The sequence below is a fragment of the Monodon monoceros genome, unplaced genomic scaffold (assembly GCF_005190385.1).
Source record: "Monodon monoceros isolate NGI ecotype Baffin Bay Population unplaced genomic scaffold, NGI_Narwhal_1 Super_Scaffold_5, whole genome shotgun sequence".
Taxonomy (NCBI): Eukaryota; Metazoa; Chordata; class Mammalia; order Artiodactyla; family Monodontidae; genus Monodon; species Monodon monoceros.
Genome location: NW_021703782.1, coordinates 85214920 through 85359098, shown reverse-complemented (window position 1 = coordinate 85359098; position 144179 = coordinate 85214920). Strand labels below are relative to the sequence as shown.

Sequence of the window (144179 nt, the reverse complement as noted above, 5' to 3'; positions counted from 1 at the left end):
TATTTTTCATTTCCGTTATTGTATTGTTCATCTCTGTTTGTTTGTTCGTTAATTCTTCTAGGTCTTTGTTAAACATTTCCTGCACCTTCTCGATTTTTGTCTCCATTCTTTTTCCGAAGTCCTGGATCATCTTCACTATTATTATTCTGAATTCTTTTTCTGGAAGGTTGCCTATCTCCACTTCATTTAGTTGTTTTTTTAGGGTTGTATCTTGTTCCTTCATCTGGTACATAGCCCTCTGCCTTTTCATCTTGTCTATCTTTCTGTGAATGTGGTTTTTGTTCCACAGGCTACAGGACTGTAGTTCTTCTTGCTTCTGCTTTCTGCCCTCTGGTGGATGAGGCTATCTAAGCGGCTTGTGCAAGTTTCCTGATGGGATGGAGTGGCGGTGGGTACAGCTGGCTATTGCTCTGGTGGGCAGAGCTCAGTAAAACTTTAATCCACTTGTCTGCTGATGGGTGGGGCTGGGTTGCCTCCCTGTTGGTTGTTTGGCGTGAGGTGACCCAACACTGGAGCCTACCCAGGCTCTTTGGTGAGGCTAATGGCAGACTCTGGGAGGGCTCATGCCAAGGAGTACTTACAAGAACTTCTGCTGCCAGTGTTCTTGTCCTCACGGCGGGACAGAGCCACCCCCCGCCTCTGCAGGGTACCCTCCAACACTAGCAGGTAGGTCTGGTTCAGTCTCCTGTGGGGTCACTGCCCCTTTCCCTGGGTCCCGATGCACCCACTACTTTGTGTGTGCCCTCCAAGAGTGGAATCTGTGTTTCCCCCAGTCCTGTCGAAGTCCTGCAATCAAATCCAAATCCTGCTGACCTTCAAAGTCTGATTCTGTAGGAATTCCTCCTCCCATTGCCAGACCCTTGGGTTGGGAAGCCTGACGTGGGGCTCAGAACCTTCACCCCAGTGGGTGGACTTCTGTGGTATAAGTGTTCTCCAGTTTGTGAGTCACCCACCCAGCAGTTATGGGATTTGGTTTTATTGTGATTGTGCCCCTCCTGCCGTCTCATTGAAGCTTCTACTTTGTCTTTGGTGAGTTCCAGTGTCTTCCTGTCTGATGCTTGTTCAGCAGTTAGTTGTGATTCTGGTGTTCTTGCAGGAGGGAGTGAGAGCGTGTCCTTCTACTCTGCCATCTTGAACCAATCTGAATCTTTCTTATTTTTTAATATATTTTTTAAGATTGTAAAATTGCTTTATCCCACCAATTTTGATAGTCCGATTAAGTTATAAGTATGTTTAAATTTTCATCATTTTTTTAAACATGTGAATTATTTGAAAGTATGTTTTAAAATTTCCACATTTAAAAGACATTTTGGGGGTTTCTCTTTTCAATATTGATTTCTAATGTTTCATTATGGTTATAGATTGTGGTTTGAATGACATTAATTGTTAGATATTCATTGAGACTTACTTCCTTTACTAATGTTTACATTTTATGAACATTTTATTGGATTTAAAAACATTCTTTGCAGTTTGAGTGCAAAGTCACACACACAAACATATACATACATGTGTGATTGCTGTAACTTTTTAAGATGCTTGTCTGACTTAACATAGTCCCTATTCAATAACTCTGCAATCCTCCTGAGTAGTACCAAGGACCTTAAAATGTTTATCTATTATTTCTAACCCCTCCCATTATCTTCCATATTATTTGTATCTAAGGTTTCATTTATACCTTGTTTTTTTTTTTTTTTTTTTTTTTTTTTTGCGGTACATGGGCCTCTCACTGTTGTGGCCTCTCCCGTTGCGGAGCACAGGCTCCAGACGTGCAGGCTCAGCGGCCATGGCTCACGGGCCCAGCCACTCCACGGCATGTGGGATCCTCCTGGACTGGGGCATGAACCCATGTCCCCTGCATCGGCAGGCGGACTCTCAACCAGTGTACCACCAGGGAAGCCCTATACCTTGTTTTTAGGTTCCCCAATTGTGAGCATTCTCTCTCTCTCTTTTTGTTACAGTAACAGTTTGGATCCACTCACATATTAACCAATTTCTTTGTTTAGTATTATTTTTTCATTCATTTCCTTTCATCCAGGGACAGTTTCTTTCTAGGGTTGCTTTACGGAAAAATCTTTTAGTTGTTTTTTTTTTTTACTAAAAATGTCTTTATTTTGTCTCCTCTCTTGAAAGATAGTTCAGTTTGGTATAGAATTCTAGGTTTTCGGTTATTTTGCTTGAAAAATTTGAAGATATTATTCCATTGGCTTTGGGCCTCTATTTTCACTGATGTCATTTTAAAAATTCTTTTTCAATATGGTTTACTACAGGTTATTGAATATAGTTCCCTGTAGTATACAGTAGGACCTGTTGTTTATCCATTATAATTCTATGTATAATAGTTTGCATCTGCTAATCCCAAACTCCCAATCCTTCCCTCCCCCACCCCCTCCCCCTTGGCAACCACAAATCTGTTCTCTATGTCTGTGAATCTGTTTCTGTTTCGTAGATATGTTCATTTGTGTTGTATTTTAGATTCCACATATAAGTGATATCATATGGTATTTATCTTTCTCTTTCTGACTTACTTCGCTTAGTATGATAATCTTTAGGTCCATCCATGTTGCTGCAAATGGCATTATTTCATTCTTCTTTATGGCTGAGTAATAGTCCATTGTATATATATATGTACCACATCTTCTTTATCCATTCATCTGTTGATGAACATTTAGGTTGCTTCCACATCTTGGCTGTTGTAAATAGTGCTGCTGTGAACATTGGGGTGCATATACACTGGTGTCATTTTTACTTTCTTAATTTTGAAGTATTTGAGAAAAATAAATACTATATGATATTATATGATATTAAAATATAATGAGATCATTCATTATTAAGAACAGACTGTGCTTCATTCAAAAAAATAAACTGCTATAAATAATCTATGTGGAAAGCATCATGACATTCTTAGATGAATGTCCTAAAAGGAACAGTTCCTTTTAGGCACTCATTTTGCCTGTATATTATGCTTAATTATAAACATGCATATATTTTTATATTATGTTAATTAAAAAAGTAAAAGTTAACAATATATTGATGGTAACAATATATTGATGGTAAAAATTAACAATATATTGTGTTTTTTCTCATGTTATTAAGTAATTTTAATAAATGTCATAATATTTTTACATGGTAAAGAGGTATGGGGGAAACACGTAACAAGGAAATGAAACAGTTTACTGTTGGATTCTTAGCAGCTTTCTATTTTTTCTGACTTTTTGAAGGTAATGACAGTGTTGGAGGACTGGAAATAAAGCTTCCCTTTCTATCTATTCCTAATGACTAAAAGCCAGGCTTTAGTATTTTAATTGCCTCCACATTTATGTTTTTCCAGCACCTCCACAATAGTGCCGACTTTAGTTAGGACATTCATGTTAGAAAGGAGACTTAACTCATCTATAATAATAACACCATGAAATAAGGGGATGGAACACATAATTTTAAAAGAGGAGCAATCAATTACACTTCAAATATATAGCATGTGTTTCATTTTTCTCTAGATGTGTTATAGTTCTGTAGGTGGTTTTTTTTTTTTGCACTTACATATTTTTCTTAAACTTATTTGGGGCATAGTATGGGGTAAAGTTTTAGTCTTTTTTCAACACAATTAGTCCAATATGCAGGCACCATTTATTAAATAGTTTATTTTCTCTTGATTAGTAATGCTGATTTATATCAAATACCAGTTCATTTAGGATATAAATAAACTTCTGTATATGCCTACAATATTTCTGCATTCTCTGCTGTCTTCCTTTGGTATCTTTGTCTTTACCTGCACCAATACCACACTATCTGAAGTACTGTAGCTCCATGATCATTCTTGATATCTTGATATAGTGAGTATGTATTTCTTATCCTACAGCATTGTCTTGGGTATTCTTTTTTTTTTTGCGGTACGTGGGCCTCTCACTGTTGTGGCCTCGGCTCCAGGCGCGCAGGCTCAGCGGCCATGGCTTACGGGCCCAGCCACTCCGCGGCATGTGGGATCATTGTGGACCGGGGCATGAACCCGTGTCCCCTGCATCGGCAGGCAGACTCCCAACCATTGTGCCACCAGGGAAGCCCTGTCTTGGAAATTCTTGACTCTTTACTGTTCCATAATCTTTAGGATTAACTTGACAAATATAAAAAAATCCAATTTCATTTTGTTTGGAATTATATTGAATTTTTAAAAATTGGGGCAAATTAATATATTTATTTAAAAATTCCCTAACATGAACAAAATAGAACTTCACAATTTACTGTCTTATTTTAATGTCCTTTAATAATTTGATGTTTAATAGTCATTAAGTTTTAAATATTTTGGAATTTTTATCACAACCTGTTTCTAACCTATTAATTATTTAATAGTATCTTTTAAAATTTCCAGATATAAAAGATACTTTGGAAAGTTATAATTTCAACATTTATTTTTAATATTTTTGCATTGTGGCTAGAGTTGAAGTTTGAATGATATTAATTCAAACTTATTGAGACTTGGTTACTTTCCTAACATTGCATCAGTTTTTACAGATATTTCATTTGGGTTTCTAAAAAACCTCTAGTGTTTTAATGCAAAGTTATATATGCATATGTGTGGGTATATATGTGTTTATTATTTCACCTATTAGTTTGAGACAGACACATTAAATTCTCCCTTTTTTTATTGTAGATTTGTCTTTTTCTTGCAGTTCTGTCAATACTGAATCTGTGGTGTAAGATTCATAAAGTTCAGGACTACTTTTTCTTTCTGATAATTTCCCTGGTAATGCTTTTTGCCTCAAGGTCCTTTTAGCCTGATGTAATCAAAGCAGTGGCTTTCTTTTGGTTGGTATTTGTCTGATTTATGTCTTTCCAACATTACTTCCAACTTTTGTCACACTTTAGGAATTTGAATTTCTCTTGTAAATAGAATATAACTGGATTAGTTGAAGTTACTGCTGGGATGAAAGATAATTTCAGTATTAGAAAATGTGTTAATGTAATTCTTCACAGTATCAATCAACTTCTAACTGGTGCCTTTAACTATTTACATTCACTGTGAATATTTATGCTTCTGATTCTTTGATCCTCATTTGGTGTTTTTTTAATGCTTTTTAAATTTTCTTTCTTTTTAAATTAATTAGTTAATTAATTTTTGGCTGCGTTGGGTCTTCGTTGCTGTGTGCAGGCTTTCTTTAGTTGTGGTGAGCGGGGGCTACTCTTCATTGCAGTGCGCAAGCTTCTCACTGTGGTGGCTTCTCTTGTTGCAGCGCACGGGCTTCAGTAGTTGTGGCACGCAGGCTCAGTAGTTGTGGCTTGTGAACTCTAGAGTGCAAGCTCAGTAGTTGTGGCTCACAGGCTTAGTTGCTCCACAGCATGTGGGATCTTCCCGGACCAGGGCTCGAACCTGTGTCCCCTGCATTGGCAGGCAGATTCTTAACCACTGAGCCCCCAGGGAAGTCCTTTTCTTTCGTTCTTGTGTAGGATATTTATGCCTTCTGTTGAATTAACAAAAAAAATTTTTGCTCTCTTTTATTCCCTTAGTAGGTTTAGAAGTTCTGTATCTCATTCCTATTGTTTTTGTGAGTTCCCTTAATTTTTTAATGATGCTTGTTTAACTTCACATAGTCTCTACTTACTATCTCTGCAGTCCTTCTGAATCGTACAAGGACTTTAAAATATTTATCTCTGATTTGTAACTCCTCACGTTATCTTTCATGTTATTTATTTTTTAAATTTCATTTTTACCTCATACTTAAGTCCTCCAAATTATTGCTGGTTGTTTGTTTGTTTGTTTGTTTTAACAAGTTAGGGACAATTTGGATTTATCCACATACCAGTTTCTTTGTTTACTATGATATATTTTTTTCATTTGAGTACAATTTCTTTCTTTCTGGAGTTTGATGTGGGGTAAAATTGCTCACCTTTGTCTAAAAGTGTCTTCATTTTGCTTTCTCTCTTGGAAGTTAGTTTAGTTTGGCGCAGAATTCTAGATTTTTAGTTATTTTCCATGAACAATGTGAAGATATTATTCCACTGATTTTGGGCCTCTGTTCTCATTTATGACATTTCTACTCTATTCTTTATTTTTAAACATTTGACAAAATAAATATTATAGGTATAACATGATATCAAAATTTAATGGGAGTTTTCATCATTAAGAGAAGTCTATTCTTCATTATTTCTGAATAACAATAAATAGTCTCATAGAAATAGCATCAAGACATTCTTGACTAACTTCCATGATTCCCTATTGGACACTAACTTTATCATTATAATTTGTTTAATATAAACATGCATATCAAGTATTGGTTTTAGAAAGTGATTTGCTTTGTTTTATAAATCATTACAGTTAAACATTGATTTAAAAACACTTTAAATGTCTTAGACTTCGATATATTTGGATTAAAAAATATAATTTTTATGGCTCTAGTACAAAGGTTTAAATATCAAAGCATTATTTGTTCTTTGAGTATGTCATAAGTCTAGAATTATATAATGCACAAATAAAATTTACTTACTTTTGACAAATGCATACACTTGTGTAATCTAACCCCATATCAAGATATAGAATATTAGTATAACCTTAGAAGAGTGCCCTTATGACTCTTCCCAGTCTTTCCCTGCCCCAACTCTCCCAAAGCAACTACTTTTGTGATTTTTTTAAATACCATTGATTACTCTTACCTGTATTAGAACTTTAGTATATACTCTTTATTCTTTTTTTTCTTGGATTTTCTTTTCTTTTTTTTTTTAAGACATACAAACAACTGTACATAATTCATGTATACAACTTCATGAGTTTGGAGGTAAATATACACCAGTTGAAACTGTCATCACAATCCATGACACAAACCTATCCATCACTTCCAAAAATTTCCTCCCACCCTCTTATTTATTACTATTATTATTATTTGGTGATAAGAACTCTTAACATAAGATCTATCCTTAGAAAAACTCAAAGTATACAATACAGTATTGCTAACTATTGGCACTATTGTCAGTGTATCTCTAGGACTTTCTCATCTTGTATAGCCAAAACTTCGTACCCTTTGATTAATATCTCCTGTTTTTCCTTCCCTCTAGCTCCTGGCAACCCCTCTTCTACCCTCTGCTTCTATAAGTTTGACTATTTTAGGTTCCTCATATACATTGTATCATGTAGCATGTATTTATCCTCTCTGACTGGCTTATTTTGCATAGCATAATGTCCTCAGGTTTAATCCATGTTGTTGCAAATGGCAGGATTTCCTTCTTTTTAAAGGCTGAATAATATTACATTTAATTATATAGCACCACATTTTATTTATCCATTTATCCATCAATGGGCATTTTGGTTTCTAAGTCTTGGCTATTGTGAAATCGTTGCAATGAACATGGGAGTGTAGATATCTCTTTGAGATCCAAACTTCAATTCCTTTGGATATATACCCAGATGTGGGATTGCTGGATCATATGTTACTTCTATTTTTAGTGTTTTGAGGAACCTCCATACTTTTTTCATAGTGGATGCATAAATTTACATACCCACCAACAATGTACAATGTTTCCCTTTTCTCCACATCCTTCCCAACAGGTTATCTTTTTTTCTCCTGATAATAGCCATTGTCACATGTGTGAGGTGATATCTTGTAGTTTTAATTTGCATTTCCCTGTTGATTAGTGTTGTTGAGCACTTTTTCATCTGTTGTATATCTTCTTTGGAGAAATGCTATTCAGTTCCTTTGCCCAGTTTTTAATTAGATTATTGTTTTTTTTGCTATTGAGTTGCAATTAATCCTTTATCAAATATGTGGTTTGCAAAGATTTTCTACCATTCCACAGGTGGCCTTTTCATTTTGTTGATTGTTTCCTTTGCTATGCGGAAGGTTTTTAGTTTGATATAATACCTCTTGTCTATTTTTTGCTTTGGTTGCCTGTGCTTTTGTAGTCATATCCAAAAAATCATTGCCAAGGCTGATATCTGGAAGATTTTTCCCTGTGTTTTCTTCTAGGAGTTTTATGGTTTCAGGTATTAGGTTTAAGTCTTTAATCCATTTTGAGTTGAATTTTATATATGGTATGTGGTATAAGATAAGCATTCAATTTGATTCTTCTGCATGTGGATATCCAATCACTTGTTGAAGAGACTATCCTTTCCCCATTGTGTATGTTGACACCCTTGTCAATCAGTTGACTGTACATGTGCATGTAAGTATGTGTATTTCTGGGCTCTTTATTCTGTTCACTTGGTCCATATGTTTGTTTTTATGCCAGCACCATAAAGTTTTGATTATATAGCTTTGAAATATAATTTGAAATCAGGAAGTATGATATCTTCTGCTTTGTTCTTCTTGCTCAAGATTGCTTTGGCTATTTGGGTTCTTCTGTGGTTCCATATTAATTTTAGAATTGTTTTTCTATTTCTGTAAAAACTCTGTTGGAATTTAGATAGAGATTGCATTGAATATGTAGGAACTTTGGGTAGTATGGACATTTTAACAATATTAATTCTTCCCATCCATGAATATGGAATGTCTTTCCATTTATTCCTGTCTGCTTTAATTTCTTTCATCAGCATTTTATAGTTTTCAGTATACAAGTTTTTCACCACTTTGATTAAGTTTATTCCTAAGTATTTTATTTTTTGTTGCTATTGTGAGTGGGATTGTTTTTTAAATTTATTTTTAGATAATTAGTGTATAGAAACATACTGATTTTTTTTTACATTGATTTTGTATCCTGCAACTTCGCTGAGTTTGCTTATTATGTTCTAACAGTTTGTTTTGGTGTGTGGAGTCTAGAGTGTTCGCCACATAAGGTCATTTCATTTGCAAACAGAGATAATTTTAATTCTTCCTTTCTTATTTGGATGATTGTTATTCCTTTTCCTTGCTCTGGCTAGGACTTCAAATACTATATTGAACAGAAGTGATGAGAGTGGGCATCTTTGTCAGGTTCCAGTTCTCAGAGGAAAAGCTTTTAGTTGTTTACCACTGAGTGTTATTTTTGCTGTCCTCTTGCCAGTTTAAATTGGTTGTGCCTGCCTCAAACTTTGTGCTCTAGTTCTTCATACCAGAAATTTACTTATTTTTACTTTTACTTTACTTTTATTTACTTATTTTTAGCCTCAAAAATGTGAGTAGATAGAGGGAGATGTGAGGTAAGGGGAGATATTAATTAGGATTTATATGGTTGTAAGTGGTAAAACCCAACTAAAATTAGTTTTGCATAAAATACTGATTTGATTCAAATAAAATGAACACAGGCGACTCTGATTTTAGCCATAGCTGGGTTCAGGAGTTAAAATGACATCATCAGGCACATTCTCTATCTCAGCTCTAATCTCCTTGGTTAGATTCTGCCACATATTGGCAAAGATGACCATCAGGAGCTCTGGGTTTACATTCTTCCAGTTTAGAGATCATTGCACAAAGAGCACCCTTTTTGCTGACACTGGGGTAGCACTTCTGGGATTGAGCCTGATTACCTTGACTCAGGTCAGTTGCTATACTATACCAGTCACCATGACTAGAGGAATAGAAGTCTTTTTTATGAGAGTTATTTTATACTTTTAAGAAATAATTTCTGTGCCATATAGCATGTTTTAATATGAAAATATTATGGAATATTTTACAAAAACATTGTATCAAACTATCCTGTGTCTCTGGAAGCCTACTGTGCCTCAGTTCTCTTACTCCATTGTCGCCTTAACTGCTGATAAAGAGAAGCACTACATATTATTGGAAAGCACTTGGCTTGGAGGACCTAAACTTCAGTCTTAGCTCCTTGGCGTATTGGCTGTACAGACTTGGGCAAAACACTATCTCTCAGCATGATGTGTCATTTAAAATGTGGGTAATGTACCTATGTCTAGGGTTATTTTGAGGATTGGTGTAACATACCTGAAAGTTTGTGGTATATATTGTATGCACTATACATGTTAGTTTAATCTGTACCCCTAGGCTGGTATTCTTTCATTTTCCATGACAAAAGACAGTGACTCATTTAAATTATGTTCATGTATATCCATGGTATTTTCTTTTCTTCCTGGTAGTTTTTTGTTGTTGTATTCAGCACTTTAAAAATAAAATAAATTATTCATAATTCCCAGTTCCCATTCATCTTTTCCTTTCTGGAAATATCTCTTCTCAACTTTGTCCTTATGTTCCCTACTAAATCTTCAGTATAGGATCCTCAACTTCACCAGTTGCAGTATAGATAGCATGGCTAATTGGGATTTCAGTTTTCAAAACAAGGAAAACATTCTTTCTTTTTCATCAGTGTTTCCCTAACTTCTTGTGACAGTTGCTGCTCCTCCTCAGTGAATGACTTCTTAGTTTTCCTTCTAGAGCTATAGCCATGCTCTAGGGCTCACAGTCAAGTATCCCACAATCACAGACAACTGTTAGTAATGGTGAAGGAGAAGAAGAAATAAAGCTTTCTGCACAACAGAATGTCATGTTATAAATTTGTATGCAATAGTAAACTAACATGTCACATAAATACTTTCCTACCTCTGAGCCCTAAATATTTCCAGAGGCCCCACAGTGGTTCTGATAGCCAATTTAAATCCTCCTTTGTTTTCTTCTAAGAGACTCTATAATCCCAGAAGTAATTTCAAGTTGAATCTTTAAATAATATAGAAGGTAGTAACTTTTAGATACATTAGGGTTGATGTCTCAAAGAACTGATTGTACCTAACTTACTAACATTAATTTCCCTTCTCCTCTGAATTATTATTTCCCTGGTTATACCAATAATACATATTCAGTATAGAAAATTAGAGAAGCTCAGGAAAACCCAAAGGAAGAAATGAAAGTCATTCATAATTATAGAATAAATATTAATATTTTTATATATATCTATTTATATACTATATTTACACACCCAAGAGCACACTGTATTTCTTGATTTACTACCTGCTTTTTTTATAATTAACAGTATAGTGTATTTTCCCATATCATTTTACTAGGTAATTTTAATTAATTTCATAATAATCTTTAAATGGTAAATAGGAAAAAGCATGTAAGAATGGAAAAGAAACAGTTTTTTGCTGGATTCTCAGCGACTTTTCACTTTTTCTTTTTTTGCTTTTTGAAGGCTGGAGGACTGAGATCAGAGACTCCCTTCATTTTATTCCCTGTGAGTAAAAGCCAGTTCTCATTGTCAGAATGTATCACAAAGCCCATTTTATAGAATGGAAGATCAGTGTGATGCAGTTTTTCTTTTTCAGGTGAAGCAGATATAAGGGTGTGGTAACCAAAGCTGTCGATGCACAGCCTCAAGGAATGTCCAATACCCTCCTGCCATTTCTTCCCAACTGTCCCCTCTCACTCCATTTATCTTCTATTGACTTTCTGTCCCCTGACCCTGCTGTGCACTTCCATATCTTAGTGTTTTAGCTCCATCCACACTTATATTCTTCCAGCACTCCAGAATTATGTTGGCCTTTGTTAGAAGATCACAGTTGTATTTGTATTTTAAGATCCAAATATGTGCCAGGCCCTCTGCTCATTTTTGATGCCAGGTGTATTTACTCAGTGTTGCGGGATGCACAAAGGTGAAAAAGACTCTGCCTCTTGATCAGGGGACTAGCAAGGTTTCAGAAGAGCCTGTTGGAGTAAAAATATTTCTGTGACTATTTGCGGAAACGGAATTTTCCACAAGTATTGATGTTTTGCTTTAGCAGGCAGTACTTTGACAGGACTCAGATTTCAAAGTTGTCTTCTCTGAGGTGGGCAGCAACTGAAATCTCTGTTCAGGTCTTTTAGCCTTAACTCTTCTTATGTGTAGTTTAGGGATCAGCCAGTATTTGGGCAGAGTTTATATAGAAATTTGGGGCTCCCACTCTCTGGCTGTATTTGACTGTGGTTTTCTTTTCTAGATTTTCAGCTGCTGTGGTCTTCCTGAACTCTGTCCTCTGTTTCTTCAAGTCAGTAAGATTGAAGTTTTCCATCTGAATTTTAGGCACCTTGTAGTGGTGGTGACTGTCCTTCCCTTATCTTAAAATCATTAAAAGGGAAACTCTCCCAGTGCCATTGCTTCTTATAAATGTTGACTGCCCCCATTTCATTTTCTGGATGCTTTTGGCCACTTCAAGAAGGTTTTGTTTTATTTTTTTATTGCGGTAAAAACTAACAAGATATAACCCCGCTTAACAAGACTTGAAGTGTACACTACAGTATTGTTAACTATAGCACAATTTGTACAGCTGATCTCGGGAACTTATCCATTTTCAATATATGAAACTTTTAGATTCTTAGATGTCCTTTGGGGTTAAGAACCATGATTAGAGAATGTATCCAGGAGAGGAATTTTTGTGTCATAGTTTATACACATATTTATCTTTTTTGTAATTTTTTTTGTTTAATAAAAAAATTATTGGTTTGATTTTGGGATATATATTCATCTTTGCTAATTTTCCGAATTTGTACCTTAACAGAAGTGTATGAGGGCCCCTTTTGCACCATATTCTTGTCAATGCAATCTAATCTGGTTAGTTTGGAGAAGCATTCTTTCAACCTCACATAACAATGGATATCATTTGAAGGGTGTTGGAAATTATATAAGATAGACATGAGAAACACTCTGCCTGAAGATATTTCTACTTGGTTTTGTCACAAGGTTAGTTAGGTTCATGCAAATCTGCAAAAGGAAGAAGGATAGATGGAGTCAAATACTGGCCCAAAAGGGCAGTGAGGGAAGTTACTGCATATATAAACTCTGCACATTTATAAGTTGTTGCTGCAACCCTGTGCAGGTACTTTGAGAAGTCCTTTGTAAACACTGCTGAAGGTATTGTATTTTCTATTATATTCTGAGGCCACTAGATGGTAGCATAGACTAGCTTTTTCTTCATCCTTTCGTTGAGTCCATACCTGGAAGTGGAATTAAGGGATTAACTTTACCTGATCTTGCTTATTTGCTCTTCAAAGTGTTAATTCATATTCCCCGTGGCAATTAGATTTTGTGTTTCTCCATATTACTGTCATAATTTACTGATTGACTATTTTTGGGGTATGCAATGTCTCACTAAAATTTTTTTTGTTTCTCTGATAACTTGTGATATGATTATTTTTATATTTTTTTTGGTATTGGGGTTCCTTTACATTGTAGAAATTGCAGTTTTTTATTGGATTGTTTGTATTTTTAGAAACATACTCTGGACTAATCCTTTTTTTGTTTTTGTGTACTACAGATAATTTCTCCCATTTATGTCTAGTATTTAAACTTTCTTAATGGTGTCTTTTGTCATATAAAACTTTTAATTTTAAGGAGGCTGAGTCTTAAATTACCTATTTTTTGGTTGCATAATATTTCATTGAGTTGATGAAGGATACTTGGCTCATTCTCCTCCTATCTTTCTCATATTTTGATATTTTAAATAATGAAAATTTCTGTATGCTTTAATTTGTTTTCTTCTTTCTTTTGGCTATATCCCTTGGATAAAATTCTAGCTGACTCTCAGGAATGAATAGATTGCTGAGATTTTAAATAGGTAGTGTCATATTATTTTTCTGAAGGGTTGAACCAATTTTTATCATTTAAAATAAAATTTTACTGTTTTGTTAAGTGTGTTTCTTTGACTAAATAGTTTTTAAACCTGAAAACACATCTGAAAAAAATTTTTTTTAAGGAGGCTGATTTTGTCATTCTTTTCATTTACTTTTTGTTTTGTGTCTTATTTAACAAATGTTAATACTATTCCTGCCCATATGCCGTAGAGATATTTTTCCACAATTTTCTATGGAAGTTTTAGAATTTCGCTTTTTAGAATTTGGCTATTTACTCTTTATTAAATTTATATGTGGTGTAGTATGAGGTAGACATCTATCGTTATCTTTTTTTGTCAGTATTTGGTCTGTACTGATTTACAATGCCATATCAGTCATCAAACTCTCTATAATATCTGTTTTCAAACTCTTTTAGATGCCTGGGATGTTCCTAGACTTTCTGTCCTATTCTGTTGATCCATTTGTCTGTTTATCTTCACCAACACTACATTATCTACATATCTACAACTTATAGCCAGTCTTGATATTTGGTATAGTGATTACCATATCCTCATTCTTATTCTGCAGTATTTTCTTGGTGACTCTTAGTCTTTTATTCTTTCTGTAAATTTTAGGATCAACTTAATAATATCCAAAGAGGGGAAAGAAAACCTCACTTTGTTTGACTTTTAATAGAAATTACATTAAATTTAGGTTGTTGGGGATAAATATTTTTGAATTTCTTAACTGTATTCAAAATATAGCTCCTTGTTTACTCAGGTTTCCTTATCTGTTTTTTTAAAATAAAGATTTATAATTTTTTTCTGATAAAGTACTTGTGCTTTTTTTATTAGATTTATTCATAGGCATTTCACATATATGTTGCTATTGTGAATGAGATTCTTTTTAAGATACTTTTTTAACCAGTTGTGATTGATACAAGGAACACAATTGATTTTTTAATATTGATCTTTGACTTGCAACCATTATTAACTCAGATGATTTGTTTATAACTTTTCTTCATTTTCTTTGTAGAAAATTGTATTGTCTGGGATAACGATAATTTCATTTCTGCCTTTGTAATCTTTAAATGTCTTATTTCTTCTTCTTTATACAATTGGATTCTAGTCCAGTGTTATGGAAGAGGCAAACCCAGGCATTTAAAAAATCTCATTTTGAACATTACAATGAACATATTTAATATTGCATCATTAACTATGATATTTGCTGTGGGTTTTGGATAGGTATCTTGTCAGGTTGAAAAAGTTTCTGTTCTAATTTGCCAAGATTAAAAATATTATAATTGCCTGTTGAATTTATCAAATGATTTTCCTGCATTTATCAAAATGGTCATTATTTCCTCCTGAAATTGATACTGTGAATTATTGATATTGTGTGAAAATGAACACATTTTCTAATGTTAAAATTTCCTTGGTTGCCTGGGATAACTCCTACTTGGACACTAGGTATTATTACTTTGTACATTGCTGGATTATGTTAGATAATATTTTATTTAGTTTTTTTTTTTTTTTTACATCTTTATTGGAGTATAATTGCTTTACAATGGTGTGTTAGTTTCTGCTTTATAACAAAGTGAATCAGTTATACATATACATATGTTCCCATATCTCTTCCCTCTTGCGTCTCCCTCCCTCCCACCCTCCCTATCCCACCCCTCTAGGTGGTCACAAAGCACCGAGTTGATCTCCCTGAGCTATGTGGCTGCTTCCCACTAGCTATCTATTTTACATTTGGTAGTGTATATATGTCAATGCCACTCTCTCGCTTTGTCACAGCTTACCCTTCCCCCTCCCCATATCCTCAAGTCCATTCTCTAGTAGGTCTATGTCTTTATTCCTGTCTTACCCCTAGGTTCTTCATGACATTTCTTTTTCCTAAATTCCATATATATGTGTTAGCATATGGTATTTGTCTTTCTCTTTCTGACTTACTTCACTCTTTATGACAGACTCTAGGTCCATCCACCTCACTACAAATAGCTCAATTTCGTTTCTTTTTATGGCTGAGTAATATTCCATTGTATATATGTGCCACATCTTCTTTATCCATTCATCCCATGATGGACACGTAGGTTGTTTCCATCCCCGGGCTATTGTAAATAGAGCTGCAATGAACATTTTGGTACATGACTCTTTTTGCATTATGGTTTTCTCAGGGTATATGCCCAGTAGTGGGATTGCTGGGTCATATGGTAGTTCTATTTGTAGTTTTTTGAGGAACCTCCATACTGTTCTCCATAGTGGCTGTATCAATTGACATTCCCACCCACAGTGCAAGAGGGTTCCCTTTTCTCCACACCCTCTCGAGCATTTGTTGTTTGTAGATTTTCTGATGATGCTCATTCTAACTGGTGTGAGGTGATACTGCATTGTAGTTTTGATTTGCATTTCTCTAATAATTAGTGATGTTGAGCAGCTTTTCATGTGCTTCTTGGCCATCTGTATGTCTTCTTTGGAGAAATGTCTATTTAGGTCTTCTGCCCATTTTTGGATTGGGTTAGTTGTTTTTGTAATATTGAGCTGCATGAGTTATTTATATATTTTGGAGATTAATCCTTTGTCCATTGATTCGTTTGCAAATATTTTCTCCCATTTTGAGGGTTGTCTTTTTGTCTTGTTTACGGTTTCCTTTGCTGTTCAAAAGCTTTTCAGTTTCATTAGGTCCCACTTGTTTATTTTTGGTTTTATTTCCATTACTCTAGGAGGTGGATCAAAAAAGATCTTGCTGTGATTTATGTCAAAGAGTGTTCTTCCTATGTTTTCCTCTAAGAGTTTTATAGTGTCTGGTCTTACCTTTAGGTCTCTAATCCATTTTGAGTTTATTTTTGTGTATGGTGTTAGGGAGTGTTCTAATTTCATTGTTCTACATGTAGCTGTCTAGTTTTCCCAGCACCACTTATTGAAGAGACTGTCTTTTCTCCATTGTATATCCTTGCCTCCTTTGTCATAGATTAGTTGACCGTACGTGCGTGGGTTTATCTCTGGGCTTTCTATGTTGTTCCATTGATCTATATTTCTGTTTCTGTGCCTGTACCATATTGTCTTGATTACTGTAGCTTTATAGTATAGTCTGAAGTCAGGGAGTCTGATTCCTCCAGCTCCGTTTTTTTCCCTCAAGTTTGCTTTGGCTATTCGGGGTCTTTAGTGTCTCCATACAAATTTTAAGATTTTTTGTTCTAGTTCTGTAAAAAATGCCATTGGTAATTTGATGGGGATTGCATTGAATCTGTAGATTCCTTTGGGGAGTATAGTCATTTTCACAGTATTGATTCTTCCAATCCAAGAACATGGTCTGTCTCTCCATCTGTTGGTATCATCTTTAATTTCTTTCATCAGTGTCTTATAGTTTTCTGCATACAGGACTTTTGTCTCCCTAGGTAGGTTTATTCCGAGGTATTTTGTTCTTTTTGTTGCAGTGGTAAATGGGAGTGTTTCCTTAATTTCTCTTTCAGATTTTTCATCATTAGTGTATAGGAATGCCAGAGATTTCTGTGCATTAATTTTGTATTCTGCAGCTTTACCAAATTCATTGATTAGCTCTGGTAGTTTTCTGGTGGCATCTTTAGGATTTTCTATGTATAGTATCATGTCATCTGCAAACAGTGACAGTTTTACTTCTTCTTTTCCAATTTGGATTCCTTTTATTTCTTTTTCTTCTCTGATTGCCATGGCTAGGACTTCCAAAGCTATATTGAATAATAGTGGTGAGAGTGGACATCCTTGTCTTGTTCCTGATCTTAGAGGAAATGCTTTCATTTTTTCACCATTGAGAATGATGTTTGCTGTGGGTTTGTCATATATGGCCTTTATTTTGTTGAGGTAGGTTCCCTCTATGCCCAGTTTCTGGGGAGTTTTTATCATAAATGGGTGTTGAATTTTCTCAAAAGCTTTTTCTGCATCTATTGAGATGATCATATGGTTTTTCTTTTTCAGTTTGTTAATATGGTGTATCACATTGATTGATTTGAGTATATTGAAGAATCCTTGCATCCCTGGGATAAAACCCACTTGATCATGGTATATGATCCTTTTAATATGTTGGATTCTGTTTGCTAGTAATTTGTTGAGTATTTTTGCATCTATATTCATCAGTGATATTGGTCTGTAATTTTCCTTTTTTGTAGTATCTTTGTCTGGTTTTGGTATCAGGGTGATGGTGGCCTCATAGAATGAGTTTGGGAGTGTTCTTTCCTCTGCAATTTTTTGGAAGAGTTTGAGAAGGATGGGTGTTAGCTGTTCTCTAAAGGTTTGGTAGAATTCATCTGTGAAGCCGTCTGGTCCTGGACTTTTGTTTGTTGGAAAATTTTTAATCACAGTTTCAATTTCATTACTTGTGATTGGTCTGTTCATATTTTCTATTTCTTCCTGGTTCAGTCTTGAAAGGTTATACCTTTCTAAGAATTTGTCCATTTCTTCCAGGTTGTCCATTTTCTTATGCAGTTTTTGTTTCACTTTATTTTAGGCTCAAAATATTAGTTTGAGAAGCTCTTCATATTTTCTATTTTCTGAAATAAATGCATGCGATAGAGTTTTTCTATTCTTTAAAGTTTATTAGACTTTTCAAGGGGAATTGTTTTGGCCTCGCAATTTTTTAAGCAACTTATTCACTACTTCCTTGTCTTTGTTTCTTTGTTTTTTCTTAGTGTTTGAATTGAATGCTTAGTGTTTTAATTTTACATTTTTCATATTTTCATATATGTATATATGTATCACATGTATATATGTCATATACAAAGATTGAAATATTTATTTATTTATACCTATAAATTTCCTTGTAGAGTTAACCTACATCAACTGGTTTTGTTGGAATTCTGTTGTGTTGTAACTAGAAATTGTGGTCGAGTGATTTTAACTGTTCAATATTTATTAATACTTGCCTTGTATTTTAAACATATATTCTCTAGTGTTTGAATATACAATTTTATAGACCTTATATATTATGTATTTCATATATTATTGTCTATATCTTACATTTTTATATATTTTAGTTAATCTTATTTACTGTAGAGCTCAAATCTTTTATTTTCACATTTCTATAGCAAACAGTTTTAGAGAAGTTTGTATTAAAATCACCCACTCTTGGGCTTCCCTGGTGGCGCAGTGGTTGAGAGTCCGCCTGCCGATGCAGGGGACACGGGTTCGTGCCCCGGTTTGGGAAGATCCCACATGCCGCGGAGCGGCTGGGCCTGTGAGCCATGGCCGCTGAGCCTGCACGTCCGGAGCCTGTGCTCCGCAACGGGAGAGGCCACAGCAGTGAGAGCCCCGTGTACCGCAAAAAAAAAAAAAAAAAATCACCTACTCTTATTTAGTGTCTTCACGAAACTTGAGTCTTTTTGTAATTCTGAAGATTTTTGTTTTCTTTATTTTTCTATAAAGGCTATTTTATAGATCTCTTCATATATTTATTAATTTTTTGTTAACTATTGCTTTCTTTCTTTTCTTTTCCATTCTATTCTTCCATTTAGGTTGAATTTAGTTCTTCCTTAGTTACATTCTTTAATAGTTAATTCAGTACATTCTTTGAATGATAAAAATCCCTTAGTCTTTATCTGAAAAGTAATTTATCTTCAGTCTTGAAAGATAATTTAGCTACTTTACAGTTTACAGTTATTTTGTTCCAGTAAGTTGAAGATATGATTCCATTATCATCTACATTCTATTTTGTTGATGCCATTTATATTTTATTCTTTCATGCATATAACAAGGTACTCTTAACATTTAATAAGATTATTTATTAAAAGCTGATTGTGCTTCATTTTTAAAATCTAAATAAATAAATGCTGTGTGTAAATCATTATGAGTTCTTTTTAGACCAACTTCCATGTTTCATTATTGGCACTAGCTTTGCTAACATATTTTGTATTATTATAAATATTAGTGCTCACTTATTTAGTATCCGTTAAAAACTCTGTATGTTTTAAAATGCGAAATGTAAATGTTCCTGCCAAACCACAAAGTGTCAACTATATGATACACACAAAAAAAAGCAGAAGGAGGTCTTCTATAGCAACTATGTATAGAAACATAGTCTAGTCTAGGGTTTGTTACTTTGCTCTCTATCTTATACAAGGCAAATAAAAAAAATTATTTTGTTTTGAAAAATGAGAATATATGTTAAGGGAAAATTCTAACAGGTTATAATAAACTTATTGAATGATAATATTAATTCCACATACACTATACTGTTACATCATTGTACTTAGAATTTATTATGATTTCATCATTGTAGTTAACATAGCTTGTCAAATTTCCTACCTTAGACAATGTACATGCTTAATTAAAAAATGCTAACCATCAATTGAGCTTTCAGTGACTCATAATCTCTTTGCTGGCAGAGAGTCTTGCCTCAGTGTTGATGGCTACTGACTGATCAGGGTGGTGTTGCTGAAGGTTGGGTGGCCATGGCAATTTCTTAACATAAGACAACAGTGAAGTTTGCCTCATTGATGGACTCTTCCTTTCATGAATGATTTCTCTGTAGCATGCAATGCTGTTTGATAGCATTTTACCCACAGTAGGACTTCTTTCAAAATTGGAGTCAGATTTCTCAAACCCTCCCACTGCTTTAGCAACTAATTTTATGTAATATTTTAAATCCTTTGCTGTCATTTTAACAATCTTCATAGCATCTTCACCAGGAGTAGGTTCCATCTCAAGAAACTACTTTCTTTGCTCATGTTTAAAAAACAACTCCTTATCCATTAAAGTTTTATCATGAGAATGCAGCAATTCAGTCACATCTTCAAGCTCCACCTCTAATTCTAGTTCTCTTGCTATTTCCACCACATCTGCAGTTACTTCCTCCGCTGAAGTCTTGAATCCCTCTAAGTCATCCATGAGAGTTGGAATTAACACCTTCCAAACTCCTTTTAATGTTGATGTTTTGAATTCTTCCCATGAATCAGGAATGTTCTTAATGGCACCCAGAATGGTGAATCCTTTCCAGAAGGTTTTCAATTGGCTTTGCCTAGATCCATCAGAGGAATCACTATCTATGACAGCTATAGCCTTATGAAATGTATTTCTTAAATAACAAGACTTGAAGGTCAAAATTATTCCTTGACCCATGGACTGCAGAATGGATGTGTAAGCAAGCGTGAAAACAACATTAATCTCATTGGGTATCTTTAATATTTTGAAAGGAATCTCTTTTTCCGAGCAATAGGTCTCAACAGTGGTCTTCAGGTATTCAGTAAACCATGCTGTAAACAGTGTGTTGTCATCCAGCCTTTGCTGTTCCATTTATACAGCACAGGCAGAGTTGATTTAGCATAATTATTAAGGGCACTAGGAGTTTTGGAAGGGTAAATGAGTATTGGCTTAAACCGCCAGTTGCATTAGCCCCTGGCAAGAGTGTCAGCTTGTCCTTTGAAGCTTTGAAGACAGGCCTCGACTTCTCTCTACCTGTGAAAATCCTAGATGGCATCTTCTTCCAGTATAAGAGTGTTTTGTCTGCATTGAAAATCTGTTGTTTGGTGTAGCCACCTTCATTCGTTATCTTAGTTAGAGCTTCTAGGTAACTTGCTGTATCTACATCAGCACTTGCAGCTTCACTTTGCACTTTTTAATTATGGATGTGGATTCCTTTCTTAAACCTCATGAAACAACGTCAGCTAGCTTCAAACTTTTCTTCTGCATCTTCCTCACTTCTCCCAGGCTTCATAGAATTGAGGAGAGTTAGGACCTTTCTCTGGCTTAGGCTTTGGTTTAAGGGAATGTTGTGGGTTTGATCTGTTCAGACCACTGAACCTTTCTTCATGTCAGCAGTAAGGCGGTCTGGCTTTCTTATCGTTCATGTGTTCACTAGAATAGCATTTTTTTTTTTTATTGGCTGCTTTGAGTCTTCTTTGCTGCACGTGGGCTTTCTCTAGGTGTGGAGAGCGGGGGCTACTCTTTGTTGCGGTGTGCAGGCTTATTGTGGTGGCTTCTCTTGTTGCAGAGCATGCGCTCTAGGCACACAGGCTTCAGTAGTTGTGGCATGCAGGCTCAGTAGTTGTGGCTCGCGGGCTCTAGAGCTCAGGCTCAGTAGTTGTGGTGCACAGGCTTAGTTGCTCCGCGGCATGTGGGATCTTCCCAGACCAGGGCTTGAACCCGTGTCTCCTGCACTGGCAGGCAGATTCTTAACCACTGCACCACCAGGGAAGCCCTGGCACAAAGATTTTATGAATACTGGCAAGTATTAGTATGGCTGGACCAGTGATAGTTACCTAATATTTATTGAGAACTAACTCTGTCCAGGTGCTGTGATAAGCACTTTATTCAGTCGTTTAATATTCACTGCGAGCCTATCAGTATTACATATAATAATAGTATGAGAAACAATTATTATCCCCATTTTACAAGGCAAACAGGTAAAGGGAAGTTAAAGTAGCTTGCCCAAGATAATATAGCTAGAACCAGGATTTAATAACTGGCAATCTGGATCCAGAGTCAGTCCTCTTAACACAATACCATAGTACCTATCACAGATTCTCTTCTGATCCTCTGAAAATACTACACAGTGTTTAGGTGTGTTGAAACTAACATTCCTGCCTTACTTGCTTTTTCTAGCCCACGGTGTATATCATGAGTTCCTATGATATACAGTGTTAGTTAGTACATTATGAAAACTCAGCTGTTGCCCTAATTGTTTCATATTTGTCCAATATGATGCCCAGGAAAGACTGTGGATTTTGGATGTAAGCACTGTGCCTTATACTATGCTGTATTCCTGTGATAGATTGTTTTCATTGGGACCAGGGCAGCAGAGTGAGAAAACGTCTCCTTTTTTTTCTGTCCTCCAGCCTGCAACCAACCATTTGCCTTGCTCTCTCTTTCTGGAGCACAGAAGGGCATGATTCCTTGGCTTATTCCTTGGCTGGTCACATAGGGCAGCCTTCCTGGCTTCCCCATTAAGTTTCTATATTTTTTCTCTTCCTCCTAGTGCGTTACCACCTAGATAGTGGTTTGGGAGAGATTTAAAAAGAGATCATGGTACAATAGTTTATTAACAGAAGAAATTCCCTTTTTCCTGCTCTTCCTTGCCTGTCTCTGTTCACGTTGGCACATGGATCTAACTTCAAAAGTGTGAGTTGAGGCAGTTTTGATTTGTTTGAGCACAGCTGCTCTAAGTAGAAGGAGGAGGAGAAGGAAGAGAAGAGGTTGGAGGAGGATAGAAGGAGCTTATTATTCTGTTACAAATGAGCACTAAACTAAGCACTTATATCTTGAGAGAGTGGGTGTTGAGAAAGAAATGAGAAGAGAGTGGCTCCTTTTCTTTGCTCAAAGAAAAAGGCCCAGATGAAGGAGACCATTTGAATACTTATGACAAATAAGAGAAAGTGGAAAAAGTCATCTCATTAACACTGAATTAGCCCATCATAAAAGGCCCAGTTTAATCTCTCCACCTTCTTTTATGTCATTTCCATATTTCCCCACACCACGAATGTGCCAAGGGAAAAGATACTGGGGGAGGATTTGCTTACCCATAATCTTCATCAGTCTTGCCCCCAACGTCAATCCAATATAACAGTAGTAGAATTTGAGAGAAAACAGTGTAGTTGTTATATAACACGGCTTCAAGAAAAATTTCCCACAGTCAGATCGTCACCCCTAAATGCTAATGTATAAATTTTGGAGCCACTACTGATCCTTCTTTACGCTCTGCAATAGCCATGCTGAAATCCTCGCTTAAACTGGAAGGGCCCCTCCTAGTTAGTTAATACCTTTTCCTAGGAAACTTTCCTGAATTTCTAGTTTGGGTAGGATGCCCATTTAAGTGCTTCCATAGAACTGTGCTTACCTCTCTCCTAGTATCTTTCATTTATTCATTTAGTAAACACTTAGCATAATAGATTCTGTAGTTTTACCAGAGATTCAACTGGGAGAAGGATAGACACTGATCCTCAAAATGAACATTGGACACAGATTACTTAGTAAAGCATTAATTTATACTTTCAAGAAACAATCTCTGTGGTACATAAATAGTTTAATGTCCAAAAAATTATGGAACACTTCATAAATCATTTTATCAGACTAAAATAAATTTTATACCCCAAATTGTCAAAGATAGAACAAAACTATGGTTCAGTCTCATTTGAACATATATGTAAAATTTGTAAATATATTCAAAACAATTCCAACTGTATATTAAAATAATTTCATGAATGCAAGACATTCCGAATATTATTTAGATATCTATCAACATAATATACCAAACAAATAATAGCAGAAACCCTTATATGATCATCTAGATAGATATAAAAAAATCATTTGCTAGAATTTAACATTCTTGATTAAAACTCGGTAATTTAGACATGGGCCAACTTGATTTTAAATGATGAAACTCTGGAGGTGTTTCCCTAAAAGTCAGTTAAGAATTACTGTTATTGTCATCATTATTATTACTTAATATTATTTTTCTGAAATAATCAATAGACAGTTGTAATTTGTTTTTCTTTAGGATGCTGAAAATCTCGTATGTAGTGGTGGAGCATGTTATGATATGTGAGAAAACATACCTTCATATGTTGTACCACTGAAAATTGTATTCTTCCAGAGGAGTTAAGGATAAGGAAAAATGCTCATGATATATTATTATGTGATAAAAGCAAGTTACTTGGCAATATAAATAATCACAATTTTGTATATGTGTAGCTGGAAGAAACAAAAATATTAACTGTGGTTTTCTTAGATTGGGTTTGAAGCATTTAACTTTTCTTAATCTTTTTCATATTTTAAAATTTTTCTATGCTAAACCTACATATTTTAATTGTAAAAATAAGAAAAACAAATTTTCTTGATAGGGAACTGCCCTGGGGCAAAGGTTAGCATCTCTGCGTTCTTTCTAATGATTAGGAGAAGCCAAAGAGGCCAGAAGGTCCAGGCATTTGTTGGCTCCAGCTGTCTCTAAAACCCAAGAAGGAAAAAGAACAGTCAATGGATTGGAATTGACTTGAGATTTTCTGTTGCTTTTTTTCAGAGACTAATTCAGGCCATTTAATGTTCCAGTTTCAACCAGTCAATCTCACAAATATATCCACTCTGAGAAGACGTACTGACACAGCCCAGTTCTTGCAAAAAAAGATTATAGAACCCACCATTTAGAATGTGACCAAGGTTAGCGGTACAGATAGGATTCATTAAAAAAGCAACAACAGTATCATATAGTAAAGAGAAAGAGGAGATACCTGGTAGAAAGGCAAGACCTTGGGGAAGCAGTTGGGGGCTTCCGTTACTTTTGCTTCTTTCTCTTTCTTCAAAATATGTAAAGTTTCAATTTCTTGGCTCCCTGAGCTTTATCCATCTCCCGAAAGGCCCTGTCCTTAGATTATTTTTCACCATTGGGCACCACCTGTGCAAGGAAAGAAAACATGTGCATCTATCGTCTACCTGTATTTGCCAACGGAAGTTTGTCTGTAAATCATATAAATTCAACCAGTGTTTCCTGTTTTGCCCCAGGAGCCTCTTAAATCGGGCTCTACCTCAGCCATCCTGGAAGGCTTCCTCAGGAGTCAGTTTCCAGCACTAAGTATTGAATTCTAATTTCAGAGTTATCAGGTTTCCCCTTTTGTTGGTAAAACGACTTTGTTCTTCACAATATGAAACATCCGTCACGGGAGATCCCCAGTGCTTGTGTGAATAAATAAGCTTCTATGAGCCCCCAAAGGAAACATTAATGAATAAGATGGAGTGAGCAAAGGCAAAGGTAAAAAAGAAAGGCCTTTTCTCCTTTTTCTACGTGGTATTGAGAATTATTCTGGGTTTTTCACTAACATTTCTGTGTGGAAACCAAGTGCAATTTTTTTGTTGTTGGAAACACAGCAACAGCGTTTTAACTCTTGTCTAGTGGGAACGTCTATCTGAGCAACAGGCTCACTCCTGGGATTGATTCACCTTGCTTATCCTGAATGCTCTCACCATCTCCAAGGCTGTGCCCTGGAAGCCTACTGTGCCCTAATCCTTTTATCCCTTTGTCCGAAATGCTGATAAGATTTATTTATGAAAAAGTACCATGTCTTAATGCAAACAGCAGTTGGCTAGGAGTCAGAGAACTTAGAGTTTAGTCTCCGCTCTGTGGTTTCTTAACTGTACAGACCTTGCGCAAGACACAAACTGTGCCATCTGTAATATTAGCGTAATAGCACCTATTTTATAGAATTGTTGTGAAGTAAGTATGTGTGACGTGATAGTCCTTGATACAGAGTAATTGCACAACCTGTGTTAATTTAATCTGGACTTTCAGGTTCACATTTTTTCCCCTTTTTTCATCGTAAGAAGAAATGATAATTTAAAATGATGTTTATAGATATTCAAGATATTTCCTTAATTTAATAATTCGTTTTGTGTATATTTCTTTTTTAATTTTTTATTTAGAGCTTTTCAAATTGATGAAAGAAAAAAGACTGAGGAACTGTCACAAACTGGAAGAGACAAAGGACAAATAACAATTATATAGAGTGTGGGACCTTGAAAAGAATCCTAGAACAGAAAAAGACACTAGTGAAAAATTGGTGAAATCTGAATAAAGTCCACAGTTAATATAATGTACCAACCTTAATATCTTATTCTTGATACTTGTACTATGGTTGTGTAAGATATTGACATTGGATGTTAGTTGAGAGATGTAAGGGAACTCTTTGCACTAATTTGGTAAATTTTCTGAAAGTTTAAAATCAGTTCAAAGTAAAAAAATATATAAAAAATAAATTATTGAGAACTTATTATTTCCATTTCTCTTTCTTTTTCTGAAACAAATCTTTAAAATACTGCCCCAGTACTTCCTATTTAATTTTTTATGTAGGATTCTTACCTTCTCCACACCCAATAGGTAGCATGTCCTGTTGGGACTTCAGTTTCTAAAAAAGGATGTAGTGTTAGACACAAGCACACTCATCACTAGATATCATTCCTTATTCTATTCCAGTATTTTACCAACTTCTTGGTAATAAATTCATAATAAATTCATTGTGGTTGTACTTCCTCAAGCTAGTTGACATCTTAGCTCTCTTGTTTTTTTGAGCTGTTTGGTAAGGCTGTCATTCTTACCTGAATGTTCTGTCTTGAGTTCGTATCGATAGTAAATCTTACAAATATTCCCCAATCTCTGAGCCTTAAAAATTTCCTTAGGACCCATCAGTGGCTCTGATAGCAATTTAAATCCTTCTTTGTTTTCTTCTAAGAGACTCTATAATCTCAGAAGGAATTTAAATAGTATCTCTAAACTATGTGGAGAGTAGTAGTAGTTCTTAAAGCTTTAGGGATATTGCCTCAAAGATCTAATTAAATCTAACTTATTAAATGATTATTTTTTAATAAATTAAAAATGTATTAAATTAACATATATACACTACTATATATAAAATAGATAATCAACAAGGACCTAGTGTATAGCACAGGGGACTCTACTGAATACTCTGTAATAACCTATATGGGAAAAGAATCTGGAAAAGATTAGATATATGTATATGTATAACTAAATCACTTTACTGTACACCTGAAACTAACACAACATTGTAAATCATATATTCTCCAATATAAAAAAAGATAAAAATAAAACTTTCCTGATTAAATAAATAATACATACTTATTGGAAAACATCTGGGAAATTTGGAAAAATTCAAATGAAATTAAATTCATCCACCATTTCAGTTATAGTAACTATTAATATTTTAATATAGTCATAGGCATATACTATATATAATAAACTCAAGAGCATAGTGCATTTCTAACTTTCTAACCTACTTTAAAAAATAATTTGAATTGTTCTGTATTATTTTTTCAGGCAATTTTAACTGATTTCAAAATATCTAAATGGAAAATAGGGAACAAAAAATAAATGGAGAGTGAAACAGTAATTTTCTACTTTTCACAATAATGACAATGGTGAAAGACTAGAATCAATGATTCTCTTTATTCCCTATTCCTAATGAGTAAAAGCCCATTCCCAGCATTAAATGTTACAATTTTTGTAGAATGGAAAATCCAGTGCAATATGGTTCATTTTTCCTTGGTGGAGTAGGGAGATATAAGGCTGTAATAGCTGAAGGTGTAGATGCCCAGCCTCAAGAGAATGGGCAACACATTACTGCCATTGCTTCCCAACTGCTTCCTCTCACTCCACTTATCCTGTTGGTTGGCTCTCTGACGGTGTTGTGATAGCTCTTATTTTAATTCCATTCACATTTATATCATACCAGCACCTCTAGGATATATATATTAGTAAGAGGGATGTGACTTTAACATGGAGACCCAAGATCATTTGTAAAAGATAAACCATGAAAGAAACAAAAACAAAAAAACCAAAAAACAACAACAAAAAAGATAAACCATGAGGCAAGAAGTTAGTGTGAATAATTTGGAAAATGTAATGGGCAACAGTACTTTAATAACATTAAAAACATTTGTTATATTTCTTTTATTCCTATTTAAGATCTGATTATGTGAAAGATCTTTCACTAAATTTTGATGTCAAAATTGTGAGGATGTACAGAGATGAAAAGGCAAGGTTCTTGCTTTCAGATAGCTAAATACATAAACATAAGACAAGGCAAAGTGAAACTTGTTCCATAAGGTTAAAAACAAAGAACAATAATTTTACAATAGTTTTCTGCCTCCATGAATGTTATTACATGATATTTCTTTTTAATAATATTACTATAATTTTACTGTTTGATTTTTGAATGTTAAACCACTCTTACATTTCTAGAATTAACTCCACTTAATTGTAAGCTATTGTTCCTTTTATATAACACTTCATTCAATGTACTAATGGTTTTTTGAGGATTTTTTTCAACTGTGTTTATGAGAGCTAGGCTTTTATTTTTCCTTTTAAACATAATCCTGTTAGATTTTGGTATGAAGTTTATGCTAGCCTCATAAAATGAATTGGGAAACTTTCCTGCATTTTCTATCTGTGAACAGATTGTATAAAACTGAATTTATTTCTTTCTTAAAAGAAAGAAATTTCAATTTCAATCTTTCTTAAAAGATTGAAATAATTCATGGTGGAGTTATTTCAGCTAAATATTTTTTAGGAAAGATTATAATAATGAATTCACTTTTTAAATAGATATAGGACTTCTGGTTCCAAAGAAGTTGGAGCAGACGCTTCTCCCTATTCTGTTAAATACAGCTAAAACTCTGGATATTATATATTAAAAAGCCTAAGAAGACTGGGAAAGGTAGAGAGAAAAAAGGGACCCAAGCAACCAAAAGGCAGTGGGTTTCCAGGATTTCCTTTTTGCCTTCTATATATCTCAGACTGAATTCTAGATAAACCTACAACTTGGAAACACCAATGGGAACAAACAAAAAAGCACCAAGGAAATCTTACTCTCCGTAGCCAGAGGACCGAGAGGAGAGTAGCTTAGCAGGATAGAAAACATTTCGGCAATGCTTGCCGTATTGCAGGCGAACACCAGAGAAAAATACTGCAGCCCTTCCCCCTCTTCTTCAGCTAATATCAAGTAGGAAGCCTAGACTTCCACCCTCTTCCAGCTGTAGCAGGTGCCCTTCCCCTCCAGACAAGATTTCAGAAGAGTACTAGTGGGAAGTCAGGGCTTTCCCTACATCCCATTGGCAATGGATTTTCCTATCCCCATTGTGTCATGAAGGCCATGCGGTGAACCTATACTTCCACCCCACCTGGTATGAATGAGGTAGTGACTCCCTTCCCGAAAGGGCATGGTTTTAGAAGAGGGCTGCTAAAACAGAAGATTTGAGTAAGATCCAGATTCTCAGTACATAAAATATCCAGGATAAAAATGAATATCACTCTTCAAACAAAGAATCAGGTATCTCAGTGTAAATGATAAAAGACAGTCTCCAGATGCAATGACAAGATGAACATGTTGGAATTATTTTACAAGCAGTTTAAAGCAGCATTATAAAATACTTCAGTGAGCAATTATGCATGCATTTGAAACAAATGAAAAAAAATAGAAGGCCTAAGCAGAGAAATAGAAAGTCTTGGAAAAGAGATGGGAAATACAAATAAGAACCAAAAGGAGATTCTGGAACTAAAAAATACAGTAATGTAAATAAAAAATTCCATTGGTAACCTCAGTAGCAGAATAGATGGGGTAGTATGGAACATGTTGGTATGATTTTCAGTTCTTTTTTTAAACTTGGAGATAGAATCTAAGATTATTTTCTAATAAATATATTTGGGGCTATAAATTTTCTTCTGATCACTGGCTTTAGCTGGATTCCATAAGTTTTTAGTAGTATCTTCATTACCATTTGATTCAAAACAGCTTTATTTTTTGTTGTGATTTCTTCCTCATACTATATGTTATTAGGAGTCCATGTGTAAGTTCCTAACATTTGGGATATTTTTAGTTATATTTTCTTTTTAAAAATTTTCCTAGCTTAAATCTATATGGTCAGTCATTCTATGAATGATTTAAATTACTTGAAAGCATTTGAAGCTTATTTTAATGCCTCATATAGTTATAGTTTTCATTCTCCTATATATCCCATTTATTGAGTTTCTTATTTCAACTGTTAAATGTGTAATACCCAGTATTACCATATGATTCTTTTCTTGGTGACTGCTTATTTCTGCTTTATGCCAGGAATATACTTCCTTATCTCATCAAGGATATTTATTTGGCTCTTTCAAAATTTTTGCGCTCTCTTGTTCAATGAATTCTGTCTCATGTGATCTTGGGTTGCACATTTTATTATCTTTCTTTTATAAAAGTTGTGTTCACCATTTATCACATTATTCTTCTCTATAGAATTTGTTTTCCTCTGAGGTACCTTGGTCAGTAATGTGTACCTTATACGGAAAAGGCAAAAGTCCAGGCCCTAACTTGTGCTACTTCAGGTGAGTACAAAAGTAGAGAGCCCATTGTACTACACTTGGGGTATGTGCAAATATGGTTGCTCATCTGGAAATGCTAACTCTTAGGGTACTTATCCTTCACCTCTTCCTGGATGCTGTTCTTCTAAGTCCTTTTCTTCATTGGTAAAAATATTTTATCTTGTGTAGTGAGATGAGACAGAAAGAGGGAACTCCCTAGGTTGGTAGGAAGCTTTGTGTGCACTTGTAGTGAGTTATTCACTCTTCAACTCTTCTTAGCTCTGGACCACTCTCATGTTGCCTTATGTACCTTTGCTTGTAAGGGTTATAGAAGGATCAAGCATAATTTCCTCATGGCAATGCAACAGAGAAGGAAGAACTCTACTCAGAACTATTCCCACAATCTATTTCTTGTTAGTGGTTACGTTCTGTTTCCTTGGGTTTCTCCCAGTTTCATTCTGTTCTTCAGGTTGATATGTTTTTAATCTTATTTCTATGTCATTTCCATGTTTGAGTGGGGAAGAAGTCAAAAGATTACGCTAGTTTGCTCTCTGCAAAAACTGGAAATACATTACTTTCATAATAAGTTGTTTATTGATGATTAATTAGATTAAAAATTTATTAAGAAACAGTCCTCATACAGAGACCTATATTGGAACTGAGTTAAGTTAGATTGAGCTGTGCTATATTTGTTTTCCCCTTGCCTCCATCTCTTGCTATCTCAACCAAATTTATTGATTGATAGTGTTTTTTCTGTTTTGTTTTGTTTTAACCACAGCTCGGATCCTTCCACTGTTTAGTGTTGGAGATATTCCATTCAAATTCTAGGTAACTGACCCCATATGGTGTCCCTGTTCTGTTTCTTATATAATGGGCTAATTGGTATTTACTTGTTGCCTTCTACTATTCCATCAGTCTGTCACTCTTCTGTCTTGATAGATTCTTTTCTGCCATGTACAAAACCACCTGTTAGAGAAACAGGCAAGAGAGAAAATGATAATGAGGCTGTGAGAGAGTCTCATGATTAAATGAGTTAACATACTGATCACAGTGTAGCTGTATTATGGCTAATGTTAACAATTTAGATAAATTTTAGCCTGAGGATCTAGATGAGGTTCTGTGACCATTCAACAAAAATGTATGAAAACATTGCCTTTATCTAACTTTAAGGTGATGAAGGCCTATCATGAAATCAAAATTTTGTTCCCAATTCATATAAAATATAGCTGTATTTAAATAGAGTACATTATTTTAGGTAACAGAAGAGGCGTGAGCCAGATTAAGTGACTGATACCTAATTACATGGTTAGTTTGTCTTTAGATGGATTGAAATGGACAGGTGTACCAGCTTCCTGGTAAAGGAACAAGAAGATGGTATTTGAATGCCATCCCTAACTAAGAGATACAGAGGGACCTGGGAGTTAGGGAACTCGAGCAGTGCTCGAGCCCCTCCAGGGGGCTCCATCCCCTCCAGGGAGAAGCATGGAATGATGTGTGGCCTAGCCTGAGGGAGAGCAGCATGAATGGAGAATCCAGGGCAATCTCCGGAGGATAGATGGGCAGTTGACATTAGGGGATTCGACCCCAGATATTAAAACCCTAGGCATCAACTTGCCATTTTTGTAATGGGCTATAGTACTTAGCAGAGGACTAAAGTAATTTCATGGGATCTAGGGAAGAAGCAGACCTGGTTCCTAGAACAAGGAGGCCTCAATTAGTACACACTGAATTGAAAGAAACCAGGAAGGGAGATGACAAGATGATAGTCTAGGACTTAGAAATGTTGAAGAGTGGTACTTGATCATGAGTTTCGTATTAGTCCATCTTAAATGTTTCTTCTTACAATATGTGTCCTGGAAGGGACAACCATATATATATATGTATCATAGCTGTAGGTGATATTTATGTGGTGGCTGGTTACACTTGAGACAACAGATATACAAGCTGTATTTATCAGGGTGGTTCAGGGAAATACACTGAATACTGTCTTTCTGTTTCTCATTTGAAGGTTTTGAAAATAATATTGCTTCACAGTATTATTGTGAGTAGTACTGCTCAGATACCTGGAGGGAGTGCAGGACTCCCTCCATTGCCTGGGAATGGCCAAAACTGGCCGTGGTGCTGGGTGGGACAACCCAGGCTTGGACTGGATTCCATGTGAATCCTAGCCACATGAAGTTAGGGTTGCTAGGCTTGCAAATAATAATAGATGGTGCCCAGTTAAATTTGAATTATTTCTAATTGCCTTCCCATATGTACACTGGGAAAGAAGAAAAGTATTGTATAGGAAATATTTGTACTAAAAATTACTTGTTTATCTGGAATGAATTATAAGTATCTATACTACATACCTCTTTAATTATATTTCTATAAATATATGGCTCTACTTAACATTTCTTTGTCTTGCATAATCTGCTTATAAAACTCTTTGCAGTTACAGACTGTCTTCCATTTGCATTGTAATATGGCTTTTACTGTGGTCACATCAAAACTATTTAATTCCTTTGTCTACTCAACATTCATTAATGAGAAAACATGTCCAACATTTGCATTATGAGCCAGTATACTGAAAAAGTAGTTAAATAAAGTTCACAACTCTGAGAACTGCTCTTCAAATTTGATTTTTTGAAGCATATAATACCATCTTTTGTGACATAAGTTGCTTTCCCATTGTTTAGGATTATGTTGCTCAATGACTTTTTGAAACTGTTGTCCACTGACAAAAAAGCATTGTTCTCAAATTTTATTCCCTTCTTTTAAAAATTACACATGATGTTTTCACTTGTTTCCATGCTGGAAGAGTATTTTACAACATCTGAGTAAAATGATTGAAGTCTTCAAGGGTTGATATTGATTTCAAAAGATAGTCATGGCAAGTGTCATAATAATTATCCACTTCAAGTCGGAACATCTTTTCCTGTTCATAAGTAAAGTGTGGTTTGTTCACATCATGGAAATTGTTGATGTGGTCTACTCTGTATTGTGTCATGCCAATGTGGGCATGACTGAAGGACAGGTTGGATAAATTTGGGGGTATTGTGAGTGTATTTGAACAGAGGGCCTGAATGAGCAAAATTAAAATGACTGTGCACATGATTCTGGCTGTTTAGAGAGGCCAGTGAGACCAGAATGAAGCTTATGGGTTCTGAGCCTCCAGGATTTAGAGGTCAAAATAAAGGTGATTAGCAGATACTTTATTAAGAACAAGTATCATTTTGACCTAAGTGTCACAGATTACTGCTACATCTTTCCATCAGATATAGTTAATTCTAATTTCTATGTCTTGACTATTTTACCTGGAGAGCAGTTCTAAATTTGGTCTTCCCAGAGGGTGTAAGGTCAGAAGATTTATTTGTTTTGTGAGTTCCACCGTAATTAAATTGTATTAACAACTTTGTTTTAATTACTTCTAAGGGACTTCATCCCAAACGTACTAGAAATTTTCTAAATTCTATCCAAACTACATTGTGAACTTTAAATTGCTTTTGGGATTAGAAATATCCTTAAAGCAGCAATGACTTTTAAGTTGTTTGGTGCTCCACTGGGCTAATGCTTTAAGGGATCCTCTATTAGTGAAATGACTGTAAAAAGCCCCAACTTTCATTTTACTGGAAGTCAGTTCTATTTTGCTAGTGGTTAATTGCTTTTTTTTTCTTTTTACAATGTAGCAATGGCAGCTACTTGATATTAATGAAAAGTGAGAAGCAGATAGCTCTTCTTATAGTTATCTTACTGAATTTACTGGGATGGAATTTATGAGACCTGCAATCTCATTAAAAAGTAAGACTACTTCAGTTTCTGGCATTTTAATATAGAAATACTCTATATTCCAGTAAGTGGGGATACAGATACTTATAATGTATTGCTAATGCTTAAGAATATTTTTGAATGACTCACCCCTCTCTTTTGTGGGTTTTCTGAATATGCAGTGAGAGGAGGATCAGCAGAGCAGCTGTTAGAGCAGAAGCAGCTGATTTCTATGCAGGGAGAAGATAATATGTATTTTCTCATACCTGGAGGTAAAAGAGTAAATCCCCTGTCACTTAAATTTCTTAGTTTATACATTTAGTTTTGTTTTGACTGTAGATTGAGACATGTGCACTAGAGTTTTCTGAGATCAACGTGTCATTCATTATCAGGACAGTAGGGTTACCTACATGTCTCAATTTGTACTGAAAAAGACTAAGAAGAGTAATTTTATCTAACTATATTTTCTTTTATAACCATTACTAATGTCTTTGATTAATATTCTTAGGATATCGCAGGTATATATTTCTCCCCAAATTAGAAATAACCAAACATCATTTCTCTAATAATGTGTCTCTTCAGTTTGTTCTTCTAGCCACAAAACAATGCTGCCACTGAGGTTAAATTACTGTTGAATCAGGATTTACATCTAACCATTATGTTTTAGTAACTGTAGAACAGTTATTTTTGCTGAGGCTAACATTAGTTGTGTTTTGGATTGTTTGGTCAAAATGTTATGGTGACATTGCATTCACAATAATTTCAAATTCATAATGTAAGTGAGATACACGATTCTAACCCAGTTTTATGTGTTCTGAATCTGTTTTCTGACAAGGGCATATTTTTTTGGAGTTACAGCCTCCTTCATGTGTTCTAAAAGTCTAACTGATCTTAGCTTAGAGGATTGTAATATGTTCTTATGCTATATCTGTGTATCCAATTATAGGTCCACATTACCCATAAGGGAAGCCACTTAAGGGTGCAAATAACTCTTACAAACACTGCGGTAACAGATGCACATGTATTCTGGCTGCTGCAGAATTCCTTTTGGTGAAAGAAAATATTAACATGGGAAAGACCAATCAGTCTTCTGTTACAGAATTTGTCCTACTGGGGCTTTCTGGCTACCCAGAGCTTGAGGCCATTTATTTCTTGCTGGTGCTACTTATGTACCTGGTGATCCTGCTGGGAAATGGAGTCATCATCATTGTGTCTGTGACTCTCACCTGCACACCCCCATGTACTTTTTCCTCAGTAACTTATCATTCTTGGATATTTGCTACACCAGTTCTTCTATTCCCTTATTTCTCAGCAGGTTCTTAGCTTCAAAGAAAACCATTTCCTTCTCTGGGTGTGGAGTGCAAATGTTTCTCTCCTTTGCTATGGGAGCCACAGAGTGTGTCCTTCTAAGCATGATGGCATTTGACTGCTATGTGGCCATCTGTAACCCTCTGAGATACCCTGTCATTATGAGCAAGAATTTGTATGTGCCTGTGGCTGCTGGGTCCTGGATTGCAGGGGGTGTCAATTCTGTGTTGCAGATGTCTCTTGCCATGCGGCTTCCCTTCTGTGGGGATAATGTCATTAATCATTTTACTTGTGAAATCTTGTCTGTCTTAAAATTGGCCTGTGCTGATATCTCTCCATAAATGTTATTAGCATGGTTGTTGCTAATATGATTTTTCTTCTGGTTCCAGTACTTTTCATTTTTGTTTCCTATGTTTTCATTCTCCCCACCATCCTGAGGATTCCTTCTGCAGAGGGAAGGCACAAAGCCTTTTCCACCTGCTCTGCCCACCTCACAGTGGTGATTATATTCTATGGAACCATCCTCTTCACGTATGCAAAACTCAAAGCTAAAGACTTCTCTGGTGCAGACAAAGTACAAGTCACAGACAAAATCATCTCTCTCTTCTATGGTGTCGTGACTCCTATGCTCAACCCCCTCATCTATAGTTTGAGGAACAAAGATGTGAAGGCAGCTCTGAAGAATGTACTCTGTCGGAAATGCTCCTCAGAGGAAATGTGAATGTTGTTTTTTTTGTAAAAAATTCATTTACTCTGAATGCAGGACTAGTTCTCACCTGGAGTTCCAAAGTAAATGTAAGGGTTGGTAGTATCATTAATTCTTGAAATACTTATTTTTCTGTTCCTAGCATCTAAATGTGAGAGAAATCTGGGGCCTATATTCTTCATGACTGGCTTAAAGAAAAAAAGGGAAAGAAATCTATGGGTAAAATGATTCTCATCCAAACCACCCACATTCACAGAATTTATTATAGTTTAACTCTGGAATGATGAGTTCTGTAATCTTATGTGAACAGAAGTACCTTGTAACTAGTTTAACTTATTATCCTCTATTTGCATCAGGTTTCTAGTCTCATATCTTTCTTAGGAAGGTAAAGTAGAAAGTGCCTTGTTAAGTGTCAGAGTGCTATATAAACTCACCATTAAATAATTCATAACAGGGTAGTGTTTGACCTTAGAGAGGGATGACCACTTTTGGCTATGTATACATTATAGGCAAGAGTAAAAAATGATGCTATTTTCCTAGGGCTGATATCCTTTTGGCTGCAATCTGGCAAGCATACTTCTGTGCAGAGGTATCTGAGGCAATGTGAGGCTTAGTGCAGACGCCCCATCTGATGGGGAAATTTGGTCTATCTTGTGTTTCAACAGATGAGCAGTGACATCTTTGAATGAAAATGATGATAACTGTTAAGTGACATAAAAATTACTCAGTTTCTAGAGAATGTGGTTGTCCACTTCTCTGTGAACATTGTGATAATGGGTTTAGAGTGTCACAGATTAAGTTACGTGAAAGGAAAATGGAGTTCTCACACCATAAAAACAACACATAATGGATTGGAAGAAAAACATGAAGGCACTTAAAAGAAAAAAAAATAGGTTAGAGCTTAGTTAGACAAGGCATTTTTTAAAAAATAGAGTTTTTAATCTAGTTAAAGAAAAAAAAGCAGTTATTAAGTGGTTGCTTAGCACGGAGAATGAAAGGGACCCTGGGAACTTCCTTTCATTCAATGCTCATCCAACAGATTTTAAGTCAAGTATAACCTTGGAGAGGTTATACTTAATGTAGAGAGTGATGAATCTGGCGTTCCGTTTAGCCTGATTCCAGTAAATATGTTATTCATATAAGTAATCCCCTTGATTTGACCTAGTTTTCCCCTTCTGATGAGAAGCAGACATCCAGGTCACCTGTATAGAAGGAAAGAATGGACTGAGCAAAGGAATGAAGTGGCTCTTCCACTTTGGCCTAGGTTTCGCATTGTGAAGGATGGCACTCTGCTTCATAGTAGTATCTGTGAGCTAGTGTGAATCAACCCCTGTGAACGAGATCTAGCTTCTTGTTTTAACAAATCAACTTTGAGTCTTGTAGGGCTAAGGAACAGAATGTGGACCTTAGTTAAAAAAACAGCAGCAACAACAACAACAAAACATACAGTATTGCTGTCTGGTGAGGTCTGTTGGCAGGAAGCCCGAGAGCTTCTCTTGGGGGAAGCCTCTGAATCACTGCACATGTTTTATTCAAACTCTAAGAGTAAGTACAATCAGACTTCAAAGAAGGGGAGATCCTGTGAGAGAGGGCTAAGGCAATATTTCATTGCATCAATTGAGTTTGACCTTGATCAGCTGAGGAGGAATAGTCTTAGGTAATGGGCTGAAACCAGAATGCATCAGTGGGGCTTCTAGACAAGAAAACAATGTACATGGGTGCAACAGACAGAAAAAGAAAGAAAAAGAGGAACAAAGATTTGCGAGTTTCGAGAGAGAGTCATGGACATATACACACTAACAAACGTAGTAAGGTAGATAGCTGGGGGAAGCAGCCGCAAGGCACAGGGATATTAGCTCGGTGCTTTATGACAGCCTGGAGGGGTGGGATAGGGAGAGTGGGAGGGAGGGAGACGCAAGAGGGAAGACATATGGGAACATATGTATATGTATAACTAATTCACTTTGTTATAAAGCAGAAACTAACACACCATTGTAAAGAAATTATACCCCAATAAAGATGTTTAAAAAAAAAAAGAAAAAAAAAGATTTGCCAGTTTGTGAGGTATATTAAATGGAGTATTCAGGAATTATAATTTATTCTCCAGGCAATTTGGAACCTTTCGAATTTTGACCGAGGGAGTATAGAAGATTAAAACTCAGAAAAAAGGTTAATATAGAGGCATTCTTCAGGGTCATGTGCTTTTCTCACCAATATGGAACTGTGACCTGTGCTTGGTGGGTCTGTAAACATTGTTTTTCAGGACAGTCATTGGCTCCTCCTCTAGCTTGTAGAGAACCTGAATCAAAATTCATCTTTGTATGGAACTAGACAAATAGTAGTTCATTTTAGGTCAAATTTGGTATCAAAAAGTTTTAATTCCCTTGGCAAAAATACAGTCCTTCCATTTCCTGTGGGTTCTCAGCTCAGTCCTGTAACAGTCTGTGAAAATTAAAGTGAATCCAGCATCAGTCTGAAGTGAGACTAAAGCTCTGTTGGGTCCTTTGCAGCTAAGTCTTAACTGATTGCTTTAGTTATTAAAGTAACCAAAGTAATAATAACTGCTTCATTCTGCCTGGGTTTTTCAGTTTTTTTTTGTTTGTTTGTTTGTTTTTTCACTTCTAAGAACAGATGGAACTTCAATAGATATCCAAAGAAAAAGAAAAACATCTCCATTTATAAGTTGAAAAATTGATGCCCTGGGGGCCATAGGAACCTAACCCTTCTACTATTCCTCCTTTTTTTGTTTGTTTTTTTTAATAGCTTTTACCCCCTACCCCTAGAAAACTTCTCTTCTAGAAGTAGTGAGTTTATGGAGGTATTGCTCACTGGGTGAAAAAGAACATGTTCATTTTGTGGTCAGTTTTCCTCCATATGCCCTAGGATATGTTGAACATTATAAGCAATAGTAGTCAAATGTACATGAGCTTAAAAACATCTGGCTACATCTCTTAAGAGCTCTGTGACATTATGCTCACATTTTTAAGCTTTTCTCAGCAACTGTGGGCTCACGTATATAGTGGAGCAACCTGTTCTGAATTTAACTGTTATCACATATACTAAGTTTATGGCTTAGATTAGGAACTTAAAACACATTTGACTCTTACTGGGGTCATAATTAGTTGCAATTAAAAGAGTATGAGGGGGGTTTCCCTGGTGGCCCAGTGGTTGAGAGTCCGCCTGCCGATGCAGGGGACACGGGTTCGTGCCCCGGCCCGGGAAGATCCCACATGCCGCGGTGCGGCTAGGCCCGTGAGCCATGGCCGTTGGGCCTGCATGTCTGGAGCCTATGCTCCACAGTGAGAGAGGCCACAACAGTGAGAGGCCCGCGTACTGCAAAAAAAAAAAAAAAAAAAGTATGAGGCCCAAAATTACATTCTTAGGAAACCTAATTTCAAATTCTAGATCTTTCTCATGCTAGGGAAGTGAGGGCTGCACTACTTTTCAGAGTCTAGGTTTGCTCATCTGTAAAGTTACCAATAGCCTCTTCATAGATTACATGAGTGAATCCAATGATATCGTACGATGAAAGCGCTTTGCAAGTGAAATGCAATATCCAAATGCTTGTTCATTAATTCATTCGACGTATATATGGCAATGGCTTAGTGTGTGCCAGGCAATATAATTAAGGATGTTGGTGAGCAAATGAAGTCATTACAACATTTATTTTTCTCAAGACCAAAGGGTATTTCTCTATACAAATATTTTAGTATATTTGTTAAACAACTTTCATATGACTTTACAATTTGAAGCTTACAAGGAATTTTCCCAAGCTACTGCCTTATCATTTTAGAAACAAGGAAAGCAATTCTGAGAGAAGGTAAATTACTTGCCCAGTGTCCTGTGCCTAATTAATTGTGTGTAGGAAGCAAGTGGTGACTGGCTCTAAAGCTCACACTCTTTCCAAAACACTGTGTTATCTCAGACAGGAAAAGTTGTGCTGTGTTAATCTTACTGGTTTTAATGGCAGTTGGAGAGAGGCTAAATTAAGTAAACTTGGAATCCAAACAGAATGACAGATGTATGGAGAACGGGACAACCACAAATTTGTTCCACTAAGCTGAATTTCTCCTACAAATTATATCACTTGGCACAATGTAGGAATAGATGGAATGGATGCTCTTTTTTTCCTGGAACATTTCTGTCATACAAAGTTAGTAGATTAATCCAGGTCACAGATAATCAAAACAAGAGATAAAGGGCCTGTGGTGGATTTTTGCTTCTACATAATTCATTCTCTGGAGTCAAAGCTTACTCTGGAACTCAGGGGCACTAGGATAACGAGGTACCGATTACAGTGATCCTGGCCCAAGGAGCTTCCCGAAAGGGTTCATGGAAGAGGTGGTTTGTGTTTATTCGTATTTAGAGGGTTAGATACAGGGATCATATTTTTGTCTTAATTAATTTGAATTCAACAGTTATTTTGAGTATAATCATTTAGGTGATATGGTATCTCAGCTACGTTTAAAAACGTTTTAAAAAATATTTTTTTATTACAGTGGTCATAGCAACTGCTGATGATGGTCAAATGATTGCATTGCAGTTCCACACATTTGGGACAGAATTAATTTTTTCAGCAGATTATAGGTCCAGTAATAGCATTCAAGTTGTTTAGATGCTAAAGAAAATAACAGATAACACATCTGTTTTGCAATAATTTCTCTAAGATCACCAATTAAAGGAATCTAATGCTCTCATTCTATCTGCTCTGGGGAGGGGAAGAGAGGCAGAATAAATGTTTCTGAAGAGGCAGATGTATCAAAGAGCACTGAATTTTATTTTAGAGTACCTCGATTTGAAACTGAAAGATTTGGAACTTCTTTTTTTCTCTTCTTTAAATGAAGCCAATTCCTACCTAAGATCTTTATTGTGAAAATTACCCAGTAAGGGTCTAAAATATAACATGAAGCTTTATGACACTAAATAATGAAAACTTGACAAATGAGAAAATAAATATATCCAGTTAAAGCATTTAAAATTGATATCTTACCCTTAATTTGAAAAACCACATTTACAACAGAAGAATATGGAACATTATGACATTTATGTAACTCTGAGCCTGAGGAATTGTTTCCTTTCCTTGATTTGAGATCAATATTCTTTTGCTCTACAGCCTCAAGAAATGCTTTCCATTTTATGTAATAATGTTCAGGATAAAGAGAGGGGATATTAGTGAGCATTGGATAAAAAGTAAGGTGCTGTAATTATTTTCTTCAAGTTGACTTATCATTAGTTTATTCCTGAGGTAAAACTGATAGATGAATCTATTTAAAATATTCTGACTCTCAGGTCCAGAGTTTCTAGTTCAATCTCAGAAAAGAAATATGTAAGATAATCCAGAGATTCTTGGGGCCTTTGGGGTTATCTAACTGCTCCTCTACATTTTGAGCTCCAGAAATGTCCTCCAAAAGACCAACCATTAGCATAGCAAGGCAGTTTAAATGCATTTTGGGGCAAGCCAGGGAGGGGTCCACTATTTGCAACAAAGTAAAATTAGGAATGTAAGCATGGAGGATTATAAACTTCCCAACACCCCAGGGGGAATGTAGTTAGACCCAATTATATAATTGGTATGTTCCTTTTGTAATATGACTCAAACATGAAACATATATCACTGTCTACCTTCTCACAACATTTGAAGATTTAAGACCCAAACAGAAAAAAGTCTTTAATAAGTATTGCTGTTTTTTTGGGGAAATTATCTGAAAACGTTCCACAATTAATTGTGTAAATTGCCTTCATTTGCATAGTGCTTTCAAATATCGAATGTGTTTCTCAGAATACTACCATGAGTTAGTACAGTTATTCCTATTACACAAATTTAGAGCCTCAGACTTTGAAAGTTGAAATATTTTGCTGAAGTTTGTCCAGCCAGTATATGAGAAGGTAAAAAAGATCTCAAATTCAGCTTTTGTGACTCTTGCCCCTGCAATCTATTTGCAGCACTGACCCATCTTGCACTGATAAGAGCCTGAAATGAGCTGTTAGAATTTTGCATCCCCACCCTGTAATGGATGCAGGAAAGTTAGGTTAGAACGATGTAAACAATTGAAAATGACAAATGTCAATAAAAAATTAAAACTGAACTTTATTTTCCCTCTAGGTCCAAGTCAGAGTTGAAGCATATGGAACAGAATGTAACCTTTTATGAAAAACAATTCCTCTTTGACTTTAATGACAAAGATTTGCATTCAAACTCAACCTTTGCTCCCGAAATGAATCCTCCTTTCTCAATAACTTTCTGTTAAAGCTTTTTCAGATAAGCCTACTTTTTCAAATTGGTAATTTCTTCTTAACCTACGTATTTTTTCTAAATTTAGTTCACTCTAAATGCTATAATTTATGCTGCACAGGCATCTGACTTTTAATACCAGAGAATAATAAATAATACTAATTGAGTTGGGGGCAAGGAGCATTTTTCTATGCACTTTTCATGTATTTCACTTATCTGATCCTTATTACAATCTTATGAGATATATGCTATTATTATCTTCATTTTAACGGTTGAGTGAGGAACAAAAAGATATTATCATTGACTGTGAGGTGTGTGTATGTGTGTGTATACATATATTTTATATATATATATATATATTACATATATATCTATGCAACAAGTTTCCCTAAAGGGACTGAAAAATACTTAGGGCAGAAAACTTTCTATTTTACTTTTTTGTATCACAGAATATCTGAAGTTGTGCCTTGAGAATGGTGGACACTCAGAGTATATACCTGTAAGCAGATGGACAATTTTTCATTTAGTTCCTCAAATGCTGTCTATAGTTTGTATATTATGAAGTTATATGTTGCTTTACTATTTATAGTTATTGCTTGCAGTAGTAATTTCTACTAAAAGACCACCACAGGAATAAAGGATGTTGAAAGGAGGCAGGACTTGAGTCCTCTTTCCCAAACATCTTTCTCTCTGTTCAACCTGAAAAACTCAAAATCTATATATTTTATGTGCTCTTCTGCATTTTTATTGACATATAATTGACATGTAACATTGTGTAAGCTTGAGTATGTTGATTTGATACACTTATATATTGTAATAGCAATACCACTTAGCATTATCTAACACCTTCATCACATCACATAATTATTTTTTTTGGTGGTAAGACATTTAAGATGTAGTCTTTTAGAAACTTTCAAGTATATAAGAAAATATTGTTAACTATAATCACAATGCTGTGTATTAGATTCCCAAAATGTATTCATCTTCTAACTGTAAGTTTATATGCTTTGACCAACATCTCCCCAGTTCCCTCATTCCATAGCCTCTGGTAACCACCTTTCTACTTTCTGTTTCTATGAGTTCAGAATTTTTAGATTCCACATGTAAATGATATCAGACAGTATTTGTTTTTCTCTGCCTGATATCTCACTTACCATAATGCTCTCAAGGTCTATCCATGTTGTCCCAAATGGCAGGACTTCCTTCTTTCTCGTGGCTGGATATTATTCCATTTTCTATATGTACCACATCTTCTTTATCCATTCACCCCTTGACAGACACTTAGGTTGTTACCATATCTCGGCTATTGTGAATAATGCTGTAATAAACATACAAGTACAGATATCTTTTAAATATCTTGCTTACATTTTCTTTGGAGGTGTACCAAGGAGTGGGAGTGCTGGATCATATGGTAGTTTTATTTTTAATTTTTTGAGGGATCTTCATACTGTTTTCCTGGCGGCTGAAGCAATTTATATTTCCACCAGCGGTGCACAGGCCTTTCTTTTTCTCCACATCTAACACTTTTCTCTCTGTCTTTTTGATGGCAGCCATTCTGACCGGTGTGAGGTGCTATCTGATCTTGGTTTTGATTTGCATTTCCCTGATGATTAATGATGCTGAGCATCTTTCATGTACCTGTTGTCCAGTTGTATGTCTTCTTTGGAAAATATCAATTCAGTTCTTCTGCCCATTTTTTAATTGGACTGTTTACTTTTTGTTATTGAGTTGTATGACTTCGTTATATATTTTGGATAATAACCACTTATCTGATATTGTTTGCATGTATTTTCTCCCATTACGTAGGTTGTATTTTATTTTGTTGTTATTTCTTCTGCTGTGGGGAAGCTTTTTTGTTTGATGTAGTCCCACTTGTTCATTTTTGTTGTTGCTTTTGGTGTCATATGCAAAATATCATTGCCAAGACCAATGTCACAGAAATTTTTCCCTATGTTTTCTTCTAGGAGTTTTATAATTTCAGGTATTATGTTTAAGTCTTTAATCTATTTCAAGTTAAGTTTGTGGGTGGTGTAAGATTGGGGTACAATTTCATTTCACTGCATATGGTTATCCAGTTTTCCCAGCACAATTTATTGAATAGAGTATACTTTCCTTATTGAGTATTCTTGGCTTCCTTGTCAAATATTTTTTTTTTGGTGTGTGTGTGTGTGTGTGTGTGTGTTATGTGGACCTCTCACTGTTGTGGCCTCGCCCATTGTGGAGCACAGGCTCCAGACGCGCAGGCTCAGCGGCCATGGCTCACGGGCTTAGCCGCTCCGCGGCATGCGGGATCTTCCCGGACCGGAGCACGAACCCGTGTCCCCTGCATTGGCAGGCGGACTCTCAACCACTGCGCCACCAGGGAGGCCCATCCCTTGTCAAATATTTTTTGACTGTATATGTGGGGGTTTATTTCTGGGCTCTCTATTCTATACTATTGGTCTATGTGTCTATTTTTATGCCAGTACCATACTCTTTTGATTACTATAGTTTTATAGTATAGTTTGAAATTGGGAAGTGTGATGCCTTCAGCTTTGTTCTTCTTTCTCAGGATTCGTCTGTGTTTGGTCTTTTGCAGTTTCAAACAAATTTCATGATTTTTTTCTACTTCTGTGAAAAATGCAATTAGAATTTTTATAGGGATTGCATTGAATCTATAAATGACTTGGGTAGTATGGATATTTTAACAATGTTAATTCTTCTGATACATGAACTTGGAGTATATTTCCAATTGTATCTTTTTCAGTTTCTTTGATTTCATCAAGGTCTTGTAGTTTCACTTTCTTGGTTAAATTAATTCCTAAGTATCAATATTTTATTGTTTTTGATGATACTGTAAATGGGATTGTTTCACTTAGTTCTTTTTCAGATATTTTATTGTTAGTGTATAGAAATCCAACTGATTTCTGAATGTTGATTTTATATCATACAATCTTACTGAATTCATTGCTTAGTTCAGTTTTTTGGTTGAGTCTTTAAGATATTTTTGTATATAGGATGATATCATCTGCAAATAGAGATAATTTTACTTCTTCCTTTTCAATTTGGATCTATTTCTTTACTTGCCTGATTGATCTAGATAGGACTTCCAGTACTGTGTTGAATAAGAGTGGCAAGAGTGGGTACCCTTGACTTGTTCCTGATCCTAGTTGAAACACTTTCCACCTTTAACCATTGAATATGATGTCAGTTATGGTTCTGTCATATATGGCCTTTATTAAGTTGAGATATGTTCCTCTATACCCAATTTATTGATGAATTTTTTATCATGAGAAGATGTTGTATCTTGTCAAATTCTCTTTTCTGCTTCTATTGAGATTATCATGTGATTTTGATCTTTTATTCTGTTAATGTGGTGTATTGCATTTATTGATTTGTATATGTTGAACTGTCTTTGCATCCCAATGATAAATCCCACTTGATCATGGCATATGATCCTAATGTGCTGTTGAACTTGGTTTGCTAATATTTGGTTGAGAATTTTTGCACTATATTCACCAGGGATATTGGTCGGTAGTTTTTTTTTTTTCTTATAGTGTCCTTATCTGGCTTTGGTGTGAGGGTAAATGTTGGCCTTCTAAAATAAGTTTGGGAATTCTCCTTCCCCTTTAATTTTTTGGATGAATTTGAGAAGGATTGATATTAATTCTTTAAATGTTTGGTAGAATTTACCAGTAAAACCATCTGGTCCTGGGTCTGTCTTTGTTGTGAGGTTTATAATTTTGATTTAATTTTCTTACTCACTATTGGTCTGTTCAGATTTCCCATCCTTCATGATTCAGTCTTGGTAAGATATTTATTTCTAGGAATTCATCAATTACTTCTATGTATTTCTTTGCTATCATTTGTAATGTCTCTTATTTCTGATTTTATGTATTTGAGTCTTCTCTCTTTTTTTCTTGGTTAGCCTAGCTAAAGGTTTTATAAATTTTATCTTTTCAAAAATCCACCTCTTAGTTTGTCAATCTTTTCTCTTGTTTTTCTGGTCTTTATTTCATTTATTTACACTCTGTTCTATGTGTTCCTTCCTACTGCTAACTTTGGGCTTAATTTGTTCTTTTTCTAGTTCCTTGTAGTTAAAGTTAGGTTATTTGAGAACTCTTTTTTCCCTTAATATATGCATTTATCACTATATACTTCTCTTTAAGAACTGCTTCTGCAGTACTTTATAGGTTTTGGTACATTGTGTTTCTGTTTTCATTTATTTCAATATATTTTTACTTCCCTTTTGATTTTTTTCTTTGATACTTTGCTTACTCATGAGCGTGTTGTTTTGTTTCCACATGTTTGTAAATTACCCAGGTTTCCCCTTGTTGATTTCTAATTTCATACCATTGGGGTATGAAAAAAAGATACTTGGTACCTTGGTATCTTTAAATATGCCAATACTTGTGTTGTAGCCTGTGATCGAGATGTTTTGTGATCTGTCCTGGAGAATGTTCCATGTGCACTTGAGAAGAATGCATCGTCTGCTGCTCTTGGATAGAATGTTCTCTATATGTCTGTTAAGTCCATTTAGTTGAAAGTATGATTTAAATCCAACCTTTCCATATTAATTTTCCATGTGTATGATCCATGCATTGCTGAAAGTGGGATATTGAAGCCCCCTACTATTTTTGTGTTACTCTCTATTTCTCCCATCAGATCTGTTAGAATTTACTTAATATATTTAGGTGTTTTTGATGTAGGGTGCATATATATAATTGTTATATTTTCTTGATGAGTCCACTCCTTTCTCATTATATAATGACCTTCTTTGTCTCCCATGATAGTTTCTGTCCTAAAGTCTATTTTATCTGATGTAAGAATAGATGCCCCTAACCTTTTTTGGTTTGTATTTGCATGGAACATATTTTGCCATCCCTTTAGTTTCAGTTCATATGTGTCCTTAAAGCTGAAGTGAGTCTCTTGTGGGCAACATATTGTTGGGTGTTGTTGTTTTTTTTTAATTCATCCAGCCACTCTGGCCTTTTGATTGGAGATTTCAATCCATTTATCTAGAGTAATCTTTGATATGTAAGGACTTACTAATAACCATCTTATTAATTACATTATGGCTGTTATGTATTTCCACTCTTCTTTTTTCCCTCTTGCCTCCTACTTAAATGGATGCTGATTTTCCCTATGATATATGCTCTGATTCCCTTCTCTTTATCTTTTGTGAATGATGATAGGTTTTTATTTTGTAGTTACCATGCAGGTCACATAAAACATATAACAGTCTGTTTTATGCTAATAGCAAATTAACTTCAGTCACATACAAAACTCTACCCTTTAATTCCCCCCCTTTATGTTTTTAACATGACAATTTACCTATTTTTATATTGTGTATTCGTTAACAAATTATAGTAGCTATAGTTATTTTTAATGGTCTTTTCCTTTAGTCTTTATACTGTAGTTAAGTGGCTAACATACCATCTTATTATGGAATTAGAATTTTATGACTGACTATATATTTCCCTTACCAATGTGTTGTCTGTTTTTATATGTTTTCATGTTACTAATTATCATCCTTTCATTTCATCTTGAAGAACACCTTTCAACATTTCTTGTAAGGTGAGTCTAGTGGTGGTGAACTACTTCAGCTTTGTTTGACTGGGAAAGTCTTTATTTCTTTTTCATTTCTGAAGAATAACTTTGCCAAAGTTCAGTGTTACTATCTACAATATAACTCAATAGACTTTCCTAAAACACTTTAATTCAGTGATGAATTATTACCTATCTGAATTCACGCCTTCTTCCCCTCCCCCTCTTCCTCTCCTTCACTTCTATCCCTCCTCCTCCTCCTCTTCTTCTTTATTTTTGTGGCCTTAAACATATGAATTCCCTTTTGTCCTGTGAATTTATTTATTTTATTGCTTATTGGTATCTCTCTTCATTCCAAAAAAAGGTGATGCCTTCCTGAACCAAATTAACTCATATAAAAGGATGAATATAAAAAAAGCAAAAATGTTAAATGAATGCATTTAATTCACAGCAAATATCTGTTTTATTTCATTTATAATATCTAGATTATTTTCAATTCAAACATTTCATTTTGGTAATTATCATTTGAATAGTAATTCCTGACTTTGAATTAACTTTATTTTGGTAATCATAATTTGAACTAAAAAAGCTCTCACATTTCATAGTTACTTTGGTGAACATTTGCCCCTGTTTTCATATGTTACATGAGTAGGAGAATGTCATTTCATTTTGGAGCTTCAGTTTGGCCACAATTTGTTCCCATCACCATTCTTAATTGTATCTGTGGGACACTGTCCCTAATGTACCAGAAGTTTCTCCATTCCACAGGTCTCTCATTGCAAGTTTAAATTGCTTTGGGAACTGGGGAACAATTAAAACTGTTGCATAGCAAATATTTATTCTTCCACATCTGTGGGATCTGGCATTGTTTGTTGAACCTGACCTTAATTCATAATGCTGACGTAAGTACGAAAAAGGAAGTAATGGGTTCTTTTAGGAGGTGGAAATAATTTATCTGTGTAATGGTAAGTGTTGAATATCATGAAACTGTACCTTTTCAGTCTATAGTTAAAGCTATTATTCAGTATTAATTTGTAATGTGAATAACCTGATGCAATATAGGTATCAATTTATTATCACCAAAATACAGCTGAGAATCATTATAATTATTTCATTATTATTTGTACAATGTCTGTTAATCCTTAAAGTAATTTCCATATGGTATCACATTGTTTCTTTTTTTTTTTTTTTTTTTTTGCAGTACGCGGGCCTCTCACTGCTGTGGCCTCTCCTGTTGCGGAGCACAGGCTCTGGACGCGCAGGCTCAGCGGCCATGGCTCACGGGCCCAGCCGCTCCACGGCATGTGGGATCCTCCCGTACCGGGGCACGAACCCGCGTCCCCTGCATTAGCAGGTGGACTCCCAACCACTGTGCCACCAGGGAAGCCTCACATTGTTTCTTTAAAATCTCCCTGCAAGGAAAGTAAGGCAAGTATCTTTATCACTATCTTACAAATGAGAAGACTGAGGCTATAAATTAGAAGCATAGAACCTCAAACAAAAGACTTTGATTCTAGTCTGAGATACTTTTCCACTATGCTAAACCTGTGTCAATAAATGTTAGATGATCCTCTGTACTTATAATGCATAAACTGGTAATTATTTGTATAAGATGGCAGCTTGTTAATACTAACTGAAAGATATTTAAAAAAATTAAAGCCTGCTACAGATGAACAAATGTGACATATTAAAGTTTTACTAATAATTAATCCACAAATGCTGCACAGAGAAAATGCTTCAGAGTTTAGAAAATAAGCCTTCATCTATTCAGTCAGAACCCATCTATTATGTGCTACCACTGTATTAGACTTAGGTGTAGAGGGATGAGCAAGACAGGCAAGCTCCTTCCCCCATGTGTCTTGTTACCTCACAGTATAACAACATAAACAGTTTAAAGCACTGGGAGCAGAAGTAAACCAAAGGTAGCAAGACAAGCCTGGGTCAAGGTGGGTTTGACCTAGTGAGGGGATTCCTGCCTAGGAGGGAAAGGCTTGGAGCAGACGGCAGGGAGAAGCAATTCAGGTAGCCTCAGATGCATTGTCATTGCAATTGTCTGGAAGAGGAAGCCAACAGGCTTTGTAGTCCTGGACCCAAAGGGCCTGGCTAGAACATCTTCATGTGTCCTGGTAAATCTTGCTGTCTTCTCCCATTTGCATTACTGACTGGTCTGATCAAGGGTGCTTATGTCCCTTATTCAGTACATCCTCTGACCAACTTCTGAGCCCTCTTGGGGAGAATTTTGATTTGTCGTAAGAAGTAGTGTAGAGTAAGTATTGAATCATTGCCTCCTTTCTCTGGGCACTGTTGAATAAATGTAGTCCTTGTGACCCTTACTTCTCTAAGGTTCTCACTAACCATTCCCTGCTGTTGACACATGATTTCTATACAAATTTTAATGCTACCAGTTAGGCAGGGTAGTAATGTAAAGACAATGGACTTTGGATACTTCCTCTTCCTGTTATTAGTCATGTGACACCAGCCAAGTGAGCTAATTTCAAGCCTAAAATATGGCACATAAGATCCTAAAGTAAGATTTGGCAACAAAAATGAAGATTCCTCCTCCCTCTTTTCTTCTTTAAAGAAAGTTCTGGTCTTAAGATGAATAAGTAAAAATTTACAATCTCATTTGGGCTAAAGTTTTCATCTCCAAAATTGTGATTTTATATTCCCTTATTGTCTTTCTCTTCAAAGTTGTGATATTTCCCTTGTGTATTCTTAATTAAATTATTCCTGTAGTGCAAATCCCTCCTTTGAGTTGGACTTTAGACTCTAAGTAATATTTGCTCTACAGTAATTTCCCCAACTTCCATCACATGGCAAACTAAGTGGCAGAGTGGGGGAAAATTGGCTGTAATGAAATTCTTAACACTATTAGCCCACGTGAGGGCTAAACTTGTGATTTTGACCAATGTCAAATGTGGTGGTGATTATGGAAAGGTCAGTTTTCACATACAATCAGTAATGTGACAAACCATTAATCTAAATATCTTAATTCCTTATATTATGTTTCTGCTAAAAATCTCATAAAATCCTACAGTGTGATGTCAAATTTGGCGGGTACTAACATCACAGGATCCAAGCGTTCAACCCACGTTCTGTGCTTTCTAATGATAGACTCCTTCCGCACCAAAAGACGTGCCAACATAGCACAGAGAGATCAGCTCGGTGCTTTGCAATGACCTAGAGGGGTGGGATAGGGAGGATGGGAGGGAGGCTCCAGAGGGAGGGGATATGGGGACATGACGTATGCATATGGCTGATTCGCTTTGTTGTGCAACAGAAACTAACACAGTATTGTGAAGCAATTATATTCCAGTAAAGATCTATTAAAAAAAAAAGAAAAAGACATGCCAAATTCTCTGACTTCAGAGCCTCTCGGTGCACCTGCCATACTTTCCTTCTGAGATGCGCTTGCCACCACTCCACCACGGAAACTCTTGTCCAAAAAGGATGTGCTGCCAATCCATTTACTCCTAACTTTTGCTCACCTTCTCACTTTTTGAATACTCCCCTTCTTTGCTTCCAAACTTGTCTAATTCTTTCCCTGCTTCCAGATCCAGCCCATTTCTGAAACTCTTCCTGAATTCTCCCTGGCGTGAGTTATTTCTCATAAACTTTTTCCTTATGGGAAAATCTATAAATTTTACTCAAGCTACATAATGTCATTATATTCATAATATATTTTATATGTACTTTTCCTATATCCCTAACTGAATTGTGAGCTCTGTAGTGGGAAGCACTTTATTCTTTTATTCATCCTTACTGTGCTTGGAATATGACTGGGTTCAAGATAGGCTGTCGGTAATATTCAAAAGCTATTGTAGTAGTCTGGCACACATTTAACCTGCTTTAAAAAATGCTTCCAGTAATATTTTTTCCTTAAGACTATTTAACTCTTTCAATAATATATTTTTCTTAAGAGTATATGAATATTGAATTTTCTCTAAAACACAAAAGGAATATGTTCTTGTCATTTTCCAGTTTGGTATGCCAATCCACATAATAAGGCAAAAGAAAATCCATTTGTATGAGAAATATCTGGATAATCTGCCAGCTCAGTGTAGATTAAAAACTTGCTACTCAAGTGCTTTCAAGACCTGTTGCATAAGTGTAACCCTGCGCTGTTACGAGAAATGAAGCCTCTCAGGAGCTGCCCCCAAAACCAAAACAGAATCTAAAGCTTTTCAAGATACCCAGGTGATTTCATGTGTATATAAAAATGAGTGATGCTGTGAACTACACTTGATCTGAGCTTTGAGCTCTACTTCACTGTTTACTATGAGGTTAAATAACCTTGGAAAAATTTCATGTTTTAATATTTGAAAAAATGGGAGTAATATAAACAATGATTGTATTTTGTTAAGCATAAAGTAGTAGTACATATACACATGTGTATACCTATTTATATAAAATATTTAAACCTTCTTGCTGTTTTCTTAGGTTGACTTAAGTGAGTAAATTATGAACATACACTCTGAAGCCACAGAATGAAAATAAGTTAAGAGACTATGTAATACTCCCCAAAGACTGTGTTTGACATTCATGCAATGCAATGGTCTTGTCACAGGAACAGTCACACAAGATACTAAGAGGAGCTGGAATGAGAACAACTATCTACATTTAAACAGATGTTAAATTTCAGTTTATGCTATTCAATTTATTATTATTAATGTCTATTAAAAATTAAAGTGCCTAATATAAAGTATGCAGTGTCAGGCATAGAAAGAAAATATGCACCAAAAACATCAAAGTTGCTGTGAAGTTTTGGCCATCATGAATTGCAGAATCATATTTCCAGTCCTTGTTGAGTAGTCTCTTGCCATCTCCACTGCTTACTTTCTGGGGCAGATGAAGTCAGGCTTATAGTTGCTAATTAGTCAGGAGTTTTAGAAACCTCAACCAAGGAACAAGGCTTCAACGGCAAGAAAGGTTACTTCTGTATGTTTGCTTGATCATAGGTAGATCTTCACATATTGGCAATGGGCATAGGTACTTCCATCCTTCCCAGTTTTATTGTATTCTAGTCATACACATTGTTGAAGATAGCTGGATGTCAGAGTTTCAAGCAAACACTCCTTATAATTCATTCTTAAAAAATCAGTTGTTCAGGTAATATGTAACATGTAACATGTGTTTCTTGGCAGTGAATATATTTTATATTATATCTTCCTTTGACATACTGAAAGTGGATGACATGGATAAAATTAACCAGACATTTGTGCTAGAATTTCTTCTTCTGGGTCTTTCTGGATACCCAAAGATTGATATAGTTAAGTTTGTTCTAATTCTAATTATGTATCTAGTGATTCTAATTGGCAACGGTGTTCTGATAATAGCAAGCATCTTTGATTCCCATCTTCATACCCCAATGTACTTCTTCCTGGGAAACCTCTCTTTTCTTGATGAGCTTAATCTCAAAAAAAGGAACATTTCCTTCTCTGGATGTGCAGTGCAAATGTTCTTAGGACTTGCAGTGGGGTCAACAGAATGTTGCTCCTTGGCATTATGGCTTTTGACTGCTACGTGGCCGTCTGTAACCCTCTGAGATACCCCGTCATCATGAGCAAGGTGGTGTATGTACTGGTGGCTTCTGTGTCATGGCTGTCTGGTGGAATCAACTCAGTTGTGCAAACATCTCTTGCCATGTGATTGCCTTTCTGTGAGAATAATGTTATCACTAATTTCCCATGTGAAATATTAGCTGTTCTCAAGCTTGCTTGTGCTGATATATCCCTCAGTATTATCACCATGACAATGTCAAATATGGCATTTCTAATTCTTCCATTGCTGATCATTTTTTTCTCCTACATGTTCAGCCTCTACACCATCTTGAGAATGAACTCAGCCACAGGAAGATGCAAGGCCTTTTCCACCTGTTCAGCATATCTGACTGTGGTAATTATATTTTCTGATACCATCTTCTTTATGTATGCCAAACCCACGTCTCAAGAACTGCCTGGAGAAAACAAGTTGCAAACTTCTGACAAGCTCATTTCCCTGTTGTACGGTGTAGTGACACCTATGCTAAATCCTATGATCTATAGCTTGAGGAATAAGGATGTAAAAGCAGCTGTAAAATACTTGCTAAACCGAAAACCTATCCAATAAGTATTTCAGAAAATGCAGATCTTTGTGTAATAGGCACAAAGATGGACTTATAGCTAGATCACTAAGAAGCTTTGAGGAAACCATGGTTAAGCAGAGATATTTTTATTTTTCCCTTCACTACCTTACTCAGCTAGAATTACTGAGAACTGCAGTTTGCTATAAACTCAGCTTCCTGTGTTTTCACATCTCACAAGTACAATGAATTTCATTAAAGTCTCATCCCAGGTGGTATCTGAAATGAGTGTTTCTGGTGTACTGTACGGAAATGTAGTAGAAAACAGTTACACATAACTTTGGAGACAGAGTGGCAAGAGTACAAAACCTTCAATTCCACAAACTACCTAAATGACATTGGACAGTCTATTCTTTGTAAATCATAGACTTGTAATAAAGAAAGAGATAAAACCAGGTACCAGTGTCATTATAATTTCAATAAGTTGGAGAAAGCACCTAGCATAGCACCAACTTCATAGTGTCCTAAAATTTCAGAATTAAAGCTGGCTCCAAATTGAGGACTAAAAGTTACTACTGAGGACCTCTTTTACCCCAAGCTAATATTTATGAGAGCTAGATATCTCCCTCTAAAGGTCACTCTGTTAATATAAGTCACACCCTCCTTGCCCCTCCCCCCATATCTACATAAAGAGAAGTTCGGGCCAGGGGAAGAAATAATCAAGGGAGTGTTCTGCCTTATGTGGAGTGTACAGTGCTTGGTGGGAGGTGTTGCACTACAGTCCCTGGGGAAGAATGGGAACGTTTTTTGTTCTAATCCAAGCCAAGTGAGATGGTGTTGCAAAAGAGCTCTTAAGGTTTTGGGTGCTTGCAAAGAAAGAGAGTCTGGCTTCTGGCTTGAGTGGCTTGATGAGTGGAGGCCTGCTGAGCTCTTGAGGCTGCAGACCAGAAGAGGAGCTAGTGTAGAGGAGGAAGGAAGGTGGGTATTCTAAACCAAAAAATAAACAAAACCATTTCAAATCTGCTTGAGATGTTCTTACAGGCTCAGAAGGAGTGATAAAATCCATGACTGGGGAAATTAAATCAGTTCTTGTCATTCTCTAATGAGTTGAAACTCCTTAGTAAATCTGTTTTTTTTTCTTTTTCTGTAGAGTCCTCGTCTAGAAGGCCAGTGCCTAGCATAGGGTGTCTTTGGGCCACACCATCCAGCTCCCCCATGGTCTCTTAGCTCATTATGATAGCTGGGTTTTGACTTCATTTTCCTACCCAGTCTTCCTTTTTCCTACTTGTTTTAGAGCCACACGATACCATATCTCCTACTCAGAGGCTTCATTCTTTGCCAGTCTACTTCCTTCAGGTTGACCCAGGTTTCTGCCTAGATGATCTGGTCACTAAATTCTGCTCTTCTGTCCCACCAGAATGAGTGCTGTCACTGCAAAAAACCTCCAGATGCTGTTCTCTCTGCTCTAGGTTGGATCATATTGGTGTTGCTTTTGGTTCAGAAAGGCATGTTCCCGACCCTGTGGCTGACAGCTTTTGAACTTCTAGTGCTTCTCCTCTACCCTCTCACTAGAGGCCCTGCATTTGTATCTGATCCATGCTTAGTTCTCTTTAACTTTTGTTCTATGACAATGTTTTAGGCATATAAAGATATTATTTATATTGTTTTAACCAACTCCTTAGCACCTTAATTTTTAATTTTTTCCCGCAATACCAAGAGTGTCAACATCTAATATGCAGGCTTATATCAAGTTGAACTCTTCACCTGCTAAAATATTCCATAGGTATATAAAAGTGGATGCAATAGGGCTTTGATATAAACAAGCGTACTCATGTTAATCAATGATCAGAAAATTCACAGATTTGATAATAAATGTCTTTCCCTGGAAAAATCAGGAAATCTCCAATAGATTATTAGGTGTATTATTTTCTTATTAATAAATAAATTTTTAATTAAAAATATCAAAAAGTATTAAAAAATTGTCACTATGGTCATCTCCTAAAGCTACCATTTAAAATATTTCTTCTAGTAACTAGGAGTCATACATTCAACATGTTTGTATTTTGATTTATCACTTAACATGCTATGAACCCTTGAGGTTAAAGGGGTTTTTTTTGTGTATGTGTATGACACCTATGGTTTCAGAGGATAAATATTAAGAAGTGAAGTTAATGGAGAAGGTGGTATGAACATTTTCAATTTCTAGGTAAATTACCCTCTACCCACCCTTAATACCATCATAGGAGTTTTCCCAAATATGTTTACAGCTCTATTTACATACATACATACATACATTTATATCTCTATTTATCTATATATACACACACACTTATGTATTTTTTCTTTAAAAACTACTTTTAGAAATACTTATTTTCAAATACTTAACAGAGAGCAAGAGTGATTTAACAGAGTTCCATATACCATTCACATGGCTTAAAAAATTACCAACACATGGTCAGACTTCTTTCATCATTATGTATCTTCCTCATCCAGATTATTTTATTTTTATTTTTTTTGTGGTACGCGGGCCTCTCACTGTTGTGGCCTCTCCCGTTGCGGAGCACAGGCTCCGGACGCGCAGGCTCAGTGGCCATGGCTCCGCGGCACGCGGGATCCTCCCGGACCGGGGCATGAACCCGTGTCCCCTACATCGGCAGGCGGACTCTCAACCCCTGCGCCACGAGGGAAGCCCTCATCCAGATTATTCTGAAACAAATCCTAGGCATAATTACATCAGTTTATCTGTCTATCTATAAATATCTATATATCTAGTATATATTTATAGATATATATGTGTAATGTGTAGACATACACTAAGTGGCAAAAATCCAAGTTCCACTATTCACATGGTAGTCTACAAGAATGCACCTCCTGGAGTGCATAAACTATAAGGTAAATGGTGCTCTCTCCAGTTTAGCAATAGGATGGTGCTGGTGATGACTGTAAGCCACTAAAAGGGTGCATGAGCCATGTAAAATACATTATTTCTCGATCCAGTGGATTGTTGCCATGAGGTAATACAGGCTGTATACTACCTGACTTTCTAAATTTCAAGGGAGCCCAGTTTTTAAAATTAAACACTGCAGCACTTACCCAGGGTTGGACATTTTACAGAACACACGAGGATTCGGTGTACACTCATGTAAGGCTAATGCTTCTATAACAGTATAGGCTATGGTCCTGCAGGAGGAAGGAATTTCAGACCAAAAAGGAGAGTTCTGAAATTTCAGTTGTACCTGCTAGGCCAATTTTGAGGAACTGTCTCTTAGAATATTTCAGTCAATGTTGGTTTATATACCCAACATATTGCCATTAACTGCTTATTGAGTTTGAGTACATATTTTGAACCCAAAATGTTTTATTTCTCCAGGATGCTATCATATAGATAGTAGTAATCTCCAAATATACGTTAGCTATAGCATGCCAAAGAGCTTCCCATAGGCTCACTTTATATCAGCAATCACTTTCCCTTCTTTCCACCTTTCATTAATTTTTACCCAGATTATCCTCTTTGGGATAGAACTGTTAGCTTCAGCAAGAGGACTGATCCATAAAGCTAGCAGCAATTTAAATATGGTCAGTGATTTCCCCCTTTATCTTGTGTATTATATAGAACAGGGTTGGATAAATACAAGCATATTGGCTTGCCTCATTAACCAGGTGAGAGAGAAACAGAACCTATTAATCCCATTTTTAAAAGGGTAAATAAAGAAAGATCTATTATTTTAGCAGTGTGGGCAGTAGTACCTAGATGTGTTGTCATGGTGTCATGTTCAGCAACTGATCCATGTCCCATTAAAACAGGATCAGGCAAAGAAAAAGAAAATTTTTAGAAATACAGAAGTTTCTATAAAGCGCCTGTATCATTCCCACAATTTTCCCCCCAACACATCTCAACAATATGGCCAATAGTGATCTTCCTTTAAGTCCACATATATCATGTTTTAACACACATTGATTCAGCCTTGAAAACCATCTTTTTAGTCTCCTATCACCCTCCAGTTTTGTAAAAGCAGGGTTTAAATTATCCATTTCAGTTTTCATTAGTCCACATTTTGTGGATGGGGATGTAGATGATGTCTAATGGTCTGTGACTTGTTGGATTTCACTTTGACTTCCTTAATTGGATGACCAACATCCAAATTCCTCTTGCTGTAGGCCTTAAGTAGTGGTTGAGGTATTTGCATCATTTGCCAGGTATGCAAATCCAAGAACAAACAAGAAGAAAATGTGTGTCTCTCTTAGTCAAGACTCATTGTTATTCACCCAGAAGGAAGGGTAATGGGCCAATGTAATCCACTTGCAACTGAGACTAAAAGCAACCTTTTCTGCTGACAAGCATAAAAATTGTTAGGTACATATCCAGCTCCCGAGGGAATCAATGAGATGCATATTTTTTGCACGCATTACTGCATTGCTTGAATGCCTCCATGCCCTCTTATCTCCTGTTCCCCAAAAGGCCACTTCCTAAAAGAGAATAAAGGCTTCCATTTGTTATTTCTAGTCCTTTTATGAATTCGTAAGGAAAATTCATATCTATGTCTATGTAATAGACATAGATATGCCCTGCTTTGATTATCCCTCAAGTCCATAAAGTGTCCTGTAACATACAACCCCATGTAGGAGAGCTTTATCTTCCAGTCATGTAAGGCCTATATTTTCTGACCATATTGCTAGTCCATTAGCTTCTGTCTGAAAATAGATAAAAATTCATATTATGTCATTGTCACTACCTGGGTCCTCTGATGAATAAGGAAGACTATTTTTAATTCTTCCTAATTAAATACTAACAGTGACTTTGGAATATTATTTCATCACTTTTACCTCAGTTTACTCATTCATAGAAAGGGAATTCTTACTAAACAGTATTGTACAGAGTTTTCCAGCTCTAAACTTCTGTGACCTTATTAAAAAACCCTAACATATTTCCATTTGAATTTAATGTACACATAGTATGGTTTGTGGTGTGAGTGTGTGTGAGTGGAGAGTTGTGTGTGTTTGTGTCTGTACACGTGCATAAATACTGCTTTTTTTCTTAAGTAAATTTTTATTGCTCATAATCCAAATAATTTATTAAATTTTTTTCAGCTTTATTGAAATATGATCGACAAGTAAAAATGTATATGTATATTTAGGTTGTGCAATATGATTTTTATGGTGTGTAACATGAAGTTAATATATGTCTACACTGTGAAATGATTACCACAGTCAAGCAAATTTAAACATCCACCACCTCACATAGTTACTTTTTGTGTATATGTGGTGAGAACACTTAAGATCTACTCTCTTAGAAGAGTTCAAGTATACAGTAGAGTATTCCTGACTGTAATCAGCGTTCTGTAAAAGACCCCCATAACTTGTTCACTTAATACCTGAAAGTTTGTACCCTTCGACCAACATCTCCCTATTTACCCCACTGCCCAAACTTTGGCAACCAACATTCTACTCCCTGATCTTATCAGTTCTATTTTTTTTTTAGATTTCTATCAGTTCTTTTTTTTTTTTTTTAAGATTCCACATGTAGGTGAAATCATACAGTGTTTGTCTTTCTGTGACTGATTTATTTCACTTAGAATGTCTCCAGATTCATCCATGCTATCATAAATGGCATGATTTCCTTCTTTTATATGGATGCATAATATTCCATTGTATATGTGTTTTTATATATACATATGTATATATATGTACATATATATCATATTTCGTCATCCATTCATCAATCAATAGACACTTAGATTGTTTTCCATATCTTTCCAATGGTGAATAATGCTGTAATGAATATGGAGGTGCAGATATCTCTTCAAAATACTGATTTTATTTCCTTTGGGTAAATACCCAGAAGTGGGATTGCCAAATCATGAGGTAGTCCTAATTTTAAGTTTTTGAGGAACATACGTATCATTTACCTTAACGGATGTACCAATTTATATTCCTACTAGCAGTGTACAAGGATTCCCTTTTCTCCACATCCTCTCCAATGCTTGTTATCACTTGTGTTTTTGGTAATAGCATTATAACAGATATGAGGAGCTATTGTGGTTTTGATTTGTATTTCCCTGATGATTAATCATGTTAAGCACCTTTTCATGTATTTGTTGGCCACTTGCATATCTTCCTTGGAATAATGTCTATTCAGTTCCTTTTCCCATTTTTTAAATTAATTTTTTTTGCTATTCAGTTGTATGCATTTCTTATATATTTTAGATATTAACCCCTTACCAGATATATGGCTTGAAAGTATTTTCTCCCTTTCCATAGGTTGCCTTTTCATTTTATTGATAGTTTTCTTTGCTCTGAAGAGATTTTTAGTTTGATTTAGTCCCATTTATTTATTTTTTGCTTTTGTTGCTTGTGCTTTTGGTTCACATACAAAAACTCATTGCAAATACCATTGTCAAGAAGAATTTTTCCTAAGTTTTCCTTTAGGAGTTTTATGGTTTCAGATCTTAAATATAAGTCTCTAATCCATTTCAAGTTATTTTTTATGTATGGGGTAAGATAATGGCTCAGTTTTATTATTTGCATGTGGATATTCAGTTTTCCCAGCACCATTTATTGAAGAGACTATCCTTTCCTCAAGCAGTATTCTTGTTGTCCTTGTCAAATATTAGTTGACTGTATATAGTTGGGTTTATTTCTGGACTTATTCTGTTTCGTTGTCTGTGTGTCTGTTTTTATGCCATTACAATACTGTTTTGATTACTAAAGCTTTGTTATATAGTTTGAAATCAGGAATGTGATGCCTCCAGCTTTGTTCTTCCTTCTCAAGATTGCTTTGGCTACTCAGGGTCCTTTGAGGTTTCTATGAATTTTGTATTGATTTTTCTGTTCCTGTGAGAAAACCATTGGAACTTTTATAGAGGTTACATTGAATCTGTAGATTGCTGTGGGTAGTATGGACATTTTTAACAATATTAATTCTTCCAGTCCATGAATATGGGATATTTTCCCATTTATTTTTCCAATTCCTTTCATCAGTGTCTCATAGTTTCCAGGGTACAGATCTTTCACCTCCTTGGTTAAACTTATTCCAAAGTATTTTATTGTTTTTGATGCTATTATAAATGAGACTATACTCTTAATTTCTGTTTCTGATAGTTCCTTGTCAGTGTACAGATATTCAATTGATTTTTCCTGAAACATGGCTGAATTAATATATTAATTATAACAGTTTTTGGTGGAGCCTTTAAGGTTTTCTATATATAAGAACGTGTTATCTGCAAACAGGGATAATTTAACTTCTTCCTCTCCCCTGGAGAAGAAGCATTTTATTTCTTTTTCTTGCCTAATTGGTCTGGCTAGGACTTCTGATACTATGTTGAATACAAGTGACAAGAGTGGGCACCCTTGTCTTATTCCTGATCTCAGAGGAAAAGCTTTTAGTTTTTCATTGTTGAGTATAATGTTAGCTATGGGTTTATCATATATCCCTTTATTACATTGAGTTTCCTTCTTTTTATACCTCATTAATTGAGAAATTTTTTAATCATGAAAGGGTACTGAATTTTTCAAATGCTTTTGATGCATCTGTTAAGTTGACAGTGGAGTTTTTATCCTTCATTCTGTTAATGTGGAGTTTCACATTTATTGATTTGTGTGTGTTGAACCATCCTTGCATCCCAGGGATAAATCCCACTTGATCATGGTGTATGAGCCTTTTAATGTGCTGTTGAATTCAGTTTGCTAATATTTTGTTGAGGACTTTTGCATCTATATTCATCGGGGGTATTGGTCTGTAGTTTTCTTTTTTCTTTTTTTTTTTTTTTGCGGTATGCGGGCCTCTCACTGTTGTGGCTTCTCCTGTTGCGGAGCACAGGCTCCGGACGTGCAGGCTTATCGGCCATGGCTCACGGGCCTAGCCACTCTGCTGCATGTGGGATCTTCCCCAGACCGGGGCACAAACCCGTGTCCCCTGCATCGGCAGGCGGACTCTCAACCACTGTGCCACCAGGGAAGCCTCTGTAGTTTTCTTATAGTGTCCTTATCTGGCTTTGGTATCAGGGTCATGCTATCCTTTTAAAATGAGCTTGGAAATGTTTCCTCTTCTTCAATTTTTCGGAAGAGTTTGAGAGGGACTGGCATTCTTTTTTAAAATTTTGGTAGAATTCACTACTGAAGCCATCTGGTCTAGAGTCTTCTTTGTTGGGAGGTTTTTTGTTGGGAGGTTTTTTTTTTTTTTTTTTTGCAGTACACGGGCCTCCTACTGCTGTGGCCCTTCCCGCCACGGAGCACAGGCTCCAGACGCGCAGGCCCAGTGGCCATGGCCCATGGGCCCAGCTGCTCCGCGGCACGCGGGATCCTCCTGGACCGGGGCACGAACCCGCGCCCCCTGCATCAGCAGGCAGACTGTTGGGAGGTTTTTGATTATTGTTTTACTCTCCTTACTCATTGTTGGTCTGTTCAGATTAATTTACCACAATCAAATACAGAAATTTTACACTTTACCCTCCCTTCCCCCACTTTATGTAATTGATGTCAGGTTTTACTTGTTTCTATTAGCAAATTTCTGTGGTATTACTTATTCTTACTAGTTCTGTCTTTTAATTTATATACTAGTATTAAAAGTGATTTACATGCCACCATTACAGTATACAATAGTCTTTGTTAGTATTTATATTTAACTTATCAGTGAGGGTTATATTTCATATACTTTTATGTCTCTGGGTGGTTGTAATTGCCTCCAGGACCTTTGTCAATATTTCTGGTGCTAGGTCAAGGGTTAGCTTCATTGTTTGAAGACAGCTGACCTATTATAAGGTTCATGGATGCATGTAGTTCTCTGTAGGTCCTTGGGGGTCTCCCATTAGATCACTGGGTTAGTCCCTGGATGGGGGACTGCTTCCAGACCATAGCTGTGAAAAGTGGAAGCCAGTTTATAGTGCCCTTTCAACATCTGCAGTTGGATCAAGGTCAAGTGCCTACCTCCAGAGACACAGGTACATGTGTCCCATGGCAGGTACCTGGGTGAGCAGGAATACTCTCTGATTATGACTGTGAAGGGTTGGAGCTGGGTTACAGGACTGCTTCAAGACCTGTAGTCAGACTGAGGTTGGCAGGTACCTCCAAGAGCTCGGATGAGCATGTCTTCAGGCAGGTTCCTGGGTGGGCAGGGAGTTCCCAGCCTGAAGCTGCAAGAGACTGGAACAGAATTACAGGGCTGGTTAAGGATCTGCAGTCAGACGGAAGTTGGAGGGCTTGCAGTGGGGTACAAATGGGCATGCCTCCTACCTGGTCCCTGGATGTCCAGGACTATTGGCCAAGAGCATCTGGAGTCAGGTCATGGGTCACCTAAGGGTCCACAGCCGGGATTAAGGTGGGCGAGCCCTGTTACCTGGGGCTTGGAGTGGTGTGATTCCTTCTGGGTGCCTTGGCAGATGGTGCTGGTGGCTAGTTCAAGACCAATAAGGCTATAGCCAAGTCCAAAAGGGCACAGGGCTGTTTCTGGGTCAGTAGCTGGCACCACAGTCCACCAGCAGCAAGTCTCCTACTTGAGCATGGGCCTGCCTTCTAAAAACAATCCTCCAGAATCCAAATATTTTACAGTGAAATGTAACATCTATTGGAAAGTTAAAGTCAGAATCTAAGTGTTAATATCTATAATGTAGCTTAATAGACTTTCTGAAACACTTTAATACAACAATGTGCTATCTGTGTATCTGAATTTGTGCCCCAAACTATCCACTCAGGACTTTTAAAACTTCTTTCTGGCCTCGAACATATGAATTCACTTTTATCCTATAAATTTATTTATTTTATTTCTTATCTGTCTGTCTTTTCCTTTCAAAAAAGGTTGGTATTAATATCTGTATGAAATTAGCTTATCTAAAAGAATGAAGATAAGTAAAAAAAATTTAATGACAATGCAATTAATTCACAGAAAATGTCTATTTTATTTCATTCATAATATCTAGATCATTTTTAAGTCTAGCATTTCATTTTGGTAATTATCATTTCAATTAAGAACTTACTTTGAATTAACTTCACTTTGTAAATATATTTTAAACTAAAAAGGTCTCACATTTCATAAAGTTAGTTTGGTGAACATTTGCCCCTGTTTCCAAAAGTTGCATGGGTGGGAGAATGTTATTTCATTTTTGCGCTTTAGTTCAGTCACATTATATTCCCAACACCACTCTTAATTGTGTATGTGGGACACTGTCCCTGATGCATAAAAAGTTTTTCCATTCCACAGATCTCTCATTCCAACTTTAAATTGCTTTGGGAACGGGGGAACAATTACAACTGTTGCATAACAAATATTTACTCTTTCACATCTACGGAATCTGACGTTGTTGAACCTGAACTTAATTCAGAATGCTGGCATAAATACTAAGAAGAAATTAACAGGTTCTTCTAGGAGGTGGAAATAATTTATCAGTATAATGTAAGCCTTGAATATCATGACACTATACCTTTTCATTCCATAATTAAAACTATTATTAAATATGGATTTAAAATATGAACAGCATGAGGCAGTGCAGTTACTAATTTTTTATTACCAAATACAGCTGTGATATGTTATTCAGCATACTTTGTGAGTTTATTAGAAATGCAGAGTCACAGGGCCTGCACCAGACTTAGTAAAAGAAAATCTACATTTTAACAAGATACCCAGGAAATTTATATACATATGAAGAATTTGAAAGACTGAAATAGTTGATTCTTCATAAATCCACCAAGGCCAAAAATTCTGGGTAGTTCTTGGTGGGAAAACATGGTATAATAACTTTTGGTGTTGCAGCCCAAAGAGCTCGAGACTTCATTGGCAAAGATCTGAGCTTCAAGCTCCACTGTTCACTTATAGGCTGGATTACCTTGGCCATATTCCGTCTTTCACACTTGAAGAAAAAATAGAGATAAAGAGAAGATTCATTTTTTTGGTAAAGTATAAAGTGCTACACACACATACACAGATATATATTTAAGCATTATTACTGTTTTCTCAGGTTCACTTAAATAAATAAATTACGAAGAATAACTTTGAAGCCACAGAATAAAACAAAAGAAGAGAGACTATTTTTCTTCAAAGATCTCCACTGTATACTTGCAGAGTTAGTTTACACACTGGTCTTGTAATGGGAAAGACTACGAGATCAACAAACTAGACCTTTGAACAAATGTTAAATTGCTGTGTATGTGGTTCAGTTTACTATGATAAAATGTCTGCCCTATAAAAATACGCAATTTAACAGACTGGATGGAGATCCAGGGTGTCAGGCAGACAAACAAAAATGCATAAAATCGAACTTGCTTTAAAATTTTCAAAATTTCTGTTAAACACTGAATCAAAATTCCAGTCCTGGTTGAGTTGTCTTTTGCCTTCCCCACCACTCTGTCACTGAGCCTGACTAAAATGAAGGCAGGTTTGTCATCTGAAATATTCTAAGGCTTTTAAAAAACTCAACTTAGGGTGTCTTCAACAGTGGGGAAGGTTGCTTCTGAATTTGCGTCTGATCCTAGGTAGACCTTCAAACATTAGACACAGGGCAATGAAATCTCAATTTCCCAGTATCATTGTATTCTAGGCTCAGACATTCTTGAAGATAACTGAATGTCAGAGCTTCAAAGAAAACATTCTTTCTATTTCACTCTAGAATAATGCCTATCCAAGAAATTTGTTACATTTGTTGTTATTTGGCAGTGAAAATGTTTTATGTTGGTATTCCTTTGACATCCTGAAAGCTGGGACATGGACAGAATAAATAAGACATTTGTGAAAGAATTCATTCTTCTGGGACTCTCTGGTTACCCCGAACTTGAAATTATTTTCTTTGCTCTAATTCTAGTTATGTACCTACTGATTCTAATTAGCAATCATGTTCTGATCATAGCAAGCATCTGATTCCCGTCTTCACACTCTCATGTACTTCTTCCTGCACAACCTCTCTTTTCTGGATATCTGCTATACATCCTTCTCTGTTCCCTCAACTTTGGTGAGCTTAATCTCAAAGAAAAGGAATATTTCCTTCTATGGATGTGCAGTGCAAATGTTCTTAGGATTTGCAATGGGGTCAGCAGAGTGTTTCTTCCTTGGCATGATGGCTTTTGACTGCTACGTGGGCATCTGTAACCCTCTGAGATACTCCGTCATCATGAGCAAGGTGGTGTATGTACTGATGGCTTCTGTGTCATGGCTGTCTGGCAGAATCAACTCAATTGTGCAAACATCTCTTGCCATGAGATTGCCTTTCTGTGGTAATAATATTATCAGTCATTTCTTATGTGAGATACTGGCTGTTCTCAAGCTAGCTTATGCTGATATACCCCTCAATATTGTTACCCTAGCAGTGTCAAATATGGCTTTCCTGGTTCTTCCCCTGCTGGCCATTTATTTTCTCCTATATGTTCATCCTCTACACCATCTTGAGAATGAACTCAGCCACAGGGAGATGCAAGGCCTTTTCCACCTGTTCAGTGCATTTGACGGTGCTAATTATGTTTTATGGTACCATCTTCTTTATGTATGCCAAACCGAAGTCTCAAGACTTCCTTGGACAAGACAATTTGCAAGCTAGAGAAGGACTTGTTTCCATGTTTTATGGGGTAGTGACCCCAATGCTAAATCCTATAATCTACAGCTTGAGAGACAAGGATGTAAAAGCTGCTGTAAATATTTGCTGAGTCAGAAATCTGTGAACCAATAAGACCAAAGGGAAATGTGGGTGTTTAGTATATAAAGACTAGACATGGCATCATTGGGCAATCATTGACAACCTTCTTTGGGGAAAGCAAAGTTATATATAGAGATTTTTATTCTTTGTTTCCACTATCTCAGCTACAATCCCTGAGAAGAGTAGTCTGCTACAGACTCAGATTCCAATAGATTCTGATCCATATTTCACAGAGGCAGTCACTTTAGAATCTTATCCCTGGTGATATCTGAAATGAGTGTTTTTGGTGTACTGTCTGGCAACACAGTGGAAAATATCACACATACTCTTCAGAAATAGTGAGGTAGGAGTATAAATTCTGTTCCATCACAAACCACTTAATATTGGGAAAGTTATTCACTTTTTCTAAAATGTAGTTCTCTTATTTGAAAAAAGAGAGTAATTAAACACTGCTCTCAGTGTTATTGTAAAGACTGAGTAAGTTGTACAAAACACCAGGCATAGTGCCAATTCATATTAATTCCCTTTGTAGAGGATGTTGTTTGACTTTTTCTGTTGACCCAGAATTTAAGTATTGAAGTGGAGACTGCAAACTGAAGATAAATGACACCAAGTAGCACTTTTTATTTTTTAAGCTACCAATTGTTAGAGTCAGGCATCTCTCCATTGTCTTCCTACTGGTATCAACCACCACTCTTCCTTGCCCCCTCTCCCCACATATCTATACAAAGTAAACATCAAGAAGGGGGAAGGTAGAATCAAAGGAGATTTATACATCATGGGAAGTGCTCAGTGAATGGTGGGAAGTGTTTCACTACTGTTCCTATGAAAGAGTAGGAAGACTGTTCTTATCCAAGACAAGTAAGGTAGTGCTGCAAAACCTGTTGAGGTTTTGGGTGTCTACAAAGAAGAACTGACATCTGGCTTGATGAATGGAGGCTTGCTGAGCTTTTTCTCTCTAGGCTGTAGACTAGCAGAAGAGCTGCTCTAGAAGAGGGCTGGGGGATGGGTGTCTTAGGGCTGAAAATAACCAGAAAGTTTTTAGTTTGCCTGAAATATTTCTTTTGACTCTGAAAATCTGAAATTTGTGACTGGGGAGAGAAATTCATTTCATTTTATACTCCAGTGAGTTGAAACTCCTCAGTAAACCTATTATAGGCTTTTTGGATGGTTGGTTTGTTTTTTTTTCACTTTGTGTAGATTATTTTTCCATGGCTGAGCACAGCATATCATTGGTCCATATCACCAGCCATTGTGACAGCTGATTTCAGCCTTATGGTACTACCTAAATTTTCTCTTCCCTGTTGGTTTTGGAGCCATAGTATGACCCCAGACCTCCTACCTGAGAACTGTACTCCTTGCCAGTCTACATCCTTGGGTAAATCCATGTTTTTGATCTATGTGATCTGGTCACTAAAATCCTGCTGCCTGTCTTCTGTCTCACCTGGGTCGGAGTGTTGTCACTGCAGCAAACCTCTAACTGTGGGTCCTCTCCTCTGGCTTGTATCACAGTGGGTGCTGCTTTTGGTTCTATGTAGACAGGCATGTACCAAACCCTTTAGGTGAGGCTTTTTAACTTCTCCTTACTCACTGGGATGAGCCCTACATTTCAGTCTGATCCAAGTTTGATTCTTTTCAAACTTTGACCTATGCTACCAAGGTTTTAGCACATGTCTGTATGTTCATGGTTCTACTTCTAGAACCATGGTCCCAGCCAATTCATTAACACCTTAATTTTTTCCCCCCGCAAAGCAAAGGGTGCTAGCATCTCATATGCATGTTTATATCAAACTGAATGCTTTATTTACAGAAATTGATTAAAATTATTCTTTCTGTTGCTATATAAAAAGTTGGCACTATGTTACTTCTATTTTGGCAAGTTCTGCTCATGTTGATGAATGCCCAGAAAATTAACAGTTTTAAAACTAATCTGCCCTCCGAAGAAATTGAGAAATCTCAAAAAGATTGTTACATGTATTATTTTGTGATAAATAATAGATATTTTAGAAATTCAAAAAACTGTGGAAGACTATAAAGAAGAAAATATTGTTACCACTGTTGCTACCTCCTACAGGTGACCACCATTAACATTTTTATTATTTATCTTATTAATTTGGAGTTTAAAATTAATCATTTTAATGTTGACTTATTTTGGTGCACTGTGGTACATTTGAAGTTGCTATTTTGAAAGTTTTTTTAATGTGTGTAGAACTCATTAGGTTTCACAGAATAAATTTACTACATAGAAAATGAATTTACTATAGCAGGTGATACGATTTTTTAATTTCTCTTATTAAATTATATGTCCCTCCCCCAATTCATATTACCTGCTGTCAGTGTCACTGTACATGTTTCCTCAAACTTTTGCAGCTCTCGTCTGTGTGTGCATGTGTGTGTATACATATATAAACTTTTAATTTTGGAAAATTTCAAATAACCATAAGAAGAAAGCTATATAATGAAACCTCATATACCAACCACTCAGTTTTAAGAATTGCTAGCTCATTGTTTCACCGATATCTATACCTACTCACTCCCTTTTTCCAGATTTTTAAGCAAGTATTGGATATATATGTGTGTGTAAATAATTTTTATTTTGAAATAAGTTCAGACTTATAGAAAAGTTGCAAGAATCATAGAAAGAATTTTCTTTAAGCCTTAACCCAGAATCTTCAGATATTATATCTTACCACATTTGCCTTATCATTTCTTTATATATATTTGTAAGTATATTAATATATATGTAGAGAGAGAGCTGTTTGACAGTAAGGTACAGATATTATATCTCTTTACCCCTAAATATTTCACTCTGTCTTTCTTAAAAGCATTCAAAGACTTTTTTCTTTTTTACCATAAACAGAATATAATTATTGACATGAAGAAACAATACTATTTAATTTAGCAGTCAGCAAAAAATGACCCTGGGCCTTGGCTTGCTACCTATATTTGTGTGGTCCATGAGCTAGGAATGATGTCTACATTTTTAAACTGTTGAAAAAATTAAAAGAAAAATAATACTTAATGGTACCTGAAAATTATTGGAATATCAAACTTGAATGTCCATAAAATTTTTAAAGACCTTTTATTTGGTGATAATTATAGACTCATAGAAAATGACAAAAATAGTATATAGAGTATCATGTACCCTTCACTCCACTTCCCCCAATTTTGATACCTTATATTATAGAAGTACAATATCAAAACCACAAAATTGACATTGGTTCAATACTATTAACTATATTACAAAACATATTCAGTTTTCACCATTTTCCATGTATTCATATGTGTGTGTGTGTGTAGTTCTATGCAATTTTATCCTATGTACAGGTTCTTGCAACCATCACCATAATCGAAATATATACCTGTTCCATAACTACCAGGAAACTCCCCTTTTGCTACCCTGTGATGGTTAATTTTATGTGTCAGTTTTGCTAGGCTATGGTACCCCATTGTACATCAAACATCAGTCTAGATGTTGCTGTGAAGGTAGTTTTTAGATGTGATTGACATATAAATCAGTAGACTTTGAGTAGAACAGATCACCCTCCGTAATGTGGGTGGACCTCATAGAGTCAGTTGACAGCCTTAAGAGAAGACTGAAGTCCTCAGAAATGGAAGGAATTCTGCCTCCAGACTGTCTTCAGACTTAAGACTGCAAGGTTGACTCTTGCCAGAATTTCCAGCCTGCCAGCCTTCCCTGTAGATTTTAGAATTGCCAGCCCTGACAATCGCATGAGCCAATTCCTTAAAATCCATCTCTCCCTCTCCCTACCACCCCCTCTTACTTTCACTGACTCTCTTTATCTATCTATCTATCTATCTATCTATCTATACACATCCTTTTGGTTTTGTTTCTCTGCAGAACCCTGATGAATATATACCCCTTTATATTTGCACCCTTACTTGAGCCTGTTCCCTGGTAAATGCTAAGTTTCTCTTCTCCTTCTCAGTAGTCATAAATAAAGTTTGAATTGAACATAGCATGCTCATTTATTTACATAGTGTCTATCACTGCTTTCATGCTACAATGGCAGAGTTGAGGAGTTGTGACAGGGACAATATGGCCTCCAAAGCCTAACATGTTTACTATATATTGTTATATAAAACCATGAATTCATACTGATACCTCAAATTCAATGCAACACTAGTAGTTGGACTCTGTCTTCCCTTTTTTATATCTGTATCTTCTACCTCTAGCAGTGAGATACTTGCAGGGAAAAAGAGTGCTGAGGAAATAAAAATCACCAGTGAATGAATATAAGCCAAGAAATTACCAGAGATCACATAGGCCTGGGGACCATTTTATTTCTTTCCAGTCATAGTAGAGACCATGTCTTTGGGGTATGGCATGTTCAATGGAGTGCCACAGGGGTAACATCTTGTGGGGCTAAAGTATCCTTATAATAAGGGCTATTTTAGATTTGTCTTTAAAACTGTTTTTAAAAGTCTAGAAAAGATGAAGCTAATCTACAAGTAACTTAACTGGCTACCAGAACAAAGTAAAACATTCTAACATCCTTTAAAGGAATATGACAAAACCCAGCACTCAACAAAGTCAATTTCACAATATCTGGCATCCAATAAAAAATTCAAGTTATGCAAAGAAGCTAGCTAACATAACCTAGAAAAAATTCAATCAATAGAAAGAGACCGAGAAATGGTAGAGATAATGGAATTAGAGGACAAGGAACTTAAGTGGGCTATCATAAATATAATAAATGTGCAAATTTAAAGGAAAACAGGAATATAATGTGGAGGAAAATGAAAAAAAAAAAAGACCAAGCACCATTTCAAGAGGTAAAACAAATAGTGCCTTAAATTTTTAGTGGGTGGGGTTAATAGAGCAGAAGCTGCAGAAGAAATGATCAGTGAGCCTGAAGACATAGCCATAGAAAATATCCTAAATGAACCACAAAAACTGAAAGGACTTAATACAAGGTGAACAGAGACTCAGTAACCTGTGGAAAATATCAGACAATCTAACATACATGTATTTTTAAGTCTCAGAGGGAGAAGAAAGAAAGAGGAGAACAGAAAAACTATTTGAAGAGATAATGACTGAACATTTCCCAAACTTTATGGAAACTATAAATCCAAAGACCCAAGAACCTCAGGATGACAAAGCAGGAATATGTGAAGAAAATCGTAACAAAAAACATCATCACATTGCTGAAAACCAGTGTTACTCAAAAAAATGTAAAGCAGCCAGGGGGAAAAACACACAATAAGTATAGGGGAATAAAGATAAAAAAATAATGCAGACGTCCTGTCATAATTTATGCAAATCAGAAATCAACAGAATGATATCTTTAGAGTGGTAAAAGGAAAAAAAGTCTGTAAACCAGAATTCAATATTCGGTAAAAACATCTTTCAAAATTAAGCTGAAATACTTTTTCAGAAAAGATGTAAGCATGTTATATCTTTTTCCATCTTTATAGTTTTAATCTATCTGCATCTCTATGTGAAAGTGGGTTTTGGGGGACAGTTTTTTACTCCAGTATGACAATCACTGTCATTTAATTGCTATGTTTAGAATATTTAAATTAAGTGTACTTATTATTTATTATAATTTAGTTATACCTGGAATTGGTCTACCACATTTCTATCTCATTTTCTTTGTTTCCTTCTTGCTCTTTTTCCTACATTGTTTTGGATCATTTTTATATTTTTGTAGGATTCCATTTTATTTTTATTGTTACCTTATTACCTATGCCTCTCAATTTATAGTTTTTGTTGGTTGCTCTAGAGGCTGAAGTTTACATTTTAAATTTATGACACTCTATGGTCTAATAATTTTTTTTTTTTTACCATTTCATGTATAATGTTTGAAGGTTAAAATGGTATACTGTCATTTCCCCTCTCAATTTTGGTGCTATTTTTGTCATATTTTTACTTCTCTCTCTGTATTTAGACCCCACAATTCTTAGTTATCGCTTTTGTTATGAATGTGTCAAATTAACACTTGTTAAGTGGAACACAGAGTGCCAGATGGTGAGCCATGGTTCAACAAAAGACCACAAGAGAAATGGAAACAGAGAATTTTACTACTCACAGGTCCTGGAGGTCTTGCTCAGTATGCCTTGAGGAGCCACATACGGAGGTCAAGGCAGAGTGTAGAGAAAGAGATAGGACCCAGGCCCATGTGTTTATTAGGGTCCATGGGTGAAGTCTTTTGGGGTTCCCAGGCTAAGGCTGGATTGGTCAATTCAAACAAAGAGCTGGGTTTTGGTAAGGCCCAGGAGGGTCTTATCTAAGGGTCATTCAAAGGGAAAGCGCTGGGAGAGAGGGGAGACTATTAATCACAAGGGCTGTTAGGGAAGTTATAACAGGAACTTACATTTGTTTGTGATGCTGCAGGCTGTTACCTAGGGCATGCATTTGAATGAAAGGGGGCTAGTGTCAGTTTAATGTCCCTGCAGGCTACTTGGCCAAGCAAAATGGAAACCAAGGCAGCAAACAATGGAGTAGCTGAGCTAAACTCAACACTTCTGCTTTAAATAGTCAATTATTTTTATTTTTTTTAACATCTTTATTGGAGTATAATTGCTTTACAATTTGTGTTAGTTTCTGCTGTATAACAAAGTGAATCAGCTATATATATATATATATATATACACACACACATATATGCATATATATATATACACACACATATATACATATATATATCCCCCTATCTCCTCCCTCTTGCATCTCTCTCCCACCCTCCCTATCTCACCCCTCTAGGTGGTCACAAAGCACTGAGCTGATCTCCCTGTGTGATGCAGCTGCTTCCCACTAGCTAGCTATTTTACATTTGGTAGTATATATATGTCAATACGACTCTCTCACTTCGTCCCAGCTTACCCTTCCCCCTCCCCATGTCCTCAAGTCCATTCTGTAGTCTGCATCTTTATTCCTGTCCTGCCCCTAGGTTCTTCAGAACCTTTTTTTTTTTTAGATTCCATATATATTTTAAAGAAATATAAAACCATGAGAAAAAAATTCTATTTTGTTTACTCACATATTTACCATTTTCAACACTCTCCATTCTCTTGTGCTGATTTATGTTTTCATATGATGTCATTTTCTGTCCACTGGAAAAACTATTTTGTTACGTGTAGTTCTACTTTTGGTAATTCCTTTCAGCTTTTGTCCAAAAAAATTCCTTATTTTACTTTCATTTTTTAAAGAATATTTTTGCTATACATAGAAATTGGTTAAGAGATTTAGTTTTCTTTCAGCACCTTAAAGACATTGTTGCATTTCTTGTGGGTTGCATTACTTCTACCATGATGTATGCCATCAATATTATCTTTAATCCTCTAGATATAATGTTTCCCTTATTTGGCTATTTTAAAGATTTTCTTTTTAGTACTGATTTTCACCAATTTAACTGGGATGTGATATAGCTATTCGTATGTGTGTATTTGCCTGTGTGTGTTTTTTCTGTGTGTGGTGTTTATATTATTTGTAGTTTTGTGAACTTCTTGTATCTGTGGGTTTCTTTGAATTTGGAAAAAATTTGGCCATTATTTCTTTCCATTCTTTGAGTTCTCCTACCCTCTCTTCTCAGCTACTGAGATGCCAATTCTATGTATGTTGAATTGCTTGATATTTCCCATGTGTCACAGAAGCTCTGTTCATTATTTTTTTTCAGTTTTCTTTTCCCTTTATGCTTCATTTTGAATAGTTCATTGCTATGTCTTCAAGTTCACTTATATTTTCATCTGCACTCTATAATATGCCATTCATCCTATATAGTAATACTTCTGTTTTACAAATTGCATATTCTAGTTCCAGAAGTTATATTTTAAAAATAACTTTTATCTTCATTATGTTCTTCCTTTTCTCTAAATTGTGGGTAATTTGTAATAATTCATCTACTAATTTCATCATTTCTATCATTTCTCAAACTGTTTCTTTTGAATGAATGGCTTTTATTTTTTCCTGGTTATGGGCCAGATTGTCCTGACTTTTTGCTTTTTTTTTTTGTTATTTTGGCTTGTATGCTAGTCATTTTGAACTTAATCTCATTGAGTGCTGGATTTGGGGGTCTCCTATTAAAGTGTGTTGCATGTATTCTGGCAGGCAGTTACTTGCAGATTACCTTGACACCTTTGAGACAAGTTTTTAAGCTTTATGAGGGTATATCTAGATTTGCGTTTACCCTAGATCAATGGATGTGATTTACTTTGGAGCTGTTAATAATTTTGCCTCTGAGGGGACATTAAGCAATGTCTGGATAAAGTTTTGGTGGTCACAACCTGCGGTGGGAGGAGCACTGCTACTGAAATTAATTGGGTTGAAACCAGGGATGTTGCTAAACACCCTACAATGCACAGGACATACCTCCGTAGCAAAGAATTATTCAGCCCAAAGTGTCAATTGTCCTGCACTTGAGAATCCCTGTCCTAGAGTTAGTTTAGCCCTACTGCTAGCTAACAATTCACAGGTCTCTAAATGCTCTGGATGTTCAATGAAGATATTTTACTCTTGTTGCTTGGGACTCAGATGTCTCTCAAACCTTTGTGAGCTTTGGGAATGGTTTGGTTTATAGCCCCCCATTGGTTCTTCTTTGCCTGAACTCATGTTATTTCACTGTTCTGCACGTGTGCTTTAGAGTTCAGCAGCCAATTTGATGGAACCCCTCTGATGGTACCTGGAGCTATTTCTTTGCTTATATTTTTAATCTCCAGAACTCTGCCCTGTAAAGCAGCTGCTTCAGCCCCTTTAACTCTTTTCTGACTTTGCTCAATTTAGTGAGACCACTGTGATCTGTTTGGGATCCTCCTCCATAAACCAGAGTCTAAAAAATAATACTAAATTGGCTTTAATTCTAGTCTCTTCTTCCAGAGGTCACTGTCCTGCCTTGCTTGTTCAGTATCTAAAAACCGTTTTTTCATCTACTTTGTCCAATTTTCTAAAAAGTTCATGGTGAGACTGCAAGCATGGCTGTAGTTAACTTATTATTGTCAAAGGCATATGTTCCCTCTTAGCTTTTCTGGTTGTATAATTTTTCACTTTTTCAGAACATATACTATTCTGGCATCTTCATTCTCACCTATATTTTATTCTTAGACTTATAATTAAATATTTTAAATGCTCACTGCTTATCCTTTTGCCCAAGTTTCCCCATTCATCTTTTGTTTCAATAGAGATTATCCTCTCATCAACTCTAAAAGGGGATTATGCATACAGCATTCCTTGGGTCTTACGTGTTTAAAACCATTTTCAATATCATGGATATTTGAAGGACAGCTTGACTAGATATAAATTACTTGGTATGCATTTTCTTTCTTGAGTGTTTTGAAAATGCAACTCCACTGTCTGATCTTTTTCAGAAATCTAATGTTGGACTAATTCGTTTGCCCTTATAAGATGTTAACCATTTTGTTATAAATATTTTGTATTTTAAACTCCAGTAGCTTTACTGAGATACCTATCAGAGTTGATTATGCTGAGCTTATTTTTTCCCAGCACCTGGTAGACACTTTCAGTACTTTATTTACAAAAAGTTTTTCTAGACTTAAGTTTTAAATATTAATTATATTTTATTGTTTTATTTCTTTTTTAGAGACTCAAATTTTATTTATTTGTAAAAATAACAACATTTCTTCTTTGCCTCTGTTTCATTGGATAGATTTTCTTGATCTTATTTTCATTTTGTTGAGTGCTTCCCTTTCTTCAGTGCCCTTATTAAATTTCATTCTAATCTATTTTACCTTGGCTACCTTTATTTTAGTCTTCTATTTAGTCTTTAAGATGGCTTTGTCTTTTACTTATTATTTTCTGAGTTCAACCAATTTTCTTTTCATTTTTTCCTGATACATTAGTTGAACAATTTCTTTTTAATTTTTGAATTTCTGATTCAGGTGTTTTCCTCAAATGCTTGTTTGAGGATACTGGTATTGATTTTTAGTGTTGTTTTACAGTTTTAATTTTCTTCTTCTCCTTCTCCTCCTCCTTCTCCTCCTCCCCTCCCCTCCCCCTCCCCCTCCTCCTCCCCCTCCCCCTCCCCTTCCTTCTTTTTCTTCTTCTTCTCCTTCTCCTCCTCCTCCTCCTCCTCCTTCTTCTTCTTCTTCTTCTTTCTTCTTTCTTCTTTCTTCTTCTTCTCCTCCTCCTCCTCCTTCTTCCTCTTCCTCTTCCTCTCCTTCTCCTTCTTCTTCTTCTTCTTCAGGATGAAGGGCAGAAGTTTCCATCAGCTGAGGCATTTTGTTTCTCATTTTCTATTTCATTTTATAATAGTTTTGAATATAGTCTACTTTCATTATTTATTTCATAATTTGGATTTGTTTATATGACCTGTAGGTCAAGAGTGTCCTCATCTGTCTGTGTTTTGAAGTAGAATTTCCTTAAATAATTGCTTTGACTCCCTCTTCCCCTTCCCTTTCTGCAGAAATAGAGAGAACCTTATAACAGCATTAGCTTGCTAAAGCCACTTTACCCTTGTCCTGAGGGCTCTCTGGCCCTCCTTGTCTTTTTTTCTCCTTTATCTTATCTAAATAGGAAAGAATTGTAGGCCCTCCGATATTTTAGAACACTTTTTTAAACTATTTATTTAATTTATTTATTTATTTGGTTGTGCCAGGTCTTAATTGCTGCTCGTGGGCTCTTTAGTTGTGGCTCGCAGCTCCTTAGTTGTGGCATGCGAACTCTTTGTTGTGGCAAGCATGTGAGATCTACTTCCCTGACCAGGGATTGAACCCAGGCCCCCTGCATTGGGAACATGGAGTCTTAACCACTGCACTGCCACGGAAGTCCCTATTTTAAAACATTTTTATTTAGCATGACCCCAATTTTCCTTTTTGCTTCTTTGCTCTTTCACTTCTAAATCTCCAAAGATGACTCTTTCTTCCTTTTCATTTACTTTTTACCCCAAATCCATGACTTTAGAAGACAGTCACCTCAACTCATACACACTTTTGTGTCCCACCTGTACTCAGGGCTGTGTTTTGGTTTTAGGTCAATCTTAAACTTGCTGCTTGTATCCCCCTTCTCTTTTCCATGCTAGTCTTTGCTCTGTGAAAAGAGTCAGTGAGAAAATGAGAGATGCTACGATTTAGTGTTAAATTTTGTGCTTATCGGTACTTCAAAGTTGGTCATGTTCTGTCTTCTGGTTTTGTGGGTTTGAATAGCTTTACTTGTTCTTCTGTTGTTCTGTATTGTTTTTGGACGATATGTAAAGAAATGTGGATTTAAGCAACTGCCATTATCATCAGTTACCCATAAGTTTACATGCATTTTTAATTGATTAAAATAACATTTCATTTCTGAATTTATTAGTGTTTAATTGCATAAGAGTGAAACTAACCATATTTTCATGTATGAATTTTCTATTCTATATCTCAGTTTGTGATTTTTCCTTATTATTTGATTATCCATTTTCTAATTGGGTTTCAGTTGGAAATTGTGCAAAGTAAATGAATTGGAAATTCTTTTTATTTTTTATAAGAATTCTTTCTATATTAAGTTATCACTACTTCATATAAATTACAGGTTTTTGATATTTCAATATCTTTAATATGCTTTTAATATTTTATGTTTATTATGTTATTTGACTTTTTGGTGATAATTTCTAAGCAATTTTTATTTATAGAGAAGCTATTAATCTTATATATTATTATTAAGTAGCCAGGTAACTAATTGAACATTTTTACTACTTATAATAGTCTTTTTGGTTGATTCTATTTTCTTTTTAAAAAATGGCTACTAGTACTGATAATGTTCTCTTCTACTCCTATACTTATACTCCTAAGTTTGTATTTCATGTATTTGCATAAGCTGGATTATTCATAATTAATGCTAAATAACAACAGTTTTAGAAGCTACCCTTTTCTTGACTCTGACTTTCACAGGAATGATTCATGTGTTTTAACATGGAGTGTGATATGACTTGGCTTAAAAATATATTTTTTATTATTAAAAAATCTTCCATTGCAACAAGATTTTCAAATTAGCTAGTGCATTCATAATATTAATAACATTTTTATAACATTTTCTCCTCTTTTTTTAATTTTATTTTTTCTTGAATTATAGTTGATTTATAATGTGTTAGTTTCAGGTATACAGCAAAATGATTCAGTTTTTTATATATATATATGTATATGTGTATGTGTGTGTGTGTGTGTGTGTGTGTGTGTGTGTGTATATATATATTCTTTTTTAGATTCTTTTCCCTTATAGGTTATTACAAAATATTGAGTATAGTTCCCTGTGCTATACAGTAGGTCCTTGTTGGTTATCTGTTTTATACGTAGTAGTATGTATAAGTTAAACCCAAACTCCTAATTTATCCTTCCCCTCTTTCCCCTTTGGTAACCATAAGTTTGTTTTCTATGTCTGTGGGTCTATTTCTGCTTTGTATATAAGTTCATTTGCATAATTGTTTTTAGATTCCACATATAAGTGATATCATATGATATTTGTCTTTTGTCTGGCTTACTTCACTTAATATGATAATCTCTATGTCCATCCATGTTGCTACAAATAGCATTATTTCATTCTTTTTTATGGCTGAGTAATATTCCATTATATATATATATATGTGTGTGTGTGTGTATGTATATATACACACCACATCTTCTTTATCCATTCATCTGTCAATGGACATTTAGGTTGCTTCCATGTCCTGGCTATTGTAAATAGTGCTGCAATGAACATTGGGGTGCATGTATTGTTTAGAATTATGGTTTTCTCCGGATATATGCCCAGGAATGGGATTACAGAATCAATGGTAGCTCTATTTTTAATTTTTTAAGGTGCTTCCATACTGCTCTCCATAGTGGCTATACGAATTTACAGTCCCATCAGCATCTTAAGGAATAATCTCCCAGATTGTCCTGAAATTGAACTTGAAGATATCTCCTTCTTGTACCAGTAGTTTTAAATATGTTAATTATTAAAAAGTATAAAAACACAAAATCTAACTAATTATTTTAAGGAAACATGTACAGAAAAAATAAAACTAAGGAAAGTGGAAGAAATTAAAGGCTTCTGTTTAAAATGGCATTTATTCAAGACATTTTGAGCAATTGATTAAGTTTTATTTTTCATGTCTTCTGATATAAGGGCTAAGAAGGGCAAAATAAGTACATACATCTCAATAATTACTTTAAATATAAATAAACTAAATGCTCCAATCAAATGACATAGAGTGGCTGAATGTATAAGAATGTATACACCCATGTGTATGTGTGTGTGTGTGTGTGTGTGTATATATACACACACACACACACACACACATATATGTACTGCCTACAAGAGACTCACTTCAGATCTAAAGACACACACAGATTGAAAGTGAGGGGATGGAAAAGTGTTATTCCATACAAATGGAAACAAAAAGAAAGCTGGGATAGCAATACTCACGTCAGACAAATAGACTTTAAACAAAGACTGTAACAAGAGGTAAAGAAGTACGTTATATAATGATCAAGGGACCAATCCAACACGAAGTTATAAACAATTGTGAATATATGCGCACGCAACATAGAAGCACCTAAATACATAAAGCAAATATTAACAAACATAAAGGAAGAAATTGACAGTAACACAATAATAGTAGGGGACGTTAACACCCCACTTACATCAGTGCAAAGACCATTCAGAGAGAAAATCAATAAGGAAATGCTGGCTTAATGACACATTAAAGCAGATAACCTTAATAGGTATATATAGAGCATTCCATACAAAAGCAGCAGAATACACATTCCTTTTAAGTGCACATAAAACATTCTCAGGGTAGATCACATACTTGGCCAAAAACCAAGTTTCGATAAATTTTAAAAGATTGAAATTATATCAAGCATCTTTTCAACCACAACAATATGAACCTAGAAACTAACTACAAGGAAAAAAACCTGCAAAAACACAAACAGGTGGAGTCTAAACAATGTATTACTAAACAACCAATGAATCACTGAAGAAATCAAAGATAAGTTAAAAACAAAATACCTGGAGACAAATGAAAATGAAAACACAACAATCCAAAATAAATGGGACATGGCAAAAGCAGTTCTGAGAGAGACATTTATAGAGGTACAAGCCTGCCTCAAGAAACAAGAAAAATCTCAAATAAAAATCTATTCTTTCATCTAAAGGAAACAGAAAATGAAGAACAAACAAAACTCAATATTTATTATTTCCATTGTAGTAGCAGAAATAATAAATATCAGAAAAGAAATAAATGAAATAGACTAAAAAAAAGGAAATATCAATGAAACTAAAAGCTACTTTTTTGAAGAGATAAATAAAATTGATAAACCCTTAGCCAGACTCATCCAGAAAAAAAGAGAGAGGGACCAGTACAATAAAATAAGAAATGAAAGAGGAGAAGTTAACAGCTGACACCACAGAAATACAAAGGATCATAAGAGATTCCTATGAAAAATTGTACGTCAATAAAATGGACAACCTAGAAGAAATGGATAAATTCCTAAAAATGTACAATCTCCAAGACTGAATCAGGAATAAATAGAAAATATGAAGAGAACAATTACCAGTAATGAAATTGAATCAGTAATTAAAAACTCCCAACAAACAAAAGTTCAGGGTCAGATGGCTTCACAGGAGAATTCTACCAAACATTTAAAGAAGAGTTAACACCTATCCTTCTCAAACTATTCCAAAAAATTGAAAAGGAAAGAATGCTTCCAAACTCATCCTATGAGGCCAGCATCACCCGGATACCAAAACCAGACAAAGATATCACAAAAATAGAAAATTACAGGCCAGTATAACTCATTAACATAGATGCAAAAAATTTCAACAAAATATTAGAAAACTGAGTTGAGCAGTGTATTAAAAGGATCATATAATACGATCAAGTGGGATTTATCCCAGGGATGCAAGGATGGTTCGGTATCCACAAATCAGTCAACATGATACACTACATTAACAAGTTGAAGGAAAAAAAATCACATGATCATCTCAGACTTTGCTTTTCTCACTCTAGCTTCTAGGATCATTCTGTTGTGCTTGTCTTTTATTGATAGGAGGTCTCACTAGAGTGATTTATTAAAAAATAAACTAAGCATATTTAAATGGCCTTTAAATATTTCTTCCTTCTAGTATATATAGAGTGTATTTGTAAATTAAATTGATGAACTTGGTTTTTACTTTTTTCTCTACACAAATGAGAGCTGCAGCAAATAAGATAGAATGAAACCTTGTATTTATCCAGTTCTTCTCTGAACAGAGTCCCAAGGGTTGTGTACTCAAACTTTTCACATTATTAAATGGATTCTCCCTTTCCCTAACACTTTATAACAAAGCTCTGCACATAGTTTCCCTAAATTCTGATCAGTTCTGAGCTGGGATATTCTCATCTCCTTGACACTTAACATATCCCCCCACCCCGATTCTATAAGCATTAAGTACTAGGGTTCAGTCTCTTCCATTTAATGCTCTGAGTCAGAGTTCCCATAATTCTCACATAATAAGAATTGCCAGGTGTTATAAAACATACAGATTAGCATATATCTCCTCTGGAAATTCTGATTTGGATCTAAGTTGAACATTTGCATGATATTTTTAGCAAGCATTCCAGGTGATCCTTATTTTCATGATGATTTTGGAAAGTTTCAGGATAGCTTAAAACAAGTCAAGTAGCACAGATATTAGTATGTTCTCAGATTGTGGGAAATAGGTGAAATGGAAAAAAAAGACCATATCAGAAATCATGTAAAATCTTATTCACCTGAAGAAAAGAAAAGCAGAGATATTTAGAAAAAGGCTTTAATAAGACATTCAGGAATCTTGTGGCATGGTCAAGTTCCCATTTATTGTGTGATTGCAAAGGCAAGCAGAAACAGAAAAGGAAACAGAAAACGTTATGAACCTTTTCATATGAACCTTTGAATTCATATGACTATATTTGAAAATGGTACTTGGGAGTGGGTCACAGTGAGATGTTCCTTAAGACCTTGAATCAAAGTTGCTCTCTTAGAGTTAAAATATTAAGTTTTCCACAAGGGGTTGAAGTTACTCATCTGTTGAAATTAATCACCTGTGTGAGTGAACCATCTAAGGATGCTGAATGTAAATATTGCAAAGTGTGAAGTGGATGGTACTGCAGAGAAGCAGGACTGAAATGTGATACAGTTTTGTAAACTGCTTTTCAATGAACTGTTTCCTCTATTGATAAAGAATGTTGTAACAATGGAGGTTGCTCATAATGAAACACAGAATGATAAAGAAGTAATCAAAATACAGTTCAGGATTACATATACAGTTCTATCGTTGGAAGACAGAACAAAACATATTTGGATGATGCAGAAATTTATGCCATCCTGGATCTAGTTGTTTAGACAAGATGACTCTTGCTGAAGCACCTGAAATCTGAGGACCCTCTCTAGGGCTATGATGATTCAGCCAGGCGGGTTAAGAGCCATTTTATTGGGTTTTGCCTCTGGACAGCTGGTTGGCCTCTCAGTCAATAACTAGCTCATCCATATCCCTTTAAAACACGTACAAAGTTGTTGAAGATGATAGCACATGCTCACTGGAGCCGATGAGGCATAAGACTACAGATTTTATTTTCACCCACATAAACACATAAGATGGATATTTATAGGCTCAATGTTTGTGATTACTTGAAATCAGGTAAATGTTTTGTTGTAAGTGATTGTAGAGATTGGGTGGGTAATAGGGTTAACAGTTCTTCATCCTCCTCAACCAAATAACATCACACCATGGTCGTTGTCGTCTGGTAGTGAAATGGAAGTAAGGACACAAATCAGAATAACTGTTTTGCTTTTATTATGATACAAATCCCCAGTCTCTGCCTTTGGAGAGATTCTGAATTAATAGAACTGTTCATCTAATACCTGAGAAAGAAAAACTTTTCTCATGTATACTAAGGGCACTTGGATTAAGAACACCAGCACAGTTCCTATACATTGAATTCTTTCCTCTGACATGGTTCCTTCTTCAATCCATTCACCCTCAACTGAATCATTCCTTGCAAGTTCTGTCTTGTTCAGAATGGGACCTTCTGTTGTAATTATCTATAATTGTCTCACCTTCTCTAAGTCTAAAATTTAAGGGGATTATGTCAATGCTAGCAAGAGTCACCTTCTCATAGAATAAAGCCATCATCCACATATACCCCAAAGACATCTCTCTGATAAAGAGGAAGTAATGTACATGCATTGGCCTCATAGCTCCCCAGCTCCAGTGAGGGTGGAAAAGACAAGGAAAAACTGGTTAACATGCAATATTGGTGTAATTATAATTTATGTAATTTTGCTCACATATGTCAAATATATCCATCAGTCTTTTCGCACAATATGTGTGTACATTAATAAATAATTTCTTTTGCAGTGTAATCTCTACAGGGTAGAAATCTGTTGTTTCTTAGCCATAATTGCTCAATTCAGCATGCTCTAAGAAAAATAAGTAACATGGTGTGTGTTGTGTGTGTGTGTGTGTTGATGAATTCACTTAGATATTCAGAGTACAATATGAGAGTACTTTGACCTTATAACCGTGGATACTTTAAGATCTCCTGAATGCTATTCCTTTACTCCACTTTATATACAGGATTACAACGCACAAATCCTTGTCATGATGTCTTTGAACATACACAGATATTTACCCATCCCCCACACAGACATCCTAAATAAACAAAATCATTCTTGTGGTAGTTTATCAAATCTAACAGATTTCACATTTTAACATTTAGAGTAGGAAAATTTCTAAAATTAGTGGTGTCTTGGTTATAAACTGATATACCTCGAACTATATCCACACTTACATAAAAATACTGTTTCTTCATAATTTCAGACATAATTACAAATCATATGAAGATAATATACTTCATATACACACTCTTGTGTATATATACACTCTTGGTATATTAGTTATTGTCATGGTGCTGCTAGAGTTGAACACTTAGATGATATAGCAAATTAAATATGAAAGAAAAGCAATCATCTAATTTTAATGTTATATTAATATTCAGTGAATGCTAAATACTTCTCCAGAAACATGATTCATTCTACCTAAATTATTTATTAATATCAAAAGTTTTATTTACAAGGTAAATCAAGATATTGGACTTAATGTTGAACTCCTATCGAAAATGAGTATTTTCCAGGGTTTGGTTTATTCCAATGACTTTGCAATTTTCTGGATGATGTTGGAGATTATCCAGATGAATGTGCTTGCTCCCATATTATATGAAGATAGAAATTAAAACATTACCAAAGAATTTCTAAACAGCAAGTTTTTCAAAGCTGCTTTCACCTCTTTGTTTCGTAGACTATAGATGATAGGATTCAACATGGGGGTTAACGCACCATATACCAAAGTCATAAATTTATCTATTTCCTGTGAATCTACAGATGAGGGCTTCAGGTACATGGAGAGAGCTGTCCCATGGAACAAAACCACCACAGTCAGATGGGCTGCACATGTTGAAAAGGCTTTTCTTTGACCATCCACTGAGCTGATTCTCAGGATGTTGGAGAGGATGAAAGCATAAGAGATACAAATCAAAAGCATCAGCATAGGAACAAGAAGTACGGTGATCACCAGTGTGATTAATTGCACCACGGAGGTGTCCACACAAACAAGTTTTAAGACAGCCAGAATTTCACAAGCAAAATGATTGATGACACTACTACCACACAGAGACAGCTGCAATACAGACACTGGTTCCACCAGGGCAGTGAAGCAGCCTGTCACCCAGGAACCAGCTGCAATCTGCACACAAATCCTCTTGTTCATGATGATGGGGTATCTCAGGGGGTTGCAGATGGCCACATATCAGTCATATGCCATCATGGACAGGAGCACACACTCAGTGGAGCGCATGGCAAGAGAGAAGTACATCTGAGAGGCACACCCTGAGAATGAGGGTAGTGTTTTTCCCTGAAACAAAGTTTATCAGCATTGGAGGGAAAGCAGAAGAGGTGTACCAGACATCTAAACAAGAGAGGTAGCTGAGGAAGAAGTACATGGGTGTGTATAGGCTGGAATCCAGGATGGTGATGGAGATCAGAATTATATTACCCAGCAAGGTGATCAGGTACATCAGCAAGCACAGCACAAACATGATGACCTCAGCTTTGGGGTAGTAGGAAATCCCAGGAAGACAAAAATTGTTACAGATGTCAAATTTGCCTGGAACATTTTATTATGTCATGGTCATTTGCATATATGCATAGAATGATTAACATTACATATTATATATAAAACATAAGATCCTCTCCCTTTATATTTTCTGGTATTTTTTCTTCACATCAACTTGTAGTCTGTGATTAAATGCTTCTCTAGCTTGGTGATAGCATTAGTAATATGTTTTTGAAGGAATTTGTCATCATCAATAAGGAAAATTTCAATCAGGAAGTCAACAAAGTATCTTCAAGGTGTTATTTTTGCTGCAAGACTTTTTAAGGCAATGTTGGGGAATGGCAAGCTTTATTTCTTAAATATGAGAGACTGAGGAAAGAAAATCCTATGGGGTCTTTCTTTTTCCAAAAGCACATTTGTAACTGATCTATGGTGAAGACATTTGTCTACCTCTGAACCATTGGAATGATTTTCTTCCCCTAGTTGGGTAACAGTCTTCTTACTTAGGAAACTTTTCTGCTTTCCAAGTTCAATATCTTCCGCCATTTGTAGGGTTCTGTCCAAAATAATTTGGGAGATTCAGTTAGTAAAAGAAGACAGATTTCTGCAACCACAGATTAATTAACTGAAAAGCTTGAAAATTTAGACAAAGCCCAGACTTTCCATCTCAAACCCACGAAAATGCTGATATTCTCGTGATGGGACTTATAGCCGAGATTTCCTTCATATGGCCAGAATTGTCCTGACATATGTGCTCCAGAAACATCCTCCAAAGGACCAGCCATTCACACTGTAAGGCAATTTAAGTTTTTTGTTGCTTGTGAAAAGTTTCTAATTCATGCAGCAAATTAAAGTTAGAAATCTTTTGTACAGTATTAAAAATTCTGAAACTCCAGGGACAATCTCCCATAGATCCAATTATAGTCAGTAGCTGATCTGCTCTAATTCTTGTGTTATTCAAACAAGAAATTACCTTTTCCCTGTCTGTGCTGACTTTGGGAAGGGGAACTTTGCTCTTCTCCTAATTGTGTTATTAAATCAGTCAATCTGGTTTTTAATTCTCACTGTTTCCCTCTCTGTTTGACTATGGCAATGTCCTTGCTTTTCTTTCCTTATTTAGATGAGATTCATTGCAGCCATAATACAAATCGTTGACCAAAAGGGAGAAAAGAGGTTGACTGACATCTGACCCAGAGTCCCATTTCCAACTCACTTGTTCAGTTCCTGTAGACCAAGGCTTATATGGCTGGAAGTAAATCATTTAGGTTGACCTGATTATGCCTAGGGGGAAGGGTCAGAAGAGAACTGTACTTTAGAGATACACTCACAAAGTTAAGATGGAGGCAGTGGGACTTCCTTGGTGGCGTAGTGGTTAAGAATCCGCCTGCCAATGCAGGGGACATGGGTTTGAGCCCTAGTCTGGAAGCAACTAAGCCGGTGTGCCACAACTACTGAGCCTGCACTCTAGAGCCTGTGAGCCACAACTGCTGAAGCGCGTGCACCTAGAGCCCGTGCTCTGCAACTAGAGAAGCCAATGCAATGAGAAGTCCGCGCACCGCAACAAAGAGTAGTCCCTGCTCGCGGCAACTAGAGAAAGCCCATGCAGCAACAAAGACCCAAGGCAACCAAAAATAAAACATAAATTAATTAATGAATTAAAAAAAAGATGGAGGCAGTGACTGAGACTGAGGAAGAAGGTTGCCGACCTGACTTCCTACTATGTATAAAGCACCAAACCATACTTCTGCTTTGGAATTACCTTGAAGCACACTGAAAAGAAGAGAAATTCAGAACCTCCATGATATTTTCTGTCTGAAAAAGAAATAGCCAAAATTTTAACAAGTTTCCTGATGCTTATGAGTCTGTATTCTTCCCTATCTCCAATAATAGCAATAGCATTTACTCACACACTTAGGCCAGTAATCTAGAATTAATCCCTGATCCTTTCCCCCCCTCTTATTTCATACCAAGCTCAGAAGGAAGTCTGTCATATCTTCCTGAAAAGTACATCTTAGATTTCCAACTTCTAGTAACGATGGAGTATCTTTTGGCAGAGTAGCTTAGATCAGACTAACTCTCCTGCTACTAACAATTATAAACTCTGAATCAAATATAAAAAACAACTGTTTTATGACACTGGAGAGTGATCAAAAGCAGGCAGAACAGGAGGGAATCCAACCCCTGAAAGATGTGAACCAGACTGAGTGAGATCAACAGGGCACTCCCGAGTCCATATAGCAGATGGTACTTAAGCAGAAAGTAGCAGTCTTGATCTGAGGAATCAGATTAGCATTTGGGGCTGCCAGAGCAGCTGGAAATGTAGGGATACATCCTGGAAAAGAAGGAGCCATAAAGGAGGAAACTAAACTCTATGTAAAATCTCTCATCAAATCCTTGACTGACCACTGAATTGGGCATGAAGAGAGTGAGGCTTCTTAGAACCCAGGGGAAAGTGACAATTGGAAGGCTAAAGAGTTGAACAGAGATTTTAATAAAAAGTTCACAGCTGGGGAGACAGAGTTTGGCATTCAAGTCCCACCAAAAAGAAGGGCTTGGTAAATACTTCTAGATTTCCATTGAAACCCAGGTTGTTTTTCCATGCATTAGACATTCCAATGCAATAGACATTAGACAGGCATATTGGCCCAAATAATGGGTGTGGTCTTAAGTGAGATTTGCAGTTACCTCACACAGAGCATTTAAGTTAAGAAGCATCTTAGTTTATACCCCAGCTATTGTGTAGCATAGGAAATATTCTTCAGGGAGTCATGTATTACAGAAGAATCTATAACCATAGAAGGGTTTATTTACTGTAAGTGATTTTTATCCAGGGACACTCTGGAAAGGGCATTGAATAGATATGGTCAGTTCACTCCCTCAAACATCATTAGTCTCTGCTCAGAAATCCAGTTGGTAAAGGGCCTATACCGGGAAACCTGTCTTTTTTTTCTCTTTCTCCTAAGAGATTCCACCTGGTAAAGAAAGTGAATGCATCACAGGCTAGTTGCTTTAACTCCTTCATCCTTGGGCAGATAGAAAATTCCTGTCATAAGGTTTTTACACTTTACATTAAGTGATTTAATATTCAACGTGGAGTGAAAGAAATTGAGGAACCATACTGTAAACCCAAGAGCAACCACTATAAATCCTAAAAATAAATTTAGCTTAAAAGCTAATAAAGGAGATACAATGAAATAAAATAATAATAATTTAAGACTTCATTAATCCAAAAATACAGAAATAAAAGAAGACAAGTAAGAAAAATGGAGGGGACAAATAGCAAATAGAAAGATAATGGATTTAAACCAAAACATTGATAATTACATTAAATATAAATACTAAAAACTCCAATTGAAAGACAGAGATTGACAGACTGGATATAAAAAAGGAAGATACAATTTTGTTGTTTTAAAAATACACTTTGGACAAAGATACAGAGGTTGAAAGTAGAAGGATGGAGAAAGATATAACAATCAAAGACTAAATAAAAGCTGGAATGGCTATATTAATTGCAGGCAAATTCACTTCAAGAAATAGAATGTTGCCAGAGATAAATGGTAAGAAGGTCAAAGCATCAAGAAGACATTAAAATAAAAGCTAAATGTATATGTAGCTAATAGCATAGCTTCAAATCTATGAAGCAAAAATCGACACAACTAAAGGGAAAATAGACAAATCTATAATTATATCGGGAAATTTTTAACACCCACCTTCAATAATTGGTAGAGTAATTAAAGAAGAATTCAGTATGGATTCAGAAAGTTGAAAAATACTGTCAAACAAGTTGATTTGTTGACATTTGTAAACACTATTCAACAATTACAGAATATACAGTTTTTTCAAGTGAGTATGGAACATTCACCAAGATAGAGATATGCTGGTTCATAAAACAAATCTCAATAAATTTCAAAACACTGAAAACATACAGAAAATGTTCTCTGACATTTCAACAGAATGAAATTTTAAGCTAATATCAAAATAATAATTAGAAAATTCCAAAATCCTTGTAAATTAAGCAGTACACTGCTAAATAAACAGTGTGTCAAAGAAGGAATCACAAGGGAAACTAAAATATATTTTGAGTTGAATGATCATGGAAATAGAATATGTCAAAATTTGTGGGATGCAGTAAAGCAGTGTTTAGAAAGAAAGGAATAGTGTTAAATGATTATAGTAAGATAGAAGAAAAGTTCTTAGTCAGTTATCTAAGATTTCAACTAAGGCTGGAAAAAGAGGACCAAAGTAACTCCAAGTAAGTAGAAGGAAATAATGAAGAGCAGAAACAAATGAATTAGAAAACAACCCACAAAAAGACAGAGAAATGAACAAAGCCAGAAGTTGGCTATTTGAAAAGAATAATGAAATTGGTAAACCTCTAGCTAACTCATTAAGAAAAAAAGGGAAACCACAAACTAAACATTTCAGGAATGAAAGAGGGAATATTACTGCAACAGAGACAGCTTTGCTGGTGAATTTTGTCAATTTAAAGAGTAAACAATCTTACAGAAACATTTATATGAACTCAGAAAAGAGAATAAACTTCCATATATCAGGAGAGAACACCTATAAACCTTTTTTATGAGGCCACCATAATCTGGTACTAGCAAAACCTGACAAGAATATTATGACAAAAGAAAATTATAGACCAATATCACTAGTGGATATAGACTCAATAATTATTAATAAAATCTTAACAAATAATATCCACCATTATATCAAAAGGGTATTATATCATGAACAAGTGGGTGTTATACAAGAAAGGAAAGATCAGTTTAATATTTGAATATCAACCAATTAATTTTATCACATTAACAGAATAGAGAGAAAAAATTCTTATGACCATGTCTATAAATGCAAATTTAAAAATTTACGAAAATTCAAACCCTATTTATGATAAAATACTCTCTGTAAACTAGTAGTAGAAGGATACTTTCATAAGGACATCAGCAATATAGTAAAATAGGAGTTTCCAGAGCTTGTCGCCTCACAGAAACATCAGTTTGAACGACTATCCACAAATGAAAGTACCTTCACGAGAGCAAAGGATTCCAAGTGAGAGATTAAAGATGGGTAGACTTCTGGGTTTTCGTTGAAACCCAGCGCAAAAATAAGAAAAGACCCATTAAAGAGGGTAAAACAATAGTTTTGCATTACCCATGTCATCCTCCCAAGCCCGAGCAGTGCAGTTCATAGACTCCTACTTCATGGAGGAAGAAGAGTGTAGTGTGTACCCTACTTCGTCATGAACCCCAGCACCAGTCTCACCCCAGTGAACCCTGGCACCATGCTAGCACCTGTAATCCCAGGCTTGCCCTTTCATATCTAGGCTCCTGGCTGCCACAGTGCCAGCCCAGACCCGAAGGCCCCAGGGTGCAGGTCAGCCCCCGTGGACCCAGGCTCAATGCCTGCCTCAGTGACACAGCTTCCAGGCCTGCACCAGGGTTAGGTTGGCACCTGCAGCCCCAGGATCCAGACCAGCCCCTGCTAATAACTTCAATAGATGCAGAAAAATGTATTTGACAAAATTCAACACACTTTTCTGATAAAACTTTTGACAAATTATAAGAAATATACCTCAACATAGTGAAGGCCATATATGACAAACCCACAGCTAACTTCATATTCACAGATGAAAAGCTGAAAGCTTTTCCTCCAAGATCAGAAACAAGACAAGGGTTCCCACTCTTGCCACTTCTATTCAATATAGTACTGGAAGTCTTAGCCAAAGTAATTAGACAAGAATAAGAAATAAAAGGCATCCAAATTGGAAAGGAAGAAGTAAAATTGTCTGTGTTTGCAGATGACATTTTCTTATATATAGAAAACCTTAAAGCCTCCAGCAAAAAAGCAGAATTAATAAACAAATTCACTAGAGTTGCAAGATACAAAAATCTACATACAAAAATCAGTTGCATTTCTATACACTAACAATGATCATGAAAAGATATTCAACTTTCTGTTGAATTCATAGGATAATTGAATAGAATGATGCCAGGGGCTCAAGATTAGAGAAAAATGCAGAGATGTTGGTCAAATGGTACAAAGTTTCAGTTATGCAGGAAGAATAAGTTCTGGAGGTCTAATTACAGCATGGTGAATATAGTTAATAAATACTATATTTTATACTTGAAATTTGCTAAGAGAGTAGATCTTAAATGTTTACTCCACATACACACAAAAATAACTATATGAGGGATGGATATGTTAATTAACTTGATTGTGATAATCATTTCACAATGTATACACATTTCAAAACATCACATTGTACATTATAAATATATATACCTTTTATTTGTCAATTTTACCTATATAAAGCTGGAAACAAATAAATATAGTACCTAACAACAACAACAACAACAAAGGATACTTGCAAAGCATAATGAAGGACATCTGTGGAAAACTTCAGCTGATATCAAACATAATGAAAGAAGAGCTGAAATTTTTAATTTTGAAAATCATGATATTTGAAATTTTCTTTTAATACATGTTGATGTTTTGGGATCCTATCTAAGAAATGTTTGTCTTCCCCAGGGTAAAAATGATATTCTGTGTGCCCCACAAGAAGTTTTATAGATTGAATATTTATGTTTAGTTCTATTATTTACCTCAAATAGATCGTTGTATATGGTGTATATACTTGTTCTAGCATTATTTATTGAAAAAACTATCCTTTCCCCATTGAATTACCTTGGCATCTTTGTTGAAAATCAATTGATCATATATGTGTGTTTCTTTCTGTACATCTTTATTCTGTTCATTGATTTATTTGTCTTTCTTTATGTCAGTACTGCAATGACTTGATTATTATAGATTTATATTGAGTTTAATGATGAGGTAGTGTAAATCCTCCAACTTGATTCATCTTTTTCAAGATTGTTTTGGCTCTTCCAGGTCCTTTACATTTCCATATCAGCTTAGAATCTTCTTGTCAGTTTCTCCAAAATTTCTGTCTGGATTTTGAATGGGATAACATTAATCTGTAAACTGACTTGGGAAGAAATGATATCTAAATAACATTGAGTCTTCTAATCCATGACAAGTTATCTCTATAATAGGTCTTCCTCAGTTTCTCTCTACAATGCTTTGTAGCTTTCACTATAAAAGTCTTATACATCTTCTTTTAATTTTCTCTCAGTTGTTTTATATTTTAATGTATTACAAATGATGTTTTAAAATATATTTTCCAGTTGTTTCTTGTTGGTAAATAGAAATGCAATTGGTTTGTGTGACCTGACACAGCCTGATAGCTTGGTAGGTTCTCCTATTAATTTTATTAGTTATTTTATAGATTCATTGGGATTTTTTTTATAGTTATTTATATACACAATCTTTGTGAAAAAGTTTCCTTCTTTCCAATTGTAATGCCTTTTATTTCTCTTGCCTTATTGCACTGCCTGGGACACCCAATATAATGTTATACAGTAGTGGTGATAGTGGATATTCTTGCCTTGTTCTTTTCTTTAAAAATTTTTAAAGAATTTACTTTGTTTAAGTATAGTTGAATTACAATTTTGTGTTAATTTCTGCTGTACAGGAAAGTGGTTCAGTTATATATATATTGTTTTTCATATTCTTTTCCATTATGGTTTATCACAGGATATTGAATATAGTTCCTTGTGCTATACAGTAGAACCTTGTTGTTTATCCATTCTACATATAATAGTTTGTACCTGCTAATCCCAAACTCCCAGTCTCCCCCTCCCCCCTCCCTCCCCCTTGGCAACCACGAGTCTGTTCTCTATGTCTGTGAGTCTGTTTTTTTGTCATAGATAAGTTCATTTGTGTCATATTTTAGATTCCACATATAAGTCATATACTGTATTTGTCTTTCTCTTTCTGACTTCACTTAGTATGATAATCTCTAGGTCTGTCCATGTTGTTGCAAATGGCATTATTTCATTCTTTTTTATGGCTGAGTAGTATTCCATTATATATATGTACTTCATCTTCTTTATCCATTCATCTGTCAGTGGACATTTAGGTTGTTTCCATGTCTTGGCTATTGTGAATAGTGCTGCTATGAACATAGAGGTGCATGTATCTTTTTGAACTAGAGTTTTGTCTTCTGCATAGATGTCCATGAGTGGGATCGCTGGATCACTTAGCAGCTCTATTTTTAGTTTAGAAAACAGTTTTTATACTGTTTTCCATAGTGGCTGCACCAATTTACATTCTCACCAGCAGTGTAGGAGGGTTCTCTTTTCTCCACACCCTCTCCACCATTTGTTATTTGTAGATTTTTAAATAATGGCCATTCTGACTGTGTGAGGTGGTACCCCATTGTAGTCTTGCTTCACCTTTCTCTAATAATTAGCAGTGCTGAGCATCTTTTCATGTGCCTACTGGCCATCTGTATGTCTTCTTTGGAGAAATGTTTATTTAGGTCCTCTGCCCATTTTTCAATTGGGTTGTTTGTGTTTTTTGTTGTTGAGTTGTATGAGTTGTTTGTATATTTTGGTAATTGAGCCCTTGTTGGTTGTATCATTTGTGAATATTTTCTCCCAGTCCATAGGTTGCCTTTTCATTTTTTTTTTTTTTTTTTTTTTTGCAGTACGTGGGCCTCTCACTGTTGTGGCCTCTCCCATTGCAGAGCATAGGCTCAGCGAGCCCGCTCTGCGGCATGTGGGATCTTCCCTGACCGGGGCACGAACCTGTGTCCCCTGCATCGGCAGGCAGACTCTCAACCCCTGCGCCACTGGGGAAGCCCGCCTTTTCATTTTGTTTATGGTTTCCTTTGCTGTACAAAAGCTTGTAAGTTTGATTAGATCCCATTTGCTTATTTTTGCTTTCATTTCTCTTGCCTTGGGAGACTGATCTAAGAAAACATTGGTACGATTTATGTCAGAGGATGTTTTGCCTATATTCTCTTCTAGGAGTTTTATGGTGTTGTATCTTATGTTTAAGTCCTTAAGCCATTTTGAGTTTATTTTTGCATATGGTGTGAGGGTGTGATCTAACTTCATTGATTTACATGTGGCTGTCAAGCTTTCCCAATACAATTTGCTGAAGAGACTGTCTTTTTTCCATTGTATGTTCTTGCCTCCTTTGTCAAAGATTAATTGGCCATAGGTGTGTGGGTTTATTCTTGGGCTCTCTATTCCGTTCCATTGATCTATATGTCTGTTTTTGTGCCAGTGCCACACTGTTTTGACTACTGTAGCTTTGCAGTATTGTCTGAAGTCTGGGAGGGTTATGCCTCCTGCTTTGTTCTTTTTCCTCAGGATTGCTTTGGCAATTCTGGGTCTTTTATGGTTTCATATAAATTTTAGGATTTTTTTGTTCTAGTTCTGTGGAAAAAGTCATAGGTAATTTGATAGGGATCACATTAAATCTGTAAACTGCTTTGGTAGTATGGCCATTTAAACAATATTAACTCTTCCAATCCAAGAGCATGAGCTATCTTTCCATTTCTTTGAATCATCTTTATCCCTTTTTTAATGTTTTATAGTTCTCAGCATATATGTCTTTCAACTTCTTGGTCAGGTTTATTCCTAAGTGTTTTTTTTCATGCAATTTTAAAAGGGATTTTTTTTTTTTACATTCCCTTTCTGATATTTTATTATAAGTGTAAAGAAATGTCTTGCCTTGTTCTTGATCTTAAAGTCTTTTAAGTGACTTTATCTTGCTATTTCTCCTTGCCCATGTCCCTACATTCTGCCTCTTTTCTTCTAGTTTATAAATGGAAGGGACTGAAATATATCATCTTTTTTAAATTTTTAACTGAGGCAAAATTGGTTAAATTTACCATCTTAACCAATTTTAAGTGTACAGTTCAGTTGTGTTAAGCATATTCACGTTATAGTGCATCAGATCTGTAGAACTTTTTCATCTTGCAAAACTGAAACTCTGTACCCACTATACAGTAATCCCTGTTGCCCCCATCCTTGGCAACCAACTTTCTATTTTCAGTTTTTATGAGTCTGACTACTTCATCTGAGTGGAAATCCTACAGCATTTGCTCTCTTGTGACCAGCTTATTTAGCATAATGTCCTTGATGTTCATTCACGTTGTAGCATGTGACAGGAATTCCTTCTTTTAATGCTGCAGAATATTCCATTATATGTATACACGACATTTCCTTTATCCTTTCAATTGTTAATGGACATTTGGGTTGCTTCCTTCTCTTGTCTGTTCTGGATAATGCTGCATTAAACATGAGCGTACAGGTATCTCTCTGCGATATCACTTTGAGTTCTTTTACGTATATACCCAGAAGTGGGATTGCTGGATCATATGGCAGTTCCATTTTTAATTTTTTAAGGAGGCTGCGTGATGTTTCCCATAATGACTGCACCATTTTATATTCTCACCAACCGCACACAAGGGTTTCAACTTTGTATTCTTGCCAACACTTGGGCATAGGAGCTCCTGGATTGAGGGGCTTTTCTTACTTAGATAACCTAGGTATTGCAAAATCAACATTTTTAATATTCCCATTCCCTCTTCCCCCACATAAAACAAGCAAGCAAGCAAACAAACACCATGTTTCTCCTGCTCTCTTCTGATCTTGAGTAAATCGTTTAATTAACACTCACCAATTTTCAATTACTTTGTTAGGTGCTGGTGATGAGAAGATGATAAAGGTATAAACACTTCCCTTACCATCTTCTCAGTCTAGAAATATAGTGTAAAGGTGGAATCATTTGTGAGGCATGGGAGTGAGTGAGTAACCTTTGCTGTGGTCTGGGAATGGATTACAAAGGACTTCTTGGAAGAGTTGATACCAGAGTTGAATTCGGAAGGTTATTAAGGGTATCCAAATGAGTATGTGAAAGGAGTGAGTTCCAAGACAAATAGAGTAACATGTATTTAAATTTAGAGTTGTAAAATGTCATTTTGCATTCAGGAAAAAATAAGTAGATTGGTGTGATATGATCATTGTATAAGAAGAGGGTGTAGCAGGTGGTAAAGCTGGAATTGTCACACAAGGTTGTCTATGCTAATTTAGTAGCTTTATAGCTCACATTTTAGGTACTAAAGAAATATATTTTTTTTAACCAGGAGAAAAGCAATATGAATATTGCTTAAATTTTAAAAAGTATCACTTTGGTGAGAGTGGGGAGAAGGGATTAAAAATAAAACTGAAATTAAAGCTCTGACAATGAAAATGGATGGGAAGAGTTGGAGTGCTGAGATAGAATAGATTGAGATGTGTATAACTTGGGTTATATTGCCATCTGGTGTTCACCATGCAGTATAACTTGATGCGGGGAGTTAGAACATTAGAGTTGAACGTAATTTGAGAAAATTGGGAAAAGAGGAAAATGAGCTTTCAGCGGAGATCAGAATTTGGCTTTGCAGGTGCTTAATTAATGTCTTATTTTGACACATTCTAGAAGCTCCTGGGAGCAACATGAAAGATGTGTCATTTTCAATCATTTTAGGAGGGTCTATGTGCATAGATAAATCATGAGGGAAGTCACCTAATGAACATGTGGGGCTGAGAGAATGTCTTTGATACTTTACTGATCTCCCTTAAAGAAGACAATCTTTCATCCTGACTGAACGTAAGTCTGGCTGAGTAATCATTAACTTGCCCAAAGAAGAGTCAAGATTATGGGAAAGACAACCTCATCTTCTAAGAAGTAGGGTTTTTACTCAAGTTGAAGACTCCATGGAGTTAAATTTTCTAGAGGGGAAAGACCATTAAACCAAGATTAGGGTTATTGCATAGGAGGATGTATTCGTTTGGTAGGCTTCCTTAACAAAATACCATAGATTGTGTGCCTTGAACAACAGAAAGTTATTTTCTCCCAGTGCTGGTACCTGGAAATCCAAGATCAAGGTGTTGGCAGGGTTGGTTTCACCTCTGAGGAGACCTCCCCTGAGGCCTCTCTCCTTGGCTTGTGGATGGCTGCCTTCTTCGTGTGTGTTTACATGGTTGCCTCTCTGAATGCACCTGCCTGGTGTCTCTCTGTGTGTCCAAATTTCCTCTTGTTACAAGGACACCAGTAGTATTAGATTAGGGCCCACTCTAAGGAACTCATTTTAACTTGATTATCTCTTTAAAAACCCTATCTCCAAATATGGTCCCATGCTGAAGTTCTGGAGGTTAGGACTTCATCTTATGAGTTGTGGGAGACACAATTCAGCCCAGAAGAGAGAGTATGGCTGGCTATTTCATACTTCCTCAGGAACATACTCAGGGCCTATTATTAAAACTAGTACCTGGCTCTGGGAAACACTGGGGAGTCCTGTGAAGTAATCTGCCTGCCAAAATCCATACTGATTGTCTCTCCAAGTAGTGGTGAGTTTTCTTTTGTGGTGGCAGGGATAAGCTTTCTGGAACCTTTCTTGAACTCGGATACCAGCAAAGCAGATGCTTTAGGCAGGGGTGTGATGGTAACTGTTAACAGCTGGGTGCAAAGAACTGTGTTTGTACTGCATTTCCTAAACAGAGAGTAAAGAAGACATTGTCTCATTCTCAGTGGACAGGGACCTCAAGGGCTGAAGATTTAATGTAGTGTCGGTTTTGCTTCCTAGTATGATTTTTGGTTTGTTCGGGTTCTCTAAGCCTGGCATAGAAGTTAGAGTTTTAAAAACTCATGTTTAAGAAAAATTTCTGAGGAGCAAAGTCAAAAGAATCATCAAAACAAAAGGTGGTTTCAGCCTGAACTAGGAACCTGGGGGCAAAGCCAAGGGCTTAGAAAGTCCAAGGAGATGAAAGCAAGCAAGAATGGATCCAAATGGACGGAGGGAGGGCTGAAGTGGACAGAGTAACTTCAAATGGGTGAGATTTTGAATATTTCTGGTAGTGTGGCAAGGGCAGAATAAATTTATTTAAACACATTTAAGTATGACTCCCTTATATCACATGATTGTCTATTTTGTGGATAAAGTGTCTTGTACCACTTATGATTACCATTACAGTGCCTGGAAAATAGTAGTGGCTGAATAGAGATTTGATAATTGAATAAATAGCTCATCACAGAGCTCATGCTCTGTAAACCAGCACAAGATAACAAGCAACGAAAAGCTACACTGGCCTACCTTGTGTCGAAATAGGAAGCAGCTCTACATGTGAGCTCCACACTCTTGCATTTTTCCTAGTATAGTTTTAACTATTCCTTGGAAGGATTGAGTTTAAATTTAAGCTCTATACTGTTATAACCCTCTTGGCACACTAGATGGCGACAGAGACTAGCTTGTCTTTCTTTGCGGTCGCCCGACTGAAAAGCTTTCTCAGGAATAAAACAAATTCACTGGTTTGTTTTCTACCTATTGTTATTGATATTTACAAATAGTGAAAAATTGTTTTACTTATATTTTTATTCAGAAGATTTTAAAACAAAATGAACTCTCGAAGAGACTTGTAGTGTCATATCAAAGATTAAATAATAAGTAACAGTTCTGTGCTCAGCTCTGAGCTGGAATCTATGGGGAATAGCAATAAGGAGAAGGCTTCATCCCTGCCCTTGAACTTACTAATATCTCTTACATTAACATAATGTAATGTATCAGTCATCGGCTCCCTGGCCTCACCTTGCTCAGGGTAAACAATAGGAAAGCTCTATGAGGAGCACCTCTGATCTAGTGCTGCTTCTGCTTTGTGTAATCACCAGATAAGATAAAGCATTTGTTTCAATGTTAAGTGATTTTTAACGCTTCAGCCAAGGCAGAGCTCAAAGTTGTCCCACAGTGTGATTTCAGTGGGGGTGGGAGTGTGGTAGCAGGCTGTCTTGACAAGACAGACAGTATTGTTTCCAGTCAATGACTTCAAAGAAGGTGTATTCATTTGCTAGGGCTGTTATAACAGAGTATCACAAACTGGGCTGCTTAAGTAACAGAAATATATTACCTAGCAGTCCTGAAAGAGGCAAGACCAAGGTCAAGGTGTTGGCAGGGTTGGTTCCTTCTGAGGGCTGTGAGAATCTCTTCTGCCTCTTGCCTAGCTTCTGATGGTCTGCTAGAAATCTTTGGCATTCCTTGGCTTACAGAAGCATCACCCTAATCTTTGCCTTCATCTTTGCATGGTCCTGTGATCATTTCTGTATCTAAATCTTACCCCCCACCACCTTTTTTATCTTCTGAGAGAAATTATACAAGATAAGGTGCTTTAAGGATATTATAATTTTTGAACAGTTATGAATTCATTTATAAACATAATTATAAAATTGAATGCACACATAGGATATAATGAGACACATAAATGCTGACTGAAGGGGACAAGGTAGGGGCTGATTCGAAGATATGTTTAGCCCCTTAATTCATAAACCCTTGCCTGAAAAAAGATTTGGAAAAATCAAAATGATCTATTAATTACAATTAATGTAATGTTTTTTCAAAGTACACCTGGAATGACCTTTCATAAGAGTCACGTGGCAGATTAAAGAAGGCTGCGCATTCTTAGACACTCCAAGACAAGACATGGGTCTATGTCACCTCCCCTGAAGTGTGAGCAAGCCCTGTGCTTGCTCTAATAAAATATTGCAGACATGATATTGCACCAGTTTTTCAGTCCAGGCCTTAGGAAAGTGGCAGCTTTCGCTTCTTAGCTCTTGAAACACTTGGTCTTGGAGCCCTGAGCCACCATGCAAGAAGTATGGCCGCTCTGCTGGAGCCACCACGTGGAAAGAACAGGCATTTGGGTGAAGCCATTCTGTATACTCCAGTCCAGTTCTGCTGCATCCTAATCCCACCAAATTTTCCCTTTTTATAAGAAAGGTCTTACCCTACCCCAGTATGACCTCATCTTAACTAATTGTGTCTGCAATGACCCTATTTCCAAGTAAGGCCACATTCTGAGCTGGGGAGTTAGGACTTCAACAGATGAATATTTGGGGGACACAATTCAACTCATAGCAGAAGTCTTTAAAACTATTTCCCAGGTTGGTATTTTAAGTATCCTCTGGTTGATTTCCTTTTTTGGGGGTGTGTGTGGCTTTTAAAAATCATGAGATGACCCCTGTATAAAATCTTTTTAAATTTTTATATAATTTATGATTTATAATAATTTATGATTTTTAGCATAAATCATAGAATCTATGCTAAAAAGCAATAAGTTATCTCTCCTTCTTTCTTCCTCCCTCCCTCCCTCTTCTCTTTCTTTATTATTATTATTTTTCACACAATGGTTTAGACTTACATCTGGTACATGACTAGCAAATACTGAATCAGTAGAAAACAGGAGGAGCACAAAAGTAGGAAAGGATAGGAGAAGTTTCTAATTTATCAAAATATTAGCAGTCATACTTCATGTTTTAAACAAAAATGACAACATAGAGCCTCATTAAATTATGAATAACTAAGTTTCCTACAACATATTCTAAGGCCACTTAGCCAAATGAATCTAATTTTTTTTTAAGTCTTGAAGGACACTAGCTGCTTACCTCATAGGCAAGGCAGGCTCCTTGAAACATCATTCTGTATTCTCTCTGCTATCCAAGGCGAAGCACACTGGGGAATGATGTGGCCTATAGCAGCCAAACTGGCCATGAGGAAGAATGCTCAAAAACAGGATGCTAGTGACTTTAGTGAGTGCATGCGTCAGCCTTGTTGTATTGTAACTGGAGTTTTGGTGTTGAATTAAATTTGTCTTTACAAGATGCATTATTTACATTATATATGATTAGAAAAATGTTGTTTTGGTCATTCATACATACAACAAACTTCTAAAGAATTCTTTCTATGTGAAGGCTCAATTTTCAGCACAGAGAACTCAGAGCTGGTTAAGGCATGATCCTTGTTTTCAGGAGAATCCCTCCATGCAGTTGAGCTCATTTGACAACCTAGATACACACGTGTGCGTTACAGCAGCATGAAGAACACTCGCCTATCTGCTGAGCTCAGTGCCAAAATCCTGGACAAGTGTCAGAAACTCTGCATGTGCATATGGTTGATGAGGATCCCATGCCAGCTCGTGGGAAATTCTTGTACTCCTGCCCTTGCCTCTTTTCTCAAACCTCTTTGACTGTTCTGCTGGTCACGTTTATGGGTCAGGCAAGTGAGGGTAGACAGAACCTCTGGAGGGCACCTCCTGGATATACTTTGAGCACGTTTGCTGAGTATGATTGTCATCATGATCAGTGTCCTCCTCCCCAATGAAGGTCGACTATTGAATATCCTCTCGTAACCTTAAAGTGCTCATTGATTCTTCAGTTCATCAGCATTCTCAAATAATGTTATTTAAATACTTAACTCTTCTTTCACTGGCTCAAATTTATTTTCAAAGCTCTCAATTTTGCTTTATTCAACAGCTTTTTAATATGTGAAACAATATATTCCTGGTTATAATTATATCATTTATTCAGGCAGTAGAGTCCTATTTCTGCAGAAAACATCTTCCTCGTTTGTATGCCAGGTCAGCTGTACTCCTTCAGAGAACAGCGTGTGTCCAGTGCTCTGCCAGTGGAAAAAGTGTGAGCCCCACTGTCCCACAGCAACCAAAGAGCTGGGCGGAGAACTGCCAGGCAGTGTACATTCCTAAAAATCGCGAAAGGAGCCCTGGTGGTTGGACATAGCCAAAAGTGGAGGTCTACGTGTTAGTATAAGATAGAGTCCAAGCCTTCAAGGAGTCACACAGACTAAAGATGGCACCTCATTTGTTTTCCTTCACACTGTGTTCCCAGCACTGAGCACAACTTACATGTTCCCCGACTGTATAACAGGTTGAAAACAGTTAACTCAGTAGTTTTATTGGAGGCTCTATGCAAGTCACAGGAGACTACAAGCCCAGATGTTTTTATTATTGATTTTATTATTTTTAAGAATAAATCATTTAGAAATTGACAAACATAACTGAAGTATGGCCTATAAAATCAAATCGAAACAAAGCAAATTTGCATGTCTATAAATCAATAAACCAGAAAAATTATGCTCCTGACTAGTGCATGGTGTTTGCTCGCCTAGCCAGTGCTCAGTAACCATTTATTAATTTGAAAGTGAAGGAGAAACTTCTAAAAAGTAATCTCAAGTCAAAAGCAATGTAAATTCTTTTGTAATAAAAGCTTTACACTGTGATGACAAGTTTAAAGCTCTCATTTGGCGTTGCTTGAGTCCCTACTATGTACCCAATATCCAGACCTGTGACGCACCTTCCTTTTCTGAACTTTATTATTTCACAATAACAATTTTTCTTACTATGTAGATACAAATTAAATTGTATGTCATTCTCTATTAATAGAGAGAAGGAGTTTGCTTTATTAAGCTCTTATTGGAGACAAAATTTTCCCACTCTGAGAAAGATCAAATAATTTCTAGCCTTTAAAATTCTTTAATTCCATAAAAATTAATGCTAGGACTATTTCAATTAGGAAATATGTGCAGCAGTCAACTTGTTTAAGACTGTGGTAAAAGTCATTTCAAAGAGACTCAATTCACGGAGGACATTAATTATAGCAAGAGGTCTTTTGATATTGACATCAAATCACTATATTTAAGTGTTTTGACATGTGCTGACATGCTTAACTTTCTGAAACACATTTAAATCTTTCTGTAAGTCATCTACTAAAGGTGAAGAGAAGACTACCCATAATACCAAGTATCCTTGAGAAATGACCACGGCATTCACTGTGAAGCCGCATTACAAAGTTGCTAGTCCTTCTGCAGTGTAAAATGAAAATGTTTCATGAGTCTAAGTGGGACCAGTGAATACTGGTGCTGCCGTTTCTAAAGGAGCCACGGCAAGGTGACTTCAATTCTTGTAGGTAGATAAAACCATCCTCTGTGAGGGTATCTCATAGGACTTAGCACACAACATCCAAGAGTTTAATTATCTGCGGACATAACCATACAGTTTAAAAATAATTGACTGAGGGACTTCCCTGGTGGTCCAGTGGTAAAGAATGGGGGAACTAAGATCCTACATGGCGCAGGGCAACTAAGCCCATGTGCCGCAACTACTGTGCTTTGGTGCCGCAAACTACAGAGCCCACGTGCTCTGGACCCTGCGCGCCACAACGAAGAGCCCACACGCCACAATGAAGAGCCCACACCACAGTGAAAGATCCCGCATGCCGCAACTAAGACCTGACACAGCCAAAAAAAAAATAAAAGAAAATAAATAAATAAATAAAATAATTGACTGAATTATATGCAGTGTCTACACCTTACTAAAGTGATCAGGCTAAAACAAGGAAAAGTGTCACTGAGTCATCTGCAGTGTACATGTTCCTGTGAACAAAAGAGGAGTCTTACCTACTTAAGTCTAGAAAAGGAGGAATTTTGCCCAGTATAGAAAAACGTTATCCAAAAGACACAGTCTGACCACTAGAAAAGTGAACCAGGATTGGGGGACAAGGAGAGATTGCTGGCTTTTCTACATCTCTGTTAAAATATTCCTCAAGAGCATCCAATTCCTTTGCTCTGATTCTTTGTCACTGAGCGACCTTCTGATGACGCATTCATTTTCAAACTACTGAAGTCTCCTGTGTCTAATACCAGGGAAAGAGTGCCCTGAATTTGTTGGAAGTATTTCTTCTTCCATGATAAATTAACAAATCTGCTAGTGTCTGCTTTACCACCTATCTCTTGAGAATTTTGTTGTTATAAACCAGCCCCTCAGAGATCAGTTCCAGCCCCTCAGAGATCAGTTAACTCTTGGCACACTGACAAATTCAAATTTCTAGGACTGAAAAGGAAGAAACTTTTGGAGATGATGGATATAGTTATTACCTGGATAGGGGTGATGGTTTCATGGGTGTATATATATATGTCAGAACTCATCAAGTTGTATAAGTATGTTCAGTTTTCTTGTGTATCAATTATACCTCAGTAAAGATGTTTTAAAAAAAAAGAAAAAAAAATCAAGAAACAGACTCTGGGCTCTGTAAGATCAACAGGCTCTGAGGCTTATTCTCATACGCATGTTCTAATCATGACTTGTCCCTGGTGCAACTGTTTGATACAACAACAGCAGTAACAAATTTGTGAGTGATTACCATGAGTTAGCCAATAAGCTGAGTACGTTCTCATATATTTAATTATCTAATTAGCTCTTTGCCTTGTGAGACAATTTCCATTTTACAGGTGAAGTAATAGAGGCTCAAGGTAATAAAATAACTTGGTCACACAGTGGTATATTTATGGTTTGAACCTAGGCTTGTCTGACTCCAAGATCTTTATGGTATTGCCTGCTGTCTCTCTCTAAGTTATTAAATGAGTTTTAATAGAGATCCTGTCCTTTACTAGTACAACGACTTCATGGTAGAGAAAACTCCTACACTGTGAACAACCTAGATGTTAACAGTGGAATAGATCTCACCAATTAAGACAGTGGAATATAAAATGTAATATCTAGTGATTGAATTGATTTTGAATTTCTTAATAGACCTCTATTTGACTAAAAGATTTTAAACTGTTAATCAACTCAGCCATGGATGGGCTGGGTTGATTGTCTGCGGCTTAGTCACTCCAGTGTCCTCCACATTGGCAGTCATTTCACAAATACATTTAAACTTGAGTCCATCACTTGGTGCTGTGAAGGGCTACCAAATTTACTATTTAGGCTATAAGGTCTAATAAAAGAAATAGTCAAATAAATATAATTGTAATGAAATGTGTTGTTACAACCATCTGAACCAGTTGCTGTGGGAACCTTAGGTAAGAGCAATAAATCACCTGGGCTTATGGGAGAGCTTTACCAGTAAGGAGCTCTCAGTTGGCTCTAGTCTTAAAGGATAGATGAGTGTTTGCTGGGTGAAGAATTGAATAGGGGAAAGTGCTTTGCAGGCAGTAAACCCAGGCTCTACAAGGCATTAACGTGTAAAAAAGTTCTATAAGACCATAGAATGGTAAGAAATGCAATGTGGTAGGTTTTTATTTGTTTGTTTTTGTAATTATGAGCATGTTGGCTAGAGGTTAAGACAGGTGGCATGTAAGGGAGAGCCAGATCACGGGAAAGTGCTTGACTCTCTGTTGCTTACAGGTTTTTTCTCCGTGAGTGATTTCAAGTCTAAAGGAGGAGACTCAATGAGACAGACGTAGGTCCTCCACCATCAGGTAGGGTCTAATTTTTAAGTCTGATTGTCTCAGCTTTCTGGACTTCGATTAGCTTCTGCTTCAGGTCATGTTCAGTGTATGCAGTGAAAAATGGGATGGATCTTTTCATTCACACTGAACATTCTTTAAAGAGGTTGTCAATGTGTGGTTATGAGACCGTTGTATCAGAAAAATCTGGAAAGCTTGCTGAAAAGGCAGATTCCTGGATCCTGGGATTTTGCTATTCTTGGCTTGAGTTAATGGCAGGAATCTAAAGTTTTAACAAACATCCTGCAAGATTCTGTTACGTATATAAATGTGGGTACCCTTGTTCTATAGGATAAAATACAAAAAGATATAGTTACATTGATTAATGGCAGCTCTCATATATCTCAAATATTTTCTTCCCTTTAAGAGAAAAGAAACTACAAGGCAATATATTGATAACATTAATATAGAATTACAAATCCAGCTTCTAGATCTAGAAGATTATGTATATCATGAGTTAGGATTAATTCAATTTATGTACTATTCTTACGTATATTACAGCAGAGGCTACACAATGGAAGCCTGTTCAACCTGAATTTGCTCATGGAAGTGTTCGTTTTGGCCTATAGTCTAATTTCTCAAAGTTTAAATTAACTTCCTCATTTAGACACAGCAATATTTCCTACAAAATATTGAATTCACATTATGCAATCAATAAACAACTGAAACTGGTTAGGGGATGCCCCCTTTGGGAAAGAATCCAGACTATGTAGTTCACCATATACCCCACCCAATCTTTTCCACCCTGGGCTCTTGCCTGGCCCATAGGACTAGTCCTGTCTCCCTGAAACAAGGCTCCTCCACATCTGGCTACTGCATGCCTTCTAGTTTCATTCTTGCTCTTTCCCCAGTTCTCCTCATGCTCAAGCATTGCCGAACATTGGGAGGTGGTTGGTCAGAGACCTTCACACTCCTGTGTCTTTGCACATGCTGTCCCTTAGGTTTAAAATGTCCTTGTCAACTTTGTATTCTTGGTCATCTTTTAAGAGCCATTGCAAGTATCATACCAGTTGTGCAGTCCTCCCTGACTCTTCCCAGGCTAGGTTAGGAATTCTACCTCTGCTCCCTAACAACTTTGTGAAACTCTCTAGCACCTCTTAGCATGTTATACTATAATCAACTGTTGAACATCACCACTAAACCATGACTTTATTCAGTATTTGACATTTAAAATGAATTTTTACCTAGGCTTGATATAGAAAGGATCCTTTCAAACCCACAGGCAATCAGAAGATCTAATAATCCCAGTGACCCAACTGCTTAATTATCTTAGTAGTAGACATTGTGACATTATTTTGGAAGAATGCATAACCATTTTGACTTTATCCAGAAATGTTTGGGCAGAGTTCTTCAAGTAGGTGCAGTGTATTCTTTCTTATTTCATTACAGTTATTACACTGCTGAAACGAATATATCAGAGGAGACCTAAAAGCCTACTTTATTAAAATTCTTCCTATCAGATATACTACAACTACATCTTAGCTGAATGCAATTTGTGGTAAGTTCTTAGAAGAAAATCCTATTCTATATTTAACTGTAGACTTATCTAACATAGAAGTCGCATTTAACTCTGAATTCTGTTTATTCTCTTTTTGGTAAAATAATCTATTGCCCCCTTCATAATAATCCCAGTTTCAACTATTCTCTATCACTTTCAACATTCCATTTCCTCCAAACATCATGCGAGTTATTTTTCCTTTTCTTGAACATACTTATTAGTTTCTCCCTTTCTTTTTCTGGTCAAATGCCATCAGGTTTTAATTAATTCCTTCTATAATATTTGCATGCTATGATTTTCTTTAATTTATTTTGTCTACACTCTTGCCTTATTTAATTCAAGGGAACATTTGGGGAATGGATATAGTTTGCATAAAGGATGCTTCACAAATAAATTATTCTGCTTCCAGCTGCCAGAATGGGTAAGCGAAAGCTTGCAAAGCCATTTCTATAAAGTCTATCTGCAAACAATGAGAACACTCCTGATTAATGTAGGCTAACGCTACACCGAAAGTCATTAGCACACTTCAGTTGCACTTGCCCACTTCAAGTTTTAAAAAGTGACGCTGAGTTCAAATGTTTGAAATTACTTTTTCAGCACCAGCTTTAAAAAGAATGCATAAATCGGCCTTGTTTGGCTGATAGCTCTCTGTCCAGATGGAACTGTGATTGTGAATTTCTAGAGCATTACAAGCTTGGAGGTCCAGTGATTGTACTATGATGTTTCACAAATTAAATTTCTCTCCTTTGTGAGTTGTTGCCAATATGATAGCATTTACTTTATTGAAAATAACTTCAATTCCATTAAAATTAACTGGGTGAATTAATATAAAGCATATTTTTTGGAAGGTGTTAGGAGATAGAGATGAGCCTAAGGAGAAGGAGAGCAGGGCTGGAGGAAGAGGTACTGGTATGAAGTGACACAGAGAGGGGAAAGTGTCTGATTAGAGGTCTCCAAGAGGGAGAGAGAGAGAGAGGACACAGAGGGGGTGCCAGGCTGTAATGATTTTTGTTCATTTTTTTTACTCTCTATTACCTCTATTTTTTTCATAAAACTTTACAATTTGATGTTTTATAAACACTTATGTAATTGCTTATTATCTGTCTCCTGCAGTAGAGTGTAAGTTCTAGGAGTGCAGAAACTGTGTTAGCTTTATTTTCAAATATATACCAAGCACCTGTCATGGTGCTGGTAAATTGTAGATTCTGAATAACTATTTGCTCCATAAAATAAGAAAGGCTGAAAACTTAATACATTTCCAAGTTCTGGAAGTATATGAGCCATGAAGATCTGAGCAACCCAGGCAGGAAAGGAATTGTGAAGGTAACTTAAAGTTAAGTATTTACAGGGAAAAATGAAACAGCAGGAAGATTAGAGATGGAGCAGGGAAAAATTCTGGTGTTTTCCTACGGAATTAATATGATAACATTTAAAATGCCTTAAAAGCTAAACTAGTTTGTTTGCAGCAGACTAAAGTAGATAAAGAAGTAATTAATATTAGAACATGTATATATGAGTTTTATTATATGGTGAAAGAGTAAAGAAGTAGAGGAAGTAAAAGAGGCTAATTTTAATGGTGTTATACCAGGCATAGTTATTGTGGCCATGTTTCTGAACAAACGGGGGATTCTTCTTTTGCTTGTAATTAATTTAGGAATTCTCTTTTCTACGGAAAGAAATTTAAAACAATGTCTCCATTCAAGGTAGAAAGGCAGTATGGTGCTGAGTGACCTCCAGCAAGGCTGCTCCCTGTCAGGCAAAGGGTTGGGGTGAATCCCACGTCAGTTTATATCAAGGTATAAGAAATAGGCTTTACTGGATAAAAAGAAATAACACAAGGCAAGATCAGTGACACAGATACCCATGTCTGCCTTCTCTTACCACTGCACAGAATGGTATACCAGAACCAAGGCTTCCACTGATGAAGTTGAGGGTCTCACTTTTAAAGGGCAAACGTGAGAAAGTGGCTTTGTCAAGAAAGGGATAAACTGGCCAGTTGCATTTGGGGTACTAGCTATTTATAGGAGTCATCTGGGATGCTCATGCCCCAGTATCTGAAGATCTTAGGACCTATGCAATATTGCGGTTCTCTGGGGGAAGGAAGCCTGACACCTGGGATGCTGAGCCTGCATAAGCTCCTTTCATTGGGAGGCTACACCAGTTTCTCAGCCTGCTTATTGTCTGGGAAACCCAGGCAGAGAAACCCAGTAGTACTTGCTTTGTGCCCTTTGACAAATTAACTTCTCAAGGTCTCAGCTTTTTTATCTTAAAATAAGAATTATGTGTATCTCATGAAATTCCTTGGAAATTTGGATTTTATTCTAAATGAACTAGATGTATTTGTTTCTCAAAAATGTACTATAGAATCATTTATTAGTGACCACTAAAGACTACAAAATTTCATTTTCATGACCTTCATGACTTTTTGGAAAGTACAAACAAATGATAACTCCATTCCAGATATGAGTTAATACTGGGATTTAAGTGCAGAGTGCTAGAAAACTAGAATTCTGTTTGAACTTAAATATTATTTAACATTTTTTAAACATAGTTACATGGACCTCAATATTAGGTAACAAAATGCCCAATGATCAAGACTTTGAGACCTTTTTATTTACACATTTATTGCAAAGTAATTCTGGCAAGAAAAAGAAAAGGGTGGCATGATTGTTTAGATGATGTCAAAAGGACAATTCCTGAGTTTTCTGGCACATACTAAGAGCATATTTCTCTGTTTTTAAATGGAGAATCACAATGTCTATGTTCTTATTGCCCAGAAATAACTCAAGCAACACAGTCCATATAGTTGGAGAGGCTAAGGATGTTCTAGACCAGTCTGTGAGGAGGGAACTCTTAGTGTGGTGTGCCGTGGAACTAACAGGATGCTTTCTTTGTACCAAGCACCATGATTTACCTTTTACACATATCATTGTATTCCTGTTGTTCTCCTTTAGTGGTTCATCTGAGGAAAAAAAATAGATTACTGAAGAATACTGGGTAGCAATCTGAGAAGAAAAGATGCCTACCTTTTTTTTTTATTGAAAGAATGGATTACTTTAAAAAGTTTCTGTAGACTTAAGGTCTTAAGAAATTTCAGAGCTAGGCAGCAAAAATATTTTTTAAAATAACTAAATTAGCTAAAAGATAATAGACTAAACTCTAAATAGAAGGGTACTTTAAATAAGAAAAACACCAAGGACAATGGCTACACTCACATTGTAGTAGAAGACAGGGTCATGGTCTGCAGTGAGGGGACTGGGTCAGGCTGTTCCAGAACAAGGCCTGGACTCATCATTGTGCATGGAGGTCAGGACCTTAGAAGCTGGAGTGACACAGATCAGGATTCAATCCAGGTGTCCCTATTCTCCAACTATGTGACTTTAGGCAAGTCATTTAAGTTGTCTGAGTATTTGTTTTCTATTTATAAAATGAGAATAATAAAATGCCTCCATCATACAGTCCAGATTAACTTAGTTTGTACAAATTACACCTAGCACAGTGCTAGGTATATGAACATTCAGTAAGTGGGCTTATTGTTTTTAAAATTTTTATTGCCTGGGCAACTTTTAAAGGGTTTCTGGCATATAGGATTGGAGTGAATCTGAGGTCCCTAAGATTCCTGTGTCCCCAGTTGAGAAACCAGTGTCTTGGGACTCTGTGCCTGGCATCAGGGGTTCATACCTTAAGGGAGTGACATTGATCTTTTTTCCATTTATGACACAGAGACTCATCAGAAAGGAGACATCCTTCTTAATTCTGTTCATACCAAGTGCCATCTTTCCCTTCTCTTATAAAATAGCACATAGACTTCAATCCAAAGTCCTTGTTAATGAAAATGTGATATGAACTATTGGCTTTAAGAAATCATATGCACTATTTTAAAGAATTGGTATTGATACTTTCATTTGTATATTAACAAGCACACTGAACACATTTATAGCAAAACACAGATCTCATCTGAATGTCCTTTGACAATAAGAATAGTTAACTCTTCATTTCTTACCATCTTTTCTCCTGTAGTAAAGAAAAGGCATTAATACTTCTGAGTGAAACATGAAAGCTGCTTTTCTGCAAAATAGATTTATAAGTATTCTGAAGTACTATAATAAGAGTGATAGTAAAATTCCAATCATTCACTGCTACAAAAGTTAAAATACAAAGAACTTATTGGAGTTTCTTTTAATCATCTTTTAAATCTACAAAGATAGTCAAAGTAGAACACTATTGGTTTTTATTTCTGAAAGTACTTTCCCATAGGGCATTATGCTGCTGTATCAGACCAAGAACTCCTTTCCATCACTTTGTGAGTTTTATAAATTAATGAAGATCTTGTTTGGGGGGAAAACATGCCATTTAAGATATTGTATGTTAGAAAGAGCTCCAAAATTCATAGGTTCCCTTCCATTTAGGCACTTGAAATGCTCAGATTATACTGAAAGCTTCTTGAGGAATGCCAAATGCAGTTGCCTCTGCAAGTGAGCAGCAGAGTCCCAGAGGGTCATCTGAAAGATGTTTTGATCCATGGCTGATGTCACTAGAGGGATGGCTCAGTCTAAGACCTGAGATGTCTTCAAAGACCTAGGATCTGTGGTTTAATTAAAATGGATGGACGGAGGTGTTAAGGGGGAGATTTTTTCAACAGTTTCAAGACTAGAATTTATTGACTTCAAAGACAAAGAAGACAAGATGATAGTCCCAGAGGATAGAACAAAATTTGCTAGTAAAAATGGAGCAACATTTTGATTCTTTTTAAGATCTCTTAAACATTGCAGAACAACCAAAAAAAATATTCAAAGCACTCTCCATAGCTCTGGTTTTCAGATTTCTATGTTCATTAGGATCAGCTGTTACAATACAGATGCCCAAGCCAGACACTAACCCTAATGACTGAGATTTTCAGTGGGAGAAGGTAGGTGATTGTAATGCAATCAAGGTCTAAGAATAGTTACTCCATGTTTTTTGTCACCTGACGTACCAGGCAATAGGGAAAGGTCTCTGGATTTTAAGACAGTAAAACACCACTATTTTTTTTTAATGAGGTATAGTTGATGTACAATATTGTATAATTTTCAGGTGCACTGCACAGTGATTCACAATTTTTAAAGGTTATATTCCATTTATAGTTGTTATAAAATATTGACTGTATTCCCTATGTTGTACAATATATCCTTGTAGCTTATGTATTTTATAGATAGTAGTTGGTACCACTTAATCCCTTACCACTATCTTGCCCCTCCCCCTTTCCTTCTCTCCACTGGTAACCACTAGTTTGTTCTCTATATCTGTGAGTGTTTCTTTTTTGTTATATTCAGTAATTTGTTTTATTTTTTAGATTCCACATATAAGTGATATCATACAGTATTTGTCTTTCGCTTTATGACTTATTTCACTTAGCATAATACCCTCCAAGTCCACCTACTGAGTTGGCCAAGAAGTTCATTCAGTTTTTTTTTTTTTAACATCTGTATTGGAGTATAATTGCTTTACAGTGGTGTGTTAGTTTCTGCTTTATAACAAAGTGAATCAGCTATGCATATACATATATCCCCATATCTCCTCCCTCTTGCTTCTCCTTCCCATTCTCCCTAACCCACCCCTCTAGGTGGTCTCAAAGCACTGACCTGATCTCCCTGTGCTATGTGGCTGCTTCCTACTAGCTATCTATTTTACTTTTGGTGCTGTATATATGTCCATGCCACTCTCTCTCTTCCTCTCAGCTTACCCTTCCCCCTCCCCATGTCCTCAAGTGCATTCTCTACATCTGCGTCTTTATTCCTGTCCTGCCCCTAGGTTCTTCAGAACCTTTTTTTTTTTTTTTTTTTGAGATTCCATGTATATGTGTTAGCATACGGTATTTGTTTTTCTCTTTCTGACTTACTTCGCTCTGTATGACAGTGTCTAGGTCCATCCACCTCACTACAAATAACTCAATTTCACTTCTTTTTATGGCTGAGTAATACTCCATTGAGAATGATGTTGGCTGTGGGTTTGTCATATATGGCCTTTATTATGTTGAGGTAAGTTCCCTCTATGCCTACTTTCTGGAGGGTTTTTATCACAAATTGGTGTTGAATTTTGTTGAAAGCTTTTTCTGCATCTATTGAGATGATCATATGGTTTTTATTCTTCAGTTTGTTAATATGGTGTATCACATTGATTGATATGTGTATATTGAAGAATCCTTGCATTCCTGAGATAAACCCCACTTGATCGTGGTGTATGATCCTTTCATTGTGCTGTTGAATTCTGTTTGCTAGTATTTTGTTGAGGATTTTTGCACCTATATTCATCAGTCATATTGGCTGGTAGTTTTCTTTTTTTGTGACATCTTTGTCTGGTTTCTGTATCAGGATGATGGTGGCCTCGTAGAATGAGTTTGGAAGTGTTCCTCCCTCTGTTATATTTTGGAAGAGTTTGAGAAGGATAGGTGTTAGCTCTTCTCTAAATGTTTGATAGAATTCGCCTGTGAAGCCATTGGTCCTGGACTTTTGTTTGTTGAAGATTTTTAATCACAGTTTTAATTTCAGTGCTTGTGATTGGTCTATTTATATTTTCTATTTCTTCTTGATTCTGTCTCAGAAGGTTGTTCTTTTCTAAGAATTTGTCCATTTCTTCCAGGTTGTCCATTTTATTGGCATATAGTTGCTTGTAATAATCTCTCATGATCCTCTGTATTTCTGCAGTTTTGGTTGTTTCTTCTTTTTCATTTCCAATTCTATTGATTTGAGTCTTCTCCCTTTTTTTCTTGATGAGTCTGGCTAATGGTTTATCAATTTTATTTATCTTCTCAAAGAACCAGCTTTTAGTTTCATTGATCTTTGCTATTGTTTCCTTCATTTCTTTTTCATTTATTTCTGATCTGATCTTTATGATTTGTTTCCTTCTGCTAACTTTGGGGGGTTTTTTGTTCTTATTTCTCTAATTGCTTTAGTTGTAAGGTTAGGTTGTTCATTTGAGATGTTTCTTGTTTATTGAGGTAGAATTGTATTGCTATAAACTTCCCTCTTAGAACTGCTTTTGCTGCATCCCATAGGTTTTGGGTCGTCGTGTTTTCATTGTCATTTGTTTCTAGGTATTTTTTGATTTCCTCTTTGATTTCTTCAGTGATATCTTAGCTATTTAGTAGTTTATTGTTTAGCCTGCATGTGTTTGTATGTTTTATAGATTTTTTCCTGTAATTGATATCTAGTCTCATAGTGTTGTGGTCAGAAAAGACACTTGATATGATTTCAGTTTTCTTAAATTTACCAAGGCTTGATTTGTGACCCAAGATATGATCTAGCCTGGAGAATGTTCCATGAGCACTTGAGAAGAAAGTGTATTCTGTTGTTTTGGGATGGAGTGTCCTATAAACATCAATTAAGTCTCATTCAGTTTTAAGTAAAAATAAAAGACACATTTTTCATTTTCACCAAGAATTTTATTGAGCAATGTATTCACTAACCAAATGAACTTTTTGGCCAATGCAATATGTTGTTGCAAATGGCAGATTTTCATTGTTTTTTATGGCTGAATAGTATTCCATTGTATAGACATACCACTGCTTCTTAATCCATTCATCTGTTGATGGCTACTTAGGTTGCTTCTATATCTTGGCAATTGTAGATAATGCTGCTATGAACATTGGAGTGGTGGGGGCCTGTATCTTTTTGAATTAGTGTTTCTGTTTTTTTCAGATATATATCCAGGAGTGGAATTGCTGGGTCATATGGTAGTTCTGTTTTTTAGTTTTTTGAGAAACCTTCATACTGTTTTCCACAGTGGCTTCCCCAATTTGCATTCCCACCAACATTGTATGAGGGTTCCTTTTTCTCCACATCCTCTCCAACATTGTTATTTGTGTTCTTTTTGATGATAGCCATTCCAACAAGTGTGAGGTCATATCTCATTGTGGTTTTAATTTTCATTTCTCTGATGATTAACAATGTTGAGCATCTTTTCATGTGTCTGTTGGCCATCTGTATGTCTTCTTTGAAAAAATGTCTACTCAGGTCTTCTGCCCATTTTTTAGTTGGGTTGTTTGGTTTTTTGATGTTAAGTTAAATGAGCTGTTTATATATGTTGGATATTAACCCCTTATCAGTCATATCATTTGCACATATTTCTTCCATTCAGTAGGTTGTCTTTTTGTTTGGTCAGTGGTTTCCTTTGGTTTTCTCTCCTATCATATGCACTCATGGAAAGTGCAAAATTTTATTAGAACATTTAGCAGTGAGGTTTCTTCGAAGATTTGATGTTGGTTATGTGTGCTTTTATTCAATAAATGCCTTTTGATGACCCTGCTAAGTATAATCCAATGTAATTCCTGTTGGCAATAAAAGGATGAATCAAGTTATCTTTAATTTACTCATATTCTAATTGTAGAGGCACACAAGCAACCAGGAAAATACAATAGAGGGCATGAAGATAGATATGCACAGACAGAGGATGGCAGTAGGGAGTGAGAGCTTTAACCCAAGTTGAAGAGGGGAATTTCTCAGAGCAAATTAAGCCAAATCTTGAAAAATGATTACATAGCTAAGATAACTTGGAGTTGTCTATAAGAGCATATTTCATTCAGAATTGATCTGGTAAAAAGGTCATGAAACAGCTGGGGTAACCACAAGTACGTAATATATCACCTTTTAGTATACTTGTGGATATACTTAATTAGTACCAATTAAATATAGTAATTAAGTATACACAGAGTAATATTTGTGGAAGAAGTGCAAATAATGGAAAGGAGCAGATCACGACAGTCTTGTTCAGTAAAATTAGAAATTTAAATTTTATCCTGTAAACAAAGAACTACTGAAGGATTTTTAAAAACCAAAGTGAAAAGACCAGATTTGCATATTTGAAAGCCCCTTCTGCCGTTCTGATCAAATTATGAAGGAGATTAAAGGTGCAGTAATGCAATTGAGGTCTGAGAAAATATTACGGTAATCTGGGCAAATGACAGTGATAGAGATGGGAATGGATATGAAAGATATTAAGAAGACAATAAACAGGACTTGCAGACTTAATGTGAGTCGATTGTGAGTAAATAAATGCATGCAAAATCAACATTTGATCTGCAGAAATACTTCACTGCTGAATGTTTTAATAAAATACCCATTCCCCATAAAATGTGGGATTTGGAGAGAAAACTAAAGTGGACTTTATGCTCTTGGAATCCAGAAGCACTGCCCTGTCCTCTGAGGTATGGGGGTGGCAAGAACTGTGGAATTTGATAGACATGTCTTGTTTATTGTCTTCTTAATATTTTCTTAATTGGGACATGACCTGGTAAGTGTTTTAAAAATACTAAATTTAGATCAATAGGAGAAAGATATATAGGTTTTCTATTAATCAATATTTTAAATATTCTGGTGTTAAGGTGGTTAACCTAGGGTCAACAGCATCTGTCGAGCACTCAACAATATTTTTGTTTAATTTAAAAAAATTTTTCCAGTTTTATTGAGATGTAATTGACTCAGGTATATTTAATAGTCCGAATCATCTGGGTTTGCTCGTGGATGGAGGTAAAGTGAAAGGAGAGAGTCTGGGGTGGTAAGTGGCTGAATGGCAACACCATCAACTCAGGTAGTGGAGAGAGACAGGTGTTTGGGGAGGATCATGAGCTCCGTTCAGCCACGTGGATTTGAGGGGACCATGGGACATCCAAATGCAGGTACTGGACAGGCTGTTGTACAGGTGGTGCTGAAGCTCAGGGAATGAGTCTGGGCTGGTGAAAGGAATTCGGAAATCATCACTTATTATAATGGAATCCAGAGAGGACGTGTGATGAGCATTCAAAAATATTAATTGCACAATTAATATTAAGCAGCTACTGTATTCCATGAACTTAGGGGATTGAGTGAAGGACTCTGTTCATAGGGCGTATATTGTAGTGTCAATGTAGGACACAACAAATCATGGTCTACATGCCAGATCTTTTCAGGAGTGTTGTGTGAGATGGAGGGAAGAGTAGTCACCTGGGACACTTCATGGTATGGATGAGAATCAAATTTGCTTTATAAAAATATGGTATTTTTGCTTTCCACAATGGCACAGAAAGACACCAGGCAGAAACATATTCATGAAGTAAAAGTGTAGATACATTTAAAGGAATTAATAACATTTACTTTTCTGATTAATTGTAAGAAGAAGAGGGAAGGAAGGGGAAGAGAAGAAAGAGGAGGAGGAGGAGAAAAAAGAGGAAGAAAGAAAATGAGAAGAAAACTATTGAAAAAAATTACCTGTGGGGCTTCCCTGGTGGCGCAGTGGTTGAGAGTCCGCCTGCCGATGCAGGGGACACGGGTTCGTGCCCCGGTCCAGGAGGATCCCACATGCCGCGGAGCGGCTGGGCCCGAGAGCCATGGCCGTTGAGCCTGCGCGTCCGGAGCCTGTGCTCCGCAACAGTGAGAAGCCCACATACCGAAAAAAAAAAAACAATTACCTGTAACACTTCCATCCAGAGATAAGCTTCATTAACAGTTTTCTGAATAACATTAAAGTCTGTTGTAAAAGTACATATTGCACAGTTATTGCAGCTGTTTTTTGCTTTAACTTTTTATCATTTTACATAATTATGAGACTAATACATAAAAAGGTATAAGAATTAGGTGAGAATACTAATCATAGCACTGTTTACGCTTGTCTGCCCAGCTCTTTACATTTAGTCTTTTAGTGTCATTATACTTATTATTTTAGAATGCTAACAAACACAATAGCAAACAAAATTCTGCTATGATAAAATAGTAGCATTAATATTTTGGTATTTTTTATATCTGTATATTTCTTTAATAAATATTTGAACCACACTATATAGACAATTTAATATTCTTCTTTTCCTCCTTAGAGTTTAACTTTATCCTAAGCTCTTTAAATATTTATTTAAAAACGTATTCAAAATGACTGCATGGTATTTTATCATGTGAGCCATATTTTTAAAAATATTGTTACACTTTCTGGTTATACATAAATATATACGTGTATATGTATTTTCTTAGTGCACCCTGGCAATATGGTAATAAGAAATAGGTTTTATTTTACTGGTTCATGCTTCGCCTGCTAGTGCAGAATCCCACCTTCCCTTTGTTCCATCATCATTTATGTAACCTCCTGGACATGTGTATCAGATGTGCTTATTGCCAAGTCTGGCCTGCTGTCACATGGCATCTGTCATTTTCCTTGTTCCCTTGCCTGCCTGGACTCCAACGGTCCTGCCTCTGCCCCCTAAGCCAGGCTAGTTTGCTTTCTGTCACCCTCCAGTACTCACAGGTGAACTCTGTCCCCTCTGGTGCCATACTAATGTCGGGTACCACCTAACTTTTTGTCTCTTTCTTCTGGCTATGAGCTCACTTCCACAATGTGCCACCTCTTCTGGAGGGACACTGTAATTACTGCCTCAGGCCTTCTGCACTGCTGGTCTTTTCTTGGGGGATTCTCCTACTATGGTGAGGTCAGGGTGACAAAACAGCTTTGGGTACTCTGAGCAAAAAAAAAAAAAAAAACCCAAAAAGCAAACAACAACAACAAAGTAAGAGAGGATGTTCCCCCTTCAGAAGCAAAAGCTTTCATAAAAGTACATTTTCAAGTTCATAAAGTGTAACATGGCCCTAATTATTTACAGGGATTTTTATAAACTAGCTCTTTCAGCTTTTATTTATTGCTCTCTCATGGAATTTAGATTTACTTACAGTAGGAACTGGGCTAGAAAATACATTTAGAATGGGAAATGTTATATTTGGAATCTCCCTGCCTTTTCAGTGACTGTGGCTTTATTAAGTCAACCTCCTTGTGCGTTTTTTTTTTTAATCTTTATAATTCTTTGGGCATACATACTTTTTTTTCACATCTTTATTGGAGTATAAATGCTTTACAATGTTGTGTTAGCTTCTGCTGTACAGCAGGCGTATGTACTTTCAAGAAAGGATGATTAGGTTTAAACTGGTACTTCTGCTTACTTTTTCCTTAGTTAAGTTCTCAAAATTCTTTGAAAAGATCCTTGCTGATATCCAATAATCCATTCGGGATGTGGCATGGGATAGAAATATTTTTAGTAGAGTCACCCTGTCTCTTCCCTTTGGGCAGGCTATTAGAGATGAAGATTTGCCAACCATTGCTAAAAGGTGAATGAAATTCCCAATCTAGACCTATGTCAGCGAATTTTGGCACTAGTCATTTTTCTCTGGCTTTGTCTTGGGAATCTCAACCTCTAACTAGGCCTTTTCCATCCTTGGGTTTTCTCTTAGGCGTGCTTGCCATTTTCTCAGGCAGGATGACCTATTGGTGGAAGGCTATTTCATACCTAGTGTGGTGTAGGAACTGATGCAGAATCCTTGTCTCAAAGACAATAGAGCTGGATTTGGCAAGCCTCATAACCCTCCTCTCTTCCCTTGCAGACTTTCTCTAGTTTCTGCTTCAGACTCTGCTGGTAATCAACCAATTATCAGAGATCTGAATGATCTACCTCTGAGAACCATGAAATACTCTATATGCTTCTGTATAGGTTGGCATGGTGCCTGCTATTGGCCCCTTTCTCTGCCCTCATTCTTTTCTCTAGTGTTCTTTTCTAATACATCAGCAAAGTAAAAGAAGAATTGCTCATAAGCTTCTGATTTCTGAAATTAATCCATCTGGGTCAAACATAAAAGTCAGAAAAGGGTATAGTCGACAAGAACAGAAGGCACCAATAAACATATGAAAAGATGTTTGACCTTTTCATATAAAAAGAAATGCAATACATTAAAACAACTATAGAATCTCATTTTTTTATATATCGTGTTGACAAAAATTACAAGGTTTGATAATATCTTGAGCTGGTGAGGACAGAATTATACAGAAGCATGTATTGGTGCTAAGAGGATAGACATGGACCTCATTAGTATCAACTTGGTAACAAACATATAAATTAAAACTGCCCATACCTTTTGTTGTGGGAATTATACCACCTAAAATATACCTCCTAGATACCCTCACACAATTGTGCCAAGATATATGTATGGGAATATTCATTTAATGTTGTGATATAGAAAAATAATCAATAACCACAAACAGAGAAATAAAAAGACATCCAAAAGATCTGGATACAACCAGAACCTCAATCAACAGAGAACTGAACAACATGTTATTGAAGAGAATAAGGTATATACTGAAAAGGAAGGATTTCTAATATATACTACAGGAAAACAACAATATAAAGAACACAATGTATAGTGTAATTCTGGTCTGTGGAAATAAAAATGAATCTATCCATGTGGTATTAAAATTTTTCTAGAAGATAAAAGTAAATACTAATAGTTATTACCTTTGGGAAGATAAATCGGTTGGAGAAGAGCAGCTTTCACATTTCATTTGGAATCCTCTGTGTCTTATAATGCAACTTTTATTTATTAACTATAAATGTATATGGGAGATATGTGGACTGAGTTTTTAGATGAAGATTTTATTATATAAAAGATTTTATTTATACATTTTTGACACAAAACCAAATGTGTATGTCTATACGTATTTAAATTTTTGTCATTTAAATTTTTAATTTTGAGATCATTGTATATCTGCATGCCATTGCAAGAAATAACATAGGAAGTGTTTTTTAGCATCTCTTTGTATAGCCTTTTAGTATTGCTAAATGAGTAGTAAAGCTGTTTTAATGTATAAATGCTTACTGATTACAGAGATGAAGTTTTAAAAGCATTACTGTGTTAAAACATGACTGGAGTGGGAAAAAGACTCTCAAACATGGCAGCACATAAGAATCACCTGGGAGCTTTTACAAAATAGTAAAGCTCAGACCGCATAGCATACTAATTAGATTAGAATCTTTTGCAAAGGCAAGGATTGGACACATAAATTTTTACAAGTTCTGCAAGTAAGTCTAATGTGCAGCCAGAGTAGAGAACTATTGGCTATACCAATGCTTCTCACACTTTAATGTACCTAAGAATCACTTGGGAGTCCTGTTAAAATGCAGATCTGGTTCCATGTGTCTGGGGTGGGATCTGAGATTCTGCATATCTAACAAGCTTCAGGGCTGTGACAAGGCAGATCATTCATGGACTGCACCTGGAGTAGCAAGGGACTGAAGCATTTGTTGTAGTATTTGCTGAGACCTTGGATTTTGAAATTCATAGAGCTCTATGTGTGAATATAGAGGCTGCAGACATAGAAAAAAATGTGAGTAGGGGAATAGAGGGTAGAAGGAAGGAAGAGAGGGTAAGTGTGATGGGAAAGAAGAGAAAGTGCAGGTGAATAGATAATGGGTAGATGGATGGTTTCACGGGTAGCACCTTTCCTTCTGTCTTTCCCTTATAAGAAAATCATTGTTCTTTGGAGAAATTTTGTCTAAATTTCACCATTATCTTAAGCAGTCCTATACCCATGAATAGTTACAATTTTGAAGAAGAGTTTTGGATTTGTTCCTTGGAAAAATATGAACGCCTCAGTGAATTTATAGCTCAGTTCAGCCTTGTCTGAGTAAGGACTTTAATGTTATAATGGCTCTAAATATGTTAGAAGCAATGTTAAGGGCAATGAGAGCTCACAACTAAATGGTAACAAATATTTATTGAGCACTCGATGTATGCCTGGAACTTTCACTTATACTATCTAATTTAATTTCAAAACAACTCTATGAGCTAAGTACATGTTTGTAATTTTATTTTTGATGTCAGAAAACTGAGTCTAAGGCATTGAAGCATTCAGGATATTTTCCAAGGTCACATAAATATAAAATAACAGAACTAATATCTATACTCAGATGCTTTTACTCCAACTTCAGTGTTCTTTCCATTTAAACTAGAAGAGTTTAAAAATACAGAAATAGTAGATAGATTGAAAAATAAAGAAAAGTTTTATTGCATAATATATAGGTTATCAAAAGATGGAGACTAGTCTGTAGATTATAGAAACAGTTATGAAGAGAGCACTGAATCTAAAGAACATAATAAAAAAAGTTCAGAATATAGTCTTGAAAATTGTGAATGGTTTTGCTATTGGACTACTCCAGTAAAAGACTGAACTATTAAGAAGTAAATGTAAGAGTCATTTAGGAACCCGATACTATGTTTAGTAAGTTCTTTGCTCTAATGATTCTCTAATAGTAAAAATAATCCTTAGTTTTTCTCAGCTCATTTGCTCAGAACTGCATGATACATCGATGCTCTTGTGCAAAGCTGTAAGTACGTCTATGAGAGAACTGTACAGAATACTACCCTAGGAGTAGAGAAGATATATGCGTGTGTGTGTATGTTAGAAGAAACTTGTTTAAAAAAGTAATGAAGACATTTTACCATCAAGGATGTTATAGGCTCAAGACCACCATCATCTATAGCAGTGGTCCCCAACCTTTTTGGCACCAGGGACTGATTTCGTCGAAGACAGTTTTTCCACAGTGGGAGGGTGGGGGTGGGTGCAGGGGGTGGTTCAGATGGTAGTGCGAGTGATGGGGAACGAAGGAGAACGGCAGATGAAGCTTTCCTCGCTCACCCGCTGCTCACCTCCTGCTGTGCGGCCTGGTTCCTAAACAGACCGTGGACCAGTACCAGTCTGTGGCCTGGGGGTTAGGGACCCCTGATGTATAGAGAATATGTAAAATGAGTTTTAGATTAATGCTGAGATAGATACACTCTTATGCTAAAGGCAGTTCAAAACCCTCATGCACTTACTGTATACCCACCTGTAGTATGTTAGCAGTGGCTGCCATTAGATTCTTCTCAGCCATTACCCCAGACTCTCTGCCTTTCTGTCTGATGCACAACATCACTCTCAAGTTGCTTCTCTATTTCTCCTCCTGGCTTTTGAACTTGTTGTGGCATGATAAGGACTTGATATCCCTTGCGATTAATTTTCAGCTCTGGGAAGATGCTCCTCTCTGATACAATCTCTCAGAACTTGTCCTCTAGCATCAGGTTTTAACTAGCTCTTTGTAATGTCCTCCCTTCCTTCATGAGCAAAAAGGCTCAGGTAAATGTATTGCAATTACAGTTGTGTTGAAGATATTCCCAACATACCTGATGCTGATGTGCAAAGAGCTATTAAGTGGTAAAATATCAAGGCTAATATTCTCATCACTACTTTCCAGAAATACATACTGACAATGTGATCTAAGGAAAACAGCAGCAAAAGGAAGCCTATTCTAGCCCATTAGTAAATTTTGCTTTACAAGTAAACCTGATCAATCTTTGTTATTGTTAAGTAATGAGTTATTGCTGAGGATGTGAAAAACCAAATGAGAGGGAATCTGCCAAGAAAGATTCAAACCAAACGTAAGATTGCCCACTATTTAATTCTCTTGTTTCTGTACTAGTTTCAGATTCAGGCATTTCATGAAACTCTGGACAAATGCCAAGGATAAAATTCAGTATGTTGTGCCTGACTTGGAAAACTAAATTACAGAAAAAGTCCTTCTCAGGTCTATTCCTTAAACGTCAGTGATGCAAAAGCATACTAAAATAAAGTCTGCATGTATTATTATTGCAATTAGTATTTTCATTATTTAAATGTAAATTTTCATTTTTATTAATTTAAGGGAAAATTCTGGCTTTATATATGTGTTCCTGTATAGATAAATGTATATTAAATGACTAAAGTAGGAATGATGGTCTCTTCCTTATCTTCTTATGGAGTGAATTTTAAGACTCTTATAAAGCCATAAAACATTTGTATTCTTTTTCTTGAAAAAATGAAGGCGAATCCCTATCACCTTTAGATATGTTACACCTCTTGATAGTGTCCCACAGTTCTTGAATGTTTTATTCTGTTTTTCTTCTTTTCCATTATTGTCTTTTTGAGTTGCAGGTTGGAAAATTTCTATTGACCTAACTTCAAATTCACCAATTCTTTCTTCATCTATGTTGAGTCTAATGATGAGCCTGTAGGAGGCATTCTTCATTTCTGTTACTGTTTTTAATTTTCTTATAATTCCATTTCTCTTTTGGCATTACCCATTTTCATCTTCAGATATGACATCAAACACTTTAACATAGTAGACAAACTTTCACAAATTTTTGTCCCTTTTTGCTTCACATTTTACACTATAGGTGCACCAAATTACTTCATGTATTTCTATACAAACCCTTTTCAATTCCATGTTTAGTGAAATTCTTATCTTTCAATACCAAGCTCAAATATTACTCTGTGAAGCCTTTCTGGTCTGACTTCACCACTCCTTGGCATGATTATTAATAGCTCCTTCCTATGTTTTGTCAGAATATTTTCTATATAACTTTATATATTCAATACATATTATACATATTGCTATTATGTTATATTATTATACCTATTATATTGTTATTACATCTATTGCTGGGTACCTATTTCCTTTATAAGACTATAGCATCCTCAATAACAGGGAAGACATTTTATCCATATTTACAATTCCTGGCACATAGTAATTGTTCAATGTTTTATTACTTATACTCTGTCTTATTCTTAAAAGCATGGTAAAGCTTAGAATAAAACATAAGCAGAAAAAAAAGAGTGAAAAATTATAAATAGAAATATAGACTCCAAATAAGTGGAAGTGCATATAAAATTTAAAACTTGAAACCCTTTCAAATAAATGTCCACATATTCAGACTACTTAAGGACACAACTGAGTTTTAAACCTGGCTCTGAGCTTCCTAGAAGGGAAATAAGTAAAATGAGATACATGGTATATTAGGAAGCAAATTGCCACAACAATGAGAGATAACAAAGACCCACAACATCTCAGCAGTCCATACCATTTATTTATCATGCATCTCCAGGTCAACTTGAACAATTCTGTTGATCTCAGCTGGGCTGAGATCTGGGGATTAGATGGGTATTGGCTGATCTAGATTGCAGTGACATATATTCTGCTTCAAGGTGCAGCTATGAGGGTCTGCTCCAGTGTCTCTCAACTTTCTTGAACCAGTGGGCTAGCCAGATCATGTTCTCAGGGAGATTTGGGGATCAAAAAGACAGGACCAATATTGAAGTCACTTTCCAAGCCTTTGGCTCTGTCATGTCCACTAGGATTCCATTGCCCAAAGTAAGTCAGATCCAATGTCAAGAGGCAGGAAAATACCGTGTTTCCAAGTAAGTGGCACCAATGAGGCACTGAATAACTCTGAATCATAATCTAATCATACATCATAAATACTGAATATATTTTAAAAGAATATTATTTAATAAGGGGAAACAAAACAAAACAAAACTTGATGTACCAGTCTAGTACACCAGTAAATATTTCTCAAGTGCTATTTTTTGTGGGAGGTCCTTCGTGATACATTATCACTGATAATATTTTCTAAGCCAATCTGGTTTTAAATTTGTATCACTGTTTCCTTAGCTTCACCTAATACAAATAGGTGTTTATGATATGGTTATTGTTTCACATGCATTATTTAATAATACCTCTATAAACATGTCAGAAAAGGAAGGCACTGTCTTTATTTCCATTTTATAGATGAGGAAACATTACTCAGGGATATTAAGTAATATTTCCAGTACCAAAGATTTAATAAATGACATAATTCAGGTATCACAAAATCCTAGTTCATTCCATAATGTCATGTCATTTTTCCAAGGACTGGAACTGCTTTAATTCTGAAATTGATAATGATAATGTAAATAGGAACTATATTCATACACAAGGCTAATAGTTGTTTGCAGTATTAAAAGGGCTTGCCACTGCCTATTTTTCTAGCCTCATCAATATTCACAGTGGTGTTTATATTCATTTTTGCATGTGGATGTCCATTTGTTCCAGCACAATTTGTTGAAAAGACTATCTTTTTCCATTGAATTACCTTTTCTCCTTTGTCAAAGATTCAGTTGGCTGTGTTTGGCTGGTCTACTTCTGGCTCTCTGTTCTGTTCTAATGATCTATTTGTCTATTCCTTCACCAAAACCACCCTGTTTCGGTTATTGTAGCTTTATTTTAAGGCTTAAAGTCATGTAGTATCAGTCTTTTCACTTTGTTCTTCTTCAATATCACTTTCTAGGTCTTTCACATATAGATCCTGAACATATTTTATTAGATTTGTTCCTAAGTACTTCATTTTCATGACAATATAAATGGTAGTTTTTAATAGACAATTTTTTAGAGCAGCTTGAGGTTCACAGCAAAATTGAGTGGAGGGTACAGAGAGTTCCCATATACCTCCTGCCCCAAAATATATACCTCCTCCCTCATTATCAACATGCCCCACCAGAGTGGTACATTTGTTACAACTGATGAAGCTACATTGTCACATCATTATCACCCAGAGTCCATAGCTTACGCTGGGGTTCACTCTTGCTATGGTACATTCTGTAGGTTTAGATACATATATAATGATATGTATACACCACTGTACTATCATACAGAGTAGTTCCACTGCCCTAAAAATTCTCTGTGCTCTGCCTATTTGTCTCCAATTTTGCCTTTCCCAGAATGTCATACAGTAGGAATCATACTGTATGCAGCCTTTTCAGATTGGCTTCTTTCGCTTAGTAATATGCATTTAAGTTTCCTCCATTTCTTTTCATGGCTCGTTTCTTTTTAGTGCTGAATAATATTTTATTTTCTGAATGTACCACAGTTTGTTTATCTGTTTACCTACTGGAGGACATCTGGTTGCTTCCAAGTTTGGGCAATTATGAATAAGCTTCTATAAACCTCTATGTGCATGTTTTTGTTTAGACATAAGTTTTCAACTCCTTTAAAATATCAAGGAGTGTGATTGTGGGATCATATAGTAAAAGTATGTTTAGTTTTATAAGAAACTGCCAATCTCTCTTCCAAAGTGACTGTACCATTTTTCGTTTCCACTAACAATGAGTAAGAGCTCCTGTTGCTCCACATCTCGCTAGCATTTGGTGTAGCCAGTGCTCTGGATTTTGGCCATTGTGTTGTGTTTGTCATTTCAAGTTCCAGTTTTCCATGGTTGATATCTAGGAAAGCAATGAACTTCTGTGTATTAACCTTGTATCTTAAACGTTGCTATAATTGCTTATAGGATTTTTGTTGTTGTTGATTATTTGGGATTTTCTACATAGATATCATGTCATTTGCAAGAAACGCCCCCCCCCCCAAAAAAAAAAACCCCACAAAAAAACAGCCCCCCAATAGCCAGTTTTATTCTTAAATCCCAATTTGTATACTTTTAATTTCTATTCTTATCTTATTTCATTAGCTAGGACTTCTGGTACAATGTTGAAAAGGAGTGGTGAAAGAAACATTTCTGTGTCCTCACATGGTCTTTCCTCTGTGTACGCATATCCCTGGTATCTCTTTTGTGTGTCCTAATTTTCTCTTCTTATAAGGAGACCAATCAGATTTGATTGGGGCCAATCCATATGACTTCATTTAAACTTAATTACCTTTTTAATCATCCCATTTCCAACATAGTCACATTATGAAATAGTGGGGGGTGAGAGTGTCAACATACCAATTTTGAGGGACAAAATTCAGCCCATAAGAAACACTATAAGCATAAGTCTTGCTGAGAGCAGCCTCCCGTAAACTAAGTCTTGACCAAGAAGGACACAGCTGCTATTGCCTTTCTTCTCCCTTTTTATTCTGATTGACTGAAGATGTGACAGATGGAGCTAGAGCAGCCATCATGTGATCCTGAAATAAAGACTAAGTGAGTCAAGGATATATCAGAATGTACACTGTGGAGTCTAAAATGAATATCGGTAGCCATTTAGCTCCAGACTTCTTACTATACAAAAATTTTTTAAAAACCTGATTAATTTAAGGCTTTTGAACCAAGTGTTTTATTATTTCCTGCCAGATATAATTATACTTAATATACTTTCTATGTTAGAGATTTCATAAATTTCAGTGATTAAATTTTGATTATTAGCACGAATTAAGACAATGTGTCTGTTTCAATCAGGATCCCGTTAGGAAAACAGAATTCATCCCAAGTATTCCAAATGAAGAGACTTTAATGAAAAAGTTACATATACTGGGTAAGACTAAGAAAAGGAGCAGTGAAGAAATACTGCGGTCTTGACTTCAGAATACCTGCCTCTGCTTCTAGTGTCCAAACCCAACTGGAAGACCTTTGGCAGAGGAGTCTAGTAGATAGCGTCCAGGTATGTCAGCCTTCTAGGGAAAGTGAAGGGCAGAGAAAGGCAGAGAATAAATCTTGGAGAGGTATAGGGGAAATGCAAAATTATCAGCACAGCTTCCTAGAAAACTTTAGCCTCATATTAACCATTCTTCATTTCAGTTACTCTTTGACATAATACAGTCAGTAGCTCTTCTCTAATATCAGATATCCACACTTTAACATGAATGTACAAACCTATGAATTAAATTCAACCATCTCTGGGAAATGAGATTTGACTAAAAAGTATATGAGTGAAAAATCTGTGATAATGCAAATTGAGAAACTGCAGCTTGTAATCAGTTATAATTCATCAGAAAATAATAATAATAAAAAAGAATCCATAGCTGTATCCTAGGTATACCTTGGTTTTAATCCAATAATGATGAAAAAGTGCTGCTTAAAAGCAATTGGAAGGTTTGGGAGGAAGTCTCAGTTTCTTTATCTGTAAAAGGAAAGGAAGCAACCTCATCAATTATATTACAGGTCTCTAAGAATAAGACAAAATATCAGTGATCAAGTACATATTTTTAGACTAGAGCTTGATAAATATTTTTATAATGTATATGGTAATTAGGTTAGAGGAAAGCCTGTATGTTAATGATAGCCCAAATTTATTAAGCACCTCTGATGTGTGAGATGAGTTATTCTTCTTTTCTTCCTTCTTTCTTTCATTCTTTCCTTCTTGCTTGCCTGCCTGCCTGCGTTCCTCCCTTCTTAGTTACTTTTAACAAACATTTCATGCTTTGTGGTAGTTATTGAGAATACAGAGAGCTATGGTATTACTAGAAGAATTACATAACCTAAGCTGGGGGCAGGATAGAACCCATTCTGAAATTTGAAGATCATACAGAAGCTAGCTGTGGGAAGAAGTAGGGAGGTATACAGACCATGTGCAAAGACACTGAAAGCAGAACACATAATGCATAATACTACTGCATTTTCTAAGCATGCCAGGAAAATATAGGGTGGAGGGTGGAGGCAATCAAGGGTGGAAGAATGTAGGTCTCAGAGTGACTCATATGACTTGCTGAAGAGTGTGGTTTTAAAAGTATTAGAGTTGCTATGTGTTATCATTCAAACTAGGAAAATTTTGAGAGTGAGAGTTGGTGCTATTAATAATTACCCTGGGATAAAAGTTATAAACTGAGAATGGGCAAACCAGGATTTATGGTTGCTCTAAATATTAGAGATACATTGAATGGTTTTAAGGAGAGATGTGGTGTGACAAAAATTCCCTTTGAGGTAAAACAAGTTTGGACCCTATTTAAAAAATTAGTGAGACAGATTCTGAGACCTTGGGCCAAGCCAGCAGCAGTGGGGTTGAATACAAGAAGTTATATTTTAAAAATATAAAGCAAGTAGTACAGGATTAGACATGGATGGTGAAGAAGTACAAGTATCTCTTATGTCACTTGAGCAAGACAGCTGTCTCATATTCTTCATCAATAGTAATTGTTAGATATCCATATCTGCTACAAGTAGATTTTTAAATTATAAATCAGATATTTTTCTTGCTTAAAATTCCTAAAGGATTTCCCATTGTTTTTAGAATAAAACTCAAACTCTATACAGCCCAAAGTCCCTGTGGGGTCTGCCTGTCTCTCAGCTAAACACAGTGTCTGCTCCATTGAGTCAGGAAAGTTGTCTATTTATTGCCCAGTGCTTACTTGCATGGCACATGGTAGGTGATTAATGAATATTTATTGAACAAATAGATTAACCCATGGATTCTCCACACAGAGTCTTCTTAGGCTAGGCTTTGATTGGAAGAAAGTTAAAAATTATATAACATGTTTTATAGCTAGATGAGACCAAGAGAGGTCATTAAATCACTAGCCTTCCTACAGACGGGCATTTTCTGGGAAGCAGCCACAAAAATCAAGGCACCAGACATGTGTAAAGGTCCCTTCTGGGAGATACTGGTGCTGTGGAGCACAGCAAAGGGAGAATGCAAATATGGCGCCTGCCAGTCTCCTTCCCTGGAGAGTGTTCCAGCAGGCTCCTAGATGTATGTGTTAAATTAGATGCCTGCCCCTCAGGTTGAGGTTTTAATATAAGCAGGTGAGCCTCTTTCACTTTAAGTCTGGGCACGACCGACTGTTCTGAGCTGGGCCCTGGGGCTGGTGAATTTGAGAGCCCTGTGAGAGGTGTTTCTTACATCACTGCCGTCTTGTGGGTCTCAGGACACATTGGTTTTCAAAATTAGATGTTTTGGAGGTTCATCTCTCAAGAGCATGTCTTAAAAGTTAGAATGCCCAATGTAAGTTTTGAACCCTCTACTCCTCAGGGAGAAGCTCCAGGTTTTGAGTTCCCTCCTAGGTTTTGAATGGGTTGCTGCTCTAGAGGTGGGATTTATGGTGAGATTGTGTCCCACTCTTTCCTACCAACTCTGATGTGGTTTTCTTCTCATTTGCCTGATGTGTAGTCACCATTTAGCCAGTTTTTAGGGTTTTTTTTTAAGAGGATATTGTTCCATATGTAGGTGTAAACTCGGATTCAGTGTGTCCATAAAAGGAGGTGAGCTCCTCACCACTAAACCAACATTATAAGGAATGTTAAAGGGGCTTCTTTAAGCTGAACATCTCCATCTTGAACTGGAACTCAAGATAAAACCTCAGAAAAACTTTAATGAAATGGAGATCAGTAATTTACCTAATAAAGTGTTCAAAGTAATGGTAATAAAGATGTCCATTGAACTGGGGAGAAGAATGGATGAACACAGTGAGAACTTCAACAAAGAGACAGAAAATAGAAGAAAGTACCAAATGGAAGTCACAGAGTTGAAGAATATTATAATTGAACTAAAAAATACACTAGAAAGGGTTCAACATCAGACTAGAAGAAGCAGAAGAAAGGATCAATCAACTTGAAGACAAGGCAGTGGAACTCATCAAATCAAAGGAGCAGGAAGAAAAGAGAATAAAAACAAAGTGAAGATAGATTAAAGAACTTATGGGACAACATAAAACAAATTAACATTCACATTACAGGGCTCTCAGAAGGAGAAGAGAGAGAGAAAGGAGCAGAAATTTTATTTGAGGAAATAATGGCTGAAAACTTCCCTAACCTGGAGAAGGAAACAGACATGCAGATCCAGGAAGCCCAGAGAGTTCTAAATAAGATGAACCCCAAAATATCCACAAAAAGCTACATTATAATTAAAATGTCAAAACTAAAGGCAAGGAGAGAAGATTAAAAGCAACAAGAGAAAAACTTGTTATGTATAAGGAAGCCCCAATAAGGCTCTCAGAAGATCTTTAAGCACAAAATTTGCAGACCATAAGGAAGTGACACAATATAATTCAAAGTTCCAAAAGAAAAAAAAAAAACAAACTTCCACCAAGAATACTCTGCCCAGCAAATTTACCATTCAGAATTGAAGGAGAAATAAGGAGTTTTCCAGACAAACAAAACCTAAAGGAGTTCCTCACCACTAAACCAACATTATAAGGAATGTTAAAGGGGCTTCTTTAAGCTGAAAAAAAAAATAGTGCTAATTAGTAAATAAGAACACATATGAAAGAATAAATCTTACTGGAAAAATAAATATATAGTAAAGGTAGGGGACTAATTACCTATAAATTTAATGTGAAGGTTAAAAGAAGAAAGTAGTAAAAATAACTATGTTTACAATAATTAAAGTAAACACAAGATAAAATATTTAAAATATCAAAAACATAAAATGTGCAGAGAGAGTAAAAATGTTGAGCAGAATGGGATCAAACTTAAGTTGTCATCAACTTAAAATAGGCTGTTATAGATATACATTGTTATACATAAGCCTTATGCTAACCACAAAGCAAAAACCTATAGTAAATACACAAAAGATAAAGAGAGAGGAATAGATAAGCATATCACTAAAGACAGCTGTCAAACCACAAAGTAAGAGAGCAAGAAAAGAAGAAAGGATCAGAGAGGAACTACAAAAACAGCTAGAAAACAATTAACAAAATGGCAATAAGCACACACCTATCAATCTTTACTTTACATGTAAGTGGACTGAATTCTCTCATCAAAAGACATAAAGTGGCTGAATGGATTAAAAAATCGAGACCCATCTATCTGTTGCCTACAAGGCACACACTTTATTATTTTTTTTAACATCTTTATTGGGGTATAATTGCTTTACAATGGTGTGTTAGTTTCTGCTTTATAACAAAGTGAATCAGTTATGCATACACATATGTTCCCATATCTCTTCCCTCTTGCGTCTCCCTCCCTCCCACCCTCCCTATCCCACCCCTCTAGGTGGTCACAAAGCACCAAGCTGATCTCCCTGTGCTATGTGGCTGCTTCCCACTAGCTATCTATTTTACATTTGGTAGTGTATATATATATGTCCATGCCACTCTCTCACTTTGTCCCAGCTTACCCTTCCCCCTCCCCATATCCTCAAGTCCATTCTCTAGTAGGTCTGTGTCCTTATTCCTGTCTTACCCCTAGGTTCTTCATGACATTTTTTTCTTAGATTCCATATATATGTGTTAGCATACTGTATTTGTCTTTCTCTTTCTGACTTACTTCACTCTGTCTGACAGACTCTAGGTCCATCCACCTCACTACAAATAACTCAATTTCGTTTCTTTTTATGGCTGAGTAATATTCCATTGTATATATGTGCCAAGTCTTCTTTATCCATTCATCCGATGTTGGACACTTAGGTTGTTTCCATCTCCTGGCTATTGTAAATAGAGCTGCAATGAACATTTTGGTACATGACTCTTTTTGAATTATGGTTTTCTCAGGGTATATGCCCAGTAGTGGGATTGCTGGGTCATATGGTAGTTCTATTTGTAGTTTTTTGAGGAACCTCCATACTGTTCTCCATAGTGGCTGTACCAATTCACATTCCCACCAGCAGTGCAAGAGTGTTCCCTTTTCTCCACACCCTCTCCAGCATTTATTGTTTCTAGATTTTTTGATGATGGCCTTTCTGACCGGTGTGAGATGATATCTCATTGTACTTTTGATTTGCATTTCTCTAATGATTAATGATGTTGAGCATTCTTTCATGTGTTTGTTGGCAGTCTGTATATCTTCTTTGGAGAAATGTCGATTTAGGTCTTCTGCCCATTTTTGCATTGGGTTGTTTGTTTTTTTGTTATTGAGCTGCATGAGCTGCTTGTAAATTTTGGAAATTAATCCTTTGTCAGTTGCTTCATTTGCAAATATTTTCTCCCATTCTGAGGGTTGTCTTTTGGTCTTGTTTATGGTTTCCTTTGCTGTGCAAGCTTTGAAGTTTCATTAGGTCCCATTTGTTTATTTTTGTTTTTATTTCCATTTCTCTAGGTGGTGGGTCAAAAAGGATCTTGCTGTGATTTATGTCATAGAGTGTTCCAAGGCACACACTTTAGATGTAAGGACACACACAGACTGAAAGTGAAGGGATAGAAAAGGATATTCCATGCAAATGGAAACCAAAAGAAATATGGACTAGCTATACTTAGATCAGACAAAATAGACTTCAAAGCAAAGACTGTATGAGACAAAGAAGGACATCACATAAAGATAAAGGAGTCAATTCAACAAGAGGATATAACATTCATAAATATTTATGCACCAAACATAGGAGCACCTAAATATATGAAGCAAATGTTAACAGGCCTAAAGGGAGAAACAGGCAACAATACAATAATATAGGAAATAATACAATAATAGAGGGAATTTTAATACCCCACTTACATCAGTGGATAGATCATCCAGACAGAAAATCAATAAGGAATCATTGGCCTTAAATGACATGTTAGACCAGATAAACTTAATGGATAATTACAGAATATTTTATCCAAAAGTAGCAAGATAACATTCTTCTCAAGTGCACAGGGAACATTTTCCAAGACAGGTCATATGTTAGGCCACAAAAGAAGTCTTAATAAATTTAAGAAAACTGCAATCATAACAAGCATTTTCTTCTGACCACAATGGTATAGAACTAAAAATTAATTACACGAAGAAAACTGGAAAATTCACAAATATGTGGTGAGTAAACAAAATGCTACTGAACCAATGGGTTAAGGAAGAAATCAAAAGATAAATTAAAAAATTCCTGATACAGATGAAAATGGAAATGTAACATAACAAAACTTATGGGCTGCAGCAAAAGGAGTTTTAATAAGGAAGTTCATAGCAATAAATGCCTACCTCAAATAAACAACCTAACTTTACATTTCAAAGAATAGAAAAAGAACAGTTGAAGCCCTAAATGAGTAGAAGAAAGAAAATAACAAAAGTTACAGCAGAAATAAATGAAATAGAGACTAAAAAGACAATAGAAAAGATCAATGAAATGAAGAGCTTGTTCTTTGAAGAGATGAACAAAATTGACAAATCTTTAGCTACAGTCACCAATGAAAAAAGAGAGAGGGCTCAAATAAATAAAATCAGAAATAAAAGAGAAGTTACAACTGATATCACAGAAATACAAAATATCATAAGAGACTGCTATGAACAATTATAAGCCAGTAAATTGGACAACCTAGAAGAAAGGGATAAATTCCTAAAAACATACCACCTACCAAGACTGAATCATGATGAAATAGAAACTTTGAACAGACCAATTACTAGTAAGGAGATGAATCAATAATAAAAACCTCCCCAAAGCCAGCACCTAATGGCTTTGCTGGTAAATTCTACCATATATTCAAAGAAGAATTAATAAGAATCCTTCTCAAACTCTTCCCAAAAAATGGAAGAGGGGTAAACTCATCCAAACAAATTTTATGAGTCCAGCATTACCTTGATACCAAAACCAGACAAGGATGCCACAAAAAAGGAAAATTATAGGCCAATATTGCAGATGAAGATGAATGTAAAAATCTTCAACAAAGTATTAACAAATTGAATTCAGCAATACATTAAAGGAATCATAAAAAATGATCAAGTGGGATTTATTCTAGGAATGCAAGGATGTCTGATCATCTGCAAGTCCGTCAATGTGATGTACCATATTAACAAAAGGTCGCATAATCACCTTAATAGATGCAGAAAAAGCTTTTGACAAAATTCAATATTGATTTATGATAAAAACTTCCAACAAAGTGGGCACAGAGGGATCATACCTCAATGTAATAAAAGTCAGATATGACAAGCTTATAGCTAACATCATACTCAATAATGAGAAGCTGGAGGCTTTTCCTCTAAGATCAGGAACAAGACAAGGATGTTATTTTAACCACTTTTATTCAACATAGTATTGAAAGTCCTAGCCAGAGCATTTAGGCAAGAAAAAGAAATAAAAAGAATCAAAATTGGAAAGGAAGAAGTAAAACTGTCACTATTTGTAGATGACATATTATATATAGAAAAGCCTAAAGGCTCCATCAAAAGACTATTAGAACTAATAAAGGAATTCAGTAAAGTTGTAGGATATAAAATCAATACCCCTAAATCTGTTGCATTTCTTTGCACTAATAACAAACTATCATAAAGAGAAATTAATAAAATAATTTCATTTACAATCACATCAAAAAGAATAAAATATCTAGGAAATAAACTAAGGAAGTGAAAGACCTGTATATTAAAAACTATGAAACAATGATAAAGAAACTGAAGAAGACCCAAATAAATGGAAAGATATTTCATGCTCATGGATTGGAAGAATTAATATTGTTAAATGTCCATACTACCCAAAGCAATATACAGATTCAATGTATTTTTCAATGGTATTTTTCACAAAAATATAACAAACAATGCTAAGTATGGAACCAAAAAAGAACCCTGAATAGCTAAATCAATAGTGAGAAAGAACAAAGCCAGAGGCATCATGCTTTCTGATTTCAAACTATATTACAAAGCTATTGTAATTAAAGCAATATGGCATTGGCATAAAAACAGACATATTGTAGATCAATGGAACAGAAGAGAGCCCATGAATAAACCTATGCATATATGGTCAATTAATGTATGACAGAGGAGTCAAGAATATACAGTTGGCCAAAGAAAGTGTCTTCAATAAATGGTGTTAAGAAAATTGACTGAAACGGGGACATTAACTTATATCATACCCCAAAATTGACTCAAATGGATTATTGAATGTAAGACCTGAAACCATAAAACTCTTAGAGGAAAACATAGGCAGTAAACTCCTTGACGTAGATCTTGGTGATTTTTTGAATCTGACACAAAAAGCAAAAGCAACAAAAGCAAAAATAAATAAGTGGGACAATATCAAACTAAAAATCTCCTGCAGAGCAAAGGAAACCATCAACAAAATGAAAAGGCAATCTACTGAAAGAGAGAAGATATTTGCAAATCATATATCTAATAATGGGTTAATATCAAAAGTATATAAAGTACTCATAAAACTCAATAGTAAAAAACCCAACAATCCAATCCAAAAATGGGCAGAATATCTGAATAGACATTTTTCCAAAAACGACATGCAGATGGCCAACAGGAATATGAAAAGATGTTCAACATTGTTAATCATCAGGGAAATGCAAATCAAAACCACAGTAAGATCACCTCACACCTGTTAGAATGGCTATTATCAAAAAGACAAGAAATAATAAGTCATAGTGAGGTTGTGGAGAAAAGAGAACCCTTTTGCACTGTTGGTGGGAATGTAAATTGGTGCAACCACTATTGAAGACAGTATGGAATTTTCTCAGAAAATTAGTAATGTTGATCATATTTTGATATGCTTTTTTGGCCATCTGTATGTCTTCTTTGTAGAAATATCTGTTTTAGATCTTCTACCCAGTTTTTGATTGGGTTGTTTGTTTGTTTTTTTTGATATTGAGCTGCATGAGCTGTTTGTATATTTTGGAGATTAATCCCTTATTAGTCACTTTGTTTGCAAATATTTTCTCCCGTTCTGTGGGTTTTCTTTTCATTTTGTTTATGGTTTTCCTCTCCCTTTATTTGTTTATTTTTTTCCTGGAAAATAGATTTAATCCTGTTCAAATTAGAAATGTTCTGTGTTTTTCTTCCAAACCCCCTCCAAACAAAAGTCTCCTTTTTTTCCCCCAGTAGTGAGTTGTTTAAATTTTTTAAAATAAAAAAATTGTGTATATTTAAGGTGTACAAAGTGATGTTTTAATATATTTACTTCAGAAAATTTGTAATTAAGTTCTTTCTCTGTCTTTTTGAGATGCATATAAGTCTTTTAAAAATGAAATAAGCCTTTTTGCAGCTTTATGGTCCAGGAAGCTCCTTTTCAAGGACCTGGAAACTCTCTCTTTGAAACATAATCATCAAGGAACATGGTGCCTCTATCTTCCACTTTCTGAGGGAGAGTAAGAGCCTAACTTCAGTCAGCCAGTGCCTTGCTCCAAGTTGCAAAACTACCTTTTGTTATAAATATATCAGAAAATTACATTCCTTTGGATGAAGCCAATTAGCTAACATAGATGGTCACCCCGATTATCAAATGAAATTAGGATAGACTATGTGACAAATGGTGCTGTCAAGTCTGCTTACTTGAGGACCAATTATTGCTTACTTTGAGAACATGTATGTAAATGGGTACTTGGCTATATATAAGGATGAGATTTATTTCTGTTTTTGCAGTTTCTTAGCAAATTGCCTGGTTTAGTGTTTACTTAATAATAAAATTGTTTCCTTTCTCTTCTACCTTTATGGAGAAGTTTTCTGGACTAGGAGGAAATTTTGTTTTAAATTATATTTCTCCAACATATGGAAGGACTTAAGGTTAAGTAGTAAAGAGTTAAATAAATGCTTAGAATGATTTATTCAATCACAATGCTCACATCAATCTGTGCTTATATACATGACTTTTTGCTTCCAAAAGTATGTTTAATATTACTCCTTTCCCTTGTACCTGAACATTTAATGACCAGAAAGCTGCAGCTTTATTGAAGAAAAGGTGGTGAGTTGATCCATGGAGCATAGAGTTGGTATTGATGTGTGCTAAACTAATATTTCAGGTATACCAGCTGCTATGTCATTGCCAAGATTCTAAATTTGAAACTAAGAATTCTGCAGTGAGGTTCTTGAAGAGATTAGTACCATGATAGATGCTTGTGAAGGGCTGAGCTCCACCTTCAACCAACTTATGTCAAGAAAACCTCATCCTACCTGGAGAGTGGAGCTCTTGCCCTGGACTGGAAGCATAGCCCCTGGGACCTTGAAATCTGTAGATAGACTAACTTGAGGTTGCCTGCCTCCTTGGAATTCAGACTTTGGAATATTATCCATCCATTCATTCTCTTTTACCTCTAGCTACCACTGGTCAGACCACAATACATTTCATTCTGAACTGTCCCTGAAGAGTGAGGGAATGAATCCCTGATTGGGAAGGAGCAGTCTCAGACAATAGCCAAGATTCCGGAAGCAATTGAGAGGGTGGTAGGTAAAGAAAAATGCCACATGGGAAATGCCAGCAGGGAAGAAAAGATAAAGAAGTTATTGTAACGATGCTGCTAATACAGTGTTATGTCATGCAGGTAATTCTGAAATATGTATGTGTGAGCATGTGTGTGTGTACTTATATATTTCAGTTCAATTACCTTTAACTATAGTAATTCAAGCCAAAAAAGTTCAGTTATTTATTATAGCTATAGTTTGTATATGGCTTTATGGGACAGTATTTATAATCTTTTTTGTTTTCAAACCAAGCTTGTGCCTTTTACACGCCTAAGCTGTCCAGATGCCAGTTAGCCAGCACACAGAAGTAGAGAGCTCTGGACAGGGCAGCCCTGTTTATAATTGAAGTCTTCCTCCTTTGCTCCCTGTTAGAGCACTTATTCTTGCCTGGCTCTTCTGTTCATCAAGCTCTTGAACTCTTGCCTTGCCTACAGTTAGGATCCTGGTGCTTTCTCTTCAGAAGTAATTGATGACAAACACACATCAACTTGTCTTCAACCCAGACTATCCTTCTTAGATATAGCTTTGTTTTCTGGTCCCTCAGAGTAGCTATCTTTCCTTATCTAGACTCCACTAAAAATAATTTGTAATGTTTTGTATGAATTGAATTATTCTAAATCGCTAGAAGGTTGGTTCTTCAGTATTTTAACAATTATTCTACCACAGACTCCAAATTTATTTATAATATCTGCTGATTGCATTTGGAAATATTGATTATGGAAAGCAAACAAGAGTGTATTCTGGGGCCACGTAGAATTAATGAGGTTTTATGATGTACATTTTAGTCTCTTAATCTGTTATGTATTCATCATTAACAAAAAAAGAGCCATATAACCAATGTAGGCCTAGGGAAATCTAGGGTAAAATATTAGTTCTGAAGTACAAGTTAGAGGTCAGAAGAGGCAAAGGTCAACATCTAAGAAGTGTGTGTTATTAAAGAGTCATGTTCCAATTTTCACACTGCAAAAGTAGTAAAAAAGGTAAAATCAAAAGGAATGGTCCAGCATGTTGGATCAGTTGCCTAGAGAATTAATGGTCAGAAAAAGGGGATTAGGACAGTTCAAGGGGTCTGTGAGGGGACAGAGAATGAATAAGAAATATTTCCATTTCTTTTCAAGGCAAAGGTGCTATTAGCTTGACAGATGGCTAGTTCATGGTTGTGCTGTTGATCACATACATTTATAGTGTCAAAGATGTGGTGCGATGATGAGAAATAGGGTAGTTTGAAATTATGGATAGCAAAACAAAGATGAAAATAAATGAAAAATTGTCTTAAAAGTCTCCAAGATAATGGGGAATAAAGACCCCATGAACATTTGCCATTGCCTAAAACTCCCTACCCTTTGAATATCAAAATCAAAATAATTAAATTTATCTAAAAATCCCATCAGCACCAAAAGTCATTCATTTCTAAGAGAAGTTCTGGGAACTTATATTCATTAAAAAGGTTATACCAAGGGCTTTTGATAAATACTTCCCCAGACCCAAAATATATTAACTTACGCTAGAGATTGGGGGGAATAATATAGCAGGCAAAGAAGGTTGGAGGATCTTAGAAGGAGGGAAACTGAAAGAGTGTTAGGAATGTGGCAAGATCTGAGATAGAAATGAATGTACCGACATAGGCAGATGGACCATGCATAATCTTGTAGCAAGTTTCCATGTCATTAGCATGAAACTAAAGTAGCAAAAAAAAAGAGCAAAAGACTCCTGTGTGAGCATTGTTTGAGTACCTAACAGCTGCATAGGAACTGAGTCATCCACAGCTGACTGTCTGGTCTTTGCTGAATAGACGCAGGGTCTATGATATTTGCTGTGTCAATTTTTGATGTGGCTTATAATAACCAGAAACTAGAATCTAGCTTAGAGACCTCCTAGCAAAGACTTAATGCTTGACTATGCCCTGAGACTTGGTCTAGTCCCCATATGACTTAAGCTATGTGGATATCCAGTAGCTGTACATACAATCTCCAGTAATACCCACAAGCTCAGGAAGTGATGTAGACCCTCCCTCCTGGATAAAGGTGAGGGAAGTACTTGTTTTTGGGGAAAGACTGAAAAAGCATCCTCATCAGTTACATTTTTTATTGAATCAAACACATGGTAGGTACTCCATACATTTCATTCAATTTATGTTATTTATCACTTTGGGGAAAATAATTTAAAAAAATAACTCCTTAAGGTATTATAATAGAGAAATACAAAAAGAAGTTGAACTCATAGTCAACACTCTGGTGCTCAAAAACCAGTCTTCCTTAAAATGTCATACTGGAACAGGACTTGTTTCTGGCTGGCTGTTTAGCATATTATGTATCTAATATGTAAAAATTCATTTTCCTGGGCTTGATTAATATTTGCCTTGTAATTCTGAGAAACATTTTGTATAAGAGTTGGCCACAACTTATTTCTTCGTATGTACTTTAGTCTCTTTTCATCTTTATGAATATAATAGTGATCTAACTGCCACATCTGTCACCCCATTTTTACCCTAGGATTGATTCAGATGATCTATCTGGCTAGCAGGAGCCCACTTTATCTTATAACCATCCAAATGTTTCTTCCTAAAGTTGCTTTCTTAACTAAAGAGATAATATTCTTCCTTCATTCAACTATAATATTTATTACATCCCTGGCCTCATAGAATGTAGACTCTACTGGAGGGGAGAGAGAGATTAATTAATCAATTTATTTTTATGCAATTAAAAAATTACATAATCTAATGTAAAAAATTTTTAAATAATGATAAACTATATGAAGGAAGATTCTCAGAACTTTAAGAAGACATAATGCAGGATCTTTCATCTAGTGGTGGTGGTCTTCTTTAAATGCTTCTCTGAGAAGTGGTGTCTGTGCTGAGATTGAAAGGATGAGTAAGAATTTAATAGAGGAGGAGAAGGGAATGATGGGATAGAGAAGACCATGTGAGGACAAATATTTTGCTAGACTGTAGCATGATTTGCTACCAATAAAAGGGGGAATTCCTCTACTGTTAATTTTCATTATTTCATTCAGCGTAGTTTTTTTAAGCATTTATCATATGCTAGACACTTTACAATATGTTGGAAATACAGTGGTGAGTGAGTAGTTATTTACTTGGCTGTTTGTCCATGCAATAAATTATTTATTTAGCTTGTAGTCTAGTGGGGTAGAGAATTAACAAAATGATCACAAAATAAGTATAAAATTTCACATGCCACAGTGCTGTAACAGATGCTTTATGTAACAAGATGCTTTATAATCTGTAATAGGGGAAAATCTTCCCTGAAAATAATATCCTTATGTTGAGAGCTGAAAGATCAATAGATATTAAAATAGGAGGAGACAGGAGAGAATTAGCTTCAACATGAAACAGTAGAAGGCCAGTGTTGTCAAAGAAGACAGTATCAGAGGATGTGCCTTACAAGATAAAGACGGAGAAATAGGCAGAGGCTAAGCTGTACAGGGTCTGTTGGAGGACAGAAGGAACAAAAAGTGCACACTAAACTGAGAGGACATCTTTTTTTAAAATATCTTAACATTTATTTAGTATCTCATAGTTTACAATACATTTTCACATTCACTATCTAATGTAAATGAGGAGACAAATTCTACGGAAGAACTAATGGCTTATTCCATCACAGTCATCATTTCAAGTGGAGAGAAAGTGGTAACTTTTATTATTGTGTTATTTAGTTATTTATTTTTGTTGAGGCATAGTTGATTTACAATATTATGTAAGTTTCAGGTGTACAACATAGTGATTCACAATTTTTAATGGTTATACTCCATTTATGGTTATTATAAAATATTGGCTATATTCCCTGTGCTGTATAATATATCCCTGTAGCTTATTTATTTTATACACAGTAGTTTGTACTTCTTAATCTGCTGCCCCGTCTTGCCCTTCCCCCCTTACCTCTCCCCATTGGTAACCACTAATTTGTTCATTATATCTGTGAGTCTGGTATTTTTTTCTTATATTCAGTAGTTTGTTTCATTTTTTAGATTCCACATATAAGTGATATCATACAGTATTTGCCTTTCTCTGTCTGACTTATTTCACTAAGCATAATACCCTCCAAGGCATCTTGAGACTAAAAAACAAGGCAGATAGCTCCATATACTCAATGGATCAGTTTATTATAGGGTAACTTACTACCAGGGTGAGATTGGGATCGGGGGGACAACCATCCAGAAGCTAGATGGTTAGTTAGACTCAAAAGGACTTGAATAGCTGGATGTATCAATTGAAGAAGGGCAGAATTTTTTCATGGACTTTCTCAAGTTTTTTAGACTTTGTAAGTTACAAAAAAGTGTGTAATCATTCATTTGTGTAAGACATAAAGGTGGATAAAGATACTTCTGGCAGGGGAAGTAATAGTTATGGTTTTAGATAGGTTGAATTTGAAGGGCTTGGAGGTAATCTAGGGAAGCGAGTTCAACATTTAAATCTGAAGTTCAAGAGTTAGATTAGATATAAAATGTCCCTTAAGGAATCACCAACATATAGGCGATAGAAATGATAATTGAGTTTATGTGAACTGATGATTTCGAAGAGTGTATATATGGAAAAGATAAAAAGGCCAATAATAGACCCCCAGGGAACAGCAACAGGTTGAAAGATAAATAGAGTAGACTGAAAAGAAACACAAGGAGAGAGAATAAAAGCATTATGATAGTGTCGCATGATAGAAACCCAGGAAGGACAGTATTTCTAACAGCAGGAAGTGATGATTACTGTCAGATACCTCAGAGTATTTTCACAAAGTAAGGAATGAAAAGAGATCACCTACTGGAAATACAAAATTGGAAATAAGTTGGAAAACTTAGCAAGAATGTTTCAAGAGTTTTACTGATGAGTACCAAGTTCTCAGTCAGTGATTGAGCACAGGGGCTTGGAATTTCTGACTAACATTTGTCTCCTCTAATAGGCCATCTTTGCTCCAGAGCTGCCTCCTGGGTTAAGCTGCCTATTGCCTATTCAGAAATAAATCATTTCCCCCTCCCGCCAGAAAACTTAGCCCAGGAATTAGAAAAGACACTACCCTAAAGGATTTCTTATATTCTTATGTTTACTAAACTAATTTTACTACATTTTTTAGTATTAGGACTCTTTCTGCACCTTTAGTCATTTTACTATCTTTAATTCAAAGTGTTTGGATAATAAAACCACTTCATAAGCTTGGGAAAAAATAATAAGTATCACTAAAGAACATAAAAGCAGACAAAGACCTTCATCTACAACATACTCCATTCTTGGTCTTCTTCCTGGAAGTAACCACTTTTCAATATTTAAGACAACATCTAGGAATTCTCTGCTGTTTAAAACAGTTTAGTGCACTTGCACAACCTCTTATCTTCCTTCCCAATTCTTCTCCCATTAGAAAAAATAAATTTTGTGTGTTTGTCCTATCAGTAATCTAACTTGAAATTATATACTTAAGCTTAAATGATTGACTTTATAAGATGAGGGATTTAGGAGAAGTGCATTTTCATTTTCACTTCTTTTTACCTCTGATGACCCTTTCCTTTGTCAATCTTCTATCAGATGAGCTTAAAAATTGTCATATTTATAACATTTTCATTGAGTTCTGAAGTATAAAAACATTTTCTTTTTAGCCTATGGATTTACTCTAAAATTTGAGAAAAAAATAATGCTTATTATGACCATAAAAATATGAATCATTGTAGAACCAAATAGTGTTACTAACTTATAGAAAGAGAAATGTAATTGTAAGTTAATACCTTGTCAGCTGAAGAAGAATCAAAGTGAATAAATTCTTTTTTCACATACTTCATCAATTATTCACAATTGTGCCACATTTAGTTTTCATTCTTGTATAGCTTTTTGTCTTCTCTGTAATTTCTACTTATTTTTCTTTTTGCCATTG

General features: G+C 35.8%; 1 protein-coding gene and 2 pseudogenes across 1 annotated transcript; all 3 read left to right on the top strand.

Moving 5' to 3' along the window:
- Window positions 1-35051: 35051 nt before the first annotated feature.
- LOC114884603 lies at window positions 35052-36012 on the top strand (annotated as a pseudogene).
- Window positions 36013-52934: 16922 nt separating this feature from the next.
- LOC114883651 (olfactory receptor 13C3-like) lies at window positions 52935-105400 on the top strand. The gene is given in 3 exon segments (XM_029201502.1): window positions 52935-53244; window positions 53247-53650; window positions 105350-105400. Coding segments are annotated over 3 exon segments (714 nt in total). The 5' UTR covers window positions 52935-52949; the 3' UTR covers window positions 105365-105400.
- LOC114883650 lies at window positions 65415-66460 on the top strand (annotated as a pseudogene).
- Window positions 105401-144179: the final 38779 nt, after the last annotated feature.